This window comes from Esox lucius, chromosome 19, assembly GCF_011004845.1.
Source record: "Esox lucius isolate fEsoLuc1 chromosome 19, fEsoLuc1.pri, whole genome shotgun sequence".
Taxonomy (NCBI): Eukaryota; Metazoa; Chordata; class Actinopteri; order Esociformes; family Esocidae; genus Esox; species Esox lucius.
Window position 1 is genome coordinate 39,288,747 of NC_047587.1, and position 144,179 is coordinate 39,432,925.

The 144,179-nt window shown below is 40.6% G+C and overlaps 5 protein-coding genes across 10 annotated transcripts; 1 reads left to right on the forward strand and 4 right to left on the reverse strand.

Annotated features, from left to right (window-relative positions):
• Positions 1-3,690: 3,690 nt before the first annotated feature.
• sin3aa (SIN3 transcription regulator family member Aa) lies at positions 3,691-27,153 on the reverse strand. 4 transcript variants are annotated; one of them, XM_010884304.3, is made up of 21 exons: positions 27,079-27,153; positions 22,112-22,325; positions 21,239-21,421; positions 21,027-21,133; positions 20,400-20,691; positions 20,014-20,262; positions 16,121-16,273; positions 14,537-14,692; positions 14,260-14,349; positions 13,893-14,011; positions 13,481-13,691; positions 8,759-8,875; positions 8,395-8,633; positions 7,935-8,118; positions 7,242-7,812; positions 6,940-7,109; positions 6,598-6,771; positions 6,401-6,493; positions 6,018-6,112; positions 5,706-5,907; positions 3,691-5,617 (listed from the first exon to the last, which is right to left on the reverse strand). In XM_010884304.3, the coding sequence occupies exons 2-21, from the start codon at positions 22,292-22,294 to the stop codon at positions 5,387-5,389; spliced, it is 3,819 nt and encodes a 1,272-aa protein (XP_010882606.1). In that variant the 5' UTR covers positions 22,295-22,325; positions 27,079-27,153; the 3' UTR covers positions 3,691-5,386. The 4 variants fall into 4 exon arrangements, with proteins under 4 accessions (XP_010882606.1, XP_010882605.1, XP_010882607.1 ...); XM_010884303.4 differs by lacking the exon at positions 27,079-27,153 and adding an exon at positions 24,094-24,344; XM_010884305.4 differs by lacking the exon at positions 27,079-27,153 and adding an exon at positions 23,595-23,669.
• Positions 27,154-28,360: 1,207 nt separating this feature from the next.
• ptpn9a (protein tyrosine phosphatase non-receptor type 9a) lies at positions 28,361-70,101 on the reverse strand. 2 transcript variants are annotated; one of them, XM_010884301.4, is made up of 13 exons: positions 69,596-70,101; positions 41,897-42,040; positions 40,188-40,277; positions 37,784-37,908; positions 37,002-37,107; positions 36,753-36,863; positions 36,149-36,465; positions 35,589-35,676; positions 34,993-35,062; positions 34,583-34,661; positions 34,226-34,376; positions 33,368-33,575; positions 28,361-30,857 (listed from the first exon to the last, which is right to left on the reverse strand). In XM_010884301.4, exons 1-13 carry the CDS (start codon positions 69,626-69,628, stop codon positions 30,667-30,669), a joined length of 1,713 nt encoding a protein of 570 aa, XP_010882603.1. In that variant the 5' UTR covers positions 69,629-70,101; the 3' UTR covers positions 28,361-30,666. The 2 variants fall into 2 exon arrangements, with proteins under 2 accessions (XP_010882603.1, XP_019895826.1); XM_020040267.2 differs by lacking the exon at positions 69,596-70,101 and adding an exon at positions 45,333-45,370.
• On the reverse strand, positions 49,594-52,115 carry LOC114829506. Its single transcript, XM_029114798.2, has 2 exons — positions 50,955-52,115; positions 49,594-50,490 (listed from the first exon to the last, which is right to left on the reverse strand). The coding sequence occupies exons 1-2, from the start codon at positions 51,248-51,250 to the stop codon at positions 49,998-50,000; spliced, it is 789 nt and encodes a 262-aa protein (XP_028970631.1). The 5' UTR covers positions 51,251-52,115; the 3' UTR covers positions 49,594-49,997.
• Positions 70,102-76,155: 6,054 nt separating the features above from the next.
• On the reverse strand, positions 76,156-83,543 carry snupn (snurportin 1). The gene is made up of 9 exons (XM_010884299.5): positions 83,404-83,543; positions 80,700-80,870; positions 79,855-80,050; positions 79,443-79,547; positions 78,860-78,956; positions 78,321-78,418; positions 77,948-78,025; positions 77,647-77,727; positions 76,156-77,354 (listed from the first exon to the last, which is right to left on the reverse strand). Exons 2-9 carry the CDS (start codon positions 80,855-80,857, stop codon positions 77,028-77,030), a joined length of 1,140 nt encoding a protein of 379 aa, XP_010882601.3. The 5' UTR covers positions 80,858-80,870; positions 83,404-83,543; the 3' UTR covers positions 76,156-77,027.
• A 925-nt stretch (positions 83,544-84,468) lies between these two features.
• On the forward strand, positions 84,469-114,784 carry snx33 (sorting nexin 33). 2 transcript variants are annotated; one of them, XM_010884298.4, is made up of 3 exons: positions 84,469-84,604; positions 85,069-87,639; positions 112,103-114,784. In XM_010884298.4, exons 2-3 carry the CDS (start codon positions 86,217-86,219, stop codon positions 112,354-112,356), a joined length of 1,677 nt encoding a protein of 558 aa, XP_010882600.1. In that variant the 5' UTR covers positions 84,469-84,604; positions 85,069-86,216; the 3' UTR covers positions 112,357-114,784. The 2 variants fall into 2 exon arrangements, with proteins under 2 accessions (XP_010882600.1, XP_034144064.1); XM_034288173.1 differs by lacking the exon at positions 84,469-84,604 and having other exon boundaries at positions 84,921-87,639.
• The last annotated feature ends 29,395 nt before the right edge of the window (positions 114,785-144,179 follow it).

A 144,179-nucleotide genomic window follows, 5' to 3' on the forward strand; every position in this document is an offset into this window, starting at 1 on the left:
AACCCTCTATGCACATTTTGTTCAGTGTAATTTAATTAATTGTGCTGTTCTCCACTTTCAATTGTTGTTCTTTACTGCTGAATGTTCTCTGTATTTTTTATAATAATAATGAGAAAGAAAAACATGCAGAAGGTGAGTTTAGTGTACATATTTCTTGTGGGGTTGACCACTGTTGGAAAAACCTGACTAATGTTTAGAATCAAAACAAATTGCATATAGCCTACATGAAACAATTTAAATACACTGACAGTTCCCGAACTGTAACATTTGTATTACAATTTTCTTGTAATACATCATGATTATCTTTTAATATAAAGCACTGTACATACATCTAGTTAGACTATTGCCTTGTGTGTTATGTTGTTTATGTTTTAGGCCATCTTGCAAGTATCCAAGTCTATATTTTCCCATGAAGAAAAAGACCAAGTGGCTGAAGGTGCAAGTGCACACAAATATACACGTTAGAAAAAAACTGGTCAATCTGATTAGTTAAAAAGGAATAAACCATTGAATGTTGGATACTCTCATTTGAACCTTCAATGTAAAGTACAATGAATGCAGGCTTTCAATGAGGATATTTGAGGAATGTCTAAACTCAGAGCTATTCGCTGTATTCAGTAGGGAGCAACAAAAAACATACTAGAACAGCTATAAGGCCATGGATATTATGTGTTACCAGTCCTTTGGGAAACTGCTGCCAATGCAACACTTCTACGCCTTCACTGATTCAAATTGGCTCATTAATAAAAGGTAGGGTTTGCTTTAACAGTGCACACAAACACATGGATTTCTGTGTGGGGAGGGGGCAGGGTTGGGGATGGGACGTTAGCCGTTTGATTCTGTAGACTGTTTCAGAGGCTGTATTGCTGATTAATCTCTACTGTGGATCAAGCTGGATGTCATGACGAAGCAGTCCAAGTGGACATTTCAAGTCAGCATTTGTGGCAAAGCCCAAACACAGAGGAAAGCCCTCATTAACATGAATTTAGAGTATGCCCTGGATGGAGTGGACAGGTAGTAATACCCACACTGAAATAGGCAAAGTAAATGTTCGAGGATGATTTTCCAACATTATTTTATGGTCCTAGAAACATTATATCCCGGCTGTCTAGTGCACACTGCACCAAGAATGAATCAGGGAACACAACCCCACGTCCAGAAAAAAACATTCTTCCATGACATATTGCAATGCATTAATTATTTCAAATGTTCATTCGTCTGTGAGTTAAAATGGCAGTTTTAACAGAGTAGAACCTTAGTTTCAAAGGAAATACCTAATCTCTGTCTAACAGTTTCTGCAAAGGACTCTTTTGGTAAAATAACTTTACCTTTTTGTCACCAATATTACCCAGTCTCAGGTTTAACAACAGTCTGCTCAGAGTCAAATATTGCATAAGAGACAAGAAAACCATTATCGATGTTGGAAGTTAAGAAGCGTGAGCTCTGAGAAGTAATCATGCAGAAGGAGTTTGGGAAAAGAACCCCCCCGCCCCCTCTCTTTTCCTTGAGAACAGAACTCATTACCTCTGCCCGTGGGAGATGGGGTCCTGTGGGTATGTCAGTCCAGCTCCTCGTCAGGGCCCTGGTGCTACAAGCTCTAACCACTAACTGGGTCAGAAAAGGAAGAATGAAATAGGGGTTTGGGTTTAGTCTCACCTGTCGGGTCTCATCCGATGTGCCAGTCGTAGTGGACCACCCAAGGCTCGGTGGCTGGCCAGAACAAACACAGTCCCAGTTGGAGGTCCCTCAGATCTTAGTCACGTACACAGCTGCACTAAAAAATGTGTGACCTATACCAAACGCCAGAAGAATCTTGACTGGGTTTCCTTGTGTCTCTAATGTGATCACAGTGACCACTGGTTGTCATAGCAATTGAATGAAACCAATACAGTACTTGGATCCATCAGTGGTCAGTAGGGATATAAAAAAGGAAGCAATTAGCTAGGTGTCACCTAGGACTAAGCTACATAGTCAAGTAAGCAGATATGTCAAACTACAATGTTTGTGTCTGCTAGCCAAATGTACCGAATTAATCTGGGGTGCTGAGGTATTTACATGGGCATACCAAATACATATTCACAAAACTATTTCTTGGGATAACTTTCAGACCACTTAGCGTGGAATGTCACCAAATAGTAATTTGGTTGACAAAAGCACAAGCAGAATGTGATTATTTTATATTAGCAATGGTGCTGATTGTCATAGAAATCCCTGGGGTTTACCTTTGTGTTCCAACACTACTTTAACCGGTAAATAACTTAGATGGTAAAAGAACTCCATCTGCTGGAACATAAGAGCATTGCATCCATCTGTCTTTTTCTGCACCTGGTTCAAGATTTTGTTAACCTGTTTACATACTCTGACCACAGGATATTAGTAAAAAGAAACATCATACACACACACACACAAAATTAACTTGGTCAATATGAAATTATATAATACATCTCTGGTTTGACATAATATATTAACATTAGACCAGAGTATTTACAGTACCTTGCAAAACTATTCAAACCCCTGACCAACTCATATCACTGAATTATAAATGATAAAATGAAATTTTCTGTTGACATTATATTTTCTAACACACTGTAAATTATTGTATGGTGATATTAGTTTTATGTTGGGAAATACTTCTAAGAAAAATTCACTGAAATGTTTCTTGCATAAGTATTCATCCCAAAGTGCTGTGGAAGCTCAATATAAATAAAACTCCACTGCCCTAACGAGGAAAATGACCTTACCATCAGCCTCCACAAGTGTACCATAAATCTGCTGTCACACTACTGTTGAAGGATCAGTAATCAGGTTGTAAGTCTGAATGAAAATACAGTCCAAAGACCATTCTACAATAATAGGATGGACAAAGTAATAGATGTGCATTGATTACCTAAAGGGTACAAAATAATATGTAAATATGTAGATATACCAGCACAGTTGGATCAATAACCAGGAAGTGGAAGCTGCAACGAGGCAGTGCAAAAAAGTTATTTCCCTCTACACTCAGTGCTCAAATAAGAACATGAGAGAATCCACAGAGGGCAACCATAACTTAAAAGAAGCTACAGAGTTCATTGGCTGTGAGTGGGGTAATGGTACAGCCATGAATCAAACCAAGAGCTCTGCGTAAAACTGTCTTGTATAAGACAGTGGCAAGAAGCATTTACTAAAAAATAATAATCTGAAAACAGTGACCCAGCTGGAATGTGCGATTCAGTCATTTAGTCAGATAGGAGCCAAGTCAGAGATAGGTCATTGCATTTTGGCTTTTTGAGTGTTGTGTGTGGCACAAAGCTAATACTGCCCATCCCTCAACACACTCATCCTGTGGAGGAAATTCACCTTTCTGCCAAACAATTACCCTTGGAAAGAATTGAATGGTTTCAAGAAAACATGTCCTAGAGCATATTACCTCCTAGGACATTCAAAGATGAATGTCTTACAGTGTATTACAATCTGTTACACTAGCTTTTTTTTACATTTATTTTTTCCTACATAACAGCAATGTTACCTGTCAATTTATTTTGAGCATCAGTGTTGTAAAATAACTAAGCAGAACAAAATGTCTATGTACCATTTATAATTCAGTAAAATGAGAATTGGTCAGGGGTCTGAATAGTTGTGCCATGAACGAAAAAAGTAAAAAAAATAAACGTTTTTTAAACAACCCATCAAAAGACACGGTACATCAACTACAAATGTACTTTTTTATTATTATTTTAAATAATGTTCAAATAAAGGGGCTATGATCCACAGACAAAACATGCTCAAGTGACTTTCATTATTAAAAATGTGTGTATATATATATATTCCATTATCTTCTGAGCAGAAATCTATCCAGGGTGGCAGAGACAAAAAGTATTTTTGCTGTCTGAGGACTGAAAGTAAGAACTAAGCATAGATCCCAGTTCTACTCTGTCCCATTTAGAGTATGTTCATGAAATTCACATGGGCAGTGATGTTGACTGAAATGAGAGCCACTTTCAAACATCCAAAAATTAAAATATTTTATAAAAACGTCCATTTCAAAAAAAGACCTGGATACATTTCTACTTTTCAAATTAACATTTCTTACTACAAGAATAATAATAAAAAAGACAAAAAAAAAAAAAAACACACAAAGGAAAAAGAAAACAACTAGCATTAATCAACTCCCTTTGGTAAAAACTGTAATAAACGTTCTTGCATTTGTTTTCATATACATTATCAGCCAAAAGTTTAGACACTTACTGGGTAAGTGTCCAAACTTTTGACAGGTACTGTACACGTTCTAACTTCAGCAATCTCTCACTAGTCCACAGTAAGTTTGGAAAGTATTACTAGCACAACAATGCAGATCTGTCTTAAAAAAGGTCTGACAATATGTACAGTTTATTTACAATGTGAGCAGTGTGTGAATAGTCCGTCTGCAACGATCTCTGTTCATGTATACAAGCTGGTGTATTGGCAATGTAGCGCACTGCCAGCGTCTCCAAAGTGTTTCAATACCAGGGCGGTCAGGATTAGCTGTGTTTATATACTTATATACACACACTCACACAAACACACGCGCACATCCGCACAGGTCATTATCTGACATTCACAAGCTATACAATTTTACAGTCAGACACAGCAGAGTTGTGTGGCTAATCTACTTGTCTTTTACATTAAACGCAACAGTGCTTTTCACTCCTCCACAGACAATGCTGCTTTTGACTCTGGCGTTGTTCTATTAATGCTGCAATTCATTTTCTCCTCTTAAAGTGATGGGTTATTGAGACTTCGCCATAACACAGGAATATCGTTGTGCCAGATCATTTTAACAACAGTCCACAATGAGCTCAATGCAAACTTGAAACCGAGGCAATTCGGAAACCTCAAAAGCATCCACTTACGTAGTTAAGTGCACTTATCCCCCAAAACTATTTCCACGGATACTGCAGTTACACCGTCCAAATACATACCTGACAACAAACCCCTTCTTCTGATGGCTTCATGTATTACTGTGTCAATAAGAAACCCCTAGCCTACCGACTGAGCGCAAGGGATGCCATTATGTAGCAGGCTCCAATCGGAGTGCACAGTCCAAAAGTCAGGAGCCTGTCGTTAAAGCCCTTAAGACCTTGATTTGTGATGTGGTTTGGTCTGTTGGTAAGAGTTAAGGTCAGTGACTGTGTCTGGATCTTAAACAACAGGACGACGCCTACGTTTTGGCACCAAAGGCCCTGCAAAAGTGGGCACAGCTAAAAACGCTGGTAAAAACAGTGATCCAGTCGCCCCGGTACGACACGGCAGCTAGCTTTGTGTTGCTCCCATATCAGCTTTGAAAGTTGTTGAGAAGCCCTCTCCTTGTCACCTATTACCGGTCCTACTACAACCTCCCCACAACCCCCTTTCCATTCTTAGTCAGTTATGCAGTTTTGAATGGTGGACCATATTTGACACGGTACTTGTTAATGTTCATGAAGTGGAGGATCTCTGGCTCGCGAGTTGTGGTGCACGGCAACAGGCCATCACGCCCTTCACCCATCAACCACTTGCTGGTTTCGGCGGCCATGTCCCGGGTGACATGCTCCTTCACCCAGTTGTCCACCCAGGCCTGGAAGCGTTTGTGCAACCGTGTGCTCACCTTCTGGTGTGACTGAAGGTGAAAAGGACAAAAGGTCAAAGAAAAATATCTTGCAGAGTTGCTGCGGAGATGCATACCATTAGATTGGAGATGAGAGTACCTGGTGAGCACGCAGCAAGGCAGTGCGTCTGTACATGTAGTCCTCAGACTTGAAGACATAGACCATCTTGTAGGAGTTGAGCTTGAACATGCATTCCATCTTTAGGTTCTCTGCATTCTCCACAGACCTTTTCCCTCCCTCGCTGGCCTCCTTCTCCAGGTGTTCCCTACCACGTTGGTATTTCCGTATCCGTCTGAGATTCCTAAATAAGAAAAACTAGGCTAGTAAAAACTAAGGCTCTCTTTTAGGGCTTTAGAAATGCAAACCATACGATAATAAAGGACGCACGTTAAAATAGGGCTTGAAACTGACCTGGGGAGAAAGACAGGCTTCTGAGCAAGGTGTTCCCGTAACTCTGGAGAGGTTGAGTCAGAATTCAGGTAGCGACCCACGTAATCTGACCACCGCTAGAAAATACAGTCCATTACAAGTCCATTCAATACATAGGCTAGCTGCCAGAACAAAGGTTAGCCAGTCATAACACCAGTTTACACAGGACTAAAAACTAATTTACATAAGAGAGATGTCACAGAGAGATGATAACAAAATACCATCAAAACACCCTTCTTATTTGGTCAAACACTGTACAACAAAAGGCCCAGGTGCACTAATTTCAGGGTCTGGGAACTGAAGTGCCTGGCTTCCCCTGGGAGAAAATAACAGCATAGTAACTTCTGTTCTGCACTGCTTTTTACCTCTGCCTCCATGGGCTCATCAGAGTTCTCCTCCTCCGTGTCCAGAAGCTCCACAGTGAGCTGAACATGGCCTCTGTTCTTCAGGAACACAACCTGTGGTGAGAGCGGAGGAGGGAAGGCAGAGGGGGAGAGGCGCCTTAGTAAGTGTGAAATGGTCCCAAACCAACCACACGAACAGACCAGAAACAGTTCCCTACCTTGAAGCAGTTCTCGTCAGACATGATGTGCTCTGCCTTGCGCTGGTAGCATGCTTCTGTGGAAGCCCTGGCCGTCTGGGTGGGAAGGGGACCTCCAGTGGCTCCGTTGGTGCTCTCCGATAGGTATAAGTCTGTCACCTGCACGCAGATCTCATCGCTTACTATGTGCTGGAGCTATAAACACAAGAAAAAGGAAGAGCTGAGTAGTGAAAGGGGCACATGGTGTAATCCATCAGGACTGAACATGTAGAAAAAGTGAAACGACTACATAACACAAACTAAAAACAGGTATAGTTTGCTCAACAATCTGGAGATTCATAAAGGAAAAATCTGTTAACAGACCTGCCTGACAATGCTCTGGATGAGCTTGTCCATGGTGAAGGCAGTGTAGGCATGGATGGTGAACATCTCTCGGAGGGAATCCTCATACTGAGCTGGTTCCATGTTACCATCTAGAAGGTTCCGCACCATTTCCAGGAAGGCAGAGTAGTAGTCCTCCACCTCAATATCCACTGCAGGTTACGAAAAAACAGACGGTTATAAGACTGATGTAGGCATTATCCATTTGGTTTCTACTAGACTACACGTCTTTTAAAGCCCAGGTAACATTGCTCTGTGGAATGGATTTTGAGCAATAAACTCACTGGGCTCCCTCAGTCTCAGCTGAATGGCAGTGTTTTCGTTCTTGCCCCGCTTCAGGCCCAGCACTTCTCTCTCCCAGTTGCGCTCGCGGACGTCCTCCTCAATCTGCCGCTCTGCCTGCCCGTAAAGACGTAACAGCCGCGAGCACAAGGTCTGATGCAGCCGCAGGAAGATGTACCAGTTATTGTTGACGTAGAAGAGGTGGTAGGCCTCATCACAACTCCTTAGCTTCTGGGCACCAGTGTTGCTAAAGAGGAGCTTGGAGGACTTGGTTGGGCTGCCACCTTGCGTGACGCCGTTGTGCTTCTTGGCTCCGGCCTCGTCCAGCTCCATCTCCTCTTCTTCCTCCACGTCTGAGAGCTCGCCCCGCTGGGCAAACAGCAGGTCAGGGATTAAGTGGTGGATGATTTGTTTGATCTTGTACTTGTCCTCCTTCTGGATGCCTGCCTGGCGCTTAACATGGTGGATGATGAGGGCGGCTGCGTCTTCCAAGATCTGGCTGTCTTCGTATGTCAGAGTCAAATGGGGGCCACTGGAAGGCGTGCCATTCTCATCTGGTGCTTGCTCTTGTCGCTACACAACAACACAAAGGCATACATAGTTTACATTTTGTGCCATTGTGTGAACTGCAAAGTCACATTCCCAGGATGTGTGATTACATTGGTTTTAACATGTTGGGGTTTTTGAAAACCCACCTCATCGTAGATGCTCTCAATCTCGTTGAGCAGCGTCTTGGATCGTAGCACCTTGGTGTCGTTCTGCTTGAAGTTGATGCCTTGGTGGTCGAGAGACTTTAGGTAGTACTTCTCATTCTGCTCCCTCCAGATCTTGTTGAAGCCTCTCTGGGCTTCCCGCCACTCCTCCTCCTTGACCTTTAACCTGAGGACAACATGGGGGAAGAAGAAATACTCAAGGTGTGACCGTTTTAAACTCTGTTAGGACATGAAAATAATGAACATGCATGATACTAAGGATTTAGATCCCTGCAAAAAGACAAAACATGAATAAGCCATTAAATAAGAAAACATTAAAGAAGTTTAATGGGTCTGCAAAATCAATCCTAAAGAAATATAAAGGTATAGTTAATCTGAACATTATGCTGAATAAACAATGGTGCTTTTCTGGGTAGACTTTGAGCATGGGCTTGAAACACACCTCTTTAGCACAATGGGAACAGACACAGCGGGGTTCTTCTTGAGCCCATCCATGATGTCAGCGGCCTTGTCGCCATATATCCTCTGGATGGCCTTGCGGTGGATGACCTCGGAGGAGCCTCCCAGTGTGTTGTCCAGGCGGAACTTGGCCTGCTCCTCGGCTGACATGCGGGACAGTTTCCTTTGTACAGTCTCCAGCATGCGGATGGTGGCCAGGTTTGTCTCCAGCACCACGTCCAGCTGCAGGCAAACACAATGGAGCATTGGATGACAACAGAACCCAACAGCATAAATGGAAATAATTATCTACCAAAAATGTTACAAAAAAAAGCCTCATCTTCAAGGTCTATAAAGGGAAAACTCACCTCGAAGCGTTCATCTTCACATCTGTAAATGTGCTCCTCATATTGGGTCTTCTTGGAGCTCACAAAGGTCGAGTCTTCTGACCAGGAAGGAAACGATACCCAGGTATCATTGAGGACCTGGATGAATCAAGGACATACACAATATGTTCAGTGTGTATGTACTTATACATATAAAGTACAAAATGATGAATGCCGTACATTTTTCCTCACAGTTAACACATTAATGTTTTGAACCTCAGAACCATCTGTAGTTATTGCTTGATTTCAGCAAGAGCTGTCTGGATAGCAGTTACCTGCACTTAATGTTTTTTTGCATCAGCGTACCGGTAACGTTACTGATGCTTCACTTGCGTGTTGGAACTGTCTAGAGATCCAAAACACATAGTGTGTAAGCATTTCTTTTGTAAATTGTATTTACTCCCCATTTTGTCTGTGAATCCTTCACATCCCTTATTAAATAGGATGTGCAGTTCCAAGTTGCCAGAAACTGGAATCTCTCTCTTTGCATACTCCATCCCTAGCCTCACACAGCCACCTGACCCCACAAGCTTACATTTAAATGCTACATGGACATCAGTCAGGTCGGTCGGGCTGCGATTCAAAGTGTTTGGGTGTGGGAAGTTTCCAATGGGTGATTAGTTAATTGCAATGCAACTGGATCAGCCTTCAACTAATTAAACCAACAAGTACCAGAAGAAAAAAAACTTTTAAATATTATTTTTCTACAAAAGAGTAATAGCATTTGGTATAACATTGCTTCCAGAAAAATCTATTTGAGTTAGTAGCCTGCTCGTCATCACCTAGACTGCACCTATTATTCATGAAAGGGCTCCCATTGGCCCGATTAAACTTAAACACTACAGGGATATCAGTCTGGTCGTGATGAGTAGGCTTAAATGTACATTTGTGGGATTAGGCGGCTGTGTAAGGCTACCCCATTCCAATCTCGTCCCCGAAAACCCAGCAAACAAGAAGGCCAGCAGCGCCTCCCTTCTGACCCTCTTGTCATACTGGTCCCAAGATTCTGTATGTGCATGAATACAACTGATTACACAGTGCTTGTTGCATGGCTAGTTATAACTAATTCATGTTTTGTAGGTAACATGTTTACATTTGGATATAAAACATGATAACGTTGTTATTACCAACAGTAGGGGAGTTAGTGATACAGTGGGGCAAAAAAGTATTTAGTCAGCCACCAATTGTGCAAGTTCTTCCACTTAAAAAGATGAGAGACCTGTAATTTTCATCATAAGTACACTTCAACTATGAGAGACAAAATTAGAAGAAATAAATCCAGAAAACCACATTGTAGGATTTTTTATGAATTTATTGGTAAATTCCTCTGTAAAATAAGCATTTGGTCACCTACAAACAAGCATGATTTCTGGCTCTCAGACCTGTAACTTCTTATTTAAGAGGCTCCTCTGTCCTCCACTCGTTACCTGTATTAATGGCACCTGTTTGAACTTGTTATCAGTATAAAAAAGACACCGGTCCACAACCTCAAACAGTCACACTCCAAACTCCACTATGACCAAGACCAAAGAGCTGTCGAAGGACACCAGAAAAAATTGTAGACTGCACCAGGCTGGGAAGACTGAATCTGCAATAGGTAAGCAGCTTGGTGTGAAGAAATCAACTGTGGGAGCAATTATAAAAAAGACCACTGATAATCTTCTTCGATCCGGGGCTCCACGCAAGATCTCACCCCGTGGGGTAAAAATGATCACAAGAACGGTGAGCAAAGATCCCAGAACCACACAGGGGGACCTAGTGAATGACCTGCGGAGAGCTGGGACCAAAGTAACAAAGGCAACACACCAACATATTACGCCATTAGGGACTCAAATCCTGCAGTGCCAGACGTGTCCCCCTGCTTAAGCCAGTACATGCCCAGGCCCGTCTGAGGTTTGCTAGAGAGCATTTGGATGGTCCAGAAGAGGATTGGGAGAGTGTCATATGGTCAGATGAAACCAAAATATAACTTTTTGGTAAAAACTCAACTCGTCGTGTTTGGAGGAGAAAGAATGCTGAGTTGCATCCAAAGAACACCATACCTACTGTCAAGCATGGGGGTGGAAACATCATGCTTTGGGGCTGTTTTTCTGCAAAGGGACCAGGACGACTGATCGGTGTAAAGGAAAGAATGAATGGGGCCATGTATCGTGAGATTTTGAGTGAAAACCTCCTTCCATCAGCAAGGGCATTGAAGATGAAACGTGGCTGGGTATTTCAGCATGACAATGATCCAAAACACACCGCCCAGGTAACGAAGGAGTGGCTTCGTAAGAAGCATTTCAAGGTCCTGGAGTGGCCTAGCCAGTCACCAGATCTCAACCCCATAGAAAATCTTTGGAGGGAGTTGAAAGTCTGTGTTGCCCAGCGACAGCCACAAAACATCTCTGCTCTAGAGGAGATCTGCATGGAGGAATGGGCCAAAATACCAGCCACAGTGTGTGAAAACCTTGTGAAGACTTACAGAAAACATTTGACCTCTGTCATTGCCAACAAAGGGCATATAACAAAGTATTGAGATTCACTTTTGTTATTGACCAAATACTTATTTTCCACCATAATTTACCAATAAATTCATAAAAAAATCCTATAATGTGATTTTCTGGATATTTTTTCTAATTCTGTCTCTCATAGTTGAACATTTTCATATGATGAAAATTACAGGCCTCTCTCATCTTTTTAAGTGGGAGAACTTGCACAATTGGTGGCTGACTAAATACTTTTTTGCCCCACTGTATTTTTTAGAGAGCAGGCATGGTCTTTCAGCCTTCGTAGCTTTCTCACTTGTCATTATTCATGATTCATTCCAAATCATCCATTATCATTTCAGCAACGAGATTAACTCAAGTATCCAGAAACATTATAAGGGGATTTAGAAATCCATGGTGATTTAATATTTAAATAGACTGCTCCAAAAATTTAAGGGAACACTTAAATCACACACTGGTTCTCGATGAACGAAATATATTAAAGATCAAAACCGTTACTATACATTGCGTAATTTGTTGAAAACAAAATGACGTAACAGCGATCAATGGAAATCCAAATCACCAACCGATAGAGGGCTGGATTCAAACTCAAAGTAAACAATAGACATAACAGGCTGTTTCAACGTATGTGAATTTCAGCACAGCAACTCAGTGTGACCCAGTAGTGTGTATGGCCCCCACGTGCCCTTTTGCACTACCGACAACATCTGGACATGCTCCTGATGAGACGGTGGATGGTGTCCTAGGGGTTCTTCTCCCAGACCTGGATCAGGGCATCAGTGAGCTCCTGGACAGTCTGTGGCGCTACTTGGCGGCGTCAGATGCACCAATACATAATGTCCCAGAGGTTCTCAATTGAATTCTGGTCTGTGGAACTTGAGGGCTACTCAATGGCATCAATGCCTTTGTCATCCCAGAACTGCCTACACACTCTGGCCACATGAGGTCGGGCATTGTCCTGCACCAGGAGGAACCCAGGGCCCAGTGCACCACAAAAGGCTAGTACATGGAGGTCTGTGCAAACCTCCAAGGATATGTCTCCCCACACCATCAAAACCGGTCATGACACACCACCAAACCGGTCATGCTGGATGATGTTGCAGGCAGCATAATGTTCACCACAGCATGTCACATGCTCAGTATAAACCTACTCTTATCTGTGAAGAGAACGGGGCGCCAATGGCAGACCTGCCAATTCTGGTGTTCTCTGGCGACTGTCAATCAAGCTGCATGGTACATGTGAGCACAGGTCCCACTAGAGGACGTCAGGCCCTCATGGAGTTTGGTCATGAACATGCACACCAGTAGCCCGCTGGAGGGCATTTTGTAGGGTTCTGGCAGTGCTCCGGTTCTGTTGCTGGGTTGATCCCCTTATACGTCCCTGCCCAGCTCTCCTTGTGTAACGGCCAGTCTCCTGGTATCTCCTCCATGCTCTTGAGACTGTACTGGGAGACACAGCAAACCTTCTTGCGACGCCATGTATGGATGTGCCATCCTGGAGGAGCTGGACTATCTGTGCAACCTGAACGGCTGCAGGTACCGCCTCATACTAACAGTAATGACAAGGACACTGGCAAAACTAGAGAATCAGCCAGGAAGGATAAGGAGAGAGCATTTGTCTATGGCTACCACCTGCAAAACCATTCCCTTTTTGAGGGTTGTCTTGGTGGTGCCTCCCCAGTGTACCCATTGTCACTTTCATTTGCACCAAAACAGAGGTGACATTGACTCATAATTGCTTATGCTTCTTAACTAGACAGATTGATATCCCTGAAGTTAACTGACTTGGTGTTATACTGTGATGATTACGTGTTCCCTTAAATTTTTTTTGAGCAGTGTAGTTAGAGATTCGTATGAAAATACCCTCTAGTAAGATGACATTCTATACAGTTACCTCACATGAAACTTCTGATCTCAAATCCAAAATGCTGGACTAGAGCCAAAATGTGGTGTCTGCAAAAACCCAGAGTGTATTGTATACATGTAACAAGGTTTAAATTAAGTCTGTGTTACATGTACACATGAATCAAACCTCCAGTAATGATGTAGTTCAAATACTTCATCTGGTTTTCTTAAATGATTATAAAGCAGCATGGACCCCACGTGAACGTTCACTATGTTCAGAATATAACTGAGTACAACTGGAGAGTAATGATGTGTAAAATGCTATCCCTTGTGGGCTTGCTGAATGGCTGCAAGGCAATTTTGCACTCACTTCTTTGCACAGTGGCGTTCTCCCGGTGCATTTAGGCTGTGTGTAGCTCTTCGGCAGGGCTCTGTAGCTGGAGCCAAGCCTCTTACAGGAAGCATAGTCAATCTCCATGGCGATGCCCTCTGTGGCACGCTCCTTGGGATAGTTCTCAATGTGGGACATCTCCCGGTATCCTAGGAAGTTCTTGAACCAATTGAACAGCTCTGGGAATTTTCTGTCAATGAGAGAGGGCATTTTGTTCAAATAAGCAAAATATTAATTTTAGAGCCACTTCACAAAGATTTACTAAATGGATGAAATTAATGCATAACCAGTCAGGGTTAAATGTTCTCAATCAAGTCAAAAACCATTGAAGGCTGGATACATTTAGATGCTCATTGACTAAGTGAGATGGTTTCTAAACATAAATCCTCACCCCAGAAAGGGCAGCACCAGTTGCACCAGCTCAGCCCTGGTGATGACTTCCTGATTGAAGATGACCAGACAACGCAAGAAGTTGTCATAGGCCTCTGCGCTCCGCAAGGCCTTCCGCACCTGCAGGAAAGAAAACACACAATATAGCACATCAAGCAAAGACAAAAACAACATCTGTCAAATCATGCAGATGTTTTGGGAGAAGAACCTCTTCAAACTGAGCCTTTAAGAACTTTGGGGGAGTTTATTTCTTTCTGGCAGGAAATTAGAAGCAACTCTGATTCATTAAGTGGTAGTTAAAAACATTGACCAAGCTGAATTTAATTCCACATGTTACTGAAAGGGTAGAGAGACAAACTTAAACACACCTTCTCAAAGAACAGAGATTCTGTGCCAACTCCATGTTTGTTGGCCTCTGACAGAGACGAGTCTTTCAAATTAAGTAACTTGGGCTTCTTCTACAAAATGGCAAAGACAGAGAGGACAGGGTTAGAGTGGGTTATTATCTATATATCACTGTAAATTAATAAATAATTTAAATAACTAAACAAGCTGTGAATTAGTATAGCGACCAGGAAATAAGCCAGGGTTGTGATGAATTGTCATATCTAAAAAAAATAAAAAAGTTTTAAGATGTGTGCACACCTTGACAGGGGGTGTTACCCCCGTCACAGAGTTCCTGCGGATTTGGCAGCCGTTCTGATTGGGTCTCTGTTTGTTGTTGAGCTGTGGCTTCTTCGCCGTGCCACCGTGGTCGTTCCGCACAGACTCCGCCTTCTCCGCTGTAGTCTTGCTTAAAAGCTAGGGAGGACAAGGTACACAACATGAGCTTTGGCCAATGTCAACATTTGAAAGCACTTTTTTGCTCAATGTATGTGGAAGACCCGTGAGCTTGGTCAAAGGATGCTTCCTGCTGGTATAGAGTTGCTGTTAGCGAATAACCCACAGCTAAGCAACCTGACAAAAGCAATGAGATGCCTAGAAAGTAGGCCTACGAATATCTGTGAACTTTCTTTATGCATTTAATGAATATATCGTTACCCTATTACTTTATATCAGTCTGCCTGCCTGTCAGCATCTTATCTGCAATGGCTCAAGACAATATCTACTGGTACCACCGAGCCTTTCAACTGGTGGCACCAGCACATGATTGCACCCCCCAAAAAAAGTATCTGAAGAAATACTTTGAGTAAAACATTTTTGGCACATTAGTTTATATCTACATATACAACCCAGGGTCCAGAAAAGTTGGACTGTGCAGTCTCCCTGCAGTCCGCCGGGCCTGCCTGCAGTCCAGACCTGTCGCCCATGGAAAACTTTGGGCTCACTGTGACACAAAAAATGTCAAAGGAGACCCAAAGGAGAGCAGCTGAAATCCCGTATCAAGCAAGAATGGGAAAACATTCCACTTTCAAAACTACAGCAATTGGTCTCCCCCGTTCCCAAATGCTTACCCAGTGTTTTTAAAAGAGGTGATGCAACATAGTGGTAAACATGCCCCTGTCCCCATGTTTTTGAAACATGTTGCTGGCATCAAATTCAAAATGGGCATGTATTTTTCCAAAAACAATTTCAACATTTGATATGTTGTCTTTGTACTTTGTTCAATTAAATATATGAATAAATGACTTTCAGATAATTGCATTCAGGTTTTATTTGCATTTTACGCAGCATGACAACTTTTTGGGTTGGAAACGGGTTGTAGATTCATTTAGTAATTTCGCTAGATTTTATATTTAGACTGATGTCCTTTACATCTCCGATTAGGCTATTTGCTTTGGGACAACCTTGTAAAGATCATCACTTTAAAAATAAGTGGATTTAGTTATTATAATCTCACATTTTAGTAAATTCCCATTAGTAATTGGAAGTTTGAGTCTTTTTATTGACTCAGATCTTAGTCATTCAGTGTAAGAGACACATTTATGGATGGATTTTACTTTATTCTGTAATGCGGCCAGAGCACCCCATGACCAATTGCGGGTGAACAGGAAAATTTTTAACTCAGGATATTACATAAAAGCCTCTAATCCAGAGGCTTTACACTTGCTGGTTTAAATTAGGTATATTTATAACTACTACATTTACAAAATCATAGTATTTCTTAATGCATTTAAAATTAGGTCAAGTAGGCCTTCAATTGGTGATGTAAATTGCCCATGCTATCCTAATATTGGACAAATTAATAGTAATCTGGGGGTGCAAAGAAACATCATGTGCTCTACTCACCACCGAGCTGTTGGCGTCAGGAAGGAACTGGCCAAACTCTGAAAGTAGGTCCTCCTGGTTCTTGAAGAGCCGGGCAACCTGGGCGTAGACCTCCTGCTCTGTTAGGGCAGGGATGTAGTTTCCACCTGCCTCCTTAGCATTTCGCTGCTCCTTCTAGTTTTGCAAAAGACAACCAATGATATCATGAGTAATTTAAGAGAACACTATTCCACAAAAAAAAATCACCAGATATTACAAATTGAGTGTTTGCTTGTCCAAAAAAAAGAACTATGTAAAATAATATTTTGACTTCAGAAAAACACAAATCAGTCAGAATATTTTAGATTCTGGCTTTGGTAAATATTCTTTGTTTAAATTTAATAGGGAATGTCTGTTATCATTTAAAATTAAATGAAAGCAACACAATCAAAAAGTTCTATCACATACGCCTCTCAGTTGTTACATCATTTTGATACATCCATGTATAACTAGAGTTTGGTTTGATTTTGATTTATTTTGGCTATAGTGATAACTACATTACCAATATTACTTAAGAGAGATTCTCTGAGAATCAGGCTGGGAACTGGAAAGGGAACCCTCTAGATTATATAACATTGTTGACTACTAAAGATTAGTGTTAAACATTGACAACTAAGCCCAAAAAACTACACCCAAATTGATTTTCAATTCATACATATAGAAATTACCAAAACAAAACACTTATTTTAAACAAAATATCAATAATTAAAAATAATAAACCACGAAATAATGGCAAATTAGCTAAAGCTCTTACTTTAAAAGATTGTTCAAGTTGTTCCAGAAAAGTGTACTTTAATAACAATAAATTAAATTAATATTTTGTAAGAAATTGTGTAAATCTGCAGCCAGCCAGTCGAATTAATGATTAAATTGAATTAATTGAGTCGTTCACAAGTCCTTTTGACAATAACTCATATGTATTTCATGTGTGTATTACCACAATAACCAATTAAATGCATTCATTATTTTATCCTGCATACAATTATCATTTAAACATTTATTATGCTGCTGGTTTGAGCTTTTTTTCTTTGCGAATGTAAAACAAACAGCTGTTTGACACAGCACTGAGATGGAGGTGTAGAACTCATTGCTCGCTAGCTAGCTAGCCAATGACAAAGTCATGTCAACCTCTTTAGATAGAATATTAGCAAAATATGTCATACATAGATAAGAGACCAATCACATATGCAACTACGCTGATATGTAAATGATAAGCGATTATGGCTCCATTTACCAAAAATGGATTATACAGTGGGGAGAACAAGTATTTGATACACTGCCGATTTTGCAGGTTTCCCTATATACAAAGCATGTAGAGGTCTGTATTTTTTATCATAGGTACACTTGAACTGTGAGAGACGGAATTCAAAATATAATTAATTTGCATTTTATTGCATGATATAAGTATTTGATCACCTACCAACCAGTAAGAATGACCGTCTGGATGATCCAGAGGAGGAATGGGAGAAGGTCATGTGGTCTGATGAGACAAAAATAAGAGCTTTTTGGTCTAAACACCATTCGCCGTGTTTGGAGGAAGAAGAAGGATGAGTACAACCCCAAGAACACCATCCAAACCGTGACGCATGGAGGTGTTTTCCAGCATGACAACGACCCAAAACACACAGCCAGGGCAACTAAGGAGTTGCTCTGTAAGAAGCATCTCAAGGTCCTGGAGTGGCCTAGTCAGTCTCCAGACCTGAACCCAATAGAAAATCTTTGGAGGGAGCTGAAAGTCCGTATTGCCCAGCGACAGCCCCGAAACCTGAAGGATCTGGAGAAGGTCTGTATAGAGGAGTGGGCCAAAATCCCTGCTGCAGTGTGTGCAAACCTGGTCATGAACTACAGGAAACGTATGATCTCTGTAATTGCAAACAAAGGTTTCTGTACTAAATATTAAGTTCTGCTTTTCTGATGTATCAAATACGTATGTCATGCAATAAAATGCAAATTAATTACTTACAAATCATACAATGTGATTTTCTGGATTTTTGATTTAGATTCCGTCACTCACAGTTGAAGTGTACCTATGATAAAAATTACAGACTTCTACATGCTTTGTAAGTGAGAAAACCTGCAAAATCAGCAGTGTATCAAATACTTGTTCTCCACACTGTAAGACTTTTTATATAAACTGCAAAAATAAACGGACCTACAACCATTAAATAAATGTCAAACCTGAAATGTAATAAATAAACCCCTCTTTTTGTGCTTAGTCAGGCTTAGTCATATTCAAGGACAAAATGTCTATTAGAATAAAAAAAATGTTATTCTAATATTAGAATTTGCAAATAAATGTTCATCCAATTAATGCAACACATTCAGAACAGTAAGAACATTTAAAGCATTCATTTTACTATTATTACAATTTGTAAATAATCTGTTTAAGCGTTTGATTGATAGGACCAACGATTATTGATTTCACAACACAGATATTCGTGTGTGAAAACCTAAAAACCCAATACTGGCCAGGGATTAGCAAACATTTTGGGGGATTTCTAAGAAGTTTCTAAAAACAAGACTAAATAAGCAGAAGAGGAAAATGGGCATAAGTTGGTCAATGAATGTAGGAATGGAAGTGCTCCCGCCAGCAGATGGTTGATGAATCACATTTAGGTTGCCATGCTGCTTCACGCGGTAGCTGAACAAATCCCCTTCAAATAATGTTGACAATGTACAGGTAAAGACTTTCAGAATGGGTTCCCATCTTTCCAACATAATTTGACCAATTTGTTTGCTTTTCACCCCATGCTCGCATTGCCACCCAGTCCCCCGCTTCATTGAAAGTAAATGGGGATCTAAAGATTTAGCGCTCGCATTGGAAGCAATAACAGGGTATGTTAATACTTAATACATGTGACTATAGTCACTTGTTATCCTATTAAAACCAAGATTCAGTTCATAGAAATAAACTTGATGGATAGCTAAAATAAACTAATTGTTGCGCCAAGCAAAAGTGAATACTGTTAAGCAGATCATTTCCACAACATAAATGAAAACGGTCTTAAACACATTAGGGGTATTGACTTATGTTTTTGGAGGCGGAACCCTGTTTGAATCTATTAATTACCTCCCTTTTTTTAAACAGAGCCCCAAAGCTTGAAGGGACAATAGGTTTCCAGCAACAGACATTTTAAAGATTTTTTTTGTCCAGGTCTGGAGTGGAGCAACAGAATAAATTCCTGTAAATAATTAAATTGTCATTTACTTACGATGACACTAACATCTCCTCAGACCAATCTTTAAGGGCTGAACTAGAGATAATTGGCTAAAATACATGTTTTCAATTGGATATTCAGTAAGTCTGGTCTCCTGCGCATTTTAATGCGGTAGGGAGGACTAACTGCTGCTGAAAGTGTGTAACTGACTGTCCTCGAGCAATGGCCTTATTGCAAACAGGCAGGTGATGCGTTTACACAGACATGAAAGGTGTCCCAAATTCAAAACCTCTGATATACATACTTGTGGGTGACCAAAAATAAACATTCAACCGAAATTGTTCAATTAATTAATTATTTGACTTTTCTAACCATTTTCACATTTTTAAAACTGGAGGGGCTCTTGTTCATACGGTCTTTGAACTAAGTATAAACTTCAAAATTATTCCGGTTTATTTTCAAAGTGATGAACTAAAAATAAAACATTTATGAATGAATGGGGACTCAAAGGGAAGAAATACTGATATTATAAATAAGCTTATTTGACATGCAACTTGTTTCAGCAACAAGACCAAAACAACTGTGCATACAGAACAAGAATAAGGTGGTCTGTCACTGTTCAAAAACAAGTGAAACTGTGTCAGGGCACAGAAAAAAGAAAGTGAGCTTCTTTAAGTGTCAGGTGGTCTAAGAAAAAGGCTGAGATTGGCAGCTGACCTGATACGTGTGCAAGATCTCAAGGAAGGCTTTGTAGATGTCAGGCTGGCCCTGGAACCGGTTCTTGATCTTGTTGACGTAGTTGATAGCGTGATTGAACTCCACAGGCTGATTGTTCTGCAGAGGAGGGATGTTGGGCGCGCCACTGACTGGGGTGTGGGGCTGCAGGGGTGGGGAGCGGGGGGAGGCATAGGCTGGTATAGATGGATTGGGCTGGCTGCTTGGTGTAAGGGCTAGAGACTGCAGCGGCTGATGAAACAAACACAAAATGTAACATTTAGGACTAGCAGACCAAGCTGTGAAATTAAAATAGGCAATTACTGTGTAATGCATTTGTAAAAAAATAAAAAAATATACATCAAAAATAAATATGGTCATACACTCACCTTGCTAATCTTAGCAGGGGTTGGCTGCATGGGAGGAAGTGGGGCAGATGTGGTGGGAGCGGCCACATGGGGTTGGTGCGGAGTGGGGGGTCCAGTCAGGGGGATTTGGGAGACCGATATGCCGTGAGGTGTGATGTGGTGGATCTGACCAGGAGTGGTCACATTGACCAGGTCGTTGGTTGCAACCTCGATCTTGTAGCCCGGTGGCAGGAAGGTGTTGAAGCCCATAATGAGGTCGGGGTGGCCCTTAAAGAGCTGGGACACCCTGCTTATCACCCCCGGAGTGTCAATGCTGTGATGAAACGGAGAAACAGATTTGCTTGAAAGGCAGTTAATACCAGAAAAGGAATTTATGACGATACATGCATCATTTATTTTTGTTTTTTTTAATTTGTCAATTAGCCATCACAGCTTACAAATGATATAGTTTCAACAGGGTTGCTTATGTCATTTCAATAAGCAGTAAAATAATTAAGCAGAATTACATTAAATTACTAAAAACTATTTTAAAATGCTTTTAAACCCAGACTTTCAATATAGGAAACTAGTACTTTGTTTAACATTTGCCATGTTAGAAAGTTTAAAAAGAGACAAAAGCTGGAAAAAGTAAATAATAAATGACCTCACCTTTGAGACTTGAACTCCTTCATGATGTCCAGGAAGTCATTGTACACTTGTGGCTGGTTGCCAAACTGCAGTTTCACTTGATCCAGATACGACAAAGCATCTTCCACCTGAAAGAGAGAGAAAGACTTCCATTCGTCTCAGCACTATTCATTGGGGCCTTGCCTCGTTACGCTTGCCCAGAAAACACTAAATGAACAGCTAGGGGGTCTCACCTTGAGCCTCTGAAACTGCTGCTGGCCCTGGGCTGTGGCAGGGGGTGCGGGGGGGTGAGCATGGCCCTGCATCACAGTTGGCCCGTGGGATTGGACGGCTGGACTTTGGTGGTGGGAGCCACCATGCACGGCCGGGCTAGGGGCATGCCCGTGAACACCCGAGCTCTGGGGCACCGAGGGCACCTGAAGAGGGAGTAAAAAAGGAGGATCTTAGGACAGGGTGCTGCGGTCAGACTGACAAGAATAATTTGCAAAAATGGGGAAGGCAAAATGTACTTTCTTGTATGTATTCAAAAATATAGCTGTTCCACAATTCCAGAGTATGACACAGCATACTACTTTCAGTAAGTTTACCACTCATGAAAGGCCCAATATAATCTATTTTTTTCCAGGTTTCAGAATCTTCCTGTGTTTTCATTCAAAGAAAATGTTTTACAAAAACAATATGCTCTAATGCCTTTCTTAAATCACATATGACCACAATAGTTTCTTAGCAATTCACAGACGGTAAGTTTTTTGTGTGGAATTGAAGTGTGCATCAAGCAAGAGGCTGCGTTTATCTTACAGAAGCTGTTTTTAATTACATAATTGCTAAAGCCTACACAAAGTGGGTGATGCACATGACACACAAAAGGTCCGGGGTATTCCTGTTGCCTCTCTAAAAAAACTACTGCAGCGCTGTTGTTTAAGGATAAACTTGGACACTAATGTGTTCACTAAAAATACATTACATATTTTTAATTGAATTCTCTTTCAATGTCTGGACACCATCCGTGTTTACCGCAATGCAGATTTAAGGAGCTATTTTTGTCATTATAATCGTATGATAAAAATAAATGATTGGTATCATAAACCTTGGTTGTGTGCGTGTACCTGGTATCCCTGAGGGACAGAATACTGGATGCTGCCTGCGGTGGGCTGCATGCTGTCGGCCACGGCCTCGTATACAGCCGACGATGGGGCCAGGGCACGGTGCTGGAAAGTCTCAGTGTTGCCGGGAAGGCGCCGCTGTTGGGACGCAAAGACTGGTTCCTGTTCCTCCAATCGCCGTTTCATCTTGAACTCATACTTGAGGGGACTGAAAGACCTGTGGGCAAAACACTACTTCAGCATGGGATCCATTTTATAATGACAATACTGTCTCACTAAACTGGATACAGAAAAATATACAATTATATACAGGTATTTGCTATACAAAGATGAAGTGTCACAACCAGAAAAGTCGATGGCTTACATCCCGAACTCCACAAAGGGATAGGGATAGGGATATATATATATATATATATTTATTTTTTATTTTATAAATATGGTCCTTGAACAAGTTGCTTAACCCTAATTGCTCATGTATATTACTCTGTAAATTTAACACAATATAGGAATCTGTCAGGTAGGTATAAGTTAGGAAAACAATACTTTATTTAAAACATTCATGCTTGGAAAAATGCAGTGCTCTCTTCTTCTGCTGTTATTTCTTATTTGAGGATAAACAAAAAACAAGACCGACACGTGTTGATACAATCTAGAAATACTATGTAGACTCAAAACAACCTAGTAACCATGGCATGCTGCAGAGGTATGAATTACGTCATCGAAGCGACACAGTCTATTGCACTGATTGTACATGGCTAGCTTGTTGCCTTTCTTTTTAGTCTACCTTTCCTATGATTAATTTCCTGCATGTAACCAACTGACAGCACAATAGTCCAGATTTAGCCTCACAAAACCTCGTTAACTATCTACTCACTGGTTAACAATGAGGTATAACAAGAAAACAAGATTCAAGCGCAGATTTCGAACTTATCTAGACATCCACGTAACTAGTAATGTAATGACGTTAGGCTCCTGTAAGAACGCAGCCTTGGCTATGCTAAAAAAAAGAAACTTGCTAATAAAAGTTTAGCAAACCACAACTTATTTAATGAACATTCTAACTATGCAGATAATTTGATATAACAACAGCCTCAGATACATGATTAGACCACTATGATTAAATCCGTGTTTTGTTCGGTGAAACGACCTAATAGTAGTAGACACATTCTGCTAACTAGCCAACCATTACCATAGTTAGCTAACGTTAGCTACCAACAACATCACCGAACAGTTTGCTCGCTTTACGTAACGTTAGCTAGCTGTCTGACAACGTACGACTAACGTGATGTGCAGCTTGATCGTAACCACATGGCTAACGTTAGCTAAAGAAGAGCGTTTTCCAAATAAAGTCATTGCGGCTGATATGCAATTGCATGCAAGTCTACTGGTCATGATAGCGTCGGCTTTATTTTCAAGCTAAAAAGTAATGGCCAGTCCCCTTTCCCCTCCCCCTCGTTGCGGCCTGTCACCATTTCAGAACACCGACCTTTTGAGTAGTCCTGTTTCAACACGAAGCGATCAGTGCCCGCCATTGGAAGACTGCTCAAGTATGATGAAGACAAGTGCTTACCGTACAGTAACGTTACGACGAAAACAAATACCGTGTTTTAAAATACCACAACTTATAACAAAAGCCTGGAGAATAACGGTGCATTATTAAAAGTAGATAACTAATAGTTTATCAATTGCAAAGGTAGGTAACTAACTAGTTAGTCTGTATTACTAACGTTAGTATCAACATTACAACATAAACACACGATGAATCGAGTTTGTAGCACGGCGGGCTAGGTAGTTAGCGAACGCGTAACGGCAACTAACTTAGCTAGTAATGTGCACATGTAAGTACTAGACAACCACATCGCCTGAAATCCTGGAGAAACAGTCCAGAAGTATATTTCTCCTGGACGATTTCATTGAACTAGTTATGGAAGTTGATAGCGAGACATTATTTAATAGAAACAATACATTTGACAAATGTAACTCACCCCCAGATAACGCGCTGAGACTTGAGCAGGCAAGCTAAAGTTGCAGTCAGTTGGTGGGTATACTATAAACTTAAACCACAAAAGAACAAAAGACAAACAGGAGCATGCATGTACTTGTACAAATGAAATAATTGAAATCACTATAGCTAAATATTTTAAAATAAACAATCGGTGCCCAGGACCGCAAAAGGAAAATTCTACTCGAGAGAAACAACCTCCGCTCAGCTGGGCGTGGTCTAGGTAGTGTATTCTTCTTTTTTCCCACCCACCAAACAATTTTATTGGACGCTGCTCCAAAGAACCCACGAAGGGTGTAGTATAATAGTTATGATTGGCAATTGGATAAATCACTCAAATATTAAGAACTGAAAAGGGGCTGTACTTTCACCTGCCACTCTTTTGGCCATCGCAGCACGTACACAACATTCGACAATAACAAAATTCTAGCTAAAGGGTAACTACGCATTGAAAGTATAGTGTGGCAATATTATTCAATCTTAGTCACAAACCACAACTATGTATTTCGATGCTTAATGACACGGCTGGTACTTGCATATCGTCAAAAGTGGGCGGAAAGGGGAAAGACAACTTTGTAACTGATCAGTTCCAGACGCCAATGTAACTATTCCTGACCAGTTTCCATTTAATGTATGCTACATTTTCTGCACAAACTTTTGACTAACGTATGTGAGTGGATTATTTGATTCAACCGAATGTAATTAGTATTCATATATAAACGCCATTGGTCTATGGTGCATATATACGTGTAAAATATACGTTTACTATTCAGAGCACGTGCCTATTTGAGAAGCACATATTTTACTTAGACTGCAGAAATAGTGAATTCGTTTTCAGAGGGTAATGGCTACTTCCTGAAGTTCAAGAAATACGTGACTGAGCATTGGAGGGATTGTAGCATACGTCATTGGGCGGATTCGATTATGCTACGTTGCGAGGCAACGGTCCATGGCCCATAGCATGAACCGGCAAACTGGTGGAGGGAGGAGCGCCTTTTTCCAATCGAACATTAATCTGCACACCTCTGTGTGATGTTGGTGGCATTGTAGATGGTCAGGAAAGACCTTTTGAATATGCAGCCATTCTACAACCAACAATTGTTAAACATATCCGTGTCCAATTATGGGCGGTTTTAAAAGGTCTGGAGAATGTTTAAATTCATGCGTAGCATTTTGCAATACATTGAAGGTCAAACTGTGATGCCCTGATCGACTTCCCATTCAAATATGTCGTTTTGGATTACTGCAAAAAACCTGTGGAATCTTTAAATGTGTAATGCATACATCAATATTATAAATAAGATGTCATAAACTGGTGCTTACTTCTCCTAACCTTTCCTAGGGTTTGCCTACAAGCCTTCACTAAGCTCTCATTAGAAACAACAGCTATTGGGCCATCTTGGTTTAGAATAAAGGTATTTGGTGTAAATACTTAAGTTCCAAAGGACCAATTCAAATACTGACAGTAGCCGGTTGAACTAACTATTCAAGAGTAAGCACTAATCCAAAAAGAAAGCCATCAACGTTTACTTGGAGCGTAACATGCCATACCTGGACCCTCGAGTAAGGTTAATCGAATACACACTTTCCAAGCTTTTGGGCACCACCCCTATATTTACAACCAATCAATGCAGAAAATGTAACTCACTAGAACGCCTCAAAAGGTGGGGCTACTAAAACCAACGCCCATGAGAGGCGGAGCTAAAACAGTAATCTGGGATTCCTCCTTGCTTCAACTACAACGGTAACCGTGCTGTAAGCTACATATTTTAAACATTGGTCAGTACGCAGTCTAATTCGTCAATTGCGTCCCGAGTCGTTGGCAAGCTCGTTGTTTCACCAATCTTTTTCATATACGACAATGCTGAATGCAAACAGTTAAACATAGTGCTTTAAACTGAATTTCACTTTGATTCGGAAATGGAACCACGGCTAACATTTTCGACTGACGTATGCAGATGTGTTGTCAAACACAAATGCCACGAATGGCTGTATTGCTGCAGCGGAAATACATGTTTCACAAGTAGCCAACAATAACCAGCTGGAGAAAGCTAGATTAACCTTTGTTCAAGTTTCATACCACATAAACAGTCTTTTTATTTTTTTTATACTATTTACGGCAGCCGCGTCTTGATCTCCCTAGATAGTTGTTGACCGTCACCATCCGTAACTGCAAATGTTTTAAAGGTGTGCTGGTTCGATGCGGCCCCTAACTTTTCAGCGAACAATAATAACAGGGACGAACGAATGTTAAAGCTGCGTTCTGAAGGAATTCGGGAAACGTGGCAAACTGATAATTCCTGGATTGGATCACATTTGATAAAACGCGTGATGCAGAACTAACGATACGGCATCCATCAATTTTGCTTATTTCAAAGGTTTAACAAAGAGTCGATTATATTTGCTATGTGCAGTTCAGTTGCCCTTAATGCCAAAGTCAAATGTAACTAGCCATCCGAGAAATCGTGTAACCGTAAATACAAATTACATCTGTACATTTAATGTCAAAATCCATTCAAGATGTGAACAAAATAGCTCAATTCGAGCTTATTGATCAAGTTCTTTGTTTAGGCTACTTCAGTAGTCTGGAGTAAAAATGTCTAACCTATTCACCACAACAACTCCCTCCCCCTGCCGATCCATTCGCACACTGTATACGCTAGGCTACATTTGAAGGTCTGCAAGATGTAAATTGAAATTTGTTTCCACTTAGGAGTAAAAAAATAACCTAATCAAACTAAACATTTTATATTTCCAGGAACAAACGATATTACTTCGGTTCGACTAAATTTGGCTTGCAACCTCTCCTTTCTGTCGTTAACTTACTGTATGAGCTAACTAGTAGGCTACAAATAATACATTCACGACGAACAAGAATAATATGCGGTTAACCCTCCTCATCTGTATTAACGTCAGTTGGCGATATGAAAATTGCTACATTTGTTTAGTTTTACCAGCTGTTACATACCCAGGAAAAAGAAGCTTCTTACTCCGGATTCGTGGTTTGTAACAAAATAGTTAGAAACGCCCCCCTCCGTTTGCGTAGCATACACCACTTTCTACGTCATTTGAGTTTAAATATAACCCGCCAAACTGATTGTATGTGTAATGTAAATGAAATAATACAATGGGGAAAGTAGACATGTTAAGTCATACACATTTTCATGCATTTGCAAACCTTGAACAAAAAAACAAAAAATGGCCATCAGACTAAAACTGTTCAAAAGCCATTATTAAGGTTTAATGTTGTTTTAAATACTGTTGGTGTAGTTTAATTTGCTTGATATCAGAGGTTTCCCTCCAGTTAAACAAAGGTTAGTGGATTCTTCCCAAATGTGGTAAATGCCACCTTCATTTATGTTGAAATTTGGGCATATATGCCTACTTACATGGTAGACCTAGTTTTTAAATGTTCACTTTTCTAATATTTGGAAACACATTATAAACATTTTACATTTGTTGTTTAGAATACATTGATCGTAAGATAGCTGGTGGTGCAACTCGACCCAGTAAAAGTACGTCTGCAAGAGCCAGTGCAAAGTATAATATGGACAAATGACCCATGCTGTTATAACTATGTTATAACCATGATGCCACCCTCACTTCATTTTCAGATGGATGCCATTGGGTTTGAGTATCCAAATTCAAGGAAGTGGTGTTATGACCATTGATTTAAGACATGATACTTCAAGGAAGTGGTGTTATGACCACAGATTTATTTCAAGGAGTTTCAAGGAGACCTGAAATGTCTAATGCAGTTGCAGTCTACTGGAAAGGAACACATGACCTTAGGTTGCTGCTGTGTGAAACTAAACTGCAGTTGACTGTCTAGTAAAAATTCTAAAGCCGTGCTTGTGCCAGAATACTCTGATACTTTCCTTATCTCTCATTTTGAAAGGCTGATTGGATTCTATCAAAGGTATTGCACCAACACAGCTAATATTGGGGCATCCCATCAATTATTTCCTAACTGCTATAGGACACAACATCAACAGGGAATGGCCGTTACCGCTTGGCTATTGCTGAAAGTTTGAATTATCACCATGGAGATGGAATTTGTTGGTGTTGAAGATCCTAGCTCCCCCTTCTGGAATATAGAGTTCTGGCCACTTCAGACAAAGCTGAAACAGTCCTGAGCGAGTATGGGCACATTGTATACATTAAATGCTGAGAGGTTTTAAATTAGAAAATATTTAAAGATAGTGTATCCCCAAACCAAATTCCAATATAACAAAAGCCTACAAAATCAGTCCATTAGGAACAACCATTTTTCATTTAATATGCTGAATACACTGTTTTGGTCTACCATTGAAAGATTACATATCAGTCTCCTCCAGTTGGAAAACATTGTTGGCAAAACAAATTAAGTGGGTCATAACTATTTCAAATATACATTGTTTAGACAAATGTTGGCTTTTCATACAGCATATCGATTCAAATTGTCATGATAATTATACTAATAAAAGGTAATAGGTTATAATGGAGAAAATATAATAACATTTAAAGTAGATACTTTTAAAGTCTGAATACTTGTAAGAAAAAAGTTGTTGAATACTATAGAAAAATAAAATTGGTCACACTTTGTCCGTCATTAAAAGCAATAATTCTAAAATCATTAAGAGTGCACAATGATGGCGGACTTAAATGAGGCTCCACTACAAGCAAATTCAATATGAATTCAGTAGCAAAGAACATTCATCCAATGACAATATCATGTAATATGATGCACAGACACTGTACAGCAATGGGAATGGAAATATTTCACAATCATCAATATATCAGGGTAGTTGGGCCTTTTCTCACCTGTATACTCCTCATGCCCCCCCTCATGTCTTAAATCCCATTGGAGGAGATGGTCAGGGGAAGGGAACTCATCCAGTGGGTTTTTAGGAGGTGACAAGGTAGAACGTGAGAAGTATGCATGTGACAAATATGGCTATGGTCTCTAGATGTTTCCATTAAACTATCAGACAAGTCTGAAGGTTAAAGGTCCAGTGAACAGTAACAAGTTATGTCTGTATCACATGTATATAATCTCCCAGAGTCGCAATTGGACCTTAAATGCACTAAACGACAAGAACTCTGAATCTCTAAAAGCACTATGAATGGCTGTTTCAAAGTGCTTCAACGTGGCTGTGCAAAAAAAGTATATTGCACTACTGAGGTGAGGTCTAAGACTGGCATCTTAAGGCGGAAGCAAGATCATGGGCTTCCTCAACCATGTCCATCACAGGTTCGACAAACTCAGGTGACGATGCATCACTATAGCATACAAACGGCGATGGAGAGGAAAAACAGCAGTGATTAAACATTTTATGTCATAATCACTGCAAGGTTTTCACAGGAAGCTTTTGAACAGCCAGTGTTAATTGCATACAATGACTGAATAAAGGCATACATTTCACGAGTTGTAAAGAGGCTATCCCTTAATTCTTAAGATTTGCAGGAAATGCATTGAAATTGCAACATCAACAGAAGATTGCTAAACATTAACAACCTTAATATACTTTAGTTAAACTCAGGGTTAGCTATGCATTTTTATCTCCCAGTGGTTGAGGCTAAGATCAGAACGGTAAGCAGGGAATGCGTCACTGTTGCAAATTCTGCATGTAGCCATTTGTTTCAGTCGGCCATGAGAGGCAAGGTCAAGAGAGGTTCCTCTTGAGTTTTCAAAGAACAATCCAAAAGAGGGACAATGTGCCAATGTGGGTATTATTGACAAAAATAGATTTTAGTGAGAACAAAACAAATAATATGTAGACTTTAGTATAGCTACATTATTTGTATTTGGTAGGACAACTTAATTGTGCCAAACAACCAAAACAAATAAATGGTTTTCAATGCATAGGCATATTACCAACAACTTGAACCATGACATCTTGAGAGATAAAACTGCAATCAGTCTTGTTGACTAGTCAGACAATCTGAGCACTTACTAGTCATTGAATATGATCACAATAGTTAAGGAAGGGGTTCAATTATTGTATGCAGGGTGTAGTCATAATGCTAAGGTCACAATGACACTACCAGGAGTTGGGAGGAAAACGCCAAATAATTTACATTCTTCCTCCAATTTCATTCTTCTCTTTTACAGTCTTTATGGGCTAAAGGCCTTCTGAGAGGTTTCTGAACTGGTCAAAGTGGTACATTCATAGAATAAGGATGTTGATCACAATGTTTGTGTTACCGGTTGCTGCGAAGTACCTGGATCACACAAGACACCAAAGCAACTGATGTGTTCAGTATATCACAAAACTTACATGGGACTCGCATAGACACAGATCAGCCACCTAATTATTTCAACTCCTCCCCCGAAGACAAAAAACCTATGACATTTGACTTGCATGTGACGGAGTCTTCCATTTTACATCATAATAGTGGCTCTGTAAAAGGTGACAGAATCAGGAGGAAATAATTGGTCTTAGACCTCTTTAAAGAGAAGAAGTAGTGACGATATTCCTTAGAAGCGGCATGCTGATTGGCTACAAAGTATCGCCTGGATTTATGGAATGGCTGCTAGAAATGTCAAGGATTGGCAATGACAACAACCAGGGCATCACTGATTGGCTGATAGCAGGCCCTGTCTCTGCGCATGCTCCAAGATGGCATTGTGGCAGAAGTAGTACTGGTCGGGCGTTTGGATGGTGAAGGCCCTCTGTGTTCTCATCCGTCGCACCGTCTGACACACATTGAGTGTCCCCACATCCTGCAGCTGTGAAAGACAGATATCCAGGGCACAGAAGGTACCTAGGAAGGGAAGACATTATCAATCAAATGAATTTATAAAGCCCTTTTTACATCAAAAGTGCTTTTACAAGACACCCAGCCTGAAACCCCAAGGAGCACTTTGCTGTATTTTATACCTATCTTAACTGACAAATAAGGAATTTATTTAGACTGTAAACTACACTGCTCAAAAAATGAAGGGAACTCTTAAATCACACATCAGGTCTTGATGAAGGAAATATATTAAAGATCAAAATCTTTACTGTACATTGTGTAATTCGTTGAAAACAAAATGACATAACGGTCAATGGAAACCAAAATCACCAACCAACTGAGGGCTGGATTCAAACTCACACCGAAAATCAAAGTACACAACTGAGATCACAGGATGTTCCAACTTGCGTGAATTTCATCACAGAAACCCAACGTGACTCAGTAGTGTGTATGGCCCCCACCTATATGCACTACCGACAACATCTGGGCATGTTCCTGACGAGATGGCGGATGGTGTCCTGGGGGATCTCCACCCAGACCTGGATCAGAGCTCCTGGACAGTCTGTGGTGTTACTTGGCAGCGTTGGATGCACCGATACATAACGTCCCAGAGGTTCTCTTGGATTCAGGTCTGGGAAATATGAGGGACATTCAATGGCATCAATGCCTTCGTCATCCGTGAACTGCCAACACACTCTGGCCACATGAGGCCGGGCATTGTCCTGCACCAGGAGGATCCCAGGGCCCACTGCTCCAGTCATGATGGATGATGTTGCAGGCAGCTTAACGTTGGGCCCTCATGCCACCTTCATGGAGTTTGTTTTTGACAGTTTGGTCAGAAACATGCACACCAGTAGCCAAATGGAGGTCATTTTGTAGGACTCTGGAAGTGCTCCTCAAGTTCCTTCTTGCACAAAGGAACAGATAATGGTCCTGCTACTGGGTTTATGCCCTTCTACGGCCTTTTCCAGCTCTCCTTGTGTACAAGTCCCATCTCCTGGTATCTCCTCCATGCTCTTGAGACTGTACTGGGAGACATAGTCTTGAGACACCATGTCCTGGAGGAGCTGGACTGCCTGTGTAACCTAAAAGGGCTGCAGGTACTGCCACACACTTCCAGTAGTGACATTGGCCCTCATTCATAAAATGTGTGTATGATAAAATTTGATATTAAAATGATCGTATCATCATTTCACAGACAGAGCTGGTATTCCTCAATATTATGTTTGTCGTATCCTTATGAACAAACTCACGTCTGGTCGGAGACCGTGTAAACCAACGTAAAAAAATAAGATCATGCTTGATTCGCAATAAGACCATCATTATTACAACAAACAGCCTCAGTAACAACAACCACAATAAGAATAATGGGTAATATAAAATAAGATGACAGGGAATATAAACACATACAAACATACCACATTGTATCACTACAGTAGGCTATTATTGTATTATTTGTTTATTTTACTTAATTCTGCACTTTCTCACTTTATTCTTCATTTTCTTTGTGTATGTAATGCGCTAGACAAATAAATGTGCTTTGCCTTGCTTTCCCTATGTCACTCAGGACGTATGGACATACTTGGAGATCATAAATGGTCATTATAATTTTGGTGGATGGCATCTTGATTAGCTAACGGGTCTTAAATTGACTAGTAAGAGGATAAATAAACCAGTGGTTCTGGGTCGAGCAGTTACCCTAATGATGGCAGAGCTTGCTCTTTTAAAGGACTTTGGCTCTGGGCTGAAAGGTGAATGTGTTCCCGTAACTGTGCTGATTTCGTCATGGAGAATTACAAATTAGCCGTTTCAGGCTATCATTAATGTTGAAATCTGTCAATTCATAGGTTGCTGATTGCCACACCCACATAAATTACAGCTATGTCATATGTAAATAAAGACGAGTGCAGCGCATTCTCGCGTCCACGGCTTTATCTGATTTATCAATCTGCGATGACATCTATGCTCATTTTGACCAAGTGTGACAGTTTCATGAATCACAATTAGAGATCATCGTAAGTCTGTTCCAATCTGACATTTCCTGTGAGAAGGTTTCATAAATGAGGGCCAAGGACACTAGCAAAACGCAAAACTAAGGAGAGACCAATTGTCTGTGGCCACCAGCTGCAAAATCATTCTCTTTTTAGGGGTTGTCTTGCTGTTGTCTCTCCAGTGCACCGTTGTCACTTTCATTTGCACCGAAACAGGTGACACTGATTCACAACCGCTTATGCTTCCTAACAGGACAGATTGATATCCCTGAAGTTTAATTGACTTTGTGTTGACTGTGATGATTACATGTTCCCTTAATTTTTTTGAGCAGTTGTAGTTGTAATATTCTAGAGTAGGATGTGATGGATTCACATGGGAATATGGTTTGTCTCTGACATTCAGAAGCAGAGCTACGACCTAAAGTCTATTGGTAAAATTAATCAGGATGTGAAAAATGTGGAACTTGGTGTGGTTGGGGGAAGGGGTATGTGGTGGTAGGAAGCCCCTGACTAAAGGAGTGGTGGTGGTCTGTGATAATAGTCCACCTGTTCTGCCGATGCCCGCACTGCAGTGAACCACCATGGGAGGTCCCAAGGGATGGCCCCTCCACTGGGGCCCCATGGCCTTTACCGACCGCCTCTGCTGTCTCTTGACGGCCCCCAGGAAATCGATGAGCGTCACAGCAGAGGTGGGGACGCCGTAGTCGGGCCAGCTGAGGTACTGGAAGTGGGTCACCTGCCTCTGCTCACAGTTCTGATCGGGAGAGGCAGTGATACAGAAAGACCCACACGTCATGAGATGAGTTCCACTTGTATGACCAATGGTTGATGAGAACTCATTCTAACATTGTTCAACCTTTTTTGAAGATTTGATAGTGTACAGCATGCGCTATGGGTAGAAAATCTCAACTGTCCATCCTTGAAAAACAATATTCAGTAAGAGAAAAGCATGTCACTGTCTTTGCGCAAAGGGAGGTGCCACCGCCTTTGGATAAAGGGAGGTGCCCCCGTCTTTGCGTAAAGAGAGGTCCCCCCCGTCTTTGCGTAAAGGGAGGTGCCCCCCCATCTTTGCGTAAAGGGAGGTGCCCCCCCGTCTTTGCGTAAAGGGAGGTGCCCCCCGTCTTTGCGTAAAGGGAGGTGCCCCCGTCTTTGCGTAAAGGGAGGTGCCCCCGTCTTTGCGTAAAGGGAGGTCCCCACGTCTTTGCGTAAAGGGAGGTCCCCACGTCTTTGCGTAAATGGAGGTGCCCCCCGTCTTTGCGTAAAGGGAGGTCCCCCCGTCTTTGCGTAAAGGGAAGTGCCCCCGTCTTTGCGTAAAGGGAGGTCCCCCCGTCTTTGCGTAAAGGGAGGTCCCCCCCGTCTTTGCGTAAAGGGAGCTAAGGTCAGAAGTGTGGTCAGCGGGTGTACCTCTGTGTTGTGCAACTCCAGGGTGGTCTGGTTGTAGTGCGAGTGGTTGTCCACTCTCTGGTTGACAACTGCCATGTGACCGTACACCTCCTGACCTCCTTCCTCCAGAGGCCAGTACTGACCACACTTTTTCCGACTGCCCTCGTCAGTCCTGCAATGCACAGCTCAATTATCTCCAGGAGTTTAATGATGGTGTTTCTAGTTTCCATGAATCTCTAGGAAGTGTCCCATCTTAGTATGGCTTTGGGGTAAAACATTTACCACAAAGGCATTTCCACTAATTATTTAACAGCTACCCTTTAACAGAATTGAATTATATCAAAGTTGGTAAAAGAAAGCTGTAAGAAGAGTATCTACCTTGTAGTCATGACAATGACTAGCACGTTTTGCTCCCAGACCATTCTCCAGAAATCACCATAGGTTTTCTCCATTGGGCCTGTGGATAGTAGAGTAGAACAAAGGGAAGGAACAACTTGTTATAAACATTTTAATCATATATCATATAAAGGCTTTTACACAATATGTTATAGTAATGTGTCTAAACTTTTACGACCGGGGAGCAATTAGTGATAAATGCCTTGCTTAAGGACAGGGATTGAATCCAGCAACTGTTTAGTTACAGGTTAAATGCTTTAACTGTTAGGCTACCTGCCACCCCATAACACAATCGACTTCAGTGTTTCCAAGCAACCAAAATTTTACAATGTAAAAGTAAAAGTATTTAATGATGAAACATTCAGGGGGAAAATTAGATGCCACTGTTGTACCTTGAGTACCAATGTATGCATTCTTCTGTTTGTAGCCATCCATGAAGCTGGCGTTGATGTAGTCGGATTTCTGTGGGAACAAACAGGACTTTGTCACGGTTTTCAGTAGCAATTCAGATAACATTACAGGACCATGTTGGGATACACACCTAAGGAATTACGCATGCAGAAAGAGGGAGCTGGCAAATTAGTTTTGAGCTGTTCAGTGAGCTTTCAGGAGTCTGCTAATCGCAATACAACTTGGTTTCTTTTACAAGCACACAAATCAAAAGATGACCTTCAATCTTATATTAGAAGCAAAAACAAACATTCACAAAAATGTAATACAAACATACAGCAAGGGCAGTTATTTTGTCAATACAGCTTATTCAAGATAAATACAGCATACAAGTTAATATTTCAATTTCCCCTAACCATGAAGTTCTTAGGCATTTCTGCATTTATAAAGAATCTAGTGTCTTATGCAGCAAATCTTTAAGTGCATTGCTGTATAAAGACAACAGATACACAGCCCGGTCCAAAAAAGTGATACTGATATGATGCTGTACACCTTAGCTGCACAATGACACAATTCACTTTGACCTTTGAGAACACACCTCATTTCTTCTGGGTCTAAGGCGAACTCTCGTTTGGTCGAGACATAAGACATCCCCGTACCGATTCCTCTCTTGGTTGAATGGCATTCTGAAGAGATTTCAACAGACGTAGAATCAACCCATTTACATTTCTGAATATTATTTCAACTCAATACACGCTACATTCTGCCCAGTTCGTGTTACATCATTTTTCCTAAACAGTTTCATTGATCAACTTATGTCTCATCATTTTCAACATAGCGGGGGCTCAGTGCTGGTATTCAAATGAAGTCAGGGTAGGTGCTGGTTTGAGAACAGCTTTTTTTTTTAGATTATACACAAAGGAATTATTTGGAAAAGGGATCAGATACTAGACCAGCTCTTAGTTCAGATGGTAGAGAGTCACACTTGCATTGCTAGGATAGTAGGTTCAATTTCGAGCAACAGCATGTTGCTTTAGATCAAAGCTTCTTCTAAATGCCAAGTTATTATTATATTACTCAAGAGGTTTTGTGCCCAGATCACTGTAGGCTTCTTCATTCACAGCTCAAAACCCTAATCCTAAAAATGCTTCAACTCACAGTGCACAGTGGAAGGACCCTGGTGGCTGCTCCTTACGGATCTCCTCATACTCCAGGTGGATGCCTGAGCGCTGGAGCCTGCCCAGGTGGACCATGAAGTCTGGTAGGTGCATGGCTTCTGGCCCGGGGGTGTGGATCGACGAGTCCTCTAGAGGGATGCCGACCAGCTCATCTACTGGGTCCACCCGGCCGTTCTGCCCTGCCAGGAGCTGCTGGTTCCAGCCATGGGCATCCAGTGGAAGCAGCCCACCCAGGTGCTCAGGGAGACAGTCTCGGGGGAGGTGCTGACGGAGGTCAGCCATTTTGACCATTTGGACCTTGAAGAGTGTGGAAGATCGAAGAGTTAAAGGCTACTCGTTCCTAAGATCAGATGGTAGGTCCTTGCTCGATTTTGATGATTAAGGATTTTTGCGTCAGAGAGTTGGGAGTTCTAGGATAGTGCTTGAGTTTCCAAATAGGAATTTCGATTTTTGGTGATCATCAAACAATATTTTTGTTTTGAATTAAAACAAACTCTTAACTGATTCTGAAAATGCCATTTCATAGCATTTCTGTCTTTAAAACAGTTCAAGTTTGTACCCATGAGGAGAACATTTGCACTCACCCTCTCTCTGAGTTTCTCCTTCAGCAGCAGGCTCAGAAGGTTGTAGGGGACACGGAACCACACAGGGGCCCCCACTATTAACACCTTCTTCAGCCTGGCAGGGAACGCCCCCTGGTGGAGAAGATAGCAGTGCTAAAGTATTGGCCTCACGTTAATGGCACACAGCATACATGTGCCTGTCCACAGTAATCAGGTCAGTCTGGCGAACTGACATTGATATTATGATACATTGCCTCAGTACTTGCTAACCTTGAGTAAGTTGAGGATCTTCTTGCTGAGGTCTAGCTCAAAGTTGGTGTAGTTGGAACCCGCCATGTCGTAAATGAAAACAAGGCCATTTCTTTGAGTTTCAAAGCTGGAGGGACAGAGAGAAGGATGAATACACACTTCACAATGCGTTATAAACATGTTTGTAATACCTTGTGCGCAATGATAATTGTAGTAAGGCTCATCAATATTGGAGTTAAACAAGGATTACAAAATCCTCTTGAAGTCTTATGTTACACACACACTGATTACTCAGTCACATTGCCACTTCAACACTGCGTTTCATATTTAGTTCAATTTGTCTGTTGTGTTGTAAATTGAAGCCTGCCTTTTAGTCAATGGTGTTGATCCTAACTGCCAAATGAAAATCGCTTGAGCCTGGCTGTGCAAACTTCACAGGCACGACCCCCTAGAATCCTGCCTAAGAGGATTACATCATCCTCCTGGTGAGTTTGAGCTAGCCAATCAGCGGTCCGGAGAAGGATGAGGTAGCCAATCAGCTGCCTACTCTTATTAATATATATTTATTTTTAAACAAAGGTATACTTCCAGACCGTTCTAATGCTTGGGTATGCCCACACTATACCTACACAGAAAGGGTTTGTTACTTCGTTAAAAATGTTGGAAGGGAAACTAATTACTAAAAGGGAAACTAATCATATTTCATGGAAATCTGGAAACACTGGGACGTCAATAAGATAATTCTGTTTTATCCAGAGCATCTGCTAAACTACTCAAATGAAAATGAATCTCAAGGTTCTCACCTCTCCACAGCCCGGTCCAAGAGGTAGAAAAGAGCCTGAAGGACAACATGGTTGCCTGTCTTGTTGGGGTGGTGGAGTTTGGCTGTGTACAAGGCTATGGAGGCGCCTGATGGGTCTCGCACACTCTGGTAAAACCGAATAGAGACAGGGGTCAGAGTGAGAAGAGAATGATCAAGATGTGCTTCTTAGCAGCACTGCAGGGCCACTTGAATCCAACATCCTAAGAATGTTATAAGATTCTTTAGTAACATAGGTGAGGAAATGAAGAGCATTAAGCCACAGAGGATCACAAATGAGTCATTTAAACCATATAACAATACAAGGGATTGATTTAATTCCCATCCGATGTAGAAATATGAGAACTGAATTCTGAAAATTCCATTTAATGTCACTTCTGCCATTGCATGTTCTAGGCTTTTTTATAGTGGGCACTTTCATTTAAATTGTTGTGGTTGGACAGTAAGTTTATTATTTCTAAATAATTTGCCCAAAACAATGGCATGAACACACAATGGGTTGTAAGTGGTATTTTGAGAATACTCCGCTTACAGATTAAGTGCATACAGGGAAGTTTGAGGCACATGGAATCCAGCATGCAACCATCAAATATATTGGATGTTAAACTGAATCATGTGGGTCAAAATATATAAAATGGGCTCTGGTGTTCCCTTCGACCACACGGTGGCAGGAATCAGTGAGTGCTTTGGCCACAGGGAGGCATCTGGGTTCACAGTCAGTAGATTTAAAATGGGTGCCGCCCATAGATTGTTAGAGGACTTAACTGGGAGAAAACATCTTCCAGCATGAACATTGCAACATTTTAAAATAGCCAAATTGGTGGGCCAGCTTATTTCATTAGCTGATCCCTCCCGAAGACCAAGTGGGTCATGTGATGAATACTCAATCTGGGTCTTCAGGAGTGATAAGTCAGTGAATTCTACAGAAACTGATAACTTCTCATGGAGAGACTGCCCATGCTGGAAGCAACGTTATAATGTCACAGATGTAAATGTGACCTCTTTCTAGCTCTGTGGTGCTGCCTCTTCTGAAGGACTGTGACTTTAAACCAACTAGTAGTATGAATGTAACTTCAGGCAACCTTGAGATAGCTAGTGGCCTGGTTAAATAAATAAGGTTAGCAGGTTACTGGAGTAATACTGAAAAAATATTTTAGCAGTGTGACTTATTGCGCAACCTATACAGAAGAAAAACTAATTCAACAGACTGATATAAAAGGTCACCAGGTCACTGGGTGTTACACAACGAATATTAATGTTCCAATGCAAATGATTGTGCGAACTATTAAACATGACAGAAATATACTGGAACAGTCTAGTATGAACACAACTATGAGCATCAGGAAATGAACAACTTCACTCACTGTCCCTTCAAGGCATTATTCAGCAATACAGGACCATCATTCATAAAGTGTCAAGGAAAGATTGCTGAATAAGATCGGCTTGGCCTTTTGCTAGATTATAATGAATAAGATTACAAGGAAGATACAGATCCTAGATAAGCACTCTGAGACCCTTTCATATTACTGGCCCTGAGCATTTCTACTGTTATTTGAGGGCAAATAGCCTTACAACTAAAAATAGCCTAGACAGGATACAGACTGAGGGCCAGTGCTGAAGTGGTGGAGGTCTTCCGTGAGAAAAAGGGTTTGTCTCAATCAATGCGTCAGCCTCGCAGTGGCATGGCAACAGGGAGGAAGGGGGCGGGGTTGGTGACAATCAGCTGTCCTGGTGACTGAAATGCTTCCTGGCAAGGAGGGCAGGCTGAGAGGGAGTGCCTCTTCACTACCCGACTTGACGCCATTTCTGGACAAACTACACAGAGGGAGGACCCTGAAATGCCATGATAAACTATGAAATTCAATGTCTGATCCACTTTCATACACAGGTGTTATAATAGGAGATAGTGTTTTCAGAAAGTATTCAGACCCCTTCACTTGTTGTGTTATCATTGAATAAAACATTTGTTTTGTCATCAATCCATATTTTAAATAAATAAAAAAACTAAAAGATCTCGTACCTAAGTATTCAGAACCTTTACTCAGTACTTTTAGAAAATACTTTGGCAGTGATCACAGCTTCAAAAGTCTTACAGAGTACGCCTCAGCCAGCTTTGCATTGCAGGTTTTCATTCAAGATGCACTGTGCAGGAGAACAACAAATGCAAATATCTTAAACTAATGTCACTCGTTGCCAAAGCTTCTACATGCTCCTGCACACACAACAAGCTTTTGAAGTTAATATTTTAGTCATTTAGTAGACTCTTAGCCAGGCTTAATATAGCAATTAGAAAGTCTCACCTTGGAAGCTCTGGGGTTTGAACAACTAACAGTTAATTTACTGGTCCAATGCTCTAACCTTTCTGCAACATACACAGTTAGACTTACCAGTACAGTGAACTTCCCACTGAGCAGTTCAGAACGCAAAGGTTCCTCCTGGGGCTGTAGTTTGACAATGCCCTCTTTCAAACGTGTCTCCTGGACAGAGAAAACCACATTTATTTTTAAGATGTCATTTAGGAGTGTGCACGCATACATTTTCATACTTTGTTGTGGTTCCACATGGGAATCGAACCCACAAACTTGGCATTATGCAAGCTTTGTTTCAGTCCAGCATTACCACACTTAATTCAAATAATCCTAATCTACCTAAACACTCGATATAGACTGCCATTATCAGTGAAATCAGGTGTGAAAACAGGAGCAAAAGCCAAAGCCTGCTTTAGTTTCAGCCCATGGGTAGCTATCGCCAAACTCAAGTGGAAGACTGAAAGAATGAAGGCAATATATGCATGTCTTTGAAGCAATCATGCTGTCACCCGTCATTTCATTACAGGAAAGTTTAGATGAAAAGAAGAAAAGGAAAGGTAAGCTTATCTAACAGATTAGCTTCAGGATGTTTTGCTTCAGAGCTAGAATGTATCATATTGCAGAGACACCATGATATCCACACAGATAAGCTATAAATACCTGAGGCTAGATGTGAATTACAGGATACACCACGGTACATTTCCAAAAGAAATGACATGTCCGAGGAGTTAGAATGTCCTTAGGTTGATACTCGAGAGGCTTAAATGGACTACCATGGTGGTCAACAATCGGATGCCCGAGGCCAAGGACTGTTGCATTAAATAATATGCTCACACTTATGTCAATGTAGAATTACTCTGGGCCCTGATTGGTTAGGTAGCTTTTAATGACACACACAGACTACTTTATGGGGCATGTATTTATGAATGCAGGTCATGAAGAATAAAGACACTGATATAACGCAGACAGCAAAATCTGGCCAAATCATGCTGCTATTTCAGTAATTAGAGAACAGTATGTTCGGAGACTTTCCATTTGCTGAGGTGGAATAGAAGGTATATGTCCCATTTTGTGAAGGTTACACAGCCCTTTATCTACACTGACTTAGCACAACAGTCAAAATATATAATTAATATATATAATTAATATATATATATATATATATATATATATATATATATATATATATATATATATATATATATATATATATATATATATATATATATATATATATATATATATATATATATATATAATTTATATATATATAATTAATACTATGTATATTTTAATTACCAGAGTGAAAATTAAAGTCTGCCATGTCTTAGCAGGGAAGTGATAGTGAGGGTCATGTCCCCCCATGAACTTGATGAAAGTGCAGGTAAATTTTCAGCGGGAAGCATGTCATTTTTCTATCTTTGTGAAGAGTGAAGTTATAGAATAGTAACATTTGCATAATGAGGTCAAGTAAGGACATTTGGCTAGTCCTCAGACTCAAAATAAGTGTTTTTAGGGTCTAGTTTAGGTTTAGAATGAGGGTTAGGCATAAGGGATGATGTTTAGGATTTAGAGGTTTTTTTATGGTTTTACAGCAGTCTAGGATGCTCCCTCCACTGCTCCTGTATACTGCTGCAGAATACATTTGAATCTGGCCCACTTCTCTTTCGATAGGGGCTGTTTGTCTGCTCTGTCAAATTAAGCACAAAAAGTCTGAATACAAAATTGGGAAGGAATGTTTCTGTGCCGACACGTACACTGACAAAACCGCGCTCCTACGCACTTACCCGGTAGCAGTGGAAGAGCTCAATGGCTCGGAACACGTCGAACTTGCGTGCCATGAGGAACTTGACGGCCACTTCCCAGGACAAGGGGGACACTCCATGCTGACTGGTCCACTTGTTGATTTCCTCCAGAAACTGCTTGGTAGCCTAAAACAACAATAATGTGGTCATATATTATGATGGCATACCAAATGGCTCTCAGTTCCCCATGTAAAGGAGTGCATTTGAATCACACCCCCGGTCCTGTCCTGGTCAAACGCTGAGCACTAAAATAAAGTGTGCCATTCAGACCCAGACCATGTACTCATTCCACAGAAAATTTGGGGAGTAGAAGTGAAACTTGGCAGACTTCAGGTTCAGAATTGGTTATTGGGTCATGGTATCGCTATTGAAATGTACATACAGAAAAACTGATTGGTGACTTAAGAAATTAATGGAAGTTATGGCTATTCTCTTGGGGAACACTGAAGAGATGGTACGACTGGAAATGTTAAAATATTCTGTAAAACCTCACAGCTAGACAGAAAGATATACTGCAGAGGAAAATGGAAAGAAATTGGAGGGATGGAGTTAAAAGGGACTTGAGTAGGGTGTGGGGTGCTTTTGGGTTTAGGCATTATCGTATGGGCTATGTTGGGTTTGGGTAAGAGGTTAATCAGTTATAAGGGAGGTGGGTATGTATGTCATCTGGGTGTGTAAGCATATGCATGTGTGCACACACACAGGGTGTAATGGTACACGTAAAAGGTCAAACGCGGTACCCCAACCTCCGCTACACCGGACGCCCCTCTGTGATATACTAATATACTATATAATATCTGGCCACTTGAAAAAGAAAACTAATATAGTATTTTAATGGCCCTGTTGTCCATGTTCACTTGAGCAGTTAATGCACACTACAGTGTCCTCCCTAATACAATAGCAACCAAAAAATTAAGCAATAAATCCATTCTTTACGTATTAGATTGTTACATATTTGTTTTTTAACATATGTAGGATGTGTTTTTTTGTTCTCCTCTGCCTGTCCAGGCCTAGTAGACATTTTATTGGATTTAAGTGCATCCAGCCTATAGTTTCTGCTTTGCTATTTTCCTAAGGCCCCATACACACTGGCTCCACAACGCTTCTAGCGTACCATTCCCTCTTCATTATGTTTGGCCCACCCGAAAACATTTAGCCATTCAGCATCAAAACGTTTATTAGAAGATCTAGGAATCACATGAAAAATATGAAATAACTCAAGCTTTATAATTAATCACAGTCAATATTATTGTTGTCTACTTTCGTTGTCACACTATGTTCTTTTAATTTGACTTGCATTAAAAAAAGTGTAGGCCCATACATTACAGTCTTGTTGCGTTCTTTTTCATCCTTGCCTTGACGCCACATCATTTATCCCCTTCACTCGACTTCCTTCAGCTGTAGGCTACTTGGCTATGCTGCTTGTGCATCTTCACGTTCATATATTTTCTGTATATTGTTAGTGACTTAAATGTGTTAATAGTATATTTTTACGCTGTAAATTGCATATAACATGTTGTTGTCGACAGTAGCCTACATACTCTAATAGTATTTTCACCAGTCATCTTTGTCTGGCGAAAAGACCCTATATGTAAATCGACACGTCCAAGCACATTAAAAATAACCAAGTGGTCGGGAAACCTACCCATTTGGCAACACTGCTATTCTGAAAAACTTTCCTCCTAGTCACATTCGCTGCAGTATATCGCTGGTAAGAGCGCAAAATTGTTTTACCACGCCCACACAGGGGTAGTGCGCGATTTTGGGAAGGCGACCGCCTTTGATTGTTGTTCAGTACGCGTTGAGATCCGAATGAATCAGGCCCGGATTGGCTAATCGGGAGCCGGTCTGTTTTTTTGGCCGTGAGGGCCGTTGTTGTCATGGCACTGGGTTGAAATATATGGGTTGAATATATTTTACAGCAGCCCCACTCTTTTTATTTATTATTTTACAGCAGCCCCACTCTTTTTATTTATTATTTTACCGCAGCCCCTCTCTTTTTTATTTAATATTTTCTCGCAGAGTGCAGCCTGCAGGTTAATTATGACGTGATTATCTTTTGACTCCCTGGCCCCGCCCCCGACACGGCACCTTGCAAGTTGCTCACAATAAAAAAGTCAGATAAAAATGGACAGGAAGCGCAAAGGCGGCGCTGAAAAGGCAAGAATAAAAAAAAAAGAAAGCTTTGGAAACTGATGCGGCCAAATGTCCTAAGCTGAGCACATTTTTCCTAAAAATAACTAATGAAGGCGACGAGGCCGGTAAGTAAGCTAACGTTAAGGTAGTTAGGAGCAGTGCAAGATGCTAGCGACCGTGTAAAACAACGTTGTCTGCAAACCACCGTTCATGTATCAAACGTTTTCTTGTAGCTCTTCAGCAGCAGCCGCCTCAAGGCCCTGGCCCAGTAACGTTACCAAGCAGTCATGAGCCCAACACACCAGAATGGGCAGGTACAGGTAGGATTGTCATTCAGAAGAATAGTAATGAAGAGCCCTGCTCAATGAAAAATGCCCTGAGATAATTAATGATACCTGATGATTCAGCAATACATTAATGAAACTGACTTGACTTGATTTGAAAGCTTTGTAAAAACGAGATACTGGTGGTGAGAAATAAATGTAAAAAAATTAATTTAGTGTCAGAAACCGAGCCAGGACCCAGTTGTAAAGAGACTGTGAAAGACACAGGTAAGCTGCTGTTGTACCATAGTGTGTGAATAAGCAAACATCACTGAAAAAATGCTTTTCTTACTTAGTATCTTACTTGTTTCCAGTTCAAATATCTAAATATTCGTAATTCAAGGTACGTTTACTAGACGTGAAATGGCATAAGAAATTAAGTCTTGTTTTCTGAATTGGAAATATTTTTCAAAAATACAATGAATTACAAGGCTGTAGAGAACAGTGCGCCTATTGCAGACTTATATTCTGAGGTTTTAATTACATTATTTTAATATAGTCAGTAGTGAACTAAAGTGGGCCGGTCTAAGGTATGAAACTCCAGGGCTAAAAATGAGTCCCAATCCGGCCCTGGAATGAATAGTCTACTTTTAAAAACACACGTTATTTTTTGTGTGCAAAACTAACTTTTAAAACTCAGTTTTGCCCCGGAGACGGATCTTGGGGCCGTAACTTAGCAACTGAAGTAGCCTAGAACGCAGTCTCGTAAATAAACATGGCGAACGCAAACGACAAGCCAGAGCTTGGGGACCCTCCCGTATCATTCAGGTCTTCCGTTTGGGAAAATTGCGGCTTTCCAGTTAGAGGGATAGTTCGTCCAAAAATAAAAAAATTCTCCAAGTTCACTTACGAAAAGATATTCCAGAAGGCCCATATAGTCATTTTTTCAAACAATAAATTCTTCATATATATCCGTGTGTTTAGCGTCGTCCAAATTCATGAATGGAAACGTTTCTTACCGTTATCGCACAGCTGCTTTTGCGAGAGGAAAATTACACCAAAACTCATTCAGTCATCTGTCGCGGTAGCATCGATATTTTAAACTGTACACTGAAGAAACAGCAGGCGGAATTCAAACTTGGTCTAGTTAACTATTTCGTATAGACCTTTTTTGGTTTGAGCTTTCAGTAGCTTGCTAGCTGCATCTGGATTTAATCAATATGACAAGCGCGTATTACGAACAATTAATTGGCACTGAAAAGAATCGATACGTAGATATGATTCAAAGCATAGTTTGTCTCTTGCCCGATCCACTAGATAAGGATGTTAGGCTCAGTTTGTTTTCATCTGATCTTAAGTTGATCCGAGGTAACCTACCCGGATCTCTACCATTATTTGGTAAACATCTCTCTACCATTATTTGGTAGAGAGAGAATGCTTTTACAGTAGGGAGGCTATTAAAGCCTACAAAAGTCCAGATGCGTATAATTACTTTTTTAATGGAAAAGTAAACAAAATGTGTACATATAAAGACGCAAACGCGGGGTTGCATGTAGTGTATGGAGAGATCGGCGCTGACCAGACACAAAAACGTACAATGCCTGGATAGTAGCGAAAAGCTGTTTCTTAATTGTAAGAAAATTTGTAAAAATTAAGAAACACAGTGTATGGTCGAGGGTAAAAAAAAACAGGTGCATATGATCTAGTTGCCTATACGTGTATATATATTTGCTAGCGTCAGATCCGCAAAAGAGTTAATGAAGCATATTTACAGTTTAGGTGGATCCCATGCCTGTTGCTCAGATCGACTTCACTAAACCTAAAGGACACCGCCACTGATTCTGGGAATTATTTAAGATTCCTTTCCATGACAAGTTATGGCACTCCAAAAAAGCTTTTTAAATAACTAAGAGTAATTTAGTAGTCATACAACTGGATTTTGTGCTGAAGTAAGCAAGGAAATGTCATTATAAACGTTGGTTTATTCTAACTATGGCAGCCTGTACAATACCACATAACTAGCCCATTTTTACATTTTTTAAGTCTAGTTGATACTGAGAAAAATATTTCAAGGTCATAATTATTTTTTTTACAATTAACCAGAAATTGGGTGTTTTTGTAATGAATTAATTCCCCTAATCAAACAGTGTGTATTTTTATATGTCCTCTGGAAACAAACTCATACTGTGCATTATTCACTGTTCTCCTTGATGACAGTGACACAGACACAGCATCTGAGCCCTCAAATCAGGCAGGAATTCAGGAACCGGGACCATGCAGTGAGAACAAGGAGATGGGGCAGGAGGACAGAGAGATGAGAGAATGCACTGTAGAGTCTGAGATAGTTCAGGTCCCTGTTGCATTGACATTTAAGATAGGCGAGGGAGACACAGATATACCTCCACCACTCTATGCAACCCAGCTATAGCACCCTTACCCATGAGCAGTTACCCAGAGAGGTTGAGGTTTTGATGATGTCCTTACCGGACTGCTTTAATGAAAGGAACTGTGCTAATCTCCAGAATAGTACTATACATCAGAGTGCAGATGATAAATTGTACACCCAAAGGAAAGAGAGACTAACTGCTAGTCAGTTTGGTCAAGTCCTAAAGTGCACCACAGGTCAGGCAAACATCATCAATGTCATGGGTTACTCTAACAAGGGGAGAACACAGTCAATTAAGTGGGGAGCAGATAATGAAAAGGTTGCTAGGGAAGCTTTTATTGGGATGGAACAAAACAATCATGATAGATTTGCTGTAGAGGATGTGTAAATGCCCAGTTTCCCCACCTGGGCGCAAGGCCGGATAGCATAGTTACATGCAACTGCTACTCACCCTCTGTATTAGAAATCAAATGTCCCTCAAAATATGCAGATGAATCTGTTACTGAAGCAGCAAAAAAACTACGATTTCTGACTAGACAAGCAACTGAAGCTAAAGCCTAGCCACTCGTTACGCACAGGTGCAGGGACAAATGGCTTTGTGTGGTATGAAAAGTGCCTTCCTTGTTGTGAACAACTACAAATTGCCACATTCAGGGAGTACTCTTTTGTAATGAGTTTTGGGAAAAGGCAAAGAAAACTCTTGACAGATTCTACCTAAAACACATCCAACCTGAGATATGCACACATCAACTGGCTGAGAAACTTCAAACAGCCATTAAAACACGTGTTTGCAAAAAGCAGCGCACCACTAATGTAGTGCAATCTTGTGCATGCCTGTGTGTATACCACCTGCTATGCATTAGACTGAAAAGGCATCCTATTCACCAGTGGAAGTGTATGTCTTGTGCTATGTAAAAGCCAGGTGTCGGTGTGTGTTGTACGTTGTAAAAACAAGGGACAGTGTTTTGTCTTTAGTAAGAAACAGCATTGAAATAAGACATTTAACTGATTACTTGATTTAAAAAAATATTTATTCTGATATCTTCCTCAACACAGTCACTTTAACCTCTTTAATTTACAAAGTATATAAATATACATGAATGATGAAGTGTGAGTGTGATGTGGACATGAAGTTGGATGACATACAGTTGGATATCACACAATCACATCTCACTTCTGCAAAACAAGCCTTCTTAGGTTGGTCAGAGCAGAGCAAACAAGCAGCATTTTATCAATGGTGGAAATGTTGGCATCACCTCTGCGTGTGATCATGGTAACTGGAAGTGTGTTGTGCAGGATTTTTCACCCCACCAATTGCTCTTTCCACATGGATATGTGCTCTGGACATCCTCCTGGATTTTGCCACCTCTGATCCGGTCAGTTGTTTTTTCCCCCTGATAAAAGCTGGAACCACAAGGCGGACACCTTTAGCTGTAAAGTACTCAGGAAAGTTGAATTGCCTGTCAGCCAGCACAACGTCTCCCTCTTCAAGCAGATTTACGAGTCCAGAATTTTGTGATTACTTTGTCAGTAGCTCATCCACCCCACACTTTGGACAAGAAAGTAATTGCACCTGTTGGACTTACACCCAAAAAAACTTGACAGTGTTGTTTGACTTGTAGTTTGAGTATGTCAGGGCTCTGGCGCTCAGACTAGTTGGTCTTTAGCCTCGTTCACACCAGACACGGCATAAAATTACCGTACAGTAATTTAACGCAAACATCGCAGTCAATCTACGCAAAAGATGCAATCAATCTTCCGCATCTTCATAACCAGTATCGCAAAGATGGAGGAGAGCCTCATTTTGCTAGTGTCTAGCCACCCTTGTTTGTATGACGCTACCTCGGATGTTTACCGAGACCTAAATGTTAAAAATGCTGCGTGGAAAAGTGTAGCCATGCAAGCAAAGATGCCAGGTTTGTAGAGTTGTGAAATTCTTAATTTGTTATAGCTAACTCATCATGCTAGCAACAGCAGCTCTTGTTTGTCACGTAACGTTGTATAGGCTAACCTGCTAGGTGTGGTAGAGAGCTAGAGAAAGTATGAGTAACAAGAGAGAGGAGGGGAGGAGAGAGGAGAGGAGAGCGGAAGATGAGATTAGAGAAGAGAACATTGAGCTAGAAAATGTTACTGTCCATGAGGAACCCATGTCTGATGAAGACTCATCTTCAGCCACAAGCTCTTCACAAGCTTCCAGACCCAGACCCCATACACGGAGGCATTGGACAGGACAAGCCACCCCCAACATGACGCCATTTCAGCAGCGCCTCCTGACTGCCATTGAGGTAGAAGCAACCATTCCACCAAGACCCGATGATGAGGATGAGCTTTTTTGCTAAAACCATTGTGCCCTCACTAAAAAGACTATCAACACAGAAGAAGGCTTATGAAAAATGATAATTCTCCAGCTGCTTTATGATGCAGAATTTAATTGTAAGTTATACGTTGACACACAATATCAGAAATACAGCCCTGGGAAAATATTAAGAGACCACTTCACGTTTTTTGTTAGGAAAAGAGCAAGAAAAGCAGTCTCTGAATTCTTTCCAGGGCTGTATTTTTTAATACTACAACCACAGAATATTATTCTGTGTACATGTTTTCTAGTGCAATCTAATTTTTATTTTTTGTAATTGCAGAGATTATATGAAAATATGACGTCCCAGGATTTCCTTCTACATGGTGCAACTGTTCCAGCCCTGCATCACACCCACACACACACACACACCCACACACACACAGAACCACATCACATAAACTCACTCAATAAAGTGCTTTTTTGGAAATGCTTGTTTATTGTTGAAATTACATTGATATTCTGTTAATAATAGTTATAATTAATTTTGTACAAATAAATGGTTGTTCAGTATTCCCCAAAGAATTTGTGTGGTACTGTGGAGGAGGATGGTCATAGATTGGTCACACCACTTTGTGTTGCCATGGGACTGCACCAGTTGGAGAAAAGAAGTAGGTCGTCAAGGTCTCCCTCACTTTATTCGCCTCCCTGGTGGCGTTGTTGGATCCAGCATGAGTGAGTTCTCTCAAACTGTCGACAGCTGGGACCTGTGGGTCCCCTGGCATGTTTTGAGGAAGTTGTGGAGGATGCAGGTAGCTTTCACACAGACCTCAACAGTCTCTGGCTTTACTGCAAGCACCCGTCGGTACATCCGCCACCGGGCAGAGAGGGTCCCGAATGCGCACTCCACCACCAACCTGGCCCGACTAAGCCGGTAATTGAAGATCCTCTGAGGACTCCCTGGTGCCTGGGGTCCTGCATAGGGCCTAATGAGGTTGGGCTTTAGAGGGAAGGCTTCGTCTCCCACAAAAACAAAAGGGACAGGTCCCAAATGATCAGCACCTGGGAGTGTGGCTGGGGCTGGGATCCCCAGAGTACCATCCCGGAGGGCTCGGCCAAAGGCTGAGTCCCTCCATCACTTCCCCTGCCATAAGCCCCAACATCAATGACCCTGAAACAATAGTTTGCATCGACAACTGCCAAGAGGACAATAGAATAGGTTCCATTATAATTGAAAAATTGGGACCCAGAACATGGCGGAGCCTGGATCACCACATGCTTCCCATCTATTGATCCGAGACAGCGAAAGTTCCACTTCTCCTGGAAATCTTCCGCAATTGCTCTCCAGTCTTCCTCCTTGGGGACAGGCATGTATTCATGAACTAGTCCATCCCAAATGGCTTTCGACACTGTGGACACAATGTTTGACACAGTGGACCGACCAACACGGTAGCTGTATGCAATGGTACGGTAGGAGTCACCAGTTGCGAGAAATCTGCAAAGGAAAAAAAAAGATTGATTGGATGCGAATAGGATATTATGAGCCAGTAGTCCTATTGAGCACATTTTGTAGCAAAATGCACTTGTATATACATGTCAGGATAAAAGGTAAAAGTGTATGCTAAACGGCATAAATTATCTCATTTTATTTTAAGATATTATATCACCCAGAATAAATTAAGACAATACAGATTGTGAATTCACCAATTTACAACAAAGACTTAATGTAGTTGAAGGGCAATAAGTAAATATCAATACGTTAGCAGTAATTCTCATTCATGTGTGTACATTAACATAATTGTACAATTCCCCAGAATGTAACCGTTTTGTTATATCCATCTATTTTAAATGAACTGGTTGACATTCATGTAGAATTGCCCAGTTGTCATGAAGTGCTTATACATACACCGTATACGCTATATTGAGAAAAAGCAATGCAGATGTAGAATCGCAACTAACCGAAGACAAATGGCCAGCCGTTCAGCTGGACTGATGGGCGCACGGTAGTTTGTCTCCATCCGTGCGATTTTAGCTCCGATCTTGCAGAGCAACAGGTCGAACTGGCCCCGATCCAGCCGAAAGTAGGTCTGGAACTCCACCCCAAACAAGCGTAGTTCCGTGACCAGCTGATGGTACTCTCCATGCTGCGTTCTACCCTGTAGCAGTGGGTGGACCCAGAATGATCTGGGGTGCCGCTGGACACACCTGTCCTCTAGCAAGGCGATGAGCAGAAGCTTTCTCAGTTTAGGTTTCATTGTAGTAGATGAAATGAAAACGTCATCCAGGCTGTATATATATATTTTCCCTCAAATATGTTTTAACCAATCAGGTCTAGGATATGTCCCGCTGGAATATTTAGCGTTTCAAACTTTGATCTGGTAGGCTATTACAAATAATTAATGAGCTGTCAAATCTATTTTGCGATCCCATAAACCCGTAATTAAAAGCTACAAATTAGCTCTTCTTCGGTGGTAAATCAACTTCCGTTTCTGATACCGTACGGAAAAACACAGCACAAGTTGGAAAATTTCAACTCATGCGACACACCTGCCGTACCGCAACCAAATCTGGCCACGTACGGTAGATTAGACGCAGCGGTGCGGATTGCTTTCTATTGAAATGAATGGACTTCCGCCAGAACGCATAAAGATTGCCGTGTCTGGTGTGAACGAAGCTTTTCTATAAACACCTCACTGCAGTCAATGATGCACCTCATGCGGCAGAAAGTTGGGGTCTTAAACACAGACGGAAAATAGAAGCAACTGTCCCACAACTTGATTTTGACGAGTAAGGGAAATCCTAAGCTTCATCAGGACAATCAGAAACTTGTCAGCTAAAGAGAGTGATGTTGAGGCAGTGGGCGTCCATGCAGACGTCAGATAAGCCAGCAGAGTGAGGAACACTTGGACAGATGGAAGGCCAGTATAGAATTTTATGTTTTTGTCATTCAATTCAGGTCTTGGGGTTTCTTGTTTCTCCCTCTGTAACAATGCAACCTGCTCCTTCAGTGATGCAGTCTCTGCAATGAGAGCATCAATCTCCTGCATTGACAGCTCAGTTCCAACAGTGGTTGTGGTGGTTGTACAAAACATGTCGTTATTGGTAGGCTCTTTCTGTTCTTCCTCCATTTGGAGCAGGGCTGGCCAACCCTGTTCCTGGAGAGCCACAGTCCTGTAGGTTCTCTTCAGCCTCATTTGTGACTAACCTGAATCTGCATTTCATCCAACTACTAATTAGAATCAGGTGTGCTGAATAAGAGTTGGAGAGAAAACCTACAGGACTGTGGCTCTCCAGGAACAGGGTTGGCCAGCCCTGATATGGAGCATCGGTTCTTCTACTACCACTCTATTCAAAGATCTTTAGTACCTCTCCAATCTGTGGTTTCCATCTGCACTGGCATTAGGAAGTAACTTAGAAGGAATGAAATCGGGGTGCAGGGGGTCGTTCGATGGTTTACCTGAAAAAGTAGTAGTTGAGATGTTAAATTGACAGGAATGCAGTAATGGTTAATATCTCCATGGACAGGGATTCAGTAAGTTTTCAAGAGGATAAGGAATTCACTAAAATTTTAATAATAGTAGAATACTCAGTTACAGACACAAAGGGAAGCAGATGGTAAAGAAGGAAGCATTCGGTAAAAACTTACTGAAAAACTCACTACTTTGCTTATAGTTAAGGCTCAAGTTGGGCTACTGTAGTTACATTGTTACATGTAAGTAATTGTAACTAAGACAGTTGGGTAAATGTTTTAAACGGGACACAGACTGCTACAGTAACAGCTGCAAGCAAAACAATGTAACTAACTGGTGGCTAATATTAAGTACTAAACCTCGTCTGACATCGCCAAAAAATTTGGCTTTGTATCTATATAGTACAATCCTTGTTAGCTAATCCGACGCATGTACCTTACCTGTAATGAACGGAGTACTGCGGATCTTCGAGTACTGTTGGTAGCCAGCAGTTTCTCTTCACCGCAGCAATCCAGGCATCCCGTTGTCCCGTTTCTTTAGGAAATCGAAACATTTTGATTGTTGACAACTTGTTCGTCCCTGGTCTCAACGAACAGCCGAGAACACAGCAACACGATCCATAAGACGACATTGTTAAAAAACAAACTCTAATTTACCTCAGAAATGTGTTCAATTAACTCCGGACGCTTCTAGGCTCGCTGCCTTCAATCACAACAATATTGCTCGAAGCTGAAACCGGAAGCTGTCAAGGGCCAAAATTCAACAAACCAAAATTCGAGAATGTTCATCAAGAGGTCTATAGCCACCATTGATAGTTTTCACGTGTCGTCACGGCATATGGGAACCCCAACTTGGTGAGCAAAACAAACCGCTTCCACAACTTTCAATAGTTATACTTTAAAATGCCTGATAGTTACAGTTCCATTGGATGCGCTAACCGCATATATATTGTATTTGCAATCATATCTACTTGTAATCGATGTAATGAATGACATGATATGTTTTCATCTGCCCCGCTGCAACCAACTCAAATGGCCTAACTAACGTTAGTGAAGCTAGCTTAATCTCTCTTGTTAAACACATAGCATTAGCTAATTAATAAAGTTAATATAGGAGACAATCGCACCAATCCAACCTCCACAGCAACCCAGGTAGGTCATTTAAACAGTAGGAAAGGTTTACCTGACATTCGGAAAACGATTATGTTTTTAACGGTTTAAATAACGCAGCGGGTGGTGTATATGGGTAACAAGTGCATGTTTGATTTACGCTTCTGTGGGTCTGCGTTATTAATGTCACGTGCGTGTGTACGCAGACGTGCTCAGCATTTATAGTAGTGCGGCCTTGTTGTGTAGATAGCCATTACACTTCTTAGCACTATGGGGCGATGCCGCGCAAAATGTTGGTTTGTTCGCTTGTAGATCTGGAAAGCTTCACAGAAGTAGTAACTGTATAGTGGGTGAACAATATAATAGGTAGCTAGATCGGGGAAGACTGTTTCTGGAATGGCGCGTTTGAGAGAACTAGTACAATTAAATGAAGAGGAAAAAGGAAAGAGATAAGACGCTTGGCACCTGGTTTGTGCACTTGTAGAAATGGAAAACGTCACACAAGTAGTATCTGTATAGTTGGTAAACAATATAATAGATATCTAACTAGAATACACTTTTCAGCAGATGCGTAATATGGACGAAGATGTGTATTTAAAATGTTAGCATGTCGGCTAATCGTTTCAACGATCTTCTGCATCGCTTCAAACCCTTTATTACACATCAAGCCACCCACTTCACGCAATCCTGCTTCAGGGGACAGTTGCTATCCCTCCACCTGCAAACCTTCCTGGGATAGGAGTCACCATCCCCATGTCATCGTTGGAGATTTTCCATTGCATGTAAATCTGATGAAGCCCTTTCAAAGTAAGAAAATGTTTATTGATACTCTGAAAATATTTGGAGAGTAAAAAATCATAAGCAGATAATTTGATTAATAATAGGGTTAGGATTATATACTTTATACTTGTAGTTTGCCCTTTATTTGCATTTCTGGTTAGATGCAAACTGCATTTCTTTGTACTGTACTTGTTCACTGACAATAGATTGAACTTTGTCATTGAACAGTACAAGTACTGTACAACCAAATGCAGTTAGTCAGTGGGGTTTTTATTTTAAATTTCAGTGTATATTCTGCTTTACCAGGTGCCAATTTGAACAAAAGCAAGAGGATCTACTTTCACGGGCCAAATGTGTGATTGAGAACTCATTTTGTATGATGGTCACAAGGTGGAGAATCCTAGGCAGACCGTGGAATTCCTACCAGAAAAATGTAAACATGTTGTAAACAACTATCTGGCCTATACAGATGCTGGCAACACACCTGCAACAAAGTATATACCACCTAATTTCAAAGACTCTTGAACAATGGTGAGGCACAGCCAGGGAATGGAGAAGACCGGTCACAGATGGAGGCACCTTGGCTGATGCAGGGAGAGCCTCTCAGGCTGCTGTTGGGAGTCTGCAATGACCTGATGAGGTTTTTCATGTGCCATGGCAGGATACGGTCCTGAGGGCTAGCCTACTGAACTCTCAGTGAATTATGGTCAGACATTTAAAGAAAACCTCTTTATTTTAAATATTTGTATGTACAATTGTAAGTGTAACAAAGTATTGCAAACAGTGAAAATATGCATTCTGCATTTTAAATCAAATAAATAAAATTAAACAATATTGAATCAAGTAACTCAAAAGGTCAACATCCATGAAGTATGCTAATTATTTTGACCCAAAACACAAACTAAAGTCATTTAATCACTTTAGCCACATCGGGGTGTGTATTCAAACAGTGTCTTCAGCACTTTCTTTCATCTCAAATAAAAGGTTCAGAATCCATCAGCTTTTATGTTGTGGCAGTTTGTGGATCAGTTCACCTATGGTATGACAGAATCTTGCAATATCATCAAACTCTGAAGTGAGCATGGCATGTCTCTCTTCCCTCTTTTCTGCACTGATCCAGAAGGTTTAAGTCGAGCTGTAAGGTCATCGTTCTTCCTAATTTTCTTTGGCGCTCTCTAGGAAGATGAAGAGGATTTGAGGCAGGATGTACCCGGAGAGACTCCTAGGTTGTTTTTGGTGGACAGGTCTTTGGTAATTAGACATGGCAAGTTCTAATGGTTGTCTGTTCTCAGCCTCGGAGTCAACTGATGCAGAAGTTGAAGTAACATTTGAGTCCAGGTCAGTTTCAGATGACTGTAGGATTGATGAGCTGCTGGTGTACTCCATCTGCAATGACAACATGTTACTATTTAACAGGGCTACTCAACCTAAAGGGGGGAGGGGGCATAACATAAGCTTGCAGTACATGACTACTGAAAATAAACAGGCATGTGCCTGCTTCCAAGTAACCTTAAACTTGTGCCACAATAATCTTTATAATTTTTCCACCTCTTCTCTCTGCTGTCTTCTATCCTCTGTTCCACTATGGTCTAGTCTCTCCTCTTCCATGTCCCCTGTTGGCTCTATACCATTCTGTCCCTCTATACCATTCTGTCCCTCACTATCAAGACTATTCCCTGCTTACTAAAGTAATGCATAAACTTAAAAAAAATACAAAGTATAACCTTTAAGAGATGGTAATAATTTTCTTCTAATAAGGTTATTCAGGTTCCAGTAAATACATAATTTCATTCAACTTTAAAGTTGCCTGACACTTGTCACTGCTCTCCCTTTCGGCTAAAACTATTTACTCATCTGAAGAAAAATCACGTCGACACAGTTACTTAGCATTGAATGTTGGATGAACAACTAGCTAGCATGTCAAAATAGTACTATTAGTGTTAGCTAGCCAAATTAGATTTACATTTGTTTCTACAGAGACAATTGTGGCAGCATTATTGACAGCTACATCTAAATATAACTACAATAAACTGAGTAGTTAGCTAATTAACGCAGCCATGCAAACAAACTGGAGTATACACTTTTAGTACTTGCAGTTTAGTTTCTCAGACAACATGATTAACATTTGTGTATTGAGAAAAAAGTTTCGTTTTTGTTTCCTGTGTTGCTAATACGAATCTTTCATCTTTACTGGCCAGTTAGCCAACTTTGTATAAGTAATCAAGAATTAATTTGCGAGTTAATAAAACTGAACTTACCTTGTGTCCTCGCCAAAATTGGAGTTGGTTTCACTGTGTTTTATGTGCCTGGACAGCCAAGAAAGCATTATATAAAACGGAGGTGCTTTTTACCCCTCCTGCATCTCCACCTTTACTCTTCCAAGTTCTTCTTTAGTCTTCCATATTTGTCCCTCATCAGCTTCCACCTTTTCTGGCAAGTTGCTGGCTCTTGGCCCAGAATTTCTCCCATACTATCAAAAGTTCCTTGATTTGATGCATGCCTCCAGACTCAATTGTTGTTTCGTGTTTGTTGATATAGGAAGTCAAATTCCGTACTCTCTGTAAAACCCTCCCTCCGACATCCAAGCAATCATTGTTTGTGCGGCTCTGCGGTTCACATACGCGTAGCTACGCGCTTTTAGATTTTTGAGCTGGTGCGTAGCCATGTTTCAACAATGTTTTGCCCACCAGGCTATCAGAGCAACCACGTGCAGAGCCAAACTACGAATACACAGTGTTGCCAACTAAACTACTCAGTAAGGGAAGTAGCTATTGGCTGTAATAAAAGTCGCTAAATTACGTAATCACAATTTGCATAATTGGTCATGTGCATGTAATTGATGGACGCTGTAGAAGAGAGGAATAACGCTGTGGGAGAGACAAGTAAAAAGCACCCTAAACATGTTTAGAACTACAAATGAACTTTCTTCTGTCGATTCTTGTTTATTTTTTTATGTCACAATTCCTAGACAGTGGAAAAGGTGAGTAAGTTACTGAGGTTGTGTGAGTCAAATGCAGTGATTTATTTTTCTGCAGTGATTTATTTTAAACAAAGAACATTTTACATCCCACCCTGAATGTAAGCCAGGGCGGAATCAGCCAGTTGCGGCTTCCCGCATGCGCAATTCATTTGCAGTCTCTGGTAGTGATGGGAACTTCAACTCTTTCTACTTGTTGAGTCGTTCAGTAAAAAGTTTGATTAATTCAAGTCATTTCGTTCATTTCAGTGAAACCCCGGGGGCCAACAAAAGCTCATCATCATAATGCCATATACGTGTCTTCTCTAATTAAGCAACCACATGTTTTACTCTTTGATTCATCTTTATCATTACAATCAAAAATTACCACATTAATAATGTCAGACCTACTATGTGTTAAATTATCTGTTACAAATATGTCTTTACTATGCTATGGTCTTGGTCTATTTTTCTTTGCGAACGTAAAACTAACAGCGTATTCCGTGGTTGGGTAGAACGGCGCTGACAGTCGTTCAAATGAACGAAACCGCCATTTAATTGAACCATAAAACTGACTAGTCCGTTGTTCACAAGTCTTTTTACTTAGGCAGGGGCTACATGCTTGTTTTCATCTTTTTTTAGATGAAAATGAAACTTTGAACTTCTGGATTTCATTTGTAAGCATCGATGTCGACCTCTAAACTGCTTGAGGAGCTTGAGTTAATTCAATTCTACCCGCTCTGCAATTGGGACAATACCCCTGCCTCTCCTGAGTGGTATTGTGGGAGAATCAATGGAGCAACTTCACCAAAAGAGACATACAATTTTTGCAAGAAACATTACAATAAAGAGGATCGTGACCCACGTTCACTCAGAAGTGGACTAAAGGCGAATGCAATTCCATCAAGTTACCCAGTTCAACCTGTGGAGACAAGACTGATTGTAAGTAATACTTTTAATTGCTATGTTATAATACACAAAGTACACATTGCCTCCCAATATTCTGGACAAGGGTTGGGGGATTAACGTGTTCACAATCTCCCCCCTTTAGCTTCTCTCCAAGCATCTATTCGGTCAATTCCTCATCTGTCTATTATAGTTAGAACAAGTAAGGCTCTATCCCCTGAAACATTTTCTTCCTGCCAGTATTCAAAGTCAAACATAATATTTATGTATATTCCGTTCTCTCTCAAGCATAAACGTTTGACTGTCTGAGGTGAATATCAAAGATGAAATAGGTATAACTTGCTTTCTAGCTAGCGAATACTAACTTTCATTTACCGTTTACACATACTCTTCCAGAACAAAGGCGTTGACTATTACAATTATGGACAAAACTGACCGGTGAACACAGGAAGTACCTGTTTATTTGAAATGAGAATGAAATTGCAATTTTTTTTACTTCACTTTGAGGAATACAACATTTTGTTCTTTGAGTTAAACAACACTTGTCTTAGTTTGAGTGTTTTAGTTTTCCGCTTGCAATGCAGCTTTGCGATAGGGGAGCATACGGTTTCCATTCATGAATTTGTACTACTTTAATAACGCTAATTACTGACTGAGACAGAGCTGAATAATGGATTGTAATTTTTTTTGACTATGTGCCTAAAAGACGTACTCGGGGTAAGGGGACTGTCATTAAATATGATTTTTGGACAAACTATCCCTTTAAAGCTCCACTAGATAGGATTTGTTCAGTAAAAAAAACTCCTTATAAACACCTTGTGTAAGGTGACGAGGCCCTCTAAGAGTTGTTTAGCAACACAGACAGTACAGTGCTAGTGAAATGTCAATTTATAATTTTTGGAGCCTGCCGGTACTTTCCAGACAATTCTGTTCCGGCAATCCCGCTCAAGCCAATCAGCTTCTGTGAGGCAGCCTTTCCTGCTTGGTTTATTTTGTGGATGCATATTTTACCTGGATGGTATATAGCATGAGTACGGGAGCGAAGTTCGGGTACTATAAGAAGCTATAATGGCAGCTAGAGACAATGATAACAAACCACTAAAACCTCCCTTGTCTACTACAGTATACACTAAGAAAACTGCAAAGAAGTGAAAGAAGACAGATAAGCTTTCTATAGCTAGCAACCAGGAACCCTAAGCTAACATTATCAAGGCTACCAATTACATTGAACTTGAGTTTGTGCTTTTTTTTGAACAGGCAATTCTATTTTTCATATTGTTATTCAGAACTTCATTATCGGGCATTGTTGTGGAACCGCTTTCTGACCGGTGAGTAATTGCAAAATGCTGCCATAGTTTTTTTTACTGAAAAAATCCTAACTAGTGCAGCAGCTTTAACTAGAGGGGCAATGGGCGATGTTTATAACTTAGTAATAAATTAAAAGAAATGCTATGTTTGTCATTTTTCCAATGTATCGAAATCGTACCGAACCATGACATTTGCGTACTGTTACACCCCTTATATATATATATATATATATATATATATATGGATGGTGCAGGCCATGGCATTGTGGTCCGTGGTGGTCACTGGAGATTGAGCAAGGGAGGACCTTGCATCTAATGGCACAACATTTTGGAGGTGGTATTCCTAGGGCTTCAGAGGGGAAACATCTGCCATTAGCTTGTGCAATAGGTTTCATTGTGCAGGTACCTCCTCCTCCTACAGTTCCTTATACAGGGCTGGGAATGTGGCCAGTGAAGAGGGCTGATTAGCCAAAGACGTGGGAAGATCCCAGTTTTTAAACCAGAACAATCTATGACAGGCACAGCCGTGCATCTGGTCACATAATGTCCATACACTAAGGTACACAAATACTGTGTGATGAACAAAGAAGACAATGAATACAATGAACTATATTAATGAGGAGGAATACTGCTATGCAGTCCTGTGATTGTCGGGGGAATTAAGATACAGGCTTATTTTTCCATTAGGCTTTTGCGTGTGTGAGGGTGTAGGTGTGCATGCATTTAAAAAGCTCTGAGTTGAAATAATGCTAATAGCGATGGTTTACAGGTTGATAATGTCTGCTTGCTCATGGCTGATTTTATTCCAAGAAGGTAAAAAAAAAGAAGTGAAAGAAATGAAGCACGAGAAAGAGGTAGTAGGTGTCCTTAGTGATGTAATCGTGTACACTATGGCCTTTACTGTAAGAGCATATCAGCCTAAATAGAGCTGGTACTTTGTAGGTTTATTGGGGAAATAGTGTTGGGAAGGATGTGATACAACTTGGAATAATGTGATGCAATAATCTTATGATACCATCATAATCGTTTATTTTGGTAGGTACAAAAGCAGTTTTATTTTATTTACTTGAGGTGTTTTCAAATTTCTGTATTTCCAAGGAACTGGTTGGGGACTCACTTTTGTGAACTAATCAGTTGGCTGAAAAGGCCATAATGGCCTCCCTAAAGGCTTCCGGATTTTTTTTACTTTGGCGAGCCCAACCAGGCAGCACCAGCAAGCTGTCACAGAAGACAGAGGGTGTAATGAAAGCTCACGCTCAGAGCAAGAGTTCCGCTTATCCAGCCAGCAAGGGGGGGAGTCAAGTCTGGGGCTCTTCAGGAATACAAAAACCTACTGATGAGCAGAGCTAAAAGGACAGGATGCCACTGTCCTCATCTTGCAAAGCCCAGGCTTTCAAAGACGACCTGGTGCATGTCGGGGGCTCATGCACCATTCAAACAACTAAAAGCAGAGGAAATGAACTGTCAGTTTATACTATTGTTTTATGTCTCTTCTTTTACCATGTGGTTGTATTGCTTTGCTTTTAAAAGTATTTTTTTGTAATCCAGTATACAATAATTGAAGGTTGACGCAATATGCTTACATGAAAAAAAATCTAATACACCTCAGGTTGCATGTTAGCCATCTTGGCACCTAGCTAACAGGCTTAGTTAATCAGAGATGGTTAAATTGGCCAGATATTTAGATACACATTCTTGTTTGTGAAAATATATTGCACCAACAATGTGTTATTGAGGCATTCAGTACCAGTTGAATGTTAATGGGCAAAATAAGCAACTTTGAGCATGATGATATTGTTTTGCAAGGCACTCTGGTTCCAGTATTTCAGACTTGTATAATCAATCAATCGTGCTTCCAAAAAGCATATCTAGCTAGCAAGCTAAGTCCAAACTGTGCAAAAATACATGCCAGTAACTATTGAACCTAGCAATCCGACTAACCTTATTATTCAGTACTAATCCAGCAGTAATTAGCTACTAATGTTGCTGCTAACTAAACACCAGTAGGTAGCTAGTTTTAGTGGGAGATATTTAACTGTGTTGCACTAATTAAAAGCATCCATGTTGATAACACCTTAGCTAGATGAAAAAATGGCATGACTTAAATAGCAGTTTATCCAAGAATATTAAAATCATTTATGGATTTATTCTTCTATTTTAGTTATTGTGTTGATAATGGTCCGAAAGATAGCGCCAAAACACTGATTTACATCAGTGAAAAGACTGGTAAACCCCTCCCACTTCTCAGAATTCCTGTCTACTATAATGGCTATAGAACATGTACCAAAATGATGGAAAGAGAAATGTTTTAATCTGTTTGATAAAACACTGGTTTGCATTCTAAATGTAAAAAACCTAATATATATATACACATACTTTGAGGAAAGATAAACCAAGCAGCTTCCTACTGAACAGATGTGATAGCAGCCTGACGCCAAAACAACGTACCACCCTTGTGATTTCATTTATGCTGGTGAACAGGTCAACTTCTTGGGAGACAAGGTGCTTCTTTCTTAATCCATTATCTTTTAGATACACTACTATTATCATTTTAATATTATTATTAATAAGAATATTGTTAATAACAATGTTAATACTTCTACTTCTTTCAACTGCCCAAGATACAGTGGATATAAAAAGTCTACACACCCCTGTTAAAATGCCAGGTTTTTGTGATGTAGATAATGTGAAGATAAATAATGTCAGAACTTTTTCCACTTTTAATGTGACCTATAATGTGAACAATTCAATTGAAAAACCTTACAATAACCTGTTTGCATAAGTGTACATACCCTCCTATAACTGGGGATGTGGCTGTGTTCAGAATTAACAAATCACATTTAAACTCATGTTAAATAGAGGTCATTACACACCTGCCATCATTTAAAGTGACTCTGATTAATCACAAAGTTCAGCTGTTCTAGTAGGATTTTCCTGACATTTTTAGTTGCATCTCAGAGCAAAAGCCATGGTCTGCAGAGAGCTTCCAAAGCATCAGGGGGATCTCATTGTTGAAAGATCAGTCAGGAGAAGGGTAAAACATTTCAAAAGCATTAGATATACCATGGAACACAGTGAAGACAATCATCAAGTGGAGAAAATATGGCACAACAGAGACATTACCAAGAACTGGACGTCCCTCCAAAATGGAGGAAAAGACAAGAAAACTGGTCAGGGATGCTTACAAGAGGCCTACAGCAACATTAAAGGAACTGCAGGAATTTCTGGCAAGTACTGGCTGTGTACCACATGTGACAACAATCTCCCGTATTCTTCATATGAATGGGCTACGGGGTAGGGTGGCAAGACAAAAGCCTTTTCTTACAAAGAAAAGCATCCAAGCCCGACGGAAAAGCATGTCTCCCAAAAGCATGTGGGAAAATGTGTTATGGTCTGATGAAACCAAGGTTTTTATTTTGGCCATAATTCCAAAAGGTATGTTTGACACAAAAACAACAATGCACATCAACCAAAGAACACCATACCCACAGTGAAGCACGGTGGTGGCAGCATCATGCTTTGGGGCTGTTTTTCTTCAGGTGGAACTGGGGCCTTAGTCAGGGTGGAGGGAATTTTGTACAGTTCCAAATACCAGGCAATTTTGGCACAAAACCTTCAGGCGTCCGTTAGAAAGATGAAGTTCACCTTTCAGCCCAACAACAAACCAAAGCACACATCCAAACCCACAAAAGCATGGCTTCACCAGAAGAAGATTAACGTTTTGGAATGGCCCAGGCCTGAATCCGATTGAACATCTGTGGGGTTATCTGAAGATGGCTGTGCACAGGAGATGTCCTTGCAATCTGACAGATTTGGAGCGCTTTTGCAAAAAAGAGTGGGCAAATATTGCCACATCAAGATGTGCCATGCTAATAGACTGCTACCCAAAAAGACTGAGTGCTGTAATAAAATCAAAAGGTGCTTCAACAAAGTATTAGTTTAAGGGTGTGCACACTTATGGAACCAGGTTATGAGTATTTTTCCCCCTCAAAAATTTCAGTTTGTTTTTCAATTGAATTGTTCACGTTATAGGTCACATTAAATTCTGACATGATTTCTCTTTGTCTCATTCTTTTACACCACAAGAACCTGGCATTTTAACAGGGGCGTGTAGACTTTATAATCACTGTAGGTATTGTTTCGTCTTCCATCCAGACTGGTCTATGTTTAATAGAAGTTGGTTTGGTGCATAACTTATAATTGTAATGAAAGTACATTTTGGGGAGTTGTGCCAATACTCAATGATTCACTTAGTTTACTGGAGATGTCCTCAGAGGTTTGTAAACAGTAAGTGAGATTTTTTTCCCATTGAGTCTCCTTTTTTGGTATTCCCTAGACAATGTCTTTTTTTGTGTGAGGTGGGTAACAGTATGGGGGAGTCATTCATGTAATGGCTGAACATCTTAAGTGCATGCAGAAATCATTTAGACCCCTTCACTTACATTGTGTTATAGGATTAATAATTTATTAAAAATCTTTTGCAATTAATATACTCAACCTATAAGGATAAAGCAAAAACACGTTTTTACAAATGTGCACCTATTTACTGAAAATTAAATATTGAAATATCTCATGTACTTAAATGTTCCACTAAAATACAAGTTTGAACCACAGAATTTTCTCTGCCAAACCAAGAGGTACTGCATTTCTGATACATGAAGTATGTTCTTTATATAGACAGTCGCTATTTAATTGCCTTGGGCAAAAATAATTCCATATTGGTCATGCAATTGAATGTGTATGGCCCAAACAACAACAATTGACCCGAAAACGTAGGCACTAGCCTTGATTCCAGCACTCACACTAATCTGTTAATTTACGTGTGTTGTTTATCTTATCTACTGGCCCCAAAACAAATTAATGTATGTTCATGCTTAAACCCAGATTGACCATTTTCTGTTCAGTGCTATGTTTTTTACCTTCTTGTCGATAACATTTTCTGATGTACGATATAATGCTCTCGTACGTCTTAATTCCTAAAGTGAATTAAAATGTCATTGAACCTGGAGGACAGGTAGGGTGTGTTGCTTTATAGGAATCTCGGTCATAGAAGATCAAGGTCAGCTAGCTTGATCACTATCATGCCACCATACATTGCACTGAAAACGTGAACTTTAATTTTGGGTCTAATGCCCTCTAGAAATGTTTTCGGAGTTGATTTCATGAAATTAATAAAAGATAATTTAAAAACCCCTGTGCAAGAAGGAAAAACTTCATTTCATATTTGGGCTGCAAACATTTCATCTCAATGGTAAGATTAGAGCATGGGGATTGTCACCACTTCATTGATGCATTGACTATACACCCTGAGAAGTCACCTAATAGTAAAAATCAAATCATCCATGTTTCCTCTTAATTGATTTCATAGCACCAGCTTTTGTATTGGGTTGGGATATTAGCGTGGGGTGTTTCACTGGCACACGATAGGTCCCTTTATACCAACGGCGCAATGGTTGGACACTAAAGCCCTTTTGAACATTATTGCTAATCTCGTACATATCTTCATAGCTACAGTTTACTCTTTGTCACATGGATACTTCCAGCAGGACAACACGGCATGTCACAAAGCATGTACTGTCTCAGAATGGTTCTAGGAATATGACAGTGAGTTCAGTTTAGTGTCCTGTGCAGTCCAGAACTTAACCCAACTGACAAACCCACATACAATCTGCAGCAACTGAATGATGCCATCATGTCAGCTAGTTCCAACATCACTTTGGAATGTTGCCGACAGTTTGTAGAATGCATGCCCTGAAAAAGTATGGCTGTTCTGGAGGCAGAGGTACAATACCAAATGGCTGTACCTGATAAACTGGCTACTGGACTGATATAACATCTGGTCTGGAATCTCTAACATCCTCTTGAAAGTGCTGGAGCTCCTGGTGGAACTTGACCCTGAACCACTATTCATAGTCTTTAATCTTCTGCTCTTACCCTTGTCAAACTGTTTCATTGTTTTTATTTTGCCTGAGATATGTACATCAGATCTAGAGCTTCCCAAAAGATCTGGAGCTTCCCCAATGTTCTGCACATGTTGATCCTCCTGCATGTGTTTGTTCTTCAAGCACAGTAAACGCTGTTTTAAATTGTACATGTTTCATAGGTGCACTCTCTCTAGCATTGTCTGTACTGTCCAATATACAGTTTAGTATATGAAGTTGTACAATGCTTAATGTAGCTTATTTCGCACTTGTCTCAAGAATCCCACCATAAGATCGAAGACGCTATTCTGTAAACTTGACACAATTGCTGGTTCAAGTCTACATGTCCCTTCATAAATTTTTACTCAGTTAATTTGGTTGGGAATCATTGATGGATATAGCAGTATTGAAACCTGTTGCATCCCTTTTTCATGGCATTTGTGTTACATTTTTAACTGTGACAACATCCGTATCCTGTTGGAGTGTGAAACTGGTCTGAGGTGGGCAGCTACTGCCCAGCGCAATGAGGAAGAGGCAAAAGAAGCAAATCGTGCAAGCAACGAAGAAAAGTTTCCCTTTACAAAGTTTAAGTCAAATCATTCTTCAGTTCAGCAGTTATGCACAGTTCAGCATATGTTAAAGACACTATATGATCAGTTTATTTGCATCATAGTGGACAATATAAAACTATACCATGGATCACGTTGCCTCCCACTACATACTGACACAGACATCTGTTCCCAAATTATTTAGAGACAGATATTCAATTAGAAACGCTATGCAGTTCCAAACTAAGCCTATATGCATGTTGCCCTCGCGGTTGTCAGACAAAACATTTTATAATCCCACTGAAGCTGCAACTAGACCTTGTTTTAAAATGTGTTGGTAAATATAATATTTTTGTAAGCCTAGCAGTTATTAATGGACCTTGTTTACATCAAACATTCACAACTCTGCAACATGTCAGCAGAAGCCTCCTACTGACAGGCTTGTATGTATAGTCATGACTGCAACTTTCCATTACTAGTCCTTTTGGCCACATTGAAATCTTGCATGCAAAGCACAAGGAATTCACTAAAATGTAAGCTTATTATTGCTAAATCAATCCCACAAATCAAATGTTCTCTACAATAGATCTGTTAGTTATAGCTACCCATGCCAAAAAGGCAGTAAACTTAGTGTATTATTTCAAAACAACTTACAATTTAGTAAAGTAAAATATATTTCCATAGTATTTAAATAGTAATAAGTATTCTTCAGTATGGTAAACTGGAACCCTGTTTCATACTTCAGTATATGTATAATACATTTATATAGCATGTAGTACAGATTCTCTTAATGCTTCAAATATACTATACATTGTAAATAAATTCAGTGTATATTTCAAGTGTATTTCCAATATGCTATAAAATGCTATTTCCAATACAATACAGCAGCAGTTGCAATTTAAAAAATACTTTCCCAATAGTTTTGGAGGGCACTGGATATACAGATTTCTCTAGTAGAGCTTTCTTATCAAAATGTATGACGTCAGCAAAATCATTGCAAGTAGGTATCAGCCCTAGACTGAATGCTTCAAGAAGGGAGCAAAAATAAATAAAGCTGCAAGAACCATTTAGGTTTCAGAAATGTACTATTGTGAGAAATTAGAAACTTCCCCATAATTAAACAATAAAAAGATAATGTCTAATATTTTTTAAATGCTAATCTTCTGGAACTGTATGACCAATCGGCATTAAGTTAGTTTAAGTTGGGTAGAGAGAGGGAGGGAGGGGGAGGGGCGAGAGAAAGACAGGGAGAGAAAAGCCCCTAAGCTAGCTAATTACACAGCCATTCAACATTTCCATCAGATCAAAAGATTAACTATCGTGGGTAAACATTAAGTTCTCTTGCAGAGAGCTTTCTAAACCTATTCTAATGAAAATGGTTTTCCACTCAGATTATTCCCTCAAAACTAGTCACCACTTGAGAAGCTAAAACACAAAATTATACTTTTTTTTTTTTTCTGTTCTAAACAACTTAAAATGGTGTGCTTATTCTCCACCCCATCTCACTGTAGATTAGTGACTCCTCCAAAAAGTTAATTTTCAAAGCTACAGTATGTGGCCTGTGATAGTAATTCCATCGATAGGAACTCTTACAAAACAGGCCTTAAAAACAGAACATTTGGAGTAACTTTTGCTGAAACACATAATTCAGAAAACATCACTCCAAATTACTAAACTATTAAAGTAAAAGTAAAACAAGGATTGCTTACAAACATGAAAGCGAAGACATAGCTAGAACAATAGTTCAGGTATTGGCTACAAGGTTCTAGTCTTTAATGTAGTGAGAAATGTTTAAAAAATAATGTCTGTTAAAACATTTGCATATTTATTCCACATTGTTCTAAAACATTACAGCAAAACATTTAACTGCATTTTTGATACCTGTGTCTGTGTATTTTAGTCTTTTGTTCACCTGGGAATCCTGTTACAAGGATCTAGGCCAGGATCCTAATGGAACAAGTCCAGCCTTATTTATTTGCTGAATGTTTGACATCCACAAGGTTAACAATATTAAGAGCAGTTCATATGTAGCACCATCATAATTATCGTTCAGCCACTTTGCTCAACATTAGTTACATGCAGAGAGTGCTATCCTATCCCGTTCAGTCCAGTCAGTCCCATTTGGCCACAAGTCGATATTAAACAGGAAGTCTTATGCGTCATTCTTTCTATCCCCCACTCTCTTTTTCTTCCGGTGACGCTTCCTGGGAGCAGACTGACTGCCTCCCTTCCCCCGGACCCTTAAACACACACACACACACACACACACACACACACACACACACACACACACACACACACACACACACACACACAGCAGAGGGAGCATCACTACAGTTCAGTGGAAATGCTTTTAACAGCTGCCTGTAAGTTCCACCATACTAACAGTGTCCCCAAGAGGCCCCCTGCTACAACCGGACACAGTCAGTCTTTGGATCTAATAACCCAGCCAGCAGGCCTCCCCCATGGCTGGGCCCGTAGAGGAAATGAAATGCCCAGATAAGACTCAGTGCCTCCTGGACAGATGAGCCAGAGCCATAGGATGGGGAAAGGGGATTAGGACCTGTAGAAGGCATCATCAACAGGCTGGAACTTGGGGCAATCAATCAGGGAAACCGACAGACATCAGCTTTACTGTTCATCCATTCATCTCTCCCACTAGGAAACAACTGTAAGAGGTACTTTTTCTACAGCATTTCGATTTTACGATTTTGAAACAGATGAGCTGTGTCAAATGACTGGAAGAGGCAGCTAAATCGTGCCAGCTATTGCTGGACTAAAGGCTGTTGTTATTGTCATTCGCTGGGCAGATTCAGGGAATGAACTCTGTAGACTTTAGCCCCCTCCTTCTCATAAATATACACAGTTCTTGGTACTGAGTTTGTTGTGTTTGGAACCAAATTTACTATCCGGTTGATGTTTATACAATTTCCTGGGTTGGGATAGCATGTAGTGAACTACAATAAGCCCACCCGCTTATTTTTTTGATGTGGATACATTACTATCACGTGGACATAACGCACTCCAGCAATAAACTGGGTATTGTTATATAATACGTTTTCTACACCATGGTCTCAAAGACAGAGCAGAGGTAGCTGCTGTAAGAGGATGTGTTTACCGTCTATGTGTAGGCTATAGCCATAACTGTTTGTGTGGTTATGGATGTGTGGGCTAAGTGGAACTATGCAAAAGAAACACTTGCTTTACAGACTGCTGTCCCCAATCACTTCTAATTCTGTATAATTTGAAAGACAGAACGTCTACATTCGCGGAAATGATTAAATCAAGATAGTACTGATGTGTGGCGTTTTTCCACTAACTAATGCACCATAAAGAATAACCTTACATTATTCATTAATAATAGTTCAGTTACACGTTAGAATCAACGTCAACGACGCTTGGCTACTATGTTGAAAAAGGCCTGTGCCAGCAATGTATAGCTAAGCGTACAATGTTTCTGTTCGTGTGATGATTGTAATGATTTCGCAATAATGTAACCATTGGAGAGCTTAAGCGTAGGTAGTAAAGCAACAATTTGACACTCAATATCAATATATCCTCGTACGGTATTATCAAAAATGGATAAATTGTTTTCAAATGTACCTGTTCTTCCTCCGCCGACAAAGTGGCTGCCATTCTTCACGCTCGTTCTTGAGATTTTGACACCTCTTAATCCTTAAACTTGTTCGCTTTTTTGCGTTGCATATGCCTTTCCTTCAGTAAAGGTAAACGACGACACTTCTTTCCTCGTGCCTATCGAGGCAGTACCTCACCCGGTTTTGACTAGGTTAAAGGCATTTAGGCTATCAAGCTGAAATGTTCCTCACAGAATTGCAAAGCTTCACAGCATGTTATTTTTTTTTCCGTCAGATTGGCCTGTTTTAGTTGAGTCGAATGAGAAATTATCTGGATTCTTCCATCAAAAGACAGGATGCATGAGAGAATACCGATGATGATGTTCGTCCAATCTGCTCGAGTTCAGAAGACGTTTGTCTTCAGCAGCTTTTCCTTTGCTCGATCACTGTTGGTATAACTTCACCCATTTGTCCACCTTTGCTGAGAATCAGGAGTAGCCCAAAGAGGCATTCCTGAATGCCCCGGTTTGCTATCTTTTATCTCTACACTACGTAGCTTACGTCGCCCGGGGAGGCAAGGACTATTAGATGGCAACGCAACCCTCTGGTGGCCACCACGAAGAATGACAGTTAAACTTACACGAACCCCTTTCTTCATTCATAAAAATGGCACACAGGAAAATCACCATTTTGTTTCACACACCTTGATGTGAATTATAAACATGCAGTTTGACAATTAAGATTAACCAGGTGATAATGCTAACAAATTGCAGTTTTTTAATACAAAATCAGTCATTCGCCTTCAAACTACAACTACACACACAATAACGTTGTAGGTTGATACCCGAGGCTTAAGAGAACATGGGTCGGAGCATGCCTAATTTTTTACTTCATCCGTATAACGAACTTGGCTACCTGAAATCCGTGATCTTCATCGAGACTTTGTTGAAACATGTCTTAATGTCACGTTTTCATTTACTCATTGAAAGCTGGTCTTTCATATTCCGCAAATTGGTGTAAATGAGCAGTCTAATTTTACTTTATTATTAACCGTTATGACGTAGTGATTTGCATTGCGATCACTTAACACATTTTACCAATTCCGATTCATTAAATACTTGTATAGGAAAAGCTGTGGATTCAATTTGAAATGCATCTTATCATAACGGCTCAAATCAATCAAAGCCGCACTGCAATATTTGTGCAGCTATATGATCAAATTAACTCCGACTGTTCTTGGGTAGCCGAAAATAAAATGTTACACTTTTCAGCATTAGAACTGTGAGCACGGAACTTATTGTAGCTAGGCAATCTAAACATTGTCTTGTTAGAATAATCCTAACAAGACAAAAGTGGACCATTTCATTTTAATGGATTTTGATTAATAAAATATTTGATCAGTCGTAAATTAAGGGAATGATGAAGCAGTCTTCGTAAGGAAGGAATTAAATTGAATTGGTTCTCATCGTCCTAGTCGTTTCATTCCTGTTAAGTTGAGCTACATAGCCATGATTCACACGACGTTCCTCAGCTCATGAACTGCTGGCGATTGACGGGTCGTACAACAACGGTGTAGGTATTTACAAATTGCACCCGGTCACATGATCACCCGATCGAAATGGCCAACTACTCCAAAAACCCTGTTTTAAAAAAGTTATCATCTGATCTCTTCTAAGAGACCTGAGCCTATACAGGTGCTGGTCATAAAATTAGAATATTCTCAAAAAGTTTATTTATTTCAGTAATTCCATTCAAAAAGTGAAACTTGTATAATGTATACATTCATTCCACACAGACTGATATATTTCAAGTGTTTATGTATTTTAATTTTGATGATTATAACTAATGAAAACCCCAAATTCAATATCTCAGAAAATTAGAATATTGTGAAAAGGTTCAATATTGAAGACACCTGGTGCCACACTCTAATCAGCTAATTAACCCAAAACACCTGCAAAGGCCTTTAAATGGTCTCTCAGTCTAGTTCTGTAGGCAACACAATCATGGGGAAGACTGCTGACTTGACAGCTGTCCAAAAGACGACCATTGACACCTTGCACAAGGAGGGCAAGACAAAAGTTCATAGCTTAGAGGCTGGCTGTTCACAGAGCTCTGTGTCCAAGCACATTAATAGAGAGGCGAAGGGAAGGAAAAGATGTGGTAGAAAAAAAGTGTACAAGCAATAGGGATAACCACACCCTGGAGAGAATTGTGAAACAAAACCCATTCAAAAATGTGGGGGAGATTCACAAAGAGTGGACTGCAGCTGGAATCAGTGCTTCATGAACCACCACGCACAGACGTATGCAAGACATGGGTTTCAGCTGTCGCATTCCTTGTGTAAAGCCACTCTTGAACAAGACACAGCGTCAGAAGCGTCTCACCTGGGCTAAAGACAAAAAGGACTGGACTGCTGCTGAGTTATGTTCTCTGATGAAAGTACATTTTGCATTTCCTTTCAAAATCAAGGCCCCAGAGTCTGGAGGAAGAGAGGAGAGGAACAGAATCCATGTTGCTTGAAGTCCAGTGTAAAGTTTCCACAGTCAGTGATGGTTTGGGGTGCCATGTCATCTGCTGGTGTTGGTCCACTGTTTTCTGAGGTCCAAGGTCAATATAACCATCTACCAGGAAGTTTTAAAACACTTCATGCTTCCTGCTGCTGACCAACTTTATGGAGAAGCAGATTTCATTTTCCAACAGGACTTGGCACCTGCACACAGTGCCAAAGCTACCACTACCTGGTTTAAGGACCATGGTATCCCTGTTCTTAATTGGCCAGCAAACTCGCCTGACCTTAACCATATAGAAAGTCTATGGGGTATTGTGAAGAGGAAGATGCGATACGCCAGACCCAACAATGCAGAAGAGCTGAAGGCCACTATCCGAGCAACCTGGGCTCTCATAACACCTGAGCAGTGCCACAGACTGATCGACTCCATGCCACGCCGCATTGCTGCAGTAATTCAGGCAAAAGGAGTCCCATGCTCATACTTATCAGTTGGCCAACATTTCAAAAAATCTATTTTTCAGAGATACTGAATTTGGGATTTTCATTAGTTGTCAGTTATAATCATCACAATTAAAAAAAACATTTGAAATATATCAGTCTGTGTGTAATTAATGAATATAATATGCAAGTTTCACTTTTTGAATGGAATTACTGAAATAAATAAACTTTTTGATGATATTCTAATTTTATGACCAGCACCTGTAGATGACCTCACCGCTAATCCCATTCGAGTTTCAGGTGTGCAGTTGATCTGGGAGTGGGACTCAATATGGAAAGACATGCAACTTCTGAGCAGGAGAAAACAATCTTAACCTCTCCTGCACATGTGCTTAATTGTTCTAGAGTGTTTCCTAACCTGATAAACTGGCCATGAGGGGGTATTTCAGGGATACTCTGGATGGCAATTTTCAGCTGGTAGTACTAAGATCCAGAGCCTGCTGGTTCGGTTCTAACTAATCATTAAGTGCACCCATTCAGACTGGTTTCAGGGGACAAATGTAAATAATTTTAGGAAATCTTTGACAGCTGTATTCACAAGATGTTATACTTTACCACCATCTCCCACCATCATCCCTGGCCACCATCTTGACGTTCACTCCAAAGACCAAAGTTTGAATCGCACCAGAGGCAATCTTTTTCTAACCATAACCCAAACCCTAACTCTACCCTTTCATACCTAACACAAACCATGTTTTCTAGCCTTAACCCCAGTGCTGTGATACCTCACTTTAAACAGATGTTGATGTACATTTTTTATTAAAAAAAATGTTTTAGTCGCAAATTGTAATATACAAACAGTGCTCAAAAAAATTAAGGGAACACAAATCACACATTTGGTCTCAAACGAATTATTAAAGATCAAAATCTTTACTGTATATTGTGTAATTTGTTGAGAACAAAATGACAAACGTCAATGGAAACCAAAATTACCAACCGACCGAAAATCAAGGTAAACAATTGAAATCACAGGCTGTTCCAACTTGCGTGAATTTCATCATGGCAACTCATAATGTGACTCAGTGGTGTGTCTGGCCCCCATGTGCCTGTATGCACACCCGACAACGTTGGGGCATGCTCCTGTTACGTAAAGTGTGTTAAATTACACAATAAACAGTAAAGATTTTGATCTTTTATATATTTTGTGTGACCCAATGTGTGATTTAAGTGTTCACTTTATTTGAGCAGTGCATTTAATGAAGCTGCCAGTAGAGGACCTGTGTGGAATCGGTTTCTTAAACATGACACTAATGTATTTGTCCTCTTGCTCAGTTGTGCACCGGGGCCTCCCACTCCTCATTCTATTCTGGTTTAGAGACAGTTTGTGATGGGAGTATTACACAGCCATTTTTGATCAATTTGATGTTATTTTAATGGACAATATTATTTTGCTTTTCTTTCAAAAACAAGGACATTTCTGTGACTCCAGACTTGTGAACGGTGGTGTGCATACATACATTTTAAATGGGTGTCACATAGACGCATATGTTACAAATGTCCCCTGAGACAAAGTTGACCTACTCAGTCTGGTAGGTCTAAAGTCCCTGATTAGAGGGTTACAATGAAACAATTGTGTAAAACTGGTTTTGAGGTCTAGAGTTGAATACCCCTGTTCTAGAGGATATGGAGCAATAGAAATTAAACTGGCCTGAAGGGGCACTACTTTCGTTCGTCCAGAGTTTGAACTCAAGTGTGGGCAAAAAGTTACAAAAACAAGCATTACCATAACAGTGACTGCAATTAAAAAGGTGCACTTTAACTCAATTAAGAAGTTTTTTTCTATTTAATTTTGCCTGTAACATAAAACAATGCCGTTTGTTTATAATTTTAAATGGCAAAAGCCTTTGTACCATTTACAAACTATAGTGAATTATATGAAAGCACTATGCTGCAGAAGAACGTGGTAATGAAATTGGTAGTCTTATAGTTTGCATTCTCACAATGGAGAACAATTTTAAGCTGTAATGTAAACATGTTACTTCTCAGCTATAAATCAATCTCTGATGCTTTATAGCTTTACAATTTACTTTCTCTAGTGATATAGCATTCTTAGATGTTTATGCACAAATTGTGCCAAACTAGGACAGTTTGAAATGTTAATTTTGTGGAGGAGGAAAACAGCTCTTTTCTTGGAAGTGTTTTGATAAGAGCCCCGCCAAATTCTGACCCTGAATAGTTTCTATCAGTGTGCGCGGGTGGTGGTGGGGGGGGGTTGTACGTGTGGGAGTTTGTCAGTCAACTGAAACGAGCACGTGTGAATAACAGAAACCAGGCGTCAGAAAGTTTTGATCAGTGTGGTTATGGGTTGACAGGTACACATTGTTCCTGGAAAGCTGTATCTTAGATGACTAATTAACACCACTCACTAACCGCACGCCTCTCAGCTCTCTTCAGTCATTTTCACAATGACAAAACTGAGAAACAAACAAAAAAAAACAGAACACTGTGCCTTCTATCCTCTTCAGAGAATGTTTGACATTCGGTTGTATTAAAATACATTGACCACAGGCGTGGAATTCACTCTTCAGCATTTGACCTTCCAAATAACTGAAAACACTTGCTTGTTTTTTGACCACACGTTAGAAAATGTGAGACAAGCTAGAATAACAAAACCACAAGGAAACATTTAGAAAAATACCTGAACTTAATTTCTAATACACCTGATTAACTGTGATTTGAATTTCATCACTGATTTTAGCTTTCTTCATCGAACCAAGGCTAAAACACAAAATGGGGAAATGCTAAAAGTATGATAACTGAAATCAACAATTCATTCTAGAAAGGGTTTGACTGATCACTTACGGTCTATTTCTAATATAACATTGCAAGCAAAGGCACTTTCCTTGTGGTCATTGGGATCCTAGCCTGTATATTAAGGTTTGTCCATCAGAATTCAAAGCAAAGGCCCATCTCTATGGACCATACCAAAATGGCAACAGTTATTTTTAACTTCTCATCATGAATAAAGCAGCCTTCAAGGCTCTATCGCCCGGTCTTTTCATTCTGACACAAACCCAACTACCTGAGGGACACCTACTTGGAATATAGTATATGACTAACACAAAACAAAGCAGGCAGCCAAAACTGACCATGGTACTTCCGTTATCTGGTGCCATTATTCCAAATGCAGTTTTACAAAAATCTAGCAAGGTAGTCAATTGGCAGAAGTTCAAATGAGCTTTTTGGCCGGTATTCAGGAGTTACAGATGACATAATATCAATAGGCTTGACAAGATCCCGTTCCCACCACAGGTAGGCACGCACCTCCTTCCTGTTGACAGGCTCTTTCCACAAGTCAAACTGTCCCCTGTAGTCATTCAAATGTCAGCACACATACTCAAGTGTCAGAGAAGATGCTAATAATGTTGTCCTTGTCCTTTTTTCCAGGTTGTCATTGCAAATGAGAACCTGTTGAAATAAATCCCCTTTTCACAACACAAAAAGGTTGTGAAGTCGTCTCTATAACTTTTTAAGCATTTCCTGTCAAACTCAAATCTAAATAACATGACTTGTATTGATTTCTGATACTGCACTTATCCATGGTGAATAAGCTTTACCTCAAATAAATCTGTGAAGACAAATGTCAGTACAACATTTTTAATAAACATCAGAAAACATACACTTTAAAATAACCAGATGAATCCGCTTTATCTTACGCATTTTCGGGCCACAAAATATACTGTAAATTTAAAAGACCGATCTAAAATACTTAGTCACTGAACCATTGAAAGTGCAGTGACAAGGGTGGCCATTCACAAAGCCAGGCAAAACTGCTAGCCAGCTCATCTCAAAAGTGAAATGTATGATTTATAATCTTAAAAAGCAATTCATAAAATATATAATTCATACATTTGTTATTGTCACTGATAATCATTAGAATTCTATCCATTTCCTCATTCTCTCAGAAGGTGACTATAAAGATTGAAAGGTTGCATCTTTCAAAGCGGCGCTTGATAAATGGGACAGTTTTTTTATGAACATTTCACAACTGGGTACAATGAGATCATCATTGTGTCATCAACTGAGGTCATCTTTGTTTTTTTAGGATTATCACTAAAGTGAAAAAAAGTCTAACTTCTCAACACCTTCAAATATTCCTTTTAACCCAGAGTTACTTTTTTAGTTATTGACTGACATGCAGTCCCATTATGAGGGGGGAAAAAATTGCTGTTGATTTGTAACAGGTCCTTATCTATTACTTGCCACAGCATTATGGTAACCACACCAGTATAACGAAGACGCAGACACCGAGGGCCACTCACAGGGCTTCAAATCAATCATGGTGGCCAACCGGGCCAATTCTTTGAACTCCCTATAAATAAGACCTCACAAGATGCAACCGTCCAAATATCTGACGGCAGCATAAGTCTTTCTGGCAAGGCAAGAAGGCAACGGTCACAATGTTATTGCCTAACGACATTGAGTCAGAGGCAAGCTAACCCACACGTTTCTCTCAGCTCTCCATGCGCGACTCCCTCAGTGTTTTACCGCGGATCTGGGTTGTGGCGCTGCAGTCTCCCTTCTCTTGGTCGGGGGTGGACAGGTGCTCCAGCTCATAATGGCCGTTCAGTTCCCCAGGCCGGACGTGGTCCGATGTCTTCTTGTGCTCTCGGATCTGTGCCAGCTGATGGCTGGCATACTCTGGCTTGGTGGTGAGCGGCCCAGCGGGGACCTCCATCCCCAGGATGTCTGCCACCATGTAGGGCCGCAGCCAGCCCACCAGAGGGGTGCTACCAGGGGTGTAGTGGGTCTGACGGTGATAGAACAGAAGTCCATCCACCTGAGGATGGACACACACACACACGACAGCTGCCTCAGAATACACCTTTAACCTCAACAGCGGGGATCTGACCAGCTCTAGGCCAGTCAAACTTGAAGTTCTGGTGGGAGCTATAAGCTGGCAGATGGAAGTGGGAAATCCAAACAATCAATGTGCATTATTAGAAGATATTATGCTTTCGCCAATATGGTAGAACAATTACCAAGCGGTAGAACAAGAGACAATAGATTGTTCTACTGCTGGGAATTCAGGAGGTAAAATAGCATTTGCAGTAGTACCCGGATGACCTTACATTAAAGTTGTACTCAGCTGCAAGTGCTTGTTGTATGGCTTCTGTTGAGCAGGCAGTACTTTGAAGACTCTCAAACCTGAACTATGGAGATAACACACGTAAATATTTTGTCAGACAGTAAACACACTAGTCACAGTTAATTGATTATATTAGGCTACTTCCCGTTTTTCCTAAAGTACAGCTTCAATATGTCAAGCAAAAACTTGATGACTGAAATAATATTTTTAGAGTTTATTTCTGATGCCTGAAATAATATTTTCAGAGATTATATAGTATTATTTTAACGCGATGTTACTCTTACAGGGTTCCTTTTGGCAATGTCAGCTAGGCCGTCTGTCTCTTGGACCTTTGACTGGAGCCAGTAGAACCGAAACTCCGTCTGTTGATGGAAAAACATATGCTATTCTTAACAAAGCTGCTGTTTAAATTTCAAAAGGACAGAAGAATTGGGCAACTTCACAGGAAAAGGACAGCTGTAGAACATTTAAACTGCGTGGGTGTTAAACGAAAGGTCCTATTGGTTGGTTTTAGTTATTTCAGTAATTTTGTGTACAATTGAGACTCAGGTGAGGGGTGTCATTTCAACCAAGTGCACAGGAGGACCAATAAACCTGCTAACATTCAGCCCCCTGTGAAGAAGGTTTTGTGATTTCAGGCTAACGTTGCATCCTTACCGGACAGTCATATACTGGATGGCCCCTCCAACACATGACGTCCAGGATGAAGTAGGTCCGCTCCAGCTCACTGTAGATACAGTCCAGGATGGTGTAATCTGCCCAGAGACAAAACAGTAGCGCAACCATTTGTGGCCACACATTTTTGGATAGAAGTTTTCAGTGGTAGAATGGCTGGACAATGTCTTTTCTTGGGGCACAATTTGGATTCCTATTTTCAAACTCAGTGTTCACAGATCTAAAGGGTATTGGATAGATTAAAAGCTTACATATGCGTTCTTTGAAATTGTATTTTTGAAACCACTTTCTAAATTTTTTTATCCCTGTGTGTTTATTTTGATAGACCACTAATATTATCTTGTCTTTTTACCATAGCCTTTGAAACCTTCATTATGACCATGTCAGCAGTTGAAAACAAGTTTGAAGACTTTATGTACTCCTACATAGTAAGACCAAAAGGGGACAATTCATTTTGCATATACAACACCTACTCAAACCCAGACAATCTGAACCATGGCAGCGTGGAACCCAGCCCGTACCTTTTCCCATTGCAGAATTGTGTCGGTTCCCTCCAGGCAACAGAGAAGGGAAACGGTTCACACAGTAGCCGCTTTTGGTGTACGCGGCAGTGGACCCCTTTAAAATGGTGTGGGGGGACAAGAGACGTGAGAGCATGTGTTGCATTAGTCAACTCTTCAAACCAGGAAATCAACAAGCCCATATAAACAGTGTCCTCTGCATTATGCCAGCCCAGGAAATTGAGATGACTGTTCAGATCATGATAAAACACTAGGTTGTGCCATTTTTAGAAAGGGTTGCGAGAGAATAGGCTGTGAAGAGTTCAGTGAACGCAACAGTTCCGACATGAGTGAAACCGATACAGGAGAGAGAATTTCCGCTGATGGAACAGCAACTAACATAAACCACACTGCAGCCATTTATCAATGTCCTGACCACACTCATGATGTCAAGTTTAATCAACGGTTTTCACACACAGGCAGCTCTTGAAAACAACGTACAAAACTCACATGCTTTTCTTTGAGAAAGAACAACTAAATAAGTAAGCACTGACTTTGGAGGTGCACCAGGACACTGGCAAGGAAAACACTGATTGATTTTTACCTTTGAGGCGACAATGAGCGAGCGCTTCCCCACGGGACAGACCACCATCAGCCAGTCAGTGTCCAGCTCTTGAGGGACATCCACTAGCCACTCTGACAGCATGAGCTGCACATGAAGAGAAGAGTCACTTCCATTCAATTGCAAGGAATCCTGTAGTTACTTACAACTTAAAGTTTAGCACCATTTCTTTTTTTATATTAAATATTTTCAAATACTACAGTGCTATAGTTAATGCAAGGTACTATATTTTATGATAGGCTTTACTGAACCACTTTACCAAGCATTTTATTTAACAGAGGTGTATATTTTCATAAACCAATTTGAGTTGTGAAAAAGACTACCAGAAGGAAACGACTTGTGTCATATGCCCTCTGCTGGTCAAATAATGCATTGTCAAAAACACTGTTCGGACCTGGTTGGCATAGTACTTCGGTAACCTTTTCCTCTCAATCTCCATCCCATCATCGTCTGAATTCTTCTTCTCCTCCTCCTCCTCCTGCTGCTGCTCCTTTTTGTCCACTTCCACTACTTCCTCTTCATCACTGTCTGCCCCAGTCCAGTCCCCATCAGCAAGACGTCGTGCATGGTTCACATAATTCAGCCTTTTTCTAAAAGGTAAAAGAGCAAAAAGGCAAAGATATGCCGATAATATGGATTAAATACCTATGTTTATTCCTCCATAGAAGTGTTGGCCAATGTAATATAATATTGTTTATGCACAGTGAAGCATGTTAGTGGCAGAAAAATGTTGTGGGGATGTTTTTCCATCTGCAGGCACTGGGAGACTAGTCAAGACTGAGGGGGGGAAAAAGAACTGAGTGAAGTAGAGGCAGATCCTTGATGATAACCTACTCCAGAGTGCTTAGGAGAAAATTCACCTTCACACAGCCAAAACAGGAGGGGGTTCGGGACAAGTCTGTGAATGTTCTGGACTGGTCAAGCCACAGAAGGACATTAAACCCAACTTGAACCCAACAAATCTGACTTTCATCCACAGCATCTTAATCACACGATTATATACTGTACGAATCAGCAGTCTTTAATTCACTACCAGATGTTACAAGTGCCATGTTCTACCTATTGACCTACAAATGACCATGTACTCATCAGAACCAAGCAATATGTTATCAGGTGAAAATTGAACTAAGCCTACAAGAGAAGTGGAGCTGCCCACAAACGTATGAAGTAACAAAGGGTTAGGGACTAGTAGGCCCAGTTGCTAATGGATCGTTTCGGTTATTGTTTAGGGGAACTAACGTTTTCTGCAGGTCTAGAAAGCGCCGCCTGCGCTCACTTTGCTCCAAGACACTGAACTTGGTCTTGTACTGGGCCATCCGCGGGTGGGGGGCAGCTGTGCTGTTGGCCTCCTTGGAGACGGCGAAGCTGGCCGAGAGGGCTTTGGTAAGGTCATCCATTCTGGTGGTGAGCCTGGGAATCAACACAATGGAGTTACAAGTACGGCAACTCACCTCAGGCCTGCTAAAAAAAGGCCTTTCCAAGAGAACACACAGGGCCGATAACAGAAGCTTCCAAAAACAAACTAGGCGATGGTGTAAGTTGACTGATCAGTAAGTTAACTGCATAGCCCAACAAGTCCGATTAACTAGCTGCCATTTGTAACGGGACATGAAGAAAACATCCTCTGTACAGCCGTGGGACTTCACCGCAACGTCACTGTTCTACTACGTCTAACTTTTATATGAAGAGTCACACATATTGGTTTTATTTAAATTTGAAATATGTGGAAGTGTTTCAGTAAAAGCTCCTGATTAAAGCTAAGACAAAACAAATTGGATGAAAAAGACATTTCTCATCCAATGGCAACAGAAGATTCATATGCAGTTGCATTGGAGATCAATATACTCTCATTTTGTCCTTAAATAGCAGAAGTTGAATCCTGTTTTCTCTATATTTTTTAGGGTAAAGTAGATTGTAGGCTGGAGCATAGGTTCTCAAACTTCTTACACCCAAGCGTGCCGCACAAGCCCTGAAAAGTGAAGCCAAAACGTCTCGATCGCCCCCTGGTGAGTGGTCCTAGTATAGGTCATAAACCCCGCCTCCCCATGTTATTCAATGGGACGCGAGACCAACTAAACAATTAAATTACCCTTCAAATATCTTTTTTCCGAAGCTGGTTTCTGTCATTTACTGTAGTTTGTATCACGCTAATGTAAATTCAAGAGTTTGTTTTTAAAATAAGTTTGTTTTTAGTTAGTTATTTAATGCTCTAAAAACGGTGGTGTGACGTCGTGATTCACAGCTGTGATTGACAGCTATCTGAGCCGAGGAGCCACTGAATCTTCGGAGGACTGAGGAGATTGGAACTTTACATTTAATCTCTAAATTTCTATAATTGATATAATTTCACACGGACATAATGGGTTGTTCTGCAGTACATTGTGCTAACCGATCTGGCATTTCCAATCGATCTTTGAATTTTTTTCGGTAAGTTAAATTTATAAGCTATTTAATTAGTAAATAAATGTAATGGGCTAGCTAACGTTAGCTAAAAGACAACAAGCCTCGTTAATAGCCATGTTAATAGCTAGCAGGTGATCGTGAGCTAGAAGTTACCAATTATTTTTGTATTAGGCCTATTCTAAATTGAGGTTAAACATGATGTAAGTTAGGCTATAACATATCGTCTAGGTTTAACAAGCAAAGGTTGTCCTGTACTTGGACTTGCGATTAATTACGGTATGCGCATTCTGCGAGGGAGAGTGAGGGCGGGGCACAGGGGTGGGGCCGTTGATTTCGCGGCTTTACGGCTTTACTTCCTTCTCGCTACTGCGCATAACTACTGCGCAGAACTGGTCCCAAGATCGCCATCTGCGCAGACGCAAGTCCAAGATGTCAGCGCCGTATCAGGACACTGGTGGCTTCATTTTTCACCAATGGAAGAGAGCGAAAGGGCGTCGTCCATTATTTTTACAGTCTATGCTTACACCCTGTACCACCTCAGAAAATATTTAATATATATATCCACTAAAGGGAGCACTGCGTAGCACCATAGTTTGAGAACCAGTGGGCTAGAGGCTTATTTTTTGGGGTATCCCAGACTGTTCAACGATTTTCCAATAATTGCATGGATGGTGAGAACCTAACAAATCACTATTGCTGAGATATGTTGGCAAGAGGGCAATAATCACACAAGCATGTCACCACCACATCATTTGATAGACCGAATCTACGATTACCCTTTATATTACTAGTCACGTTGATACGCATTATCATATGCAGCAAAGACCTGGAAGCAATTGCGGTTGACTTCGCATGGGTGAGTGAGAGTTCCACCTTTGGCCAGCCACACCATGGGTGGTAATCACTATTTCACAGTGGGCTTGTTCTACGTGCCTGGTACCTCAATAAGCATTCCATTGGTTCTTGCCGTATGCAAAATATCTCCATATGTATATATTTGCTGGTAAATATTAAAGTACATACCTGCATTGATGGCAGTACTGTACATTATTATACCACGCTAGCGGAGTTGCTCAGCACACTTTTTGCGAGTAACGCATTGTACTTCAGATTCATAACACATGCAGAACTGCAAGAGAAAACGAATGCAAGCTTATTGGGCAGAGATGAACCATCACATCTCTTACTCTGACAGATGGCTAACTTCTAAGACGGGTTAATGCGTGTTGTTTTTACACGTTGGCAAACATAGATTCGGTTAAGTCCATGAAAATGTAGCTACAGAGAGGATGTTTGTCTGAGTCACATTGGCACGAAACGGCAAACTGGACCGATTTGATACAAGTGAGCTAGCTAGAAAATGTAGCTAACTAGTTACACCCACCTTACCAATAACACACACCATCCATTAATATAACTAGTTAGCTAGCCAGCCACGTTTAGCTGTTTTTATTTGCATTTCAATTATTGCTGAGCGAGTTATTTTTAACATATTACTGACTAACTAGGTAGTTAGCTAAGTAGACGGAATATTATCTACCTTGAAGCAAACTGGGTGTAGAACGAGGCAGGCGGGCTGAGATGTCACGTTGCTCCGCCGTCTTTTCCCACCAGAAGAAGGGTTCTCGTTGGCCAAGCAAAATACTTCCCGGAGTGAGGTAGCGTTCCAGGTAGTTTTCTTTGCAGTCCCGCTGCACTTATAGAAAAACTTCCAGAAACATCACATGGGTACTCATGAAGATGATAAGAGAACTTAACTGTGCTGGAAAATGTGTTCCAGCATGAACATCAGCAGCATTAAAGACATCTGCCATTCTGTAGTCAAATAGGTGGGATCATCTAAAGTTTTCAGGGTCAGATAAGGAAAACTTATTTGGTGCCTATTCATATCAACAAGACTCTGAATGATTGTTGTGCAAGGCCACATGTTGAAATGTGGTCCAGTTTCTAGAAAGACAAAACCAATTTGAAATAAAAATGATTTGAAAAGCATGGGCTAACCATAAGATTTATATTGGATATGGCATCTCAAGAAACTTCCATCCACATGCTTTTTGAAGGTGTGGTTAATGTGTTTCAACACTGTTTTTCTTTCTGGTATACCATATTTTCCAGATAGTTGTTAGTTGGTTTCTTCAGGAGGGGAGCAACTCTGGCTATAGATGTCTGTGGTGACACAACCAGTGCTCAGGGGTGAGTCGTTGAGAAAGGGAAGGAATTGGAGGTCTCCAGAAATGGTCTGTAGAAGGGAGGTGGGGATATGGTCGAGAGGGCATAATATTGAGCATCTTGCCATCACTAGAAGCAGGATATCATCAAATGACATTAAAATTAATCTTCATTAATTTTACTGAAGAAAAGTCTATTTTTAAACCTCATTTCTTAAGGCCTATTGTGGCCTGATCTGTATGGAAATCTAAGTGTACCACAACTCTAAACAGGTCACCAGGCTGATCAGCTATAATTATACTGAAATGTACTACTTCATCTAGGAGATCGCCTCAAAAGCCCTGCCAATGCAGCAAACCAGAACAGACGTTATAGGGACAACTACGCAGATTCTCCATCTTTCCATCTCTATGGGCCTACATGACAATTATTTTGAGATGTGCAGTCGCGCGATTAAAAAAAGACACGACCTGGAACGCCTGAAGCTCTGCTGAATTTGAAAGGATTTCTATCCATCGTTGCAACAACAAAACAAATGCGATCATTTCTGGCAACAACATACACACGCAAAGGTAAGGTAGAGACTTTAGAGACAATTTTTTAAAATTACATCTCGTGTTTCTGTTTCAATCTGAAATATTGCGAAATCGCAATATTCTTTCTCATCTTCATAGCCTCAGCGACTCTTCAATCACGTCGTCCTCGTTATTCCTTATAATGAGCATCAATTATTAGTTCAAAAATACTGTAGCTATAAACAATAATTGACGTAGAATAAAAAAATGATTAATGTATTCATATTGTTATATATTTATCATGCTGGGGGCAGTGTAGAGCTTATTTCTTGCATTGTACAGAATTGATATAGGACCTGAATGGAAGGGGGAAAAAAACTTTCTTCGATTGTCCATAACGTCATGGAAACACTTTGTTACAGATCGTACAGTTACAGTCTCCGACAAATATCCTATTATTGGCATTAGTCACAGATCCTAATAATTTGCCAATTATACGTAATCTCTTTTTGTTATTCTAGGAAAGAGATCATGATGCGCAAGGACCTGTTTAGCGGGGGAAATGGAGGAAGTTTTCCGAAGGAATGTAGATCAAGACCAGAATGCACTACACTGGGATAACATTACTCATCTCTCTCGGCTCTGAATGCACTCTGGGCACTTGGTCTTTGTGCTGGAAACAAAATATTTTGATAATGGTTTATCATGTCGGTTGGATTTACAGCAAGTATGTGTTCGAGGATAACAATGTAACGATTCTTCAGGATTACAACGAATAGAGACACGCGTTTTCTATTATTTCTTGGAGAAAACAAGTTTTCGTATGAACCAATGTTTTGGAGCTTGTGTGATGCGAAGACTGAGGAGAAACAAGTTGCGAAACACGCAAGTTCTATTGCAGTTTCAAGTATCGGAGGTGAAGCTGGGATATTCTGAATAGAGACAAAGAAAACGTTTAGGTTACGGCCATAGAAGGCTATCTATAGGTATACGGTACATATGTTGTGAGCATTGAGCAGTAGATATATGGCAAGTGGTTTGCACTTCATTATATTGCGGTAGGAATAAGAATACCAACTGAAATACCCTAAATTATATTGGACAACTTCTGAAAGCCTTGGGCAACTGCATTTTACTGCTTTTGTATGCTGTTCTTTTGCCTATTATTAAGATGGATACGATTTTTGGCAGAGGATAGATAACAACCCTGGATACTTAAGTAATTGACGTAAATATTTCCAGCTTTTGCAGCTCTGTCGGTTTAAACAAACAAGAGTAGAAACTATACATAGCACGGTGATTGATATTGTTTTGTAGGGCATGAAAACACAAAATTAAGTAGACCTAGTTTATATCCGTAATTGTGTAATTTGACACTTGTTGTGTCATTCACTCTACATAACAGCGTCTGCTTAATTACTTAAATGTAAAATAATGTACATGTATATTCGGGCAAATAAACCACTTTAGGCTACATATATTATTGTTTTAAACAACTATTTGGTGACTAGAGATGATCTGAAATAGTGTGCCATATTTCAATAATTCAGAGATGACCTGTTTGCATGACATGAGTTTAAGACAATGTTTAAGGGTAGCAGGATCACACTGATTTTAGGCAGTGTCTGCATGTGATATTAAGATTATTTCACACATCAACTGAATCAAAATGTCAATGAAAGGCAAGGCCCTCTATACTTTTCAAAGTGAAAACAAAGAGGAGATCAGCATCCAGGAGAACGAGGAACTGGTCATCTTTGACGATAACTCTGTGGATGGCTGGTTACAAGGGGAGAACAGTAAGGGACAGAGAGGTCTCTTCCCAGCCTCTTACGTTGAAATAATCCGCCCTCGTTCCAACTCCAACCTCACAGACTGCTCCATAAGCCCGGTCGGTTCTCCTGGCAATGACTCTTCATACTTCCCTTCCGCTCCAAACACACCTTTTCACATGCAACAGGGTTACTATGATGATGACGATGATGACTGGGATGATTGGGATGACAGCTCCACAGTAGTGGACGAGGATGGCCGCAGTGGGGCGAACGGACATTCCCACCCGAGCTCCCATTCCAACAACCCAAATGTGCACTATCGCGCCAAACCTTACATGGAGAGGCAAGACAGTCTTTCCAGCTCGCGAAAGGGCAGTATGGTAGGCCGAAACTTGAACCGATTCTCCAGCTTTGTCCGCTCAGGTGTGGAAGCGTTTGTGTTGGGCGACGTGCCCATGAATGCTAAGATAGCAGAGTCGTACACAATTGAGATGGGCCCCAAAGGGCCTCAATGGAAAGACAGCCCTACCCCTTTCTCCTGCTCCATCGAGGACCCCACCAAGCAGACTAAGTTCAAAGGCATTAAGACTTACATATCCTACCGGGTGACCCCAAGCCACACAGGCAGGCCTGTTTACCGGCGTTACAAGCACTTTGACTGGTTGTACAACCGTTTACTGCACAAGTTCACTGTCATCTCAGTGCCCCACCTGCCCGAAAAACAGGCGACAGGGCGCTTCGAAGAAGACTTCATCGAGAAGCGCAAGAGGCGGCTGATCCTTTGGATGGACCACATGACCAGCCACCCAGTCCTATCACAGTACGAGGGCTTTGAGCACTTCCTTATGTGTGCCGACGACAAGCAGTGGAAGCTAGGAAAACGGCGGGCGGAGAAGGATGAGATGATGGGCGCCAACTTCATGCTCACCTTCCAGATCCCCAACGAGCACCAGGACCTGCAGGATGTGGAGGAACGCGTAGACTCTTTCAAATCCTTCGCCAAGAAAATGGACGACAGCGTCATGCAGCTGACACATGTGGCCTCGGAACTGGTGCGGAAGCACCTTGGAGGCTTCCGGAAGGAGTTCCAGCGGCTGGGGAACGCGTTCCAGAATGTTAGTCAGGCGTTCATGCTAGACCCTCCCCACTGCTCAGATGCCCTCAATACTGCCATCTCCCACACAGGGCGCACGTACGAGAACATTGGGGAAATGTTCGCAGACCAACCTAAGTATGATCTCTTCCACATGCTGGACAAACTGTCACTATACCAAGGCCTCCTCGCGAACTTCCCAGACATTATTCATCTACAGAAAGGTAATGTACACTTCTCTTATGATTTTCTTGTTCATCTTAGAACTGTAGTCAATTGGCTTGAAATGCTTGAAATACTTAAATACTTTCATTGCTTTATATAAACACATCCTAGTGTCAAATGTTAAACGAGATGTTATAAACCAGTTTGTTACATTGGTAATGTATTACACCCCCCCCCCCATCATCGTTAATGGTAATGTTACAGTAAGTCCAATGTTGTTTTTTCAGTACAGATCAATGAAAGATGACGAATGCAAAGAAAATGTAAACATTTATTTATTGTTTTTTTAATCAAATTAATTTAAATTACATGCTTTTTAAGGTCAACATTAACAAACAGTCTTCTCAGGCTCTCAAGTCTCTTAAAAAAATTCTTAAACAGTGACATTTGCAATACCATTTGCTCATTATGAACAATAACGGTAACAGCAAGCAAACAGCAACAGCATTGCACTCCCCTCGCTACTTGACTGACTGGGCGATATTTCAAAGTCCCTCATCAGGAAGACAAGGACGTCCATATTTCCTGGTATTAGTTCAGACCTGTTTGCGGTCACAATATCCACTGCCGTTGAGATTTTTCTCTCACTTGATAAAGAGGTTGCTGGTACTGATAAGTATCACTGATAGGTGCCAACTGGGCTACATGTGGGATTTTAAATGCTGATTGTCCTTCCACCATGCAACTGGATCAATGTCCGCAGGTGATGGGGTTGTTACTACTCTGACTGTAAAACAAACAGATCCGTTGTGGCTGATTTCTTTGCTTGAGGAAAAGGTGGTTGTGAGCCTGGTGGCTTTGGGGATGAGATGGGCCCGGTGGTCATCTCAAGGCTGGTGTCATCTGAAGTATTATGCTTAGTGGATTGGACAAAAACAGGACAAAGTGGCAAATAAATAACTTCTAACACAGTTTAGATATAGCCATACACCTAATAGTGATATCAAAGCTGCAATGCAATTCTTACATTAATATTTTGAATGTAATAATACAACATTAATAATAAAACAATGCAGTACTAGTGACACTTAAGTCAGCTAAAATCAGTCATTAGCTCTGTGGAGTTCTATCTGAAGGATCTCTGCTGTCAGAGAATCGTGGACACTGATTGGGAAGTCTCAGAGCTCATCAGGGTGGTGGTGTTTTTCAGGGGTTTGAGGACCTGAATGATCTACTCTGCCAGTCTCACATCCTGATTGGAGATCGGCACAGTGTCCTTCACAGTCTTCTTCACTGCTTTATCCATCAGTGTAGGGTAGACAGCTGACTGTTGCTCCGTCTCTCAATCACGTCATAACCTGGTCGGGACATCTTGAATGAGCTTGTTGTGGGAAAGCTGAAGCCTCTCCTGCTTTGTTTCCATGACATGGTGTCTGTGGTATTCCCATGGAAGAAGGCCACCACCCTTCTCACTCTCTCGAGAAGGCGGGACATCTGGGTCACTGCCATTGCCTTCGGAGATGCTAGATTAACCATATGCGCAAAAAGCCATTTGTGGGCTGAGTCCAGCCTCTTTAACAGCATTAACAATGTTTCTGGCACTGTCTGTTGTGACAGGGATTGTGGTATTTGGCCTCTCTAGTTTCCACTCAGGCACTGCCTCCTGGTACTTCATGCCAGATGAGCACATGTGTGACTTTCATTGGGGAGGCGTTTCTGCAGCATGTCTTGGTCATGAAATGTGCCGTGGCTGTAACATAGCTTTCTGTAGCCCTTGACGTCCACCCATCAGTAGTTACTGCAATCTCGGATGCACGCTCTAACTCGTCAATTAGCCGAGTTCAGACTTCTTTAAGTCTTGCTGCTTCAACGGGTGCTGGCCTTAGTTGACATAGCAGCTGTATTTTGATTGGCAGTGTAAATGTTGCCCATTCCTTAGAAATTATCAATACAATGCGTTGTTTTCAACAAATATGAGACAACACAAGTGCACCACATTTTGTATGTTTTATTTCAAAATATGTTGCCTTCTGCCCAAACACAAATATCCATTTGGTTCACATGCTGTTATGTATTGAACCGAGAGGGGATGTTCCGAGCTGTTCGGTTGAAAGGCGTATACCGTTACAGCTCAACCGCTTACCAATGCAATTAGAGCAGTAAAAAATGTAATGTCATACCTGTGAAATATGGTTTCATATACCAAGGCTGTCAGCCAATCAGCATTCAGGATTCAAACCACCTGGTTTATAAGTAAGGTTGGAATATCATATAATTCCACAGTAAGCTCTAGGGTGTGTGGTATATGGCCAATAACCATGGGTAAGAGCTGTTCTTAGGCACAACCCATCAGGCTGTGCTTATACTACTGGTTACCAAGGTAATTAGAGCAGTGAAAATTGAGGTCATACCCGTGGTATAAGGTCTCATATATTCCAGATTCAAACCACCCAGTTAAAAAGAAACTGAATACAATACTTATGACAAACAATAACTTTCTACTATTCTAATTATGCTTGTAACCAGTCCATAATAGTAATGGCATTTCTGGGATTTGTTGTAACCATGTAAAATATAGCTTGGGTTGTACTATCATTTATCTGGAAAATCAACAGGAGGATTCTTACAATTACAATTGATTTCCAGTACATGTCACATCTGTTAACCACCTTGATAGGAGGCCACGGTATATCTGATTATTGACCAAGAAAGGGGGGGGAGTGGAACAAATTAAATGCGTCACTGCCATCTGAATCATTTAACATATTGTTGTGATCCAATTCCAGGGGTGACGTCTTAAGAAATGACTGGATGACATTTTTGGGCGAATGGTTTTTGCCTGTGGCGATACAGGAACGATCCGCTTGTCTTCTCACTCTGAAATCAGTGGTTCCTTGATTTGATGGATGTTGACAGTTTTAACAAACACGTCTTTAAGCTCTACTTGAACCATCTGTCTTAAATCCAACTTGTTCAACTACCTTGTCACTATGGTCAGTGGAATAATAACTGAAATAGGCTACTCCCCACACAATTCTGAAGCTTTGTTATAATTACACGAGGTTGAAAACAGTGCAAGAGGACTCACACTGTACGTTTGAAATCCAGTGTTTTTGTTGAGATTGTGTAACACTCTCTGTTTTCTCTTGTTAAAAACACAAGAAAAGAGAATGATGGATGGAATTTCTATCACATCAACATAGTTGATCTTGTAAATAGTTTACCATCTTGAATGTATACATCCACTAGCGCTGTATATGAACAAACATGGTTTTTACAGATTAAACCACTTTGAAGTTCCCTGCAGCATGGCAAACTTGCACAATATGTTTTGTTGCATTTCTAAATTGATCGTTTTTATTATTATTTTATTTTAAGTGTTACAAGAACAATGCTACTTTTCTGCAATGTGGGTTTCATATGATGCAGTGCTTTAGATGAAAAATCAGCAAGCTAGATATGTTGCGTGGATGTTAAGTTGTTGTCAGCTGCCCAGCTCTATAAGTCAATGCACAGGAATTTTATGTTCTGGCACATGCAAGGCAGCTGAATCTGCTTAGTCAGCACAGCTTTTGGCTGCTAGGTATCTGCCTGGTCTCGTAGCAACATGCAAAAGTTTAAGGGAGACTAGGTTCAAACTGTTTTTAGTAGAGGTGAAGGAACACATGCGTTGAATGTGATCTACCAATCTGCAGAAACTTCTGTATGCTTTTGCATAAGGGGAGAAAGCTGAATCTGTAGTCATGGCACTTCTTATGTGCTCTGCCTTTTATAATGCCCCCGGACCATACCTTTCCAGTGGAGGCATTGAAAAGGGTTAATACACATGGAAAACACATGGGTTAATACACATGGAAAACACATAGGTTAATACACATGGAAAACACATGGGTTAATACACATGGAAAACACATAGGTTAATGTCTGTATCTTTCGCCAGGCTGGTCCAGTATTTGAGCATAAGAAGGACATGCTTCTCTTCTCAAACATCCCACTTATCAGGTGAAGGAAAAGGGAGTTGCCTTCCCGGTACGAGAAACCACATTTCTTTTTAGGTGTTAATGGTAAATAAAGCTGTCAGTGAATGTTGCAATCTTAAGATGACAACAGTGTAGCCTAACAATATGGTGCTTTGAAAATCTGCACTGTACCCTTAATTGTCTGTAAATTGAAAGTAATTTATAAATGTCATTGGTGTAATAGCAGAATGTTTGGGCCGGATGTACTTGTTGGTTCAGCTGCTGTCATGTTGCAACTGGGAGGCAGGACGCAGGCGCAGGGTCAACAGAGGATTTTTTATAGATAAATAAGATGTAACAAAACTGAAACTAACACATGAAAACCGAACAATGCTACAAAAAAAATTAACCAAACCATGACTGACAAGATACAGTGGGGTAGAAGGAACTTATATAGGCATGATAAGGCTAATTGATAAGGAACACAGGTGAGGGTAATGACAAGAAACATGTCTGTTCACTAAATGAGAGAGAGGGTGTTGGATCTCTGAAAATATTATAAATGTAAATATGAACCAACTGTTGGATTACCATTTAGAGTAGTAAAAGGGCAGTTTGTCACAAATTCCTCTTTCAGTTCTGAAAACACTGTACTGGGCTAATGGACACGTCCCAGCTAAGAAGATTATAATCCCGATACATTTCAGTTGGTTCTTTGTTTATTTTGAACCCAAAATTATAGGCATATTTTCACAACAACTTTGGAGTAGCCAGACTTGCCTATTGGTTATGGCTTCCTCTGCTAAACCCTGAGCACTTTGCTCAAAGGCACGCGTGTTCTTCTGAACTGGAGCCGGCTGTGACAACATACCAAACACACAAACAGACACAAAACCTGAGTTCACCTCTTCCTGTACCTTTCCCCTCCCATCCTCACAGCATGACTTTCTTACATACAGTACCAGTCAAAAGTTTGGACACACCCAATCAAGTGAATGAGTAAGTGTGTCCAAATGTTTGACTGGTATTGTACGTGATAATGACCACTGCTTGATCTTGGCTTTTGTTGGATGACTAGATGTGTGTACTCACGGAATATCAGTTCAGACTTGGTAGGGTGTGGTGATACATATGGCATTGATGAAGCAGGGCCTGGCAAGAGGGGCTGGAGAGGGTCCCAGTTAGCTGTTTTTCAGGGTGTCTGTTTACTTTCTGTTTTCGTCAGTCTTTTGTAACATTTCTATCTTTCTATCATTTCTCTTCCTCAGCTTTCCCCTTCTCTCTTTCCCTCTCTTCTTTTCTCTCTCTTTTCTGTCACTCCCTTTTCTCCATCTCTCTTGCTTTCAGTTCATGTATGTACCTTTTATCTTTGATATATTCCTTCTGACTCAGAAATGTAGGTCTGGAAAGTCTGTCTAGGTGGTTTGAATTACATAGGAGCCTATCCAGTCTGGTCCTATACAATGTAAAGAACAAAGAAAAAGAACATTTGATTTAACGTACACCAGTGTAAGGCAATCAGTTGCAACTCGATTGCCCAACATTTGGGAATATGTAGCATGATCATAATACATTCTCAAGTTATATGTTAAATTGTTTAGATTTAGGTTGAGTGAACACACAATTCAACCTAGGAGTGCCTTCAAAGCCTTGCCTTTCGAGTTTACAAACCATTACTGTTTTTGTAAGATATGGCTGATGTTGTGTTTAATGTTTCCAGTACTGTCACCATTAGCATGTTAGTAGCATGTAAGGTGAATATTAAAAAGCTTTGAGTGGGTGGAACCTTGTTATCTTGTGTGTTTTTCCATTGAGCTCCATGGTGTAGATGGACTAGCTGCCACCACCAAGGAAAAATCACCTTCTGCAATCTTAAACAAAGAAATTAGAGAACACAATGCAGGGAGTGAAACTCGCAGACGCCTGTCATTGTGCAGAGCTGCTGTCCACATGTTGCATAAGATGTAATGTGAGTTGCCAGTTCCCATGCAAGATAGCCTGAATCTGGTTGCACCTGCCGAAGGAGAATGAGTCAAAGGGAATCAATGGGGAGCAGATTATCTGCTGAAACTAGTTTCAAGACACCTTAGAAGTGTGTGTTGCTGTCCATTTACATATTCATTTAGCAGATGCTGTTGTCTAAAGTGACTGAGTAGATTTTTTAACTGGGCCCCTGTGGGAATGTAACATGACAGTGTCCTTCCACTTGCAGTGTTTCGTTTTTATATATTAATTTCATAACAAACCGGTGTTCTCTGATATTACTGGATTACAAATGGTAAATGTAACACTTAAAATCAATTAAGGTACGGGGACATTGGTTTTAATTTGGGAAGTACACTATATGGCCAAAAGTATGTGTACACCCCTAATAATTATTGAGTTCAGGTGTTTCAGCTATATCCATTGCTCACAGGTACATAAATTCCAGCACATAGCCTGAAATCTCCATAGACAAACATTGGTAGTACAATGGGTCATACTGAAGAGTTCAGTGACTTTAAACGTGGCACTGTCATAGGATGGTTCTCAGTAGGAAACCGATGGAGTGCCTACTCCGGGTAGGAAATGAGGCGTTACCCCAAGTAAAGGAGTTCAAGTATTCGCCAGTGAGGGGACAATGGAGCAGGAGATTGGCCAGAGAATCGTAGCAGCGGGGGCGGTATTGCATTTGCTTTACCGCACCGTTTTGACGAAAAGAGAGCCAAAGGCAAAGCTCTCGATATACTGGTACATTTTCATTCCTACCTTCACCTATGGTCATGAAGGCTGGGTCATGACTGAAAGAACTAGACCGCGAGTACAAGCAGCTGAAATGGGTTTTCTCAGAAGGGTGGCTAGCTTCTCCCTTAGAGATAGGGTGAGAAGATCAGTCATCCATGAGGAACTCGGAGTAGAGCCGCTGCTCTTTTGCATAAAAAGGAGCCAGTTTTGGTGGTTCGGGCATCTGTTAAGGATGCCCCCAGGACGTCTCCCTAGGGTGGTTTTCCAGGCACGTCCAGCTGGGAGGAGACCTTGGGGTAGGCCCAGGACTAGGTGGAGAGATTATATTTCAACACTGGCCTGGGATCGCCTCTGGATCCCCCAGTCAGAGCAGGCAAATGTGGCTCAGGAAAGGGAAGTTTGGGGTCCCCTGCTGGAGCTGCTGCACCTGCGACCCGATACCGGATAAGTGGATGAAGAAGAGAGAGACAAATCAGTTTGTGACATTTCTGCCCTACTAGATCGACGTGGAAGCATCTAGGATCTATAACAGCCCCGCCATGAAGTGGTAAACCACACAAATTCAGAAAGCAGAGCCACCAAGTGCTGAAGCATGTAACTTCTTGTGCTGGAACGCACAGTTCTTGTGCTGATGTTGCTTCCCGAGGCAGTTTGAAACTGCCGTTCATCTCTCGCATCACTCGCCACAGAGTTCCAAACGGCATTTAGAAGCAAAATCAGCACAAGAACTGTTCATCGGGAGCTTCACAAAATGGGTTTCCATGGCACAGCAGCTGTACACAAGCTACACATCACAATGCGCAATGCCAAGCATTGACCAGAGTAGTGTAAAACACGCCACCACTGGACTCTGGAGCAGTGGAAACATGTTCTCTGGAGTGATGATTCATGCTTCACAAACAGGCAGTCGGATGGATGAATCTGAGTCTGGTGGATGCCAGGAGAACGCTACCTACCAGAATGCATAATGCCTACTTTTATTTGGTGGAAGAGCGATAATGGTCTGGGACTGTTTCAGGGTTTGGGCATGGCACCTTAGTTCCAGGGAAGGGTCATCTTAATGCTACAGGACATTTTAGACAATTGGGTGCATCCAACTTTGTGGCAACAGTTTGGGGAAGACCCTTTCCTGTTCCAGAATAACTGTGCCCCTATGCACAAAGTGGGGTCCTTAAAGACATGGTTCGATGAGGTTGGTGTGGAGGAACTTGAGTGGCCTGCACAGAGCCCTGACTTCAACCCAATTGAACACCTTTGGTATGAATTGGAACGGCAATAGCAAACCCAACGAGGGGTTTGGAATGGGATGTCCAATAAGGTCATATAGGTGTGATGATCTGGTGTCCCCATAGTTTGACTATATAGTTTACTTGAAATAATTCTAAATATGTTTTCAAACATATAACCAATTACACCATAAATACAATAATTGAATTTAAGTGTCAGCATTTCAAAATAAAATATCTAACAGGAAGACATTTCATTGGACCAGTTATTAGGTATGAGAATTGGTCTTGGGTTTCAATTATTCTGCAATGCACTGTGTATATGTGTGTGTGTATATATATATATATATATACACACCGATCAGCCATAACATTATGAACACTGACAGGTGAAGTGAATAACACTGATAATCTCGTTATCATGGCACCTGTCAGTGGGTGGGATATATTAGGCAGTAAGTGAACATTCTGTCCTCAAAGTTGATGTGTTAGAAGCAGGAAAAATGGGCAAGCGAAGGATCTGAGCGACTTGACAAGGGCTAAATTGTGATGGCTAGACAACTGGGTCAGAACTTCTCCAAAAATGCAGCCCTTGTGGGGTGTTCCCGGTCTGCAGTGTTCAGTATCTATCAAAAGTGGTCCAAGGAAGGAAAAGCGGTGAACCAGCGACAGGGTCATTGGTGGCCGAGGCTCATTGATGCACGTGGGGAGCGAAGGCTGGTCAGTGTGGTCCGATCCAACAGACGAGCTACTGTAGCTCAAATTGCTGATGAAGTTAATACTGGTACTGATAGAAAGATGTCAGAACACAGTACATCGCAGTTTGTGGCGTATGGGGCAGACCAGTCAGGGTGCCAATGCTGAGCCCTGTCCACCACGGAGCTATGGAAAAAGGTGGCATGGTCTGATGAATCACGTTTCCTTTTACATCATGTTGATGGCCGGGTGTGTTTGCGTCGCTTACCGGGAGAACACATGGTACCAGGATGCACTGTGGGAAGGAGGCAAGCCGGCGGAGGCAGTGTGTTGCTTTGGGCAATGTTCTGCTGGGAAACCTTGGGTCCTGCCATTCATGTGGATGTTACTTTGACACGTACCAGCTACCTAAGCATTGTTGCAGACCATGTGCACCCTTTCATGGCAACAGTATTCCCTGATGGCATTGGCCTCTTTCAGCAGGATAATGTGCCCTGCTCCAAAGCAAAAATTGTTCAGGAATGGTTTGAGGAACACAACAACGAGTTCAAGCTGTTGACTTGGCCTCCAAATTCCCCAGATCTCAAGTCCAATCCATGGAGGTCCCACCTCGCAACTTAGAGGACTTAAAGGATCTGCTGCGAACGTCTTGGTGCCAGATACCACAGCACACCTTCAGAGGTGGAGGCCATGCCTCGACGGGTCAGGGCAGTTTTGGCGGCAAAATGGGGACCCACACTTTATTAGGCAGGTGGTCATAATGTTATGGCTGATCGGTATATAATACCCCGTAGGGGTATGGTATGTTATCGTACTGAATGGTTTGATAACATACTGTGTACTGTTGCATCCCCGAGTTGCGGTATTCCGTAATTTTCCTGTAATTTCTTAAGCATGCTTATTGCGCTGCAGACTCATTCTGATTGACAGATCCACATAACCAGACGTGTAGCTTGTGAACAGGTAGGCTAGGCAACTGCTTGGGGCCCCAGGCTGTTAGGGGGCTACTGAGGGCTGACAAACTTTACTCCACAGCAATGTCTCAAAATGTGGCAATCGCAGTGACGGCAACCCCCTCCCCTTTAAACAACCCATGGACGATTTGCAATGACATTGCAGTAGGAAACCTCCCTAAAGGCACAGCATTAAGAGAGTGGAAACTAAAAGCAAATATTTTCCCATCTAACGTCTACTCTAACAACATGTTGTAGCAAGCTAGCGTCATTATTAAAGTGGAGCTATAGGCTACTCCTTAATTCCATACTGATAGCCTATGTGTCAGTATAGATCATGAGTGTTATACACAATATCAAGTAAGGCTGTGTGAACATTGTATCGTGTTTAGTTTACAATGTTGATATAGCCTACTATTATTGATAAAAATGTTAAGCTCAGTGTTGGATACCAGTGAAAGGTTTTAAATGTAATTACCCAGTACGAAATGTGTACTGTGTAAGGTCTCAGGGGTGTTGCATTGTTGTATTCCATGTCTTGTTTTTTTCCCAATCTAGTTTGTTTTATTTCTTTGCTTGGTTTGATTTCCGTTAGTCTTGATTGTTTTCACCTGTCAGCCCTTTACCACCCTCTATTTAGTTCTGTTCAGTCTGTGTTTGACTTTGTGAAGTATTGTTTGTTTCGCACGCATTTCTGAGACGATTTTCCTCTGTGATTAATATTGTTACTGATCATGGTTTTGGATTCTGCCGGTTTTACCTTGTTTCTTGCCTACTCCTTTTGTACTTTTGCCTTTCTAGGTTTTTTGGATTCATTGGACTTTTGCATGCCTTTGAATATTCAATTCAGTCTGACCCTCTTGTACCTCTGCCGTTCAATAAACCTGATGCGCTCTGGGCTTGAACCAACTCCCTCGCCTTGAGGGCATTTTTTACATGCTATTGTTTGAATAATTTAATTGACATGGATGGAAATATCAGTCAGAAATATAAGAACAAGGGGAACACACACTCCAGTCACCACACCACTGATTTAACCTGTGCGTATATATCGAAAGTTTGGGATGATGCGCTTTCAGATGTGTTTTGATGTTTGTAGTATTTTTCCATCAACTTGTGGTTGCAAATGCTGTGTTCACCAGGGGAAACGTTGCAAAAACAATAGTTGTTTAACACATTATTTTGTTTATGAAATTAACACCGGTTAAGACATAAACAATTATTTCAAGTACAGTCTGCAAGCATTGCTTGCCGGATAATCAAGTGGAAACAATTCTAACATAATATGTAATTCATACCGAAACCATACCGTTTACCGTGACGCACAACCCGGTACATACCAAACCGTGGGCCCACTGTACTGTTTCATCACATATATAGCGTTTTTTTTTTTTTACACTTTATTGAGAGATGAATTAAATGACAAAGGGGATACAGTTGCAGTTGGTGGATGACAGATTTATGGGTTGGAGTGGGGAACTGAACTCCTGTATCCGGTGGGGAGGGTGGTTATTTTTCCAAGCCAGGAGCATTATTGTCTGACCACAGGCTTTGCACAGTATGGGAATTTTAACCAAGAATGAAACACCTTTTTTTAAATTATTTTCACTTATACATTTTTAACTCAGCTGTTAGTGTTTTGGTATTTCCATGAAGTCCAAGATGGCGTTACATCAAGAGAGGCAAAGGTGCTCTTAAATAGCAGTCAAAACTCACGTATCTTTACCTCAGGCTAGTCTGCGATCTCAGACACATTTTTAGTCAGAGAATTAGGGATCACATTCCCAGTCCCAACTATGCCCAGATGGCCAGTGTGGCTTTGAAGTCAGCAAGAGTCCTATGTGGCAGAACATAAGAAAGTCACATCCATCTATTAGAGTTTTCTTGCCCAGAAAAACAGAGGTGTTTGCCTAGTTTCTTGGATGTCTGGCCCAAATGAGCTTTTCGTCTGTTTTTGCTATGGAGGGCAGGACTGAGAGAGACCTATGGCCCTAGATCCAGGAATGATGGGGTCTGAATAAAGAGCACTGCCCCAGACATAGATAATTGATATTACAGCATAGACCACTTTGAGTCAGGCCGAACCCTATTGATTAGGTCGTAGAGCACAAGTTGTCTATCCAGAATTGTATGTTTGATAGGCGAAAATGTGTCACACTTGACAATAGCATAAGCAAATTGTATATACAGACCACAAAGTCTTGTATAGAATTTCACTAATTGCGTTTTCTGGGAAACCTGGTGAAGTGCTTTTCGTTCTAGTTAAATCCCCTTGCTTCACCCGGGAAGATGTTTTCCTTGTGTTTATTGGCCCACACATAAATCTTGACGAAGGGTAGAACTGTCACACAGTCTTTCCAAATGTATTTGCATTCCTGGCTGGCTGCGTGGTGTTCTAGATGCCGCTGTTCTAGAGAAATAAACTGCATGTTGAATCTAACCATGTATTTTACACATACATTCAAGCCCAAAATTAGTCATAACTGGGCCAATTTTTTTTATTAAAGGGACATTTTATATGGCCAATAGGGGTCATGCGGCTGGAAATGACAAACAAATGACAAAGGACTGTAGGATATTGTGCTAAAGATATAAATGAGAAGAAAACCTACTTTCTCTTTTATTTTATACACTATTACGAAAAAGACTTCTCCAAAGGAATTCAGTAATCAATGGCAAAGCCTTTATTTGCCTTAGCAGCAATCAAACATTTCTTATAATTGCTAACAAACCTTTTGCATGTCTCCACTGGCATTTTGGACAACTCCTCTTTTGCGATGATCTCCAGGTCTTTGAGGTTAGAATGCTTCCTTGCTATCACTCTGGTCTTTAGTACACTTCATAGATTCTTGATGGGTTCAGGTCTGGACTCTGGCTGGGCCTCTCCAACATGTTGATATTGTTGTCTGTTGACCATTTCTTGACCACTTTGGCTCTTTGTTTCGGATCATTGTCTTGTTGGAAGGTCCAATGCTGCCCAAGGCTAAGGTTTTCTGCAGACTGCCTGATGTTTTCCTCCAGAATCTTAATGTAGTCATCTTTTCTCATGATGCTGGTTACTTTGACAAGGTTGCCTGGCCCACTGGCTGAAAAACTCCTCTGAAGCATTACATTCCCACCACCATGCTTGCCCATGGGGATGGTGTCCTTGGGGTTGAATGTGTCTCCTGTCTTACGCCAAACGAAAACCATATCCCGGTGTCCAAACAACTACATTTTCATCTCATCCGACCACAGAATTGATGACCAAAAGCTTATTTTTCCCGGTGAGCTTTTGCAAAAGCTAGGCGGCTTTTCTGTGCCTGTCTTGGAGAAGTAGAGTCCTCCTTAGTCGGCGCCCATGGAGACCAGCCCTTTGCAGTGTCTGCTAGTGTCTGCCTTGAGATGTTGGTATCGGATTTGCTCAGAATCATCAGGATGGCCTTGGTGGTGATTCTTGGATTCCTCTTGGCCTCTCGCACTTCCATTCTTGCTAGCACTGTCATTTTTGGCTTCCTACCACGCCCTTTGAGATTGTTCACAATGTGGAACTCCCTGTACTTTTTTACTAGGCTTTGCACATTGACCACTGGCAATTGAAAACACTTGGATATGGCTTTATAACCTTTCCCCATCTTGTCAGCAGCCACGATGCACAATTGGAGGTCCTCACTAAGCTCTTTGGTTTCAGCCATGATTTGCAAATGACTAGTAATTGACTAGAGAAATACTGCAGTACCCATTCTCGATTTGTAGTCAATTAGAATGCTCTAAACATGGTAGAAATTACCAGGACCATTTGGAACTGTATAGAATTTTACATTTTCTGTAAAGTGTGTGACAATTTGAATAATTGTGAATAATTGTGTAAATGTTTACAGTAAACATGTAAAAAAAAACAACATAGAAATGGTTAACATTTCACATTAACATCTGTAACACAATGTCTTACGGTCCTTTGTTACCTGTTTATATAATTTCCAGCCAGATGAAACCTATTGGCCATCTAAAAGTTCCCTATAATTAAAAAATTAGGGCTTTTTTTTGGGCTTAACTGTATATTTAATCAGAAGTGGACACTACCTATGTTGATATGTTTACTATGTTTAGTGATTTTGTTTTTGTATTTTCTTAAACCTTTTATAGTATTCCAAAATGGTCTTATTTGTTGTGGGGAAATTCCCGGGCATCTGCTTAGCTGTCACCACTTAGCATCCTAGCCTTTTCAACTCCCACACACCCGATAGCAGGACATCAAGTGGGGCTAAAACAGTTTCTTGGCATCTGTGCTCTCTGTCTGCCAACCCAGAGAATCTGACAGAGGTTGGGGTGGAGACGTCAGCCATCAGTCTGGTTCTGAGCCGTGTCTGCGCTGGTGAGACCGGTGCATGCATGTCTGTCTGTATTTCTCATGTGTGACAGCAAAGGGCTCAATACAAAATCCCTGGTTTGGCTGATGGATGAGGGTAGGTTTAGTTAGGGTCAGGTTAGATGACAGGAAATTCCAGATAACTTACATCACTTGCTTGTCCATTCATTTTAGTCCCATTCAGAAGAAGAAGAGGTTGCTCTTTTTTTCAATTCTGTCTGAACTTGTCATAGACAAAGCGTATGAGCTACCACCCTTAACTTTTTGTTGTGTTATTCAACCTACTCTATCGATGAAAAACCTTTTTGTATTATGGCTCTACTTTAACAAGGTTGGGAAAAATCTGGGGAAGGAATATTGGCGATGCCAATGGCAGTAACTAATTTTCTCTGCATCGTTTCATCAAGACTCTGGCAGGACATGAGTGATCTTGTGTCATAACTTCTTTAGACTTCAAGAAAGTCACCTGTTGAATGCTACTCTCAATGTTCCTTTCATTTAAACTATTTTTTTGGTCCTCTTTGCTAATCTTTCTGTATATAGTGACGACACATGTTCCAGCAAGTTAAGACTTCTTCATCTACAGCTACCATGACCAGTACAATTTATGTACCATTTATGTGTATAATGTAAGTATTCCGTTATGTTATTAAATAGCCAAGCCATTTAAGATAGTTACTGACATCTAAGCATTTCCTGTAACTAGGAGCAAGAATGGGTGGTTATTTTTTGCTAATTCCTGAGTCTTTGAGTCAGCTAATAATAGTATTCTGCTTAGTTTTTTTCTTCTGTTGTCAGTCTCAGCCTTTCATTTCCCATTCCTTGGGCCTGAGTGGGAATGAACAACATCAGGCTGGGCATGAGGACCAATGAAATTGACTTGCGGTCATATTTCAATCCTGGACATAAACTCCTATTTTTAAGCCAGTGAGGTGTTGATAATGATGTTTTGGCCAGAAAACTCAGACCATTTTCTTGTAACAACAGTACTGTGACTGTGTTGCTTTAAGGCAAAGCAAACCATTGACATTCAAATGACTCTTTGAGATGTTAGTTAGCATGCCTTCCAAAGAGCTTGCCTTGGCGAAGTGCTGCTAATGATTAATTCATTCATACAATACAATGGAAAAATCAAGTGGATAAGAGAATTACATGCAGGAGTGTCATTTCTGTTGATCTCATAGTGATGGTGTATGTACACGTGAGTTTATTTTTTTCACCACCAGAAGGAATGGTTGTGCGTCTGGGTGTGTGCGTGTAAGTGTGAATATCTCACCAGTTCACTGCTGTGCTTGGTACAATATCCGTCACCCCCACCGCTCTCTGCAACGCTGTGACGTCCACTGTCAGTCATCGGCTCCCAACTGGTCACAATCCACATTCTGTCCTCCAATGGAAGACTAACTTGTTTTGAACATGCAGCTTAAATGGCTCGACAAGTCGGACGGTCAGCTTAGATGGCTTCAAAGACGCTGTGAAAAACGAAACTTCAACTTATAACTTTAATCAGTATTTAATCAGTATTCAATTTCTCTAAAAAAGTATTTTGAGCTTTCCATTTATCTAAAAAAGTATTTTGAGCTTTCCGTTTTTCTAAAAAAGTATTTTGAGCTTTCCGTTTAACTAGCTGCAGATGTCAAGTGGTCATCCTCCTTCAACAGTCTTTGTTGGCGTCTGTCAGTTGGCATCACACAGTCTGAGTGATGGCTCCCTTTTTTAACCGCTAACTCTTTATATATGAGGCTGTTTTACAGTGACTGAACGGTCAGTTTACTGGGTTGAAATACGTGAGAAGCTATTGTGTTGCCCTTGTATGGCAGTGCACAATGACTGCATGGCTCGAGGTCTAACCCATGCTTCAAACGACTGGGGCTTGGATGGATAGAGGTGTGCCGCAGCTTTCTCAGTTCTGCGTCAGGCTTATAAACGCTTGCAGAGCAATGTAATTAATTTAGCCAGTTATGAGAACCAGAAGACCTAGTTCTGGCTTGCCTAATATTAGACTGGTTTGTCCTAAAAACGTTGCGCTAAGCCTGTGCTGAGATCATGCTCTCTGTCTTCACTAAAAGAGGAAGAACTATAACGGGCATAGACAGGTCCACAACCATACACCCACATAGACGCTCATAGGTAAGGCATAAACCTTACACTTTCAGTTTATTCTTCCATTTTTCTGAAGTTAACTAATCAAAAGTACTACTGGGTCACATCTGCAGCAACTAAAACACGAGAAAGCATAGTCTTTAGAAAAACATGTATATAAATCATCACATAATTTGTATGTTGTACATCTCTGTGTTTGTTGTTATTTTTTCATTTTCAAGACTATACAGTTATCATATTGTCCCACAAGTGAAATGTAGGTATAGGACAGACAGGATAAGAACGTTACCAGTATTACATATTACATAGACAAACGCAAGCTGTCACACGGAATGATTTTCCCTCTCAGATTACACAGTCAGGTCAACAAGTTTGCTGATTGCAGTGTAGCCAGCCCTCCAGAACTCCTGCCTCATCTTTGGCAGATCTCTGTATGGTGACACCCAGAGGCTTGTGGGAACAGTATCTGGGGAACAAACCAGACTGTAATGGAGATTCCTGTGTTTAATCCGCCAAAGGGATTGTGTTCATAGTTAATCTCTCTCCCCCGTCCCCAGTCTCACCTCTTTCTTACCCCTCTATCCCTCTTCCCCGTTTGAATACCATGGCTGGCTTACCAGTTTCGCTCTCACACTGTCACTTCTGAAATGGCTCAATTACCCCACAGCTTAGAATGGTCACAAGACGTGTGGTTGCTGAGGAGAGCTGTCTGGTTGAACTAGATCCATCTGGAGCTGTACTGCAACCAATACTGCTGCAGTACATGTGCACAGGAGGCAGGGCCTTAGGCCGCTTGTTCAACCCACCCCACAATATCTACGTATTATATAACATTTAATATGTACATAGGCAATGGATATTTACCATGTCTATGGAAATACAAATTATAGAGTAGTATCAACATTCTCTATGCAACAATCTTTTATCTCAAGGAAATCTGGAAACAGTGCTTCAATAGACCCCCTTCTCACACCATTGTTTTTGTTGCGCTTGCTTTGTGCACATTCTTTCCTGATGTGGAAAACACGATAGATTAATCTAGGTCAGAGCCTCGCTCATCAGTCCCACCAGTACCACTGGAACATCCATAAAATGTCCTACATGCTTACTCAGCCTGCATGGAATTCCATAGAAACCGAACAAACCCAGTGCACTTTCTCTTAGTAGAAGAGCACTCAAATCTTCACATTAAAGTTACCAACAACAATATCCACAGTGTTAACGACATGCATGTTTACCATTGTCAGTGTAAAATCAGACAGTGGTCATGCCACTATTGCAGGCTTGATAGGATTTAGCTAACAGATTTAAATTTAAACTGCTTACAACATGGTTGGAAGTGCAGTTTTGCCACAAGACATTGTACTGCCATGTTTTGTGTCTGAAAGGTAATGTAATTGCAATTTCTGTGAATCTGGTTATGTGGTTGTTTGCTAGCAAATTATGGTGATGAAAAGTGATGTAAATTTCCTTACAATAATACAAAAAGAATGTTAACAATGACAACATAACAAAGACAGAAGCAACATTTGTGACATCTTGTGCTGTCATCATCAAATCCTTCTGTTTTGAATTATGAGAGTTGTTTCTTACAGTAACATTACAGTTGTGCTCAAAAGTTTGCATACCCTTGGAGAATTGGTAATATATGTACCATTTGTAAAGAAAACATGAGTGAGTGGGCAAAACACGTCTTTTATTTCACATTCAATTGGAGGTCATAACAGAATGGCACAACAAAACATGGCAACAAAGAAAAAAATTAACTGACCCCTGTTCAAAAGTCTGCATACCCTTAGTTGTTAATACTGCGTATTGCCCCTTTTAGCTTCAATGACAGCATACAGTCTTTTGTAATAGTTGTCTATGAGGCCCTGAATTCTTGCAGGTGGTATAGCTGCCCATTCGCCTTGGCAAAATGCCTCCAGGTCATGCAAAGTCTTTGGTTGTCTTGCATGAACTGCGCGTTTGAGATTTCCCCAGAGTGGCTTGATGTATTAAGGTCAAGAGACTGTAATGGACACTCCAAAACCTTCACCTTTTTCTGCTGTAGCCACTGGAGTGTCAACTTGGCTGTGTGCTTAGGGTCATTGTCATGCTGGAAAGTCCAAGAGCGTCCCATGCGCATCTTTCGTGCAGAAGAATGCAAAATGTCTGCCAGTATTTTCTGATAACATGCTGCATTCATCTTGCCATCAATTTTCACAAGGTTCCCCGTGCCTTTAGGGCTCACTCACCACAAAAACATCAATGAGCCATCAACATGCTTCACAGTGGGGATGGTATTCTGTTCAATATAGGCCTTGTTGACTCCTCTCCAAACATATCACTTATGGTTGTGACCATAAAGCTCTATTTTGGTCTCATCACTTCAAATGACAGTGTGCCAGAAGCTATGAGGCATGTCAAGGTGTGGTCAGGCATACTGTAACCAGGCTTTTTTGTGGCATTAGCACAGTAAAGGCTTATTTCTGGCAACTCGACCATGCAGGTAATTATTGTTGAAGTATCATTGTATTGTGCTCCTTGAAACAACCACTCCGTCTTTTTCCAGAGCAGCCTATATTTCTCCTGAGGTTACCTGTGGGTTTTTCTTTGTACCCCGAATAATTCTTCTGGCAGTTTTGGCTGAAATCTTTCTTGGTCTACCTGACCTTGCCTTGGTATCAAGAGATCCCTGAATTTTCCACGTCTTAATAAGTGATTGAACAGTACTGACTGGAATTTGCGAGGCTTTGGATATCTTTTTATATCCTTTTCCATCTTTATAAAGGTCCATTACCTTGTTACGTCTTTTGGCAGTTCTTTTCTGCTCCCCATGACTCAGTATCTAGCCTGCTCAGTGCATCCATGTGAGAGCTAACAAACTCATTGACTTTTTATACACAGACACTAATTGCAATTTACAACATCACATGTGTGGGAAACTCACCTTTAATTGCCATTTTCACCTGTGTGGGTCACCTTGTGTGTCTGTAACAAGGCCAAATATTCAAGGGTATCTAAACTTTTGATCAGAGTCTTTTGGGTGATTTCTGTTATCATTATGATTTAAAATGTGATAATAAATGGCTTCATATGATCACTATCCTTAAATAAATGTTTTTTTTGTTGCTTGATCAGTCATACTTTCAAAATCAATGCCAGTATTTCACAATTACTGCCAGGGTATGCAAACTTATGAGCACAGCTGTATTTGTGTACTGTTACTATAGTATTTCAACAGTTTAACCATCCCGGTATTCGAATGTAAATGTGTAAATGTGTGGCACATTATGATCTGTTTGCATCTCAAGCAGTTTCTGTCAAAGTTGGAAGGTGCTTTATCTTTCCAATCTCCAAAGAAATATTCTAGAAATGCCTGCTTCCACGAAGTCTACTACTGAAATATTTTAGTAATGCGAAGGACAGGTTTTACGAGACTTACCTTAGAGAAAGCTGAAAACGTAATTCTGTCTCGTTGTCTAAGATCTCTTAAAGGCATATTCATAATTAGTGACACTTTCCAAAATGTTCATGATATATCGCCATGTGTTATATCACCCTTTATAATGCAATACAACACTGCCTGTAACTGTTTAAAATAACTCCTGTGTTTTTATGAAACTTGTTTTTCTAGTCCATAGATTATTGCAATAATGACTTGAGCCTTTGAAAGTCTTGTGATTTACAGTCATACTGGTTTCAAAACACAGACACTGTTCAAAACACACATTAGGCTTCCATAATACAGTTTAACAATAGCTGACAATGTATTACAAATCTTTATGAAGCCTGATTCATGTGGTTGTCTTTGCTTAAAGGATTCACTCCAAGGGGATCAACAGCATATTTAAAAAATGTGTACATGGCTAAACGTCCCTGACTAAGCGTTGAAATGTCTGTCAGTGTCTACCTCACTCATGGAGAGCTAGGTAAAGCAACAGTCACAAGGTTAAACATGCACCATTTACAACATGATTGAGTACTGAATTTAACCCACAACCCTGGCACTGTGAGTGCCATGCTTCACCAAATGATCAATACAGGACTTAAGATGGTTAATAGCATCTTTTGAATGACAAAAATGAACATAAAATATAATCTAGGTTTTGAACACACATGACATGGTTATGAATAAATAGGTGTGACCTCTTTTGAGCTGGTTGGGCAAGAAGCCAGTCATTTTGCTGTGATAATGATGCAACCAGAGCACAGAAGAGGTACAGAAAAGCTTTAACATTACAACAATTAATTTTGCAATAGAAGTAGCCATACCAAATATGTAGTTGTCAAAGACAAAATCTGTTACGTTTTAATGCCCTGCTAGTACACATAAATAAAACTAACCAAATATTGAACCTAAATATTATTTAGCTGACATAGTTTTTTCCAATTCATGCTTGGTCCACAGCATACACTGGTAGCAGTAGCATCTCTGTTTTTGCCAGACCGCGTAAGCGGGCGGACTGACCAACCCACCCATCCACCTTTGTTAAATAGCGTAGTGGCTAGAGACGCGGGCTCCGGAACAACAGGTCCCGCGTTCGCTTCCCAAAACAGTTTGAACGCATTATGCCTGAGGTTCAGGACAGGAAAAACGTTGCGGGCTAAAAAATTACGTAGCTATGTAATAGGAAGCCTAAAATAAAATGGTTCTGGTGGATATTAGGATTTGTTCAGGATAGAAAAACACTTGGCAGGCTACACGATTCTCTCGTCTTTTCACTTGACAAAAAAGTAAGTTATCATTAGAGATGGCCATTCAAGGCTTCATTACCGTTCTTCTAACTGCAGGATATTATGCTAGCAGTGCTAACTCAAATGTCTCACCAATGTGAGTACACCGCTCACATTTTTGTAAATATTTTAGTATGTCTTTTCATGTGACAACACTGAAGAAATGACACTTTACTACAATGTAAAGTAGTGAGTGTACAGCTGGCATAACAGTGTAAATTTGCTGTCCACTCAAAATAACACAACACACAGCCAATTAATGTCTAAACCGCTGGCAACAAACTAAACCGCTGGTACACCCCTAAGTGAAAATTTCCAAATTGGGCCCAATTAGCCATTTTCCCTCCCCGGTGTCATGTGTCTCGTTAGTGTTACAAGGTCTCAGGTGTGAATGGGAAGCAGGTGTGTTAAATTTGGTGTCATTGCTCTCACACTTCCTCATACTGGTCACTGGAAGTTCAACATGGCACCATCATGCAAAAAACTCCTCTGGGAATTGTTGCTCTACATTAAGATGACCTAGGCTATAAGAAGATTGCCAAGACCCTGAAACTGAGCTGCAGCACGGTGGCCAAGACCATACAGCAGTTTAACAGGACATGTTCCACTCAGAACATGCCTGGCCATGGTTGACCAAAGAAGTGCACATGCTCAGCGTCATATCCAGAGGTTGTCTTTGGAAAATAGACATATGAGTGCTGTCAGCATTGCTGCAGAGGTTGAAGGCTTGTCAGTGCTCAGACCATACACCGCACACTGCATCAAATTGGTCTGCATGGATGTCGTCCCAGAAGGAAACCTCTTCTAAAGATGATGCACAAAAGCCCGCAAACAGTTTGCTGAAGACAAGCAGACTAAGGACAATGGATTACTGGAACCATGTCCTGTGGTCTGATGAGACCAAGATAATCTTATCTGGTTTAGACGGTGTCAAGCGTGTGTGGCGGCAACCAGGTGAGGAGTACAAAGACAAGTGTGTCTTGCCTACAGTCAAGCATGGTGGTGGGAGTGTCATGGTCTGGGGCTGCATGAGTGCTGCCGGCATTGGGGAGCTACAGTTCATTGAGGGAACACTGAATTCCCAAATGTACTGTGACATAATGAAGCAGAGCATGATCCCCTCCCTTCAGAGACTGGGCCGCAGGGCAGTATTCCAACATGATAACGACCCCAAAAACACCTCCAAGACAACCACTTCCTTGCTAAAAAAGCTGAGGGTAAAGGTGATGGACTGGCCAAGCATGTCTCTGGACCTAAACCCTATTGAGCATCTGTGGGGCATCCTCAAACGGAAGGTGGAGGAGCGCAAGGTCTCTAACATCCACCAGCTCCATGATGTTGTTCCAATGTTATTCTTGTCTTTTCTTTTTCACAGACTAGATTGTTAACTATAATTCCTTATACATTTCAATTATGGCTTTTATTGTGATAAAGACAATTTGAGTCCTGCCATCAAAATATCGTGTTGCTAAAATAACGCTAATGAAGCCTCGAATGGCTTCGAATGGCCATAACTAGTTATCGTCAGTATATTGATTGATACTGTATCCATGTCATTCACAAATGGCTAATTAACTGTTAAAAAAAAGAGGATTTGTTCAGGATAGACAAAAACCTCGCTGGTTACATGATTCTCTCATCTTTTCACTTGATGAAAAAGTCTGTTATCATCATCTATATTGATACAGTAGTTATTTTATCAATGTCATTCACGATCGGCTAAAAAGCTCTTAAAACAGCCAGTGGCAAAAGCCATAAAGTCCATAGATACTATCTGTGGTGGAGGTAAACTTAATAAGAAACGTTACTCAGTTTAATGCTAGTTAATGGTGTCTGACAAAATATTCAAACTTGGTGTGATGTTTAAGAGTGAAAATTATGTGAAGAGGCTATACTAATGCCAAGCATATATTCAGTGTGTTCTCGATTCTCGAGAGGGCAGCCACGATTAACTGATTTTATTGCGTGTCGGCTGAACTAGGCTTGCCTGGTTTCTTGTTTAGGTTGCTAGCTGATCTACCTTGCTCTCTCTCTCTCTCTCTACAGGTAGTAGCATTAAATACGTAGCTGCTCTCTTCTCAGGTAGTAGCATCTCCTTGTATTAGAAATCAGCTAACTGCTAACTGCTCTCTCCGGGGCATAGTTCCTACCTTGGATCTTAAATTAACTAATTGCTAACTAGTTTCTCAATGGGTCGTAGCATTTCCATTTCACAGGTAGCTAGCTAAATGCTCTTTCCACGGGTCATAACATTTGCATTGGACCAGTAGCTAGCTCACCCATACTAGTCTACCATTACACAGGTGTGATTGAATTTGGTCATGTCATTATGTTTCGCCTGATTCTGTTATATTGGTGGTAACCGCCTCATTTATCTTTTACTGAGTTCATCAGAATCTTGCAAACCAGATGGTATAAGCCATTACAGTAAACGCATTCCTCTTGGTAAAAAAAAGTCAATATTGTGTATTCATTGATTCAGCGTGGACACCATTTGAGTCATTGCTTCTCAAAATTACCACGTTAAAAACCTTATTTGACCCATCAAATAAGCTACAGATCACCAGAAACCGCAGTCCTTTTCAATTTTCTTAGAATACTTTTTTTAATTCATGTGACTATATTAAGTTGCTTTATTAAAACAGTTGATCTTGAAAATAACTTTATTGATAGATACATACTATAACAAACTAAGCATGCTAGCATACTAGCCCTGTTTACCCAAAGCTTACTAAAGTCGTTGTAGCAACTGCCCTAATACTTGTGCGTTACTTGAATACACCAGTTCCAAGCATGACTAATGAAAACGGTCTTACAAATTAGAAGTATAGAAATTAGAAGTATAGAAATTATGACATAACACCTTGCTAGTTATGTAACTGAAACAGATTGCTGTTTTGATGCTTTTATTGTGAGGGAAGGACATTGTTTAAATGAATTGGCTAGGTTTTTTTTTTTTCAGCTAAACTGACGATGTCCTGGACCTAACTAGAGGCTTTTTTTAGGGGGAAGAACATTGTTTACATCCTCCAGTTTGTAAGCGTTTTAGTTTTTTTAGGTCAGCAGGCCTTCACAATAGCATTTGTAGCAGTGACATATGTATTGCAAGTGATAGTGTTATCAATATGTAAAAAAATATGTACACATTAAAGTACATGGCAATGTTTGTATTGAATTGCTTTTTGGTCAATACATTTATTTGACACGTTAAATGCTGTTATTTAACCCTAACAATGTTCCATAGCTCATAGCTTTAATTTTGTGTTTTCCTTGTTTTATGTTTTTCCTTGTTTGTTTGGCTACCACCAAAGCTTCTTTGGGATTGGGTGGGTAGATCGTATCTCAACTCATTGCCCTTTATTGTCCCCTAGTAATAATGCTATTTGCCAAATTTTTTCAGTTTTTCAATTGAACTAATTTTAAAAAGAAATCCCCCATATTTTATGGTAAACTTGGCACATTTTGTAGAATCCACTTTAATGCAGAATAATACTAAAGACACTCATTGTTTTATCACATCATTTTCTGAAATTTTTTCGGGAAAGCTACCAGTCCTAGAACCCTTTATCAAAATACAAAATGATCTGTGCAAAATGTTTCTTAAAACAAATGCATATGTAACTTTGCACTCATGGAATTTAGTGCCTTGGACCTGTATGTAATAACTGCTAACCCTTTCTCCACGTTTTACCATTTCATTTTATCAGTAGTTAACAGCTGACATTTCGCTCCACGGGCAGTAACACCTCCCATGTATTGTTAACTAGCTAACCACTAACTATCTCAATCGCCAGGTGCATTCGCCAAGGTCAAAGAGAGTCAGCGGATGAGCGACGAAGGGAAGATGGACCAGGACGAGGCAGACGGAGTACGTAAACGCTGCCGGACAGTGGGATTTGCCCTGCAGGCGGAGATGAATCACTTCCACAAACGCCGCGAGGTGGACTTCAAGGAGATGATGCAGGCCTACCTCAAACAGCAGATTGCTTTCTACCAGCGTGTGGGCCAACAGCTGGAGCGTACCCTGCACATGTATGACAACCTTTAGAGGCGGAGCCTTTCATCAGCCCTGATGTTATCCTTCTGATCCAATATGGCTACACAGTTCATCGGGGCCTCCTCAGGGGTTGCCAGAAAGCTTAGTGGAAATGGAGACGTGGATGTTTCTTTGGCAGTTTCTCTCTTGTCTGTTATCTTTCTTTATGGTGGACCATGGTAGTCATAGAAGCCCAGCAGGAAAGAGAGGAGTTGCTGAGATTGTTACCTTCTAAACCTCTGACCGTTGCTTGTTTTGGCTTGAATACGGGTCAAGCAATTCATAAACCTGGAAGTAGAATATGTTCTTACGGAGGCGAAGGAAGTGAAGTTGTGCACCTCATGTAGTAATACATTTCCAGGCTGGATTTTGGAGTTGAAATGGTTGGTTTCAAGGGACTAACACCATTTTCGTCTTCATAATTCCATGTTATGACCAAAATGTATCTTTTTGATTTTGTATACGATACAATTTATTTAAGGTGTTTGCTATCAACCTTAATATGTTAAGTAATAGACATTTAATAATTATTTGTAGAGTCAAAGACAGGCATGTTTAGCCTTAACGCTTGGATAATTCTGAGCAGAGCGTAAAAACTTTGAAATGTATGAAGTCTATGACAGACGCCAAAACATCACCTAACCTTGTTTCTCTAAATAGGGGCTCAATTGCTCAGGTGTTCACTGCAAATGTGTTACCTTAATATCGTCCTTTGAGGTAAAGCTCCAGAAAGAAGTTCAGAGAGTCTGCCACCACATTACATAGTTTAAGATAATTAACCTAAAGTAATGAAACCGTAGTTTATTTTTCCTGTGGTCCCTGTGAGTGCCTTAAGGAGCCAAGGCATTTAAGTGTGATTCGTTTCAAGTAAATGTCTTCACCTGCCTCTGTTCTCCATTTGACAAGAAACAGGCACTTTGAATCAGTTGTGCTCCAGTTGAGTTTGCACAGGGGCGTTGTACCCGTGGACCATATAGTGTGTGAGTGGGTAAATGGGGGTCTATATGTGTGTGTGTGTGTGTGGGGTGGGGGGTGGGGGGGGGTGTATGCTTGTGATTTGCTGAAATTTTGTTAGATTTTGTTCATTGTGCTGTAACAAAAATTTGCCCAGCAGTCTTGAAGTTTGAAGTACTTGATGTTACACTAAGTGTGAACAAGGAGTTATAGCCTACATTCTTTGAGAAACAGTGTTGGTTTTCATTATATGGCGTTCCCCCTGGACTGCACAAGTTTCAGTGTTGATGACCAAATAATGTAAGTAGCTCCAGTGAAATCACATGTATGTGGGTTATAATGGAAGCCACCATGATAGACTTTATAGAGATCTGCGGTTTGTTTAAACTATCTTTAGAACTGTTGAGTACTGAGAGGTTTTAAGAGAGGCACTGCTTTACAGTGAAAGCATTACCTCAAGACTATAGTGAAGTAAATGATGCAATGCAGAGCATTCGCTTGTTCACAATTAAACCAGTGCTTCAAATAGCTGCTTGACTTAACAGTTCTTTCAGATGCTTTAATTGGCTTTTCCTAAGTATTGTTAAATAATGTGGAACGCTACTCAGGGTTTTATTCTGATCACATATTTTGGGATATTTAAATAAAAATGTCTAGCATTCACTTTAATTTGATAGGCCACAAACCAGTCAATATATAATAATATTGTATTTTCATTTTTTTGGACAATGTCCAGTTTTCAAGTAATGCATTTGACTCCAGTTCCAGTTAATCAACAAAGACTGGTCTGATTACCTTAGTAAACCACAAATGTCTGACTTTGTCTATGACACTGAGTGTTGTCTACATTGCTTTTTTGTTTCCATCATACAGTAAATTCCCACGTGTTGGCCGAAATTCAAACTAGGGCTTTCACACCCTTCCTTGGAAAGTCCTCGTCTTTCATTACTTTTCAACTCTTTTTTTTACCTTCATCTCTGTTGCTCAAAGACCAAAGGATACTTGTTCAGGATTCAGTTTAAAAGACAAAGTTTGGCCTTAATAAATAGCTGGCCGTACATAGGAGATGGTTGAGGGTTGACTTTCTTCAATGCTTTTGTTATTCAAGGAGATGGTAATGACAACATCTCTGGAAGGAGACTGGGCTAAAGGAGGTTGACTATTTGGGAGGAAAACGACTGCAAAAGATTCCTTGTAAACTGTTACCGGCTCACCTCTGACTACTACTGGCAGCGTGACAGTAATGTAAGGATGAGTAAATATATTAACATGTATGTCTGGTGTTGGAATATGATGCTGGTGCGGTCTGACACAGATGACTCTGGCCTAACGATGATGTGTGAGACTAGGTCAAGTATTCTGTTCTGTTTTAAAAGGAAAGCATGTATGAAAACAGTGTCTTAGGGTGTTAGCACAAGGAACGATGTCACTGAGGGGGGCTCTGAAATTCTTAATAAAAGCAACCATGCTGATTTTGGTTATCTAGCTTTGTTGTTTGAGTAGTGTGTTTTAATATCTGCATCATTAAGTGGTATGAATATGTATTACAGAAATACACTTACTCTACACATACAGTATATACACTGTCTCACACCAGAGATGGAGATAATATGGTGATTTTTACAAGGCTGTCAAAAAAGAGGGTGTGGTGAGGTTATAATCATAGCTTTGTAGGCTGCAGCTTTTCATTTCTGTCATTTTTTAAAAAGTAAAATAGAAAGACATTGATATTAATATAGTATTTACACATGAATTATTATACAAGCACCTAGCCTATTTTATCAATATGTCAAGTTTATCAATATGTCAACAACTCAGAGTGGGGGTGTGTGTATGTTAATCATGTTAAATTGTCCACTGTGAGAATCAAACCGACAACCCTTTACCAGTGCCATGCTCTTATCCAGTGAGCAACACTGGATCTTCTGTTGCTACTCCTGACATCATAATCAGACTCAATAATCTACAGGTTCTAACTGGCAAAATTATTACAAGATGAATGTAGGTCAAAGGAGAAATTAAATGGATTTCTTGAGTGCAAGCGTTATTTCTTATGTGGGGCTAAATTTTGACAGTTAAAAGACAACCATGGTAATATCATAAATATTTTAATGTCGTTTTTAGTAGGCTATAGAATTGGAGAAGGGGACATTTCTCCCACTGACAGGCAGTAGGCTCAAGCCTGTTTTCCCCAGTTAAAGGAGCATTTCCTGCACCTGGCTCCCAGACATTGACAGTCTGCATTAATCCATATCCTCCTAATTTGAAAAACAAATTGTCAGGGAAAACACTAATATGTTTTACCACCTAATAATTACCTTACAAATACTTTCAGTAAATACTATAGTTTATACTGTAATAATGTCTGTAATGTTTGCATAAACACATAATACTACAGCAGTGATAGGTACCTTTGCTCCTGGAGGGGCGAAACACTTTTGTTTGTTCATCCACTCCCAGGAAATGACCTGAATCCTAAGGTGAGTGCAATGAACCACCACAAACAATGTATATAGTTCTGACAACCAGAATTATATTTACAGCTATGCAATTAGGTCAGGAATATCACAAAAAACTAGAGTAAGGAGCATTCATTCTTAAATAAAAAAAAATCCTAACAATTTATTGAGTTGTGTATCTATGTGAAATGTATATATTTATATAAAAAGGTTTTAAAACATCCAATCAAAGAATCTTAATCTGACAAGTGCTTTCAACACTAAAGCATGAAGTGAAAACAGTTTCCACAGAATATCATGATGGAAGAACAGCTGTTATATTCATCATGACATGGAGGCATGGGACTGCACTATTCATATGCTTTAAATCAGGGGTAGGTAACTAGATTCAGCCGTGGTAACTAGATGCAGTCATTTTTTGTCAAGGCAGATGGTTTGGGGGCCCTGAACATAATTAGTACAATAGTTTCACTGTTATAATTGTTTACAAAATCACTAACATGACTCCAGTTGCCAAACCCTAATTTACATGTTGCCCCGTCAAGCAATCTATTTGTCAATATGTACAAAACATTATAAGCAGCTGAGTTGTGATGAACGGTAGTTCAAGAATGATAAAAACATATGTTATAACCTTGTTCATGCACTTAGTGAAAATTCTATTAACAACCTAACCGAGAAACAGGGATGTCCAAGACAACATATGGCAATCCTAATAACCCAATAAATTAACATTTTGAGGATGTTACTAGTTTTTTTTTTGTGCCTAAATCTCCAAGTATCAACTCAGCATGAAGGAAAGACAGGCTGGAAATAGATCAATGGTACTGTTAAGGTAAAGCACAAACTATGAGGTTTCTATAAGATATATTCAAATTTTCCAACATCTAGACCTAAATTACATCTTCCTACATCTTCAGCTTTTGAACATTAAAAAATATCAGTGCTTAGTTAAGATCGACCACAAGCAAAGAAAACTGTAGCGTATAGGTAAACCTCAATAAAACTGAATTGGCCTACTCTTTGGAAAAATGTCCAAACCTTGAAGCAGTTGCCACAGTAATGCTAATAGTGCACTTTTTCAAAAGTGCTTAGATTCCAGAAAAAGAAAGGAAGTGGACAGATAAAAACAAGTTGGTCTCCTTTGAGCAGTTTCCATAGGACATAGCAGAGGGTTGAATGAGGTAGCTAACTATTTTCACAAGGCGAGAGAACATTTCTTGAAAAAGGTCCAATGTTTTCCCAAAGCTCAAACACTGAATTGCTGAGGAAACTCATTACAGAAAGCAACCGTGTTTTTTTTTTAAAGTTCTAAAGAAGGATGGGTTTCCTTGTGCCACAGGGCATATCTCCTCCTGTATGTCTGTGTCCTCAGGAGAGGCACATGGCAAACACTTTACTGTCCAAAGTGGCAACAGATGTTAATAAAACAAATGGCATGCTCAGAGGAATAGAGAGAAACCAGCAGTACATGTCTCGGAGTCTCAGAAGAGACAGCATTCTTTCAACCCTGTAACAGAACACCTTGAAAGACATCGTCAACCGAACTGAATGTTCTTGGTTGTCCCAAGCTCAGTAAGAAATCCGGGCATGCTATGGAATGTAGATTGTGGAATTGCTTTCTTGACAATCTGCAACTTAAGTAAGGTAGTAATTTGACATCAAAGACTTTATATTTTGGTTATGTATCCATTATGTCTTATGATCAGATTAATTGGATCTGTTACAAAAATCAAGTAGTGATGGAGAAGATTTTGTATATTATCAATCGTCCCTCAGAGCTGATGCAGAAAAGACTGATAACCATTCAAGATTAAATATTTTATTTATTTAACTAATTCCGCTTTCTCTATTTGACTCATAAGTCATCAACTTAAATTAATTGAAGGACCTGAGCCAGGGCTGGTTCTAGGCAAAAGTGACATAAGCGGCCGCTTAGGTTCCCCGACCACTAGTGGGGAACCCGCTAGGGAGCCCCTGACTGCTGGGGAGAGGGGGCCGCAAATATAGTTTGGCTTAGGGCCCTTATAAGGCTACACTACAATAAACAATAATGATATTATAATATAATATTATTATTGTTTCATTATTGTTTTAGCCAGTAGATAAAGTTGCTCCTCAGCAGCCTCATCTTGTTGTAGAGAGGGTGGGAGAGGTTGTCTAGAATGGAGTTGATCTTCCTCCTCATACTCCTCTCTGCCACTCAAGGCTGTTTTATTTAAATCGGAAAACAGAGCTGGCCTTCCTCACCAGTCTTTTGAGCCTGTTGGAGTCCCCAGCCTTGATGCTTCCTCCCCAGCACACCACGGCAACAAAGAGTGCACTGGCAACCACAGACTGGTTATAGATCTGCAGTAGCCCTGCTGCACACATTGAAGTTGGAAATGTGCATAAATCAATATCGGACGCCAGACTAGCTATAAAGTGGATTTTCGTTTCTCCTTTTCCTGCACTCCAAGAAAACATTGAGCAGATGGTGATCATCCCATCGCACAGCATGCACCCCTTAATCCTATCTACTCAGAAGGCCTCACTGACCACGATGCCATTGGCCCATAATCCATTTTTTCTACCCGGAATCCACAGAAAAAAGCATTCCACAGAATCCAACATGAAAGGCATTCCTCAGATCAGAAGAGTCTGATTAATGACTGCTCGTGCGTGATCAGCTTTCTGACAGAAATCCCTGCTCGCCTCCTATCAAACAGCATTCTTCTTTACTGATCTGAATGAACAGGACGCCAGCATTCCTTTCCCTGGTCCTGGATATCTACTGTGTAATTATCTCCTCTACGGCAGTGCTTCCCAACCATTTTTGGTGACTGTACCAGTTATGTTGACCTGCACTGAATAGCCCTAAAGTACCTGCTCAGGTGCATTTTACAAATATGTCTATGGTCTCATGAGTCATCTCAAGTACCCCCCTGTGGATAGTTCAGGTACCCCCAGGAATCACTGCGGCATGGTGAACGTCATCCACATGGACCCATGCTATGCAATAAGTTTTACAAAATGTGCCTTAGACCCTGTATTCTTTAGCTAGGTCAAAGGAACACAATGTGGATATTCAGGCAGTATCTGCATAATATATGAAATGTCCTGTTTTGGACAAGACTGGTGTGCAACACATCAATAAAATGATTTACCATTGGATCTGGAACTCCAGGCATACCTTTACTTTGGCTATTAATCTTGCTTTAGCAAATATACTGTATTTAAAAGTTGCTTTTTGAGTAACTTTTATGTCTTTTAGACACAAAAGGAATGCTAATTAATCTTGTTACCAGGGCATGGAAGTCATTAAGGGGACATGTTTTGGATGTGGACTGTTTAAAGCTGTTTAGATTAAAATAATCTCAAGAATTTAAATGGCTGGCTTTGCAAAACATAACACTTGAGCCAATTTTGAGAATAAAACACTTTTCTTTCTTCAAATGTATAAACTGCCAACTGCTTCCAGACAGATATATCTTATTCAACAAGTCTTCCAGAGGAACATATTGACATTCTGGGGATACTGGTGGCAAGATGTTAATACCCAGTTTGCTGTGGCACTTTTATGATCTAACCAGGTGTTGAGGCCCAGTTCTCCAACACTTCATGCTCAGTCCAATGACAAGTTTCTTTAAAGTAGATACAACAGATTTAAATACCACTGTGTTTGACTCTTGGAGCTTCAACATTTTTATTTATAGTCCCTGTAATAGGCTGCTCCTTACAATGTTTCTCAAGTTGAAGTCCTGACATGTTAATCTCCTTAGGGCCTCCTCCTTGATTACATAACTGTTGTCCAGTAAGGACAATGCAATACATAATTTAAATATTTATTATGACATTGCTCTAATGTCTTATGCACTCCAAACAACTTTAGCGCAACCTATGCAGTATATGTGAGTTTCTGAGAGGTTGGGGTCTTATCAACAGGCTCAAGAGAAAGGGCCTTTCCTAATTCATCTTTCCTTAATGCATTGGAAAAGATCCAAGGTAAGTAATCTTGGTTGTTCTCCAATGCCTTTTGAAAAAGAGGAGAGGAAAAACAAGAAATAGGGCAACAATGGACTAGGGAATTTGACTCTTTTAAAAACACTGTAGGTTATCAATGAGTTTCTTTTGTATTAATTTGAAGATTTATTTTGATGGACTATGGAGAAGATGAAATTGCATGTTTGAAAGTAGGTAGGTATAAAACACATTTCTGGAGAAGTGTTTCTTCATAGGGATTATGATCTAATCTCTTGATCCTCCTTTAGTTAATAAAAGCCTGGACAGGGATCTGTACATCCCGACTTTTTGGTTGTCTTACAAGAACTGCAGTGAATCAGGGATTAATGTTTTCCAACATTTCAAAACGATGTATTTATCCACATGAGCACTGTTAATATGATTTCTGAAGACTTCTCAAGATGTAAATTGTATGTTACATTCTCAACACACTAATTATGTTGTATTATTATCTCTTTCTTTGCTGAACATACTTTTTTATAAAAATATATAAAGAGCTAAGATATAAATGCATGTAGTGTTGGTCAAATTCAACATGACCTGAAATAAGACACCCAACATTTACCATAAGCACTTATTTCTCTCAATCTGCATGTACAAATTCCTTTACATACCTGTTAGTGAGCATTATTCCTTTGTGTGGCATATAAAGAATCCACAGCATAATCAAATAATTTTAGGGATGATATCTCTCATCCACTACCCTTGAATGAAGTTTGCCCTACAGCTAATTCCATCAAACAAAAAAAATATTTAGAATTCTATATATAAAGGATACATAAATGGTCAGATGCATACTGTCATAGAGAACATAAATTTTTATAATTTTCTCAGTACATGCTACTCTTCCTGTCAGATATCTTATATGACATAAAATCTTGAGGTTATTTGGTAAACTATGATTTACTACTTCAAAACATCCACCAACAACACCTCCTTGACAAACAAAATGTGTTAGCTACTGCTCTATGGCAGGCTTTCTATAACTCGTCCTTGTGGTAAAAAAAGACGTTGAAAAAACAAAGCATGAGTTTAAATTGAAAATCTAAACACTGTAACACATTTAGGTGTTTAAAGATTCTACATACCTGAAGCAAACAATCCATAATGTAATCCTCCCCAGGAGGGACTGTGGACTTTCTCTATTCTCTGAAACTTGCTAGCTTGCTAGTCTTTTTGAGATTGTGAAACAATTGCTACTTCCGATAGTTCATCATTACAAGAAGAGTTGGACATTGCTATGAATTCTGGATGTGGTGGTTTGCTTACAACCAGGAAATGTAAATAGGGTGATGAGCGATGTTTGATTTCCCTCAGACGTGCATTTGGTACTCTGCCCAAAGTGTTACATTTTGGTTTCACCAGACCAAAGAATCGTGTTTCTCATTGTATGAAAGTCCTTTAGGAGGCTTTTGGCAACTCCAAGCGAGCTGTCATGTGCATTTTATTGAATGGTTTCTGTCTGGCCACTCTACCATGAAGACCAGACAGGTGGAGTGCTGCTGAGAGGCTTGTTCTTATGGAAGGTTCTCTTATCTCCACACTGGTTCACTGAATCTCTTTCAGAGTGAACATCAGGTTATTTGTCACCCAATTTGTCAGTTTGGCTTCAAACATCTTCCATAAAAAATGGTGAAGGCCACTGTGTTCTTAGAGACCTTCAATGCTGCCCCAGATCGATAGTTACCGGAGTTCTGTAACTCCAGTTCTATGAGTGGAGCGGAGCCCCATATGAGGAGTTCTGTAACTCCAGTTCTATGAGTGGAGCGGAGCCCCATATGAGGAGTTCTGTAACTCCAGTTCTATGAGTGGAGCGGAGCCCCATATGAGGAGTTCTGCTCCCATTGGTTTACCCTTGCTGCACTAAGGCAGCCAGCCTGAGAATTTGAATGCAGACACTCGGCGTCAGCCAATGAGAGTGCAGCAGCGAATATATTAGGAGAGCAATCCCACCATTCATCCTCCCGAATTCTTCAGGTGGGTCTGCACCGGGCCTAAAGCTTTATGGGGCTTCGCTCCACTCATAGAACTGGGGATACAGAATTCAGATCCTCCTAACACCAAGCACGGCTGTAACCCACTGAACAATACACTCAACTGAGGCACCAATCATGTCCACGGCGCCTCCGCGCATATCAACAGACAAGTGGGCAGCCACGTATGAACACTGTAACCAGCTAAAAGCACTAACGGACAGTCCACATGATTAGCCTCTTTAGCAAGGAGGCGACGAGGAGATGAGGCATCACACTGGAATACCACACGTCACCTGTCTAAACCCTCAAATCATCTTGGCAACACCAAGCACAGATTGGGTGAGAGAACCCAAGGAGATGTCCACGAGATGGTATTGGATAAATGGGGGAAACACTGACCAAGGCGGCGTGTCATAAATATCCTCGACCCTGACATCTCTAAACAGAAGCAGCCACACCACAAGACCAAAAGGCAACGTCCCGTCACACCATTAGCTAGCTCAGTGACTTAAACTATTGAGCCAGCTGCTGTTCAGACAGTGCCTTATCCAGCGCTGAAGCGCTGTAACACACAAACAGGTGAAATATCCACCTCCTCTCCACCACGCGCACCATGTAGTGTGCCACGGCACCAGGCACAGCTGATGGGGACGCTCCCCTCTCTCTCTCTCTAGGGGAAGAATGAGCTCTTCATCTTTTGCAAAAAAGCCAGATTGGGATGCAGCACCTCCTTGTTCAAATCTCCAGAGACTGCAAGACAGTCCTCGCTCATCGACAGAGCGCACAGATCACTCACTCGCTTACACTGCAAAAGAAAGAAAAGAAAAAAGAAAATGTGTCTGTATTTGAGGAGATATTTGCTTGAAATAAGTAAAATAATCTGCCAATGGAACAAGAAAAATTATTTGATATTCAAGGCATGTTTTCTAAAACCTAGCAGTACAATTCAATACAACTTTAGCTTGTTAAGAAAAATGACCTTATTTTTAGGATGGTTAGATTTTTAACCTGAAAACAAGATAAATATGCTTGATAAGATTTTTTTGGCAGAGTAACTAATGACAGCGTGATTAAGGAGACATTTTCAATGAGAACATTTACAGCGACATCTCATCGATAGGCTCAAAAAGTGCCTCACACAGTGCATCAAGCACTAAAGACACATCCCATTGTGAAACTTTGGCATGGACCACAGGTCTCAGGCCACGAGTTCCCAAGAGGAAACGCTTAACCAGCAAGTGCCCTCAGGGAGAACCACAGGGGACACTGAGCGTTCTCTACGGGCGCAAACAGGTCAACCTCGGTTCCCCCAAAAAGGCTCCACAATGTGTGAACTGTATCTGGAGGCAGTATTGTTGTGGAAATTTCTTATACAATGTATTCTGACTGTATAAAGGAGTGAGTCCCACTGTTAAGATAGGTACAGGAATGTGTGGGACCTGGTATTTGCATAGGGGACATCTATTGTCTGTCCAGATGGAGATCAATGGGTTTTAGGACAAGATAGGAGAAGATATACAACAGGGGAGTAAGGTCAGTTGGCCCCTTTGGGTAAACACTACAGAAAACATTATGGCAGGAAGGATAAGGTGGGGGAAGATAGCATTTGACGTGTGTGATAGAACAAAGGGAAAGGTGTTTGATTGACATGAAACAGATGGCAGCATCTTACCACACCCCTTTTTCCTATGTAATAAATACTGTCGAAATGATGTTTTTATTTAGAAACTATCCACTGTTACTTTGTAACCTGTATACTTTCTCCTTGCAAGCAAGATTAAAACCGTTTATTGCGCAATTGATTTCTCCTGTCTTACCTACCATTTTCATAGAACTATTTGGAATTTAGAAATTGCCATCACAGTATCCACTTGTCATCTCAAGGACCTCCTTGGGACATAAGGTGTGCTACCACATTGAGTCGATCCAGAATGTGTGAGGCCATCAGTGAATGTAAATGTTCTTGAGCCCAACGCCACAGTTCCACAGACCTGACTCCTCGGCAATTGATATAGATATATCGTTCTGTTGTCTGACCACACCAACACATTTGCGATCCCGGATCATAGGAGAAATGCTGTAGAATCAACAGAACTGCTTTCAGGCCATTTATGTATACCTTTGATTGAAGCCAAACAGACTGACTCCTTTTTAACGTAAATGGGATTCTCTTGAACTTGAACGCAACCGTCTGAAAACAGAGGCGAAAATCTGATATCAAGTTTGGAGGGGACAATTACATAACATTTTCTCAAGAGCAATTCCTGAGGGTGATACCAAAAGTAGTGATGTAATACTGTTTTAGTTTTCACCATCGGTTTGCTTGCTACTGTAGCTCTGCAAATTCTGCTATTGTGTGTGAACCCTTCCAACATAAAACTAAATTACTGGATTAGCCTACGTTAGCTACGTGCATTGAGGGCCTTTTAGAAGGGAGACATGAACACAGTCACCTTGCCAGGTAAGGAACACTACATACTCTGCACTGCAAGCTTCTCTCATTGACTCAAATTCAAACAGCTGCAAAAGCTGAATGCCAGCCATTTAACCCTTCAGAAGGCTGAACGCCGGCCACTGGGGAATTAGGCATGAATGTTACAACTGTATGTTACAACAGCGCCAGAGTCCGATGAGGACATGTGCAGACAGGTAAAAGAGAGTCATGTGTAATCCTTGATCGATTGGGGATGGGCCTCCAACGACTGCCAGCCCCCATTCCTCCTAAACCCCCACCAGGAAGCTGCCCCCATAATCTTTTTACATTATGATTATATGCTTTAATAAAATGCCTATTATTATGCCATTAATCCTATCCACGGACCGGTCAGGACCGACTCTTCTTACCTTGGGAGACAAAACAGTAGTGGCAATGCTATGGCAAAAAACAGACAAAACATGGTTAATCGTCCTCGCCATGGGATTGAAGTCTGTCCTGTTCACCCTTCCCCCAGGGTGAAGAAGCAGGCCAGAGTTTTCTCTGAAGACAACAGCCATTTCCTCTGAACACTGAGTATGCATTCCTTGGATGCAGTCTGACCTCTGTAAACAACATTCCAACTCTGAGAAAAAACAGTACAGCAATGGCCACAGAAAAATCGTTATCTTACTTCCGTGCCTCAACTATCTCTCCCACTCTGTCATTGCAGTCTATAATATAAAAGTTATTAACCTCACATGTTAGAGGATACTGTTCTCTTTACAGTATTACTGTAAAAATAGCAGTCTGTGATTGAAAGCTGTAATGTTTGTTTTACATATAACAACATTACAGATAGACAAAGAGCTTATGCATGTGAGCACACACACACACACACACACACAAATGTATACTGAATCCACATATTTTTTTGTGCCTGGCTCAGCAGTTCTTGCCCATTTTGTCAAATCTGTGAACCAGAAGAGATCAATCAATCAAATGTATTTATAAAGCCCTTTTTACATCAGCAGTTATCACAAAGTGCTTTTACAAAACACCCGGCCTTAAACCCCAAGGAGCAAACAACAGTAGTTTTGAATTTCAGTAGCTACGAAAAACTCCCTAAGGAGGCCGAAATTTAGGAAGGAACCTAGAGAGGACCCAGGCTCAGAGGGGTGACCAGTTCTCTTCTGGTTGTACCGGGTGAACATATTAAGAGTACAAATTGTAATAATTAATAAATGCATGTGGGCTGAGTACAGAGTTTATTTAAATTGAGTCCAGGTCGAAAGCATGACCAGATGGACAAGGACAGGGACAACATGGGGGAGGGGGAGGGGTCAGTGCAGTGGAAGCTGAAATCGTCTGGTATCGTCTTGATCTGCAACACAACCAGGAGGACTGTGGACAGGGACAGCAACGGGTCTTTCAAGCCAGGTACTCCTTAGGTGTGGGACAGGGGGGTCTGGTGACCCTGTGGCCCTATCCGGGGGAGGCCCTGGACAGGGCCCAACAAGCAAGAAATGAATCAACCCACACTACCAAGCATCAACCAAAGGGACACCCACCAAACGCAACCACCCTGAATGAGGGCTGAGTATTGCCAGCGGAGTACTTCCCAATTGCACAAATGCACAAAAGAGAGACAACAACAAGCCAGTGACTCCGCCCTTGAATGGCATTGGAGGGAGGGCATCCCAGTGGCGATGAGAGCCCACCTGGCAAGACAGCAAGGGTGGACAGTATCAAGCCTTCTGGTCACCTTCACGCCCCTGGGCAAGACTACACTTAATCATAGACCGTGTTGTAGAGATAAGTCTTTAGTAGACACTTGAAAGTTTGCACTGAGTTTGCATTCCTAACTTTAATTGGCAAATCATTCCACAGTAGTGGAGCTCTATGAGAGAAGGCCCTGCCTCCAGCTGTTTGTTTAGAAATTCTAGGTACAATTAAAAAGCCTCCATCTTGCGATTTAAGGTTATGTGTAGGTTTGTATGGCTGGATCATTTCAGCAAGGTAAGTAGGAGCAAGTCCATGTATTGATTTATAGGTTAACAATAAAACCTTAAAATCAGCCATAACCCTAACAGGCAGCCAGTGTAAAGAGTCTAGTACAGGAGTAATGTGTTCACATATTTTTGTTATAGTTAGGATTCTAGCAGCCGTGTGTGGCACTAATTAAAATTTATTTATTGATTTGTCAAGGTAACCGGGAAGAAGAGTATTGTAGAAATCTAATCTAGAAGTTACAAAAGCTTGGATTAGTTTCTCTGCATCCGTTTTTGATAGAAAGTTTCAGATGAAAATAAGCAACTCTTGAGGCATATTTTATATGTTCATCAAAGGAGAGGTCAGGGTCAAGGGTAACGCAGAGGTTTCAGCTGTCGAGGTTCACAGTGAGATCTGCTAACAAAGCTCTTTGTTTCAAGGGTCCTAAAACTAGCATTTCTGTTTTTCTTGAGTTTAAAAGCAAGAAGTTCTCTGTCATCCACTTTCTAATATCTGAAACACATGCTTCCTAAGTAGCACATTTTGAGGCTTCTCCATGCTTCATTGAAATATATAACTGTGTGTCTTCAGCATAACAGTGAAAGTTGACATTGTGATTCCGGATTACATCACCCAGAGGTAGCATATATAGTGAGTATAATAATGGGCCCAGAACCGAGCCTTGAGGAACACCAAAACATACTTTTGAGTTGTCAGAGGATATGCCATCCAGACATACGAACTGATATCTTTCAGATAAATAGGATTTAAACCAGGCTAGAACATGTCCACGTAGCCCAATATGGGTTTCCAGTCTCTCTAAGAGAAGGGAGTGATCAATAGTGTCAAAAGCAGCACTAAGTTCAAGAAGCAACAGGACGGATGCGGAACCTTTGTCTGAGGCCATTAGAAGGTCATTTGTTACCTTCACGAGTGCAGTCTCAGTACCATGATGGGATCTGAAACCGGACTGGAGTATTTCATAAATGTTATTTGTCTTCAGGAAGGCATTCAGTTGTTGGGAATCACATTTTTCTATGATTTTTGAGAGGAACGGGAGGTTCGATATTGGCCTATAATTGATTAATATGTCGGGATCCAGATTAGATTTTTTTAGAAGAGGCTTAATTTCCGCAATTTTTAGTGAGTTTGGTACACATCCAGAGGAAAGGGAGCAATTTATTATGTTCAGCATTGGCTGACCTAGCACAGGAAATAGCTCCTTAAGTAATTTTGTTGGAATCGGGTCTAGCTGAGAGTTTGTGGGTTTAGAACTCATTACAAATTTAGTGAATGTGTCAAGCGATACGGTATCAAAAAATTCAAGTGTCCCCATTGACACCTGGTCAGGGAGGTTCAGGACATTTTTAGGTTCAGAACAACTGAGATTTTGAGGACCATAACTATTTAAGGAGGAGTCAGTTATTTGTTTTCTAATGGTGATGGTCTTTTCATCAAAGTAGTTCATGTATTCATTACAACTAAAGTGAAGACCTACTTCACTTGCTAAGCTTTGCTTTTTTGTGAACTTTGCAACTGTATCAAAGAGAATCTTTGGATTGTTTTTGTTCACCTCAATCAGGTTGGAGAAATAAGCTGATCGAGCAGACGTGAGTGATTTTCGGTATTGTAGTGTACTGTCTATCCAGGCTAATCTAAATACTTCCAACTTGGTGGAGCGCCACTTTCGCTCCAATTTTCTGGAGGCTTGCTTGAGTGCTCTAGTATTGTCTGTGTACTAGGGAGCAAGTTTCTTGTTGCTGTGTCTAATGTATTTCGCAGTATTGAGTTTAGATCCTCGATTTGATCGTTTACAGATTTATTTACTCTGTCGTTAATGAGCGAACTTGTAAGAATATCAAGGAATTTATTTGTAGTCTGAGAATTTATAGTACAGCTTTTGAAACTCATTTTCAAAAGCTGAGCAAGTGGATTTCTTGTTTTAACGGTAAATGTAATAAAACAATGATCCGATAATCCAGGATTTTGGGGGGAAATGATTAGATCTACAATATCTATTTCTCGTGACAGGACTAAATCTAAGTTGTGATTGTGGCAATGTGTTGGACCTGAGACATGTTGGATAAAACCCATTGAGTCAATTATGGCTTCAAAGGCTTTTTGAAGAGGATCATTGGACTTTTCCATATGAATATTGAAATCGCCAAAAATTAGAATACTATCTGCCATGACTACAAGGTTAGACAAGAATTCTGAAAACTCAGTGAGGAACATTGTGTATGGTCCATGGGGACCACAATATACACAATATAGTAGCTATGTAAAACGATTTATCGGCCTGGTTAACTTTCATTAGTAAAACTTCAAAAGAATGAAACTCAGTGATATGTTTGTGAGTAAAATTATTTACTGTCATAAATATTAGCGACACCCCCTCCTTTTCGGGATGCACGAGGGATATGATCACTAGTATAACCAGGAGGAGAGGCCTCATTGAAGGCTGTGAATTCATTAGGCTTTAGCCACGTTTCACATAAACCAATAACATCTAGTTTATGATCAGAGATTAATTCATTTACAGCAACTGCCTTTGGAGCAAGGGATCTAACATTTAGGAGTCCCATTTTGAGATGCGAGGTGATACAGTCATTTTTATTTTTATTTGTGACCGAGGCGGAGGAAGGCTTTATCTTAATAAGGTTGTTTTTGTTAACACTACCTTGTTTGACTTTTCTCAGCCTGGAACGAGTCACAGTGGCAATAGGTAAAGCTGTACTAACTACTCTGGCTATGCTATCGACAGACTCAACTATGCTAGCAGGCTGGCTATGTCGAGGCTGGCTATGTCCTGTCGATTGTGATGGTTTTAAGATAAACACGTAATTTTGTGCTGGAACTGTAATTGTGGAAATAAATAATAGTTTGCTAAGAAGCGTCAGTAATTGCAGGGAGCGAAAACAAAAGTTTTGGGTGAAAATTGGCCTATTTGCGAGTGCTAATCAATCAACCATCACAATGGTGCTCATTTGCATATTCAACTAATGTTCATGTCTTACATTAATGATTTTGTAAGAAATGTCAGAAAGCCCACATGAAGTCTGAGTTAAGTGTCAATAATTTATGTTGCACTGAATGTGTTATTTTTGCAGACAGTAGTCGTTTTCATTGATTGCATATTCATTTATTAGACTGTATAGCTGTATTTGTTTATGATAAATCAAGTTATTAGTGTTTGTTTGATTAAACTTTTTGAATGGAATTACTGAAATAAATAAACTTTTTGTTGATATTCTAATTTTATGACCAGCACCTATATATATATATATATATATATATATATATATATATATATATATATATTATATCTAAATGTTAAAGGTTTAATCTAAATGTTATATATAAATCTAAATGTTAAATCTAAATCTAAATGTTAAATAAATATCTAAATGTTAAATGTTAAATTTAAATGTTATATCTAAATCTAAATGTTATATCTAAATCTAAATGTTAAATTTGTATCTAAATGTTATATCTAAATCTAAATCTAGCTTTAAATCTTAAATACATTTAGATATATATTTAACATTTAGATATAACATTTAGATTTAGATATACCATTTAGATATACATTTAACATTTAAATTTAGATATAACATTTAGATTTAACATTTAGATATAGATTTAACATTTAGATTTAGATATAACATTTAGATTTAACATTTAACATTTAGATATAATATAGTGATATTTATCAGTTTTTTGGGCAGCCTCAGAAAAGTTGAGAGCAGTGAGAAAATGAGTACCAGTCAGATGATAAGCAGTAGTACAAGAGGTGAGTCAATGTTTATTTTTATAATAATCATTGCCATTCAGATCAGAAATTGTTAGTAATCCATTCCTGAACATCATGGCAAGAAACTTGTTTACTGCTATTTCTTTCATGTTCACTCTGGTGCATTCAGAGTAAAGAAAGAGAGGGAGGGTATGAGGATGCCAACAGTGCAGGGAGATGGAGGTGAGTGAGAAAAGAAGCAAATATTGCGATGTGTTGTTCCGAGAACATCATAATTAATGTTGTCGGTAACACAGGTACCACTAAGATTAGGTTTAGGCACAGGTTTCTCTGAGGTTAGGGTTAGGTCAAAGGGTGGGAATATTCTTTATTTGGACTGGGGTAACCAACTAACTATAGGTAAGTTGATGGTCCTGGAGCAACATGCATTATGATGTTTTAGGAACAATACCAACACGATGATATCAGATTAAACAATTATAGGCCAATATCGAACCTCCCATTCTTCTCAGAAATCTTAGAAAAATGTGTTTCCCAACAACTGAATGCCTTCCTGAAGACAAATAACATTTATGAAATGCTCCAGTCTGGTTTCAGATCCCATTATAGTACTGAGACTGCACTCGTGAAGGTAACAAATGACCTTCTAATGGCCTCAGACAAAGGTTCCGCATCCGTCCTGCTGCTTCTTACCTTGCTGAAATGATCCAGCCATACATACCTACACGTAACTTACGATCGCAAGATGCAGTCCTTTTAATTGTACCTAGAATTTCTAAATAAACAGCCGGAGGCAGGGCCTTTTCTCATAGAGCTCCACTACTGTGGAATGATCTGCCAATTAAGGTTAGAAATGCAAACTCAGTGCAAACTTTGTGTCTACTAAAAACTAATCTCTACAGCACGGTTTATAATTAGGTGTAGCCTGGCCCGGGGGCGTGAAGGTGACCAGAAGGCTTGATACTGTCCACCCTTGCTGTCTTGCCAGGTGGGCTCTCATCGCCACTGGGATGCCCTCCCTCCAATGCCTTTCGGGGGAAGAGTCACTGGCTTGTTGTTGTGTCTCTGTTGCGCACTTGTGCAATTGGGCTGTACTCTGCTGGCAATACTCTGCCCTCATTCAGGGTGGTTGCGGTTGGTGGGTGTCCCTTTGGTTGATGCCTGGCAATGTGGGTGGATTGATTTCCTGCCTGTTGGGCCCTGTCCGGGGCCTCCCCCAGGTAGGGCCACAGTGTCGCCGGACACCCCCCTGTCTTAGTTCCTAGGTCTTACGCTGCTATATTATTGTGCTGGGGGATTGGGTCTGTTCTCCTTCCCCACAAAGTTCTCCTTCTCTACTATAAATCGTTGTTGATATGATGAATGCATTTTCTGAATTTTCCCAGTCTTCTCCCGTTTTAAACTTTAGGAGGACATGAGGTTCTGGTCCACACCTGCGGAGTACCTGGTTTGGGGGGCCCATTGCTGTCCCTGTCCTTGTCCAGCTGGTCATACTTCTGACCTAGTCTAATTTTAAATAGACTCTGGATTTAGCCCTTATACATTTATTAATTATTCCAATTGGAATAATATCTCACCTGGCACAGCCAGAAGAGGACTGGTCACCCCTCTGAGCCTGGGTCCTCTCTAGGTTTCTTCCTAAAATTTGGCCTTCTTAGGGAGTTTTTCCTAGCCACTGAAATTCAACACTACTGTTGTTTGCTCCTTAGGGTTTAAGGCCGGGTGTCTCTGTAAAGCACTTTGTGACAACTGCTGTTGTAAAAAGGGCTTTATAAATAAATGTGATTGATTGAGATTGTGTAAATATTGATAATTAAGAGTTTGTTTTATGTTTTTTGGGGGAGACCCCCCAGACACCTGGCTGATTTGGTCTCCCCCAATGTTGATTCCATGGCTACGGCCTTGCCCTGACGCCAACAGCCAATCAGAATTATTCCTCTAACACCAGCGCCAAAACAACTTTGGTAAAGCCGCACTACATCTGGTTTCTTCTGAACAAAAAGTTCAATGTCAATTAATATTTTGGGAGCATGCTGCTACTTACCAGCCAACTCTGTTCCAGCCAATCACCTTGGGTGGGGCGAGCTTTCCTCCTTAGCTTATTTTACCTGGATGAAATATAAAGCATAAGTATCCCAAAGGGAGCGAAGTTCACTGACTAAGAAACTATAATGGCCGCTAGGGACCAGGATGACAAATTGTCAATTCCTCCCTTATCTACTACAGCATACACTATGAAAACGGCAAAGAAGCGAAAGAAGACTTAGACCAACTCTCTATAACTAGTTACCAGGAACCCTAAGCTAACATTAGCAAGGCTTAGAAGAACATCGAACTTAGCGCTTTTTTTGGAATGGTCATTACATTTTTCTTATTTTTCATACTTTATTCTCTATTGGGCATTTGGGTGGAACCGCTTTCTGACTGGTGAGTAACTGCAAAATGCTGAAATAGTTTTTTAACTTCAAATTTTACATAATGCAGCTTAAATAAAGTTCTATTTAACCAACGTAAATTTGTCTAACTACAGTACTGTAGCTGTCTGGCTAAAACATTGCCACCATGCAACCAAAACTAGGAGCACAGAAATGTAAGGCCAAATCTAAAAGAGAAGATCAAAATGGGTACTGTAGCAGTTAAGTAATGGCTGATTGGGACTGCATAGTTCATGAATTGAAAAGATGTGACATAATTACCTGTGTTGAAAACAAAGGGATTTGAATGCAGCCTAGTTATGAATGAAAGCATTAAACAATAAAACGTTTTCCCATAGGCATAACTTACTTATTATCCTTGCATGTATTTTGTTCCTGGACCCGGACAGTAAAAGGTAAATATGTTCACGCGCAATTTAACAAAGAGGAAAACATTTACATTCTTAAGTAAAGTATATGAAACAACGTCGAGGGTACAGTAAGGTTTTTATTTTAAATGTTTCCCCCTCAAAGATTTCAGTTTGTTTTTCAGTTGAATTGTTCACGTTATAGGTCACATTATCAGTGGAAAAAGTTCTGACATGATTTATCTTTTTCTCATTCTTTTACATCACAAAAACCTGGCATTTTCACAGGGGTGTGTAGACTATTTATATCCACTGTAACTCTGTAGAGCAAAGCGTTTGATACCCATGAGAGGCCATGGAATGAAAATGTTTTCAGTCACTATAGCTCAGGATAAGAATGTCTGCAAATGACTTTTTTTTTACGCATCATTGGTTTTCATGTGCACATTTCTAGAACTAAATGCAGTGCAATGGGGAAATTATGGAGGAAGGGAGCAACATGACTTTCTTCTAACTCTGTACTGTCAAGTCTCCTGTACTGCCAAGTCTCCTCGCCATCCAATATGATATTCTGTGGAATTGCCCTTTTTCTTTCCATCTGTGGTTGGAAACATTCCAGGATGGGGAAAAGAATAAACTGAAACTTGATATAAGGGAGGAATACATTGCCACCCTCAGCGTTTTCATGCTGTAAGTGTTTTAATATCTTGGAATATTAGGCAGAGGAGATTGGTTACGTTTTGTCGTTGTTTCTAGGTTGTGAAATTATGAATTTAGTGACACAATTCAGTCCTTGATTCATAGTAATAATAAGGTATTATATAGCCTTTCAGACAACTCAAGGAGACTGTATGTGACGGTGCGAGTGCCAAGTGGGCGTGGAAAAAAGAAACAAAACTCAGGCAAAGACTGTTCAATACTTTCTGTATTTTGGTATCAGTTGTACGCACCTCGTGTGCAGATACAAGAAACAATAATCCATGCTGTACTGTGACTAACAGAACCAATATATACTGAACTAATGACTAAGTGAAAACAGGTGCGTCCTCAGGGAGCGCTGCTGCCATCACCTCCGGCTGGTGGTTAGTACACCGGCGAGGTGGAGCGCTGGATGAGAAGAGGAGCTGCGGTACCACGCGGAGCAGACGTCACAACATAGAGGATGAAATCAATGACCAACAATCTTCGTAAAAGGGGAAAGAAAAGCTATGTAGTTCAGCAGGATCTGTGTTTGAGAGTCCTTTGCAATTTCTTCAAGGCATTGGCAGCATTCTACAGATTAAGCCAATTTCAGGACTAATAAAATCCAAAGATGTGTTTTCCATTGGCCTTAATTTTTTTTGTCCTAGACTAGGCTTAGTATGTTTTTGCAGACATACCGACTGTGCCTAGTCATGGACAAAAGAAAATATCTCCATAGCCTTAATGTGTGTCCGTGAAACAGCCTCTATGCTTTAGATTTCAAACATACTTTTAAGGCTCTAGACAAGGTCACGTTGATGCGTTTGTCACTGTGGAAGATAGTAACAAGGCTTCCTCTCCCATTTCAATTTAGAGGCATGCCTACCTATGTTTCAAACAGTCTAACAGTGTTACCAGTGAGCCAGTAAATCTCGGGCCTGAGGACAATGTTATATGGCCTGTGACACAAATTGGAAAAACTGGTATGAGAGAAACACTTCATTTTAAGGGATCCTTGTTACAGGGTTATTGCATATGTAATATTGTGGTATGTAGTTATACATGTGGAACAATAAACGCTTGGTACCATGCTTGTTACAGATAGATGGATTTCCACTAAATGTACTGTTTTATTTTTATTTGATTAATTAACATCAGTTGATTAAGTAATATTACCCCTTGTGAATGCATGGGATGTGTGAGAGATGATAGCCCATGTTGAATAGCCTGATTACATACCCATCAACATGAATTGTTGAAAATAGCCCAGGTCAACATTGTTGCCAGCAGTTCCTCAAAAAATGAAATATACAGCCTGGGTTAAATTCGTTGAGTTTAAATACATTATCTGGTAGGTAAACCTCACTGTTTTGAAGTGTAGGCATGTTAGTGGAATGTAAATACCAGCTATTACTCTGGATTAAGCTTGCTAGTACAAAGCAAAGAGATGACTGAGAACCCATTCTTATTTACAGCAACAACCTTGGGATGTGTGTTGTTACACAGGACATTGCCTATTCTGAAAACATTGTCATCTTTGTGTTCCAACTATAGGGGGATCACACTTCTCAGCCTCCCTGGGAAAGTCTATGCCAGGGTTCTGGAGAGGAGAATACGGCCGATAGTAGAACCTCGGATTCAGGAGGAACAGTGTGGTTTTCGTCCGGGCAGTGGAACACTGGACCAGCTCTATACCCTCTACGGGGTGTTAGAGGGTTCATGGGAGTTTGCCCAACCAATCCACATGTGTTTTGTGGATTTGGAGAAGGCATTCGACTGTGTCCCTCGCGGCATCTTGTGGAGGGTGCTTCGGGAATATGGGGTCCTGGGTCTTTGCTAAGGGCTGTCAGGTCCCTGTACAACCAAAGCAGGAGCTTGGTCCGCATTGCCGGCAGGAAGTCAGACTTGTTCCCATTGCATGTTGGACTCCGGCAGGGCTGCCCTTTGTCACCGGTTCTGTTTGTAATTTCTATGGACAGAATTTCTAGGCGCAGCCAGGGGCCGGAGGGTGTCAGGTTTGGGGACCACACAATTTCGTCTCTGCTCTTTGCAGATGATGTTGTCGTGTTGGCCCCTTCTAACCAGGACCTTCAGCATGCGCTGGGATGGTTTGCAGGCGAGTGTGAAGCGGTGGGGATGAAAATCAGTACCTCCAAATCCGAGGCCATGGTCCTCAGTCGGAAAAGGGTGGCTTGCCCACTTCAGGTTGGTGGAGAGTGCCTGCCTCAAGTGGAGGAGTTTAAGTATCTAGGGGTCTTGTTCACGAGTGAGGGAAGGATGGAACGGGAGATTGACAGACGGATCGGTGCAGCTTCTGCAGTAATGCAGTCGATGTATCGGTCTGTCGTGGTGAAGAAAGAGCTGAGCCGCAAGGCGAAGCTCTCGATTTACCAGTCAATCTACGTTCCTACTCTCACTTATGGTCATGAGCTTTGGGTCATGACCGAAAGGACAAGATCCCAGACACAGACGGCCGAAATGAGCTTTCTCTGCAGGGTGGCCGGGCGATCCCTTAGAAATAGGGTGAGAAACTCGGTCACCCGGGAGGAGCTCAGAGTAGAGCCGCTGCTCCTCCACTTTGAGAGGGGTCAGCTGAGGTGGCTTGGGCATCTGTTTCGGATGCCTCCGGAACGCCTTCCTGGGAAGGTGTTCCGGTCCCGTCCCACTGGGAGGAGACCCCGGGGAAGACCTAGGACACGCTGGAGGGACTATGTCTCCCGGCTGGCTTGGGAACGCCTCTGTGTCCCCCGGAAGAGCTAGAGGAAGTGTCTGATGAGAGGGAAGTCTGACATCCCTGCTTAGACTGCTGCCCCCGCGACCCGGCCCCGGATAAGCGGAAGATGATGGATGGATGAAAGTATTGAAAGTATTAAAACAATATTACATCACATCATACATGTCACAACCAAGAAGGTACAAGGTAGTTACTAGCTGTTACACAGGATTTAGCTAGTGTGACTTGAGGAGTACTTTCTTGTAACTAATGTGCACTTACACCGATCAGCCATAACATTATGACCACTGACAGGTGAAGTGAATAACAATGATAATCTCATTATCACGGCCCCTGTCAGTGGGTGGGATATATTAGGCAGCAAGTGAACATTCTGTCCTCAAAGTTGATGTGTTAGAAGCAGGAAAAATGGGCAAGCATAACGATCTGATTGACTTGACAAGGGCCAAATTGTGATGGCTAGATGACTGGGTCAGAGCATCTCCAAAACTGCAGACCTTGTGGGTTGTTCCCGGTCTGCCGTGGTCAGTACCTATCAAAATAGGTCCAAGGAAGGAAAAGCGGTGAACCAGCAACAGGGCCAAGGCTCACTGATGCACATGGGGAGCGAAGGCTGGCCCGTGTGGTCCGATCCAACAAACGAGCTGTATCTCAAATTTCTGAAAAAGGTAATGCTCTTAGCCTACTGAAAGGTGTCAGAACACAGTGCATCACGCTTAGTTGCGTATGGGGCTGCATAGCCGCAGACCAGTCAGGGTGCCTACACTGACCCCTGTCCACTGCCGAAAGCGCCTATAATGGGCACGTGAGAATCAGAACTGGACCACGGAGCAATGGAAGAAAGTGGCCTTGTCTGATGAATCACGTTTTCTTTCACATCATGTGGATGGCCAGGTGCATGTGTGTCGCCTACCTGGAGAACACATGACACCACGACGCACTATGGGAAGAAGGCAAGCCGGCAGAGGCAGTGTGATGCTTTGGGCAATGTTCTGCTGGGAAACCTTGGGTCCTGTGGATGTTACTTTGACACGTACCACCTACCTAAGCATTGTTGCAGGCCATGTGCACCCTTTCATGGCAATGGTATTTCCTGATGGCATTGGCCTCTTTCAGCAGGATAATCCGCCCTGCCACAAAACAAAAATGGTTCAGGAATGGTTTGAGGAACACAGCAACAAGTTCAAGATGTTGACTTGGCCTCCAAATTCCCCAGATCTCAATCCAATCGAGCATCTGTGGGATGTGATGGACAAACAGGTCTGATCCATGGAAGCCCCACCTCGCAACTTACAGGACTTAAAGGATCTTTTGCTAACGTCTTGGAGCCAGATACCACAGCACACCTTCAGAGGTCTAGTGGAGTCCATGCCTCGATTGGTCAGGGCTGTTTTGTCTGCAAAAGGGGGACACAGTAATACACAACAGTACAAGTAAAATCCACTTATGTACAATGGAACTACTAGTTGATACACAGGATTTACCTATGATACTAACTTGTAACTAACGTGTAATTATACAGTCAGTTAATCTGTCTTATATCTTGATACACATGAAAGCATCTGGATGTTTCACATTATTGAAGTATCTTATTGTGTCAGCTATATCTAGTATTGTAATAAAGTCAGGAAGAACAGAATAGATTCTTATGGACTATTACATTTTTATAAAAAAAAAAATTCTGTGAGGGCATTTTTAATACTTACAATGAAAAAAAAAATGTAATTGGATTTACCAGATTTCTTTTAAAATCATGTCACAAGCAAATTATTTTATTCTTCTGTGCGTGAGAGAAATATACTTGAAACGTCAACTTGAAATTATTGGATTTTTTCAAAGCAAATACTATTTTATTGCAATCAGATCAATAATTTACCTCAGTGAGACCCAATTCAGGAATTTGCTTAGCTGAATATAAAATACTTTGCAACATATTTAGTATTAAATAATACCTTATAATTGGTATTATAACTTATGAGTTCAACATGTAATTAAATTAAGTTCCTGCAAATTGAAATGTTAAGGGAGATAGGGGTTAAGTCCTATAACCAGTGGTTGACTTGGGCTGGAACGGTCCGGAACGGTGTTCTGGTACTTCAAATTTTTTCCATTCCTTCACACAACATTAGTAGACATGCTGTGATGAATAAGGTCAATTAGTATTCTCTGGAACACTTCAAAAGTTAAACTTCGGGCAGCTGAAGTAAAGCGCATATATCAACATTACTGCACAAATACGACTGCATTCAGTTCATTCACTACCTTCACATCTTTGATGACTACAACATCCTCTAGTGAATGATGGGGATCTTCTTTATGAATATTATATATAAGATATTAACATTTTAAACTGCTCAAGGTCCTTCACAGCCTTGTCAGCCTGGCTGTCCTTCACAATGCAACATAACAGAGACAAAGATAAGGTAAACAGAAAGGCACAGTTCACAGTTTTTTTCCCTTTATTTGAAGTGCTTTATGCTTTATTGGACAGGAAAGTGGTCAAAGATAGAGGAGAGCATATTTGTGAAAGAACAGTAGGTCAGATTCATGTTGCGGAAGTATGTGTACACCTGAGGCAGCAGCTTAGACTGCAAGACCAATCAAGGCCACACTCAGGTCTATTCTGGTCTTAATAAATGTATCAAAACAAGACATACTGACATATTGTTGACCCATACCAAGCACTCCCTAATCAAATCCTTTACGTATTTTCCTAGGTAGATAAGGGACTTCAGCAATCACTGTTTTAAAATGAAAGTTGGCACTAAGATAAAAAAATTCAATTCTCCCTCACAATCTCTTTCCACCAACACATTCCATCCATCTCCATTTTCTCCTCCTCTCCCTTGCATGGTCCCTGAATTTCGCATGTCACTCATCACTACCTCCCCGTTCTTCTTTGAACTTGTAAGAATTAGATTAATAACTCTAGTGGATAAAAACACAAATGTGACAAAAATCTGCATGATGTTAGCAGTCTTCTCCAGTTTTACCTCTCCTTAGGCTTGGAATACTCTGATCAGCTGACATAAACTTTGCTTTCAGGGGACGAGTTGTAATGCTCCGGATCTCTGCATTGATCTGTCACAGCCGTGAACTGCTGCGTCAACCAAAGCAAACAATGAACCACAACGTAGCAGACTTGGACAACTAAAATAGGGTCAACCAGAGACAACCAGGAGCAGCTGCCTGGGTTGCTTGCTCACCAGCTCCTGTTGTCTGTAAGCATCTTTCAGAAGTTCAAGTCCATCTTTATGAACTTAGACAATACTTTGGTTATTGTGGACTACTGGGGAAGGTGATTTCTGGACATATGGCTACTTTAAGCTTTCAATGTCTTGAATGAGCATGGGAAATTCGAATAAATGCAATAATGGCTCTGATCAAGTTTGTAATATTTGAGAAGCACAGATCTTGGATTAGAGCTCTTCTCAGGTCGACATTTCAGTATTGTAAATGTTTTATTCTAATATTTTGAGATACTGGATTTTTGATTTCCATGAGCTGTAAGATGTACATATCAAGATTGAAACAAAAAAGGTAATATGTGTAATAAATCAAGAATATATGAAGGTGTCACTTTTTGATTTGAAATACAAACAAAAAATAACTTCTCCACGAAATTCAAAGTTTTTGAGGTGTACCTGTATATACTGCGGGAGAACAAGTATTTGATACACTGCCGATTTTGCAGGTTTTCCCACTTAAAGCATGTAGAAGTCTGTAATTTTTATCTTAGGTACTCTTCAACTGTGAGTGACAGAATCTAAAACAAAAATCCAGAAAATCACATTGTATGATTTTTAAGTAATTAATTAGCATTTTATTGCATGACGTAAGTATTTGATACATCAGAAAAGCTGAGATGTCAAACATGTCATATTTTCAAAATCAATGCCAAAATTTCACAATTTCTGCCAGTGTATGCAAACTTATGAGCACAACTGTATTTACAGACATTTTCTCAATAACTACACAGCCAGATGCCATTCCAGTCATTTTGCCTTTCCCATCCCCCAACACTTATTCTTTACCTTTAACCTGTTGAAGCAACCTATTAGCTGGCAGATAAAAAATGAAATCAAACCCAGTTTCTCGTTGGGGCATACACCCTGGTAATTTCCTGCCTTGGCCACAGCCTCTGGCCTCCTCGGTGGTCTGGGAATGGGGTTATGCAAGACTAGAATTGTGTTTGTTGGCTGTATATGGCTTTGTACTCTTGCCCAGCCCAAGACAGACACACATGCAATACAATACAAATACAGAGTCAGCTGAAACATTTGTACACTACATTTGTGCCTGATATAATACATACATCAGCATACTGATTTTCATCTCATTGTAAATGTCAGAAACTTAACAGGAGGAAATGATTAGGAAGCTTGACTTTCTTCCAATACCCGTTTGATAGCAAACCTAAAACATGCCAAAACCATACCGTAAATTATTTGCCTAGTTTGTTTTTCTATAATGGAAGAAATCTGAAAAGCATGTCGACAACAAAGCAGATACATTTGTTGTTTTGAGATCCTGATGGGTGAACCAGTTGCCAAGTGTCATAGAGCTGATCTGTATATCCTGTAAGTAGTTTTTGTTTGTAGATGAAAAAACTAAATTCACTGTAAATATTCCGTAACCCGCAGAACTCTAATTATAACTGGTTCTTGGTTCCAATATTTAGTTAGCTACGGTAAGCCCAGGTACCACCATCTAATATATTTTTTTACATCACTCTTATCAGACTGAAACTTTACCAGTAGTCATAAATACAAAATATTTTAGTATTAAAAGTTACATTTATTTAACTATTACAGTATGCAAATAAGGCAAAATGTTCTTAAAGGTGCATTATGCAACTTTAATGCCACTTAAACACCTATCGGTAGTGAGTTGAATATTGGTTCTAAAACTGTTAGGATCTGACACTATCATTTCTAAACATGAGCATAGTAACCGGTCTAAAGCGTCACCTCCAACAGTCGATGCTGGAGCAATGAACAAAGACTTTGGTTTCATATGGGGTTAAAGTTGATTATCCCTTAACATAACTGGGAACACAGAATAAGCAAAGTAAACAGCTAAACTAATCAAAACGTCATCTGGGCTATCTATTGCGTTGGATGCATTGTCATGTTTGACTTGTTGATGGCTATCTAACGAACCATAATCGTGCTAGCTGGAACAATGCACACTTTGACCAGTTTGAACAAGGCTAAATCTAACTAAAATGAAATATAATTGGTAAATTCCAAGCAATATTCACATATGCATTAGGTTGGTCAAACAATCCATAATGCATGTTTGTTTTTCTTAACATTTTGCAGAGAACACCAGGTTGTAAGAAATGGAATCAAAGTGTACTCAGCAGCGTAGGAATGTCACGTCGTTGCCATTCGCTCTGACCGTGAAGCCCCGAAAATCATTGTACACCCTACGGCCACCATGGCCTTTGTGGCACTGCTACTGTCAAAATCTTGCGGTCAACAGTCAGTTTTTTATTTGTAAGTTTGTTTGTAGTTTGCAACTGAGAACAACCACAAAAACGGGCTACACGCAGGTAAGCAAGCTAGCTATTTATTGAACAATAGATTACTAATTTAGTGCTTAACTTAATCAAACCTCTCAGTTTTGGAAGGTGCATTCATGAGCAACTGTGAAAGTTCCGACCTGGGAGAATAGACTTGAACGCTTTTTGAGAGCTCCGAGAAGTAACGTTAGTTTTGGCATCACTAGACACTAGACATGGCAAAAAAAATAATAAATACTATTACTTGATTTCCCGTTATTATACAATTTAACTTTTGCACTTTGCAGACCTAGCATGAAAGAACGTCGCTGCAGTTGTGTGCTTATCAGGTGGGTGTTAGTCTATAAATTGTTGACGGAAAAGGAGGCGAGTGGGTTTATTATACCGTAGTTTATACTAGTTTGACTGGCTAGCTTCGCACGTGCACAACTAGTGAAGTTAAGTTAATGCCAATCTTTATGTGTAATTTTAAAAATATATATTATAACAATATAGCCTAATAATTATAACAAGAATAATATTCTAGACAACATACCAAAACCTAAGTATATGTTTTTTCTTATCAGCAACTCAAGTTGTTTATTTGTAAGCTCTAAATCCTCCTATTTCACTCAAGCGTGCCGCACAAGCCCTGAAAAGTGAAGCCAAAACGTCTCGATCGCCCCCTGGTGAGTGGTCCCAGTATAGGTCATAATCCCCGCCCTCCCCATGTTATTCAATGGGACGCGAGACCAACTAAACAATTAAATTACCCTTCAAATATATTTTTTCCGAAGCTGGTTTCTGTCATTTACTGTAGTTTGTATCACACTAATGTAAATTCAAGAGTTTGTTTTTAAAATAAGTTTTTTTTAGTTAGTTATTTAATGCTCTAAAAACGGTGGTGTGACGTCGTGATTCACAGCTGTGATTGACAGCTATCTGAGCCGAGGAGCCACTGAATCTTCGGAGGACTGAGGAGATTGGAACTTTACATTTAATCTCTAAATTTCTATAATTGATATAATTTCACACGGACATAATGGGTTGTTCTGCAGTGCATTGTGCTAACCGATCTGGCATTTCCAATCGATCTTTGAATTTTTTTCGGTAAGTTAAATTTATTAGCTATTTAATTAGTAAATAAATGTAATGGGCTAGCTAACGTTAGCTAAAAGACAACAAGCCTCGTTAATAGCCATGTTAATAGCTAGCAGGTGATCGTTAGCTAGAAGTTACCAATTATTTTTGTATTAGGCCTATTTTAAATTAAGGTTAAACATGATGTAAGTTAGGCTATAACATATCGTCTAGGTTTAACAAGCAAAGGTTGTACTGTACTTGGACTTGCGATTGATTACGGTATGCGCATTCTGCGAGGGAGAGTGAGGGCGGGGCACAGGGGTGGGGCCGTTGATTTCGCGGCTTTACGGCTTTACTTCCTTCTCGCTACTGCGCATAACTACAGCGCAGAACTGGTCCCAAGATTGCTATCTCCGCAGACGCAAGTCCAAGATGTCAGCGCCGTATCAGGACACTGGTGGCTTCATTTTTCACCAATGGAAAAGAGCGAAAGGGCGTCGTCCATTATTTTTACAGTCTATGATTTCACTCAATGTCCTTTGTGACCAGGCATGTGGCCTTCATGTGACACCGAAGGCCAAATGGCCTTGTCCATAAAATGACGAAATTCCAAGCCTGGTGCTCAAACACAACTTAGCTGGCTAACGTTAGCTTTATTGTCTCGACCAAAGAAAGTTTTAAAAACAGCTATGTTATGTTTACATGAAACATGCTAACAATACCAACATTTATGCTAGGTGTAGTTGATGGAGTTAGGATAAAATTATATAAATACATTTATATAATAATAATAATTATGGAAGATATAGTTGGAAAATATCCAGAAAATTGACAGATGGCTGCAAAATCACTATTATTGATTGTGGTGCCTAGCCCTAACCAACAAACTGTGTAATAGGAAATTCCCAAACTGTAATACTTGGCTTCTAGCCATCCTGCTAATTTTGTTATCCAGAAGTAGCCAGCTTGAAATGTTAGCAAACCTATAAACAAGACTGTATTGTAACATTAGAAGTTCATGCAATAGCACATAATATCTCTTATGCATGCAAAACTGAAAAACTAAATGAATAGTAAGCACAACATTTGTGTTCACAGACAATGGTTTTCAGAATTTTTCCTGAGCCCACCACATTACAGAATCATGTCTGTTTTCAATGCAGTGCCTTTCACAGAGTGGCGAACCCGTCCACATCCTCACTTCTGAAAGACTCATCCTCTTTTTACCTGTTGCCAATTGACCTAATTGGTTGTGAGATGTTTATTTAAAGTTAGTTTCCAGTCTTTTTTTTCCCCCCTGTCTCAGCTTTTCTGAAATGTGTTGCTGGCATCAAATTCAAAATGGCCATTCATTTTTCAAGAAACAATAACACTTCTCAGTTTCAACATTTGAATTGTCTTATCTAATACATTTTACACACCATCCCAACTTTTTTGAAAACAGGGTTGTAGATCAAAATGTTTCTCTGCAGTGCTATTTTTAATAAGCTGTGCACAGC

Coding starts and splice junctions, on each gene's coding strand:
- sin3aa (XM_010884304.3), bottom strand. CDS start 22,294: ATGAAACGGCGATTGGAGGAACAGGAACCAGTCTTTGCGTCCCAACAG. Junction 21,422..22,111: donor CTGTCCCTCAGGGATACCAG/GTACACGCACAC, acceptor CTCCCTCTTCAG/GTGCCCTCGGTGCCCCAGAG. Junction 6,113..6,400: donor ATGAGCCCATGGAGGCAGAG/GTAAAAAGCAGT, acceptor TGTATTTTCTAG/CGGTGGTCAGATTACGTGGG.
- LOC114829506 (XM_029114798.2), bottom strand. CDS start 51,250: ATGAAACCTAAACTGAGAAAGCTTCTGCTCATCGCCTTGCTAGAGGAC. Junction 50,491..50,954: donor CGGCTGGCCATTTGTCTTCG/GTTAGTTGCGAT, acceptor TTTCCTTTGCAG/ATTTCTCGCAACTGGTGACT.
- ptpn9a (XM_010884301.4), bottom strand. CDS start 69,628: ATGGCAGCCACTTTGTCGGCGGAGGAAGAACAG. Junction 34,662..34,992: donor TGCATACATTGGTACTCAAG/GTACAACAGTGG, acceptor TACTATCCACAG/GCCCAATGGAGAAAACCTAT. Junction 30,858..33,367: donor TGCGGGCATCGGCAGAACAG/GTGGACTATTAT, acceptor TTCCCTTCCTAG/GTACCTTCTGTGCCCTGGAT.
- snupn (XM_010884299.5), bottom strand. CDS start 80,857: ATGGATGACCTTACCAAAGCCCTCTCGGCCAGCTTCGCCGTCTCCAAG. Junction 78,957..79,442: donor CGCTCATTGTCGCCTCAAAG/GTAAAAATCAAT, acceptor ACCATTTTAAAG/GGGTCCACTGCCGCGTACAC. Junction 78,419..78,859: donor CAATTCTGCAATGGGAAAAG/GTACGGGCTGGG, acceptor GTCTCTGGGCAG/ATTACACCATCCTGGACTGT.
- snx33 (XM_010884298.4), top strand. CDS start 86,217: ATGTCAATGAAAGGCAAGGCCCTCTATACTTTTCAAAGTGAAAACAAA. Junction 87,640..112,102: donor CATTATTCATCTACAGAAAG/GTAATGTACACT, acceptor CTCAATCGCCAG/GTGCATTCGCCAAGGTCAAA.